Source organism: Myotis daubentonii, chromosome X (assembly GCF_963259705.1).
Source record: "Myotis daubentonii chromosome X, mMyoDau2.1, whole genome shotgun sequence".
Taxonomy (NCBI): Eukaryota; Metazoa; Chordata; class Mammalia; order Chiroptera; family Vespertilionidae; genus Myotis; species Myotis daubentonii.
This window is the reverse complement of record NC_081861.1, coordinates 7165057-7288862: the sequence shown is the minus strand read 5'-3', so window position 1 is coordinate 7288862 and position 123806 is coordinate 7165057. Positions and strand designations below refer to the sequence as shown.

The following is a 123806-nucleotide window of genomic DNA, read 5'->3' as shown; positions in this document are numbered from 1 at the left end:
TGCTGTTTTCTGGCACCACAAGATGTTCCAGGCCCGTCTTGTACTTTTCCTGCTCCAACCCTGGCATCAGGCATTTTTTCCAAGAAGTCCTGGTTCTTTGGATTAAGAATGGCACTTAGGAACCAATATTTGGGCACTAGGTGTTATAGCCGCTTTAAGAGTTTGCTTTTTTATTTGAAAAAAGTTTGAGCATCTATTGACGATTTTCTAACTCCATCATTCCTTTAAGAAAAGAGCTTTCCCTTTTCCCTCATTTGATTTATTTATATGTGTGGAGTTATGGATTTTTATTTTATTCAATGAGTTATAACCTACTACTATTATAATTCATTTAGAATTGTCATTTTAAATATATATTTTTATTGCTATATGTATGTATTAAGCACATTTTATATACATATATATATAGAGAGAATATAATATATATATATATATATATATATATATATATATATATATATATCCACACAGATGCCTTGATAAGCTTGAGGAGGCTCTTTTAATATAGGCTAGAGATAGTAAATGGCTCTCACAGGAGTAGATTAGAAAATGACATGGCGGCAGGGGATGGATTCCAGAACTCTTTTTAGAGTCAGAACTCACAGCTGACACCTACTTCAGAACTGGAAGCGACCTTATTTTACAAATCAAAAAAGTGAGGCACAACATCACACTCATCCAGTTCATTCCGAAAACATGGGTAGGGTGAGTGTGGTCGAGAGCCCCACCAATCCTTCTAATCACAGACCCTCTCTCCTAGGGGGTTCAATCTTTCTGGAATATGATTCCTCATCTACAAAATGGATAAATTGACTTAGATCTTCCCCAAAACTGTTGCAAATATTAAGGGAGATAATTGGTATGAAAGAGCTATGTGGGCTGTTCGATGCATACACATATGAGAGGCTAGTGATTTTGCTGTTGTTAGCATCATTTTCCCTAGCTTTCTATTTCTCATCCAGACAGTTGTCCATTTGGGTCATTCACCTGTATTTCTGGAAGAAAGGGGCTGAGGTTCCTCTTGACACCTAGAAAACTAGGAATATGTCACTTTCTATTTGTATTACTTGGGACAAGTTTCTTCACAAGCCAAGTGAGGATAAAGATTCCAAACATTCAAGGTAATATAAGGATTTAGGTGATAAATATATGAAATCACTAGGCACAATGCTTGGAAAAAAAGAGATTCTTAATGAGATTTGACATATTGGTTGTTGACTTTCAGAAATAAAAATAACAGTCAACACATACCAAGGGCCTTCTATGTGCCAGATACTGTACAATAGTTCTGAAAGGTAGGTATTATAATCCTCATTTGTTTCACAAGTTCGGACTTGCCCGAGGTCACATAATTAGAAAATGGCAGAGAGCTGGTGGGACTAGAAGTTGGCCCTGTCTGACCCCAGAGTGGAGCTCCTACCAGTGTGCCCTACTCCTGCAGATCTACTGTTCTGAGTCCAGTCCTGAAGCAGGCAGAATGATGTGCATAACTGGGACATGGTATGTGATTATGAACAATTAACTTAATGAAGGAATGACACTTCCTACCCCCTTCAAACATATTCAACTGTATAGCAGATGCTTAATACAGTATACACAAAATGTTTGCAAAGAGTTTATACAACTGCTCAAAAATATATATTCATTTTTCTTTCGTTTACTCAACATTAATTTATTGCTTACCATGCCAAGTGTTAAGAATGTATAAGGCAACATTGTCCATGCCTTAAGGAATTGAGTCTGATTGGGGGGAAAAAATAAGCACTTAATTAGCATGTATACAAATACTCTGATATGTGCACAGCAGATGTTCAAACTGTATGCAGCAGGCCCACAACTGTTGAATAAAAAGACGATCCTCAAATGCAGTAGATCAGTAGATGCCTAACGTATGGGCAAAGCACTCATTTGAAGTAGTTACAATAAACCTATTCAGAAACTGCTCAATGAACATGTACACAATAGAAGTAGATGTACACACACTAGGGACTCATATGACAGGGGCTATACACCATAAATACAATCCATGAACACGGATGTTTGGTAAGTACACTGTAGGCTCACAAATGCACAGTGTTTCATATGAGAGGGGCTGATGGGGGATAAATATGCTGTTGCTAAATATCCAGTAGTCAAAATATAAACAGGCTTATTTTGTAGGAGTACATACCACAAATGTGCACACAATAAAAGAGCATACAGAACAGTGGAAAGTGTTCATTAAAATGCTGACAATGACTCTGGGGGTAAGAATGGAAGCCCCATCTTAGAGACGACTCTATGCATAACCTTGGATGAAATATTTCCTTCCTTTCATTGGGTCCCAGGATTCTAAAAATCCATAACCCCTGGGGAGTGAGCAGCCTTCTGCCTTCCTTCCTTCAAAGCTCTAGGTATCAGTACCTAGAACTGGGAGCTCCTTACATCTCGCCCCAAACTGCAGGCTAGCAAAAGAGGTCGCTTGCTATGGCTCACGACGTAAAGACCAAGGAAGATAGAATGTTGGGGCGGGGCTCCCTCCCGGACTGAGGTCATAGAAGGAGGGGGTGTTAGTTTCAGCCTACCGCCCACCAACCCCTGCTCCTCTTCCGGTCTGTCTTCATAACGCGCATGCGCACCACTGGCCTTTAAACGTGCACCGCTGGTCCATCCGGAAAAAGGACCCGGCATGTTAATTACAATTTTGCTCCTCCGCCGCTGAGAAGAACTATTTGACCCCAGGCTGGTAGCTACTTTTGAGTTCCCGCTTCCAAATAGGGAACGCACGCCTGCCGATTCTGCTTGGTCCTCACGGGCTGAAGGCTTCCTAGGGCTCAGCCTCATACCAGCTATACGAGGGTCGGAGGAACACCCCGCGGAGGGATTCGGTTTGTTGTGGTGTGGGAAGGGGGAGGACGCTGACAAACCAAGATGGCGGCGGCAGCGGTGAAGGCCGCGGCGGTTGGGAGGTAACTGTGGTGGTGAAGGCTGCGGAAGTTGGGAGGCAGCAGCAGAGTTTGGAAGGAACGGAGCAGGACTGAGAGGCGGCAGCAGGAGGGCCAGCCTTTGCCTTTCAGAGCGCGGCACTCAACACGCCCCCTTGGCCCCCGGCGGGCGGCGGCTGCCCCGCTTAGGGCCTAGTCTCCGAGCAGTGCCTCGGTTTCATACAGCGGCATCCGCCATGAGTCCTTAAGGGCTGCCCGAGCCCTCCAGTCCTAGGGTCCACCATGGAGCCGGGGTCTGACGACTTCCTCCCGCCGCCGGAGTGCCCGGTGTTCGAACCTAGCTGGGCCGAGTTCCGAGACCCTCTTGGCTACATCGCGAAAATCAGGCCCATCGCCGAGAAGTCCGGCATTTGCAAGATCCGCCCACCCGCGGTAAGGCTCGGAGTCGGTGGTCCCCGGCTGTGTGGTCGGGGATGAGAAACTAGGGTAGCCAGCGGGGGAGTCTTGGGCGCAGGGCAGCCGGAGATGGGGAGAAATGGGATGGCTGGGACCGTTGTGGATGCGGCGCGGGTCGGAGGAAGGATGCTGGGGCCAGGAGTCCTCGTGATGTGAGGCCCCCAAGTGATCTGGGCTCAGAAACCCACACCCACTCCCATCTCGCCTTTCAGAATCACCCGGGTAAGGGTCCAGACAGCGATGCCTAGGCGGCCGGGGAGAGTTCACAGGGAGGCGCACGCACATCTCTGAGTTACCCCGGACCACCCAGGTCAAGGCTGCTCTAAATAAGGCCTTTCTGCCATCTACTGTCATCACTTCTCTTAAGGCAGGCGGTGTGTCGTAGTGGGAAGATCACAGGTCTGAAAGGAGACAGGCCGAAGTTCAAAACCCCACTCCGCAGCTTCCCAGCTGTGTGACCTTGGACAAGTAACACAATCTCCCCAAGTCTGTGAAAGGAGCCTTATGAGTAGTTATTTCAGAAATTCAATTAAACTAGATAGCGTCGATGTGTAGTAGGCACTACATAAGTGGTAATTATTGTGCCTGCAAAGGTGTTTGATGTAGTCATTGGTTTGCTCCTATGTGAGTTGACTCATATTTACTCACACCCTGCCAGGCAAATCCATCTATGATCATATCCCAGCCTGGTAGCCCAGTTGGGAATCAGTCTCATGGGGGATGTTTTATCTGGTTCCCCTGAGGTGGGTTCAGGGAATTGTCTCCTTTTCCTAGTTGACAGCACCATCCGGGCCTTCCCTGCACATCACCCCTCCCCAGACTTGACTTCTATGGAGAGGTTTGGACCAGTCGGCTTGGGGGTGGGGTATGAGTCCTTCTCAGAGGATTTCTACTCTGCTGTGTCCCAGGATGTAGGAGGTCCCAGAGGATAGGGTATTCTTGGACTCCCACACAGAATGGAACTGTGGAAGCCTGCCTCCTTTGGAACACTTGATTCCCAGAGGTCAGCGACAAAGGGCATATCTTTGCTCCCAGGCCTGGCTTCAGGCCAGGAGAAGTCCCCCAAGGGCCGGGCTAGTCTGGCATGGAGGAGAAATGATGATGTGTGTGTTCAGTCACCCCTTGGGATTCTAAGGGCAGGAATTCAGTTTATCTGGACTAGGGTGTTTTTGAGTGGGTGTCTCTGGCCGAAACGGGTTGGGAAGTCGCACTGCCACCTGAGGAGGGCACCACAGGCCTTCTTATTCAACTCGGTGTTTTCTGGTGCTCTGCCACAGATCTAGGCTGGTTTCAAATGGATCCTCTGGGAGGTGTTGGGTAAACGAATTTCTTCCTTGTTGGAGCCTGGCCACAGATCTCTGAGGTATCCTTGGCCATGGTGAGGGAGTGGCCATGAGGAGGGAAAGGTCAGGAAGGCTACCAGAAAGGAGAAGCAGGAGTGTTGGGCAGCCTCAACGAGGCAATGTCTGACGTAGCGGGTAGTTGAGGCCTGAATTTCCATTTTTCTGTCTTGGATTTATCTGGGCAGCCGGGCCTTGTACAGGTGTTGTTACCCTTCCTTGGGGGGAGGGAGGCAGGGGGTGACTAGGAAGGGGGAAAGTGACATGTCCCTAGTGTGTGTGGGGGTGGCATGGGGGGTTGTTCTTTGTTATGCTTCTCTCCTGTACCTCAGTAGTGTGCTTCTCCCCAATTCAGGAGACCTGACTCTGGTTTTGTTCATGTGTTTTTTTGTTTTGGTTTTGGGGGTTTTTCCTTCCTCTAGGGCTGCTCCTAGGCCATCTTTAGGCAGCCAAGCCTTCTGGCTGGAATTTGAAGCACTCGCCCAAGTGGAGCTTGGGCCCAGGGTGGGAACCTGTGTACGGGTGGGCGCTTGGAAGTGGACATTTGCCTGAGGAAGGGTGATTTGGGTTCTGAATTGCTTGACAGGTAACCATTACTTTGGGGGAAGATGGGTTGGAGGAGAGTGTTGGTACCCTGGAGTAGACCCAGGGGAGCTTGAAAGGACATTGCTTACTGCATCCGGGAGCCAACCTTTTCAGCACCATCCCGAGAATCCTGACATACTGGGTGTTTGGCATACGGGAGTGTGGGACTGAAGGCAGAGTGAGGGAGCTCATAGGTCCCAGGAAGAGCCAGTCAGAGAGGTTTGCTGGACCTCCCCCCGCTATCTGTTGCGCCCACAGCTCCTGCTCTAGAATTTCGGTTCTGCCATTTCCTGTCAGTTTGCTTGATGGTGCTTTTTCTTATCTAGAACTCAATTCAGCAGGAAAGAAGGGTGCCTGGAGTGTGGGGTTTGAGCCTGGGTTACCTATGTGGAGGAGAATGCCCTGCTAATGGGAGGCAAGAGGGCATGGGAGTTTATTTGGGCTTGAGCCATAACATTTTAGCCTCTTTTTAATTTTTTAATTTTTTTTTTTATTTTTGCCCCTGCTTTACTGAGCCCCAGGTGTTTGCTACCTGCTTGGAGTTGGGGGAGGGGGGGGCGTATATGCGTGGGTGCAAGTATGAGGCCCCTGGCCCCTTCTCTAAAAGTATGTGTGCAAAAGAGGCCAACAGTCTTTTCTTTTCTTTACTGTCCCTCTCCCGACTTCCATATGTAGGCATGTGTATACGAACAGTGGTAGTCTGGTGGAGTGCAAAGGTCCTTGGACTGGCAGTCAGAAGACGTGGATTCTAGTCTTGCGTCTACCACTAACCCAGCACGTGATTTTGGAGAAATCACAGTTCTTTGCCATTCCTAAAATGAGGGCATTGGTCTAGGCTCCTCTGGGTTCTTTTTATCACCCCAGCAGGAGCCAGGGCTTCGGGGAGGAGAGGACTGTATGGGAGGGCATTGGGGAGAGGGTTCTCCACAGCCACTTTTTGGGCAGGACACAACAAGCTCCAACTTGGCAGGGCAGAGCCTTCCCCACTTTTATTATCTTTCTCTGACTTCCCTTCTCCTCCCACACTCAGCCACCATAGTTGGGTATCCCTGCACTTACACCCTCTCTCACCCCCGGGCTTCCTCCCCTGCCTCTTCCTGCACCAGGCAGGTGTTTGATAGAGGACCCAAGGAACCTTCTAGGTGAGTGATGCACATTCTTGCTCCCTGTTCCTTGCAGTGCCTGTCTTGGGCCCTTTAAACTGAGAAAACAGACATTAAGGCCCAGACCTTTAAATCCTGCCCGAATCAGAGCCGATCTACCCTGCATGTATACTGGGTGGCGACGTCAGCCTTAGATGTCAGATCTTCATGATGGCATCTTTGAAGAACATTTTCATTTGAAAACCACTTTAATTTGCCATTTTGGTCTTGTGAGGAAGCTAGGGCAAGAGTTCATATTCCTGCCTTACAGATGGGAAAACATGTACAGACAAGTAAAATCCTATAGCTGGTAAGTAGTGGAGCTAGAACGTGAACCTAGGTCTTCTGACTCCAAATCCTGTGTGCTTTCCAGTACTTTTGAACTGAGTGGCCTACAACACATGCCTAGGGGGTGAAGGGTTAATGTGGGTATAGGGACAGTTTGGGGTCAACTGGGGCTCCATCTCTCACTTTCTTGAAATCCTAGCACACTATACTGTTGGGAGGGACTGGGAGAAGTTTCCCAGGGCCTGTGCATGGGGCACTGGGTGTGAACTTTAGGGGCTGCTAAGGCCCTGCTGTGACTTCTGTGTGTGGTGTAGTGGGTTGGGTGTTTGCAGGTTAAAAGGTCTGGGAAGGTGCAAATGGGGTGTTGAGCTGCTTTCGGTGCCCTCTGGTCTTGCTGGAATAACCCAACTCCCTTTCCCCTCTGTGCCCGCTCAGGACTGGCAGCCACCCTTTGCTGTAGAAGTGGACAACTTCAGATTTACTCCCCGAATCCAGAGGCTGAATGAACTAGAGGTAAGAAGACTAACAGCCGGTGGGGTGGTGGGGTTGGCAGAAGGGCTACCTGAGCTCTGCCCCACTTCCCTCATACCTTCTCTGGCTAAGATACATTACTGACTAGGTCTTTATTTTCTCTCCTGGGAAGTTGCATGGAGGAAGCTTTAGGGCTTGGAATATAATCAAGAACATGGGCACTGAGCACTTCTGATCTGGTGGCCCAAAGGCTGGGGATATCCCTTTCTCATAAGGGTTTGCTACTTCTGAAGTTCCCCTGCCAATCCCCGACCCTACCTGGCTCAACAAAAGGGAAGTGTGGGGGCTGACTGAGACCCTTTCTTGCTTGGCCAATTCATTCACAGCCCTGTGCTTCCTGCTTTCCTTCCATGGTGCTTGATGAGGCGATGGGTGGGAACAACACAAAAACCTGTCTGTGTGGAGGCTAGAATGGTTACAGATTGGGGCAGTGGGTCAGACAGGTAGTCTTTTCCCTCAGCCTTTTGCTCTGTACAGGAAGTCCAGGCCCTTTGCATGGTAGGTGAGGTTTCCCCTAAGGGCTTCAGACTGTCCAAGGATAAATGAGAATAGTTGTCCTGAAGCCAGTTCCAGGTAAGATCCTGGAGTTTCCCATGGAGGATGGAGGTGAGAAATATGCTACCGCCCCTCCAAAAATAACAGTTGTATATCCACAGGCCTTACTAATGTCCTGGGGGGATATTAGACCCAACTGAATACCCATGACCTAGACCATTGTTTTCTAGACCATGGTTCCTCAACCTTGGCTCTATTGACATTTTGGCCCAGATAACATTTTTTTAAAAATATATTTTTATTGATTTGAGAGAGAGCGATAGATAGAAATATCGATGAGAGAGACACATCGATTGGCTGCCTCCTGCACGCCTCCCTCTGGGGACTGAGCCCGCAACTCGGGCATGTGCCCTGACCAGGAGTCAAACTGTGACCTCCTGGTTCATAGGTTGATGCTCAACCACTGAGCCATGCTGGCCGGGCATCTCTCAGTTCTTTAGGCCATTCTGTCTCTGGCGTGCACTCTCACCCTTAAGCTACCATGGGACAAGTTTCATGGTGCATACAAAAATGTGAGTTGCTCTTTTGGAACCTTCATTCTCTGAACGTGCCTGGAGCTTAGATGAAATTCTGGAGTTTCCAGAGGGCCTCATTGTTCCTCTCGTAAGTCCATCCTTCTGGGGTGAGTGGACTGGGCACTTATTCCCCTTTTGTAATTAGAAAATGGGGATCCAGAGAGTAAAATTGATTTGCTCAAGGCTGTTCAGCAAATCAGTAGCAGGGAAAAAGCTGAAACTTGTTATTTGACATTTAGATCTCTTTTAGTAAATTTGACATTTGTAGCATTGTGTAAGTTTAACATACAGCGTATTGCTTTGATACATTTATATATTGCAATATGATTGCTGATGTAGCGGGGTTTATCACATTACATATTAGAGCAGTGGTTCCCAACCTTTTTTTTGGCCATGCCCCACCTAAGAATCTCTAAAATCCTGATGCCCCCTTCCCCCGTGACATATAATTCTTATTATTCAAAAAGTGAACCCCTGCCGTAACCGGTTTGGCTCAGTGGATAGAGCATCAGCCTGCGGACTGAAGGATCCCAGGTTTGATTCAGGTCAAGGGCATGTACCTTGGTTGCGAGCATATCCCCAGTAGGGGGTGTGCAGGAGGCAGCTGAATCAATGTTTCTCTCTCGTCGATGTTTCTAACTCTCTATCCCTCTCCCTTCCTCTCTGTAAAAAATCAATAAAATATATATTTTTTTAAAAAGTGAACTCCTGCCCTCGCCAGTTTGGCTCAGTGGATAGAGCGTTGGCCTGCAGACCAAAGGGTCCCGGGTTTGATTCCGGTCAAGGGCACATAACTTGCTTGCAGGCCCCTTCCTGGCCCAAGCCCTTGTTGGGGTGCGTGCAGGAAGCAACCAATTGATGTGCTTCTCTCATATTGATGTTTCTCTCTGTCTTTCCCTCTCTCTTCCACTCTCCCTAAAGTATCCTCAAGTGAGGATTAACAACAACAACAACAAACTCCTATTCACGTGGAGGAATCCTAAAAGGCCATTAACTTGGTCTAAACAAGCTTCCAAAGAACATGGCATCCATGAAAGAGGAAAAATAAAAGAACGAAAGCATAGTTGAAGTACTGAGGAAGAAATCACTAAGAAATTGTTAAAAAAAAATAATAATAATATGAAGTGATATGAAAAAATAGCAAAGTTTCGGAACATAATAGGGAACTGAAATGCATAAATATGTCATAATATATATTTATATACTGTATATGAGGCCCCTAGAACCATAAGAAATGCAAAAAAAAAAAATCACCATTAACTCTTTCTCGAATTGCCCCCCTTAAAAATCAAATTGCCCCCCCTCTGGGGCGTGTGCTTTATCATCATACTGACATTTCGATCTCTTGGTACCTGCTGTGTGACTTGAGGACACGGGTTCTCTGTAGAAGAGATGATGCTACTCATCCAGCCCGGTCAAGGACACTGAGAAAGAGTATGTAAAGCTTTGGCTGTTGTGACCCGACCCTCTCCGTTTTGAGACCTGGGGCTTAGCCTACTGACTAGAAGGTGGCAGAGATGAGCGAGTGGTGGGCTCACCACTGCTTAGAGTTTGAGATCCACTGGGCCCTAGGTAGTGGGCTGCTCTGTACCCTCCCTCCCCTAAGGTTAGATCAGAAGACAGGAGTCAAGTGAAGGGTCAGCCTCTTTGAGCCATTTCTTTTCCAGGCCCAGACGAGAGTGAAACTGAACTACTTGGACCAGATTGCCAAATTCTGGGAAATCCAGGGCTCCTCCTTGAAGATTCCCAATGTGGAACGGCGGATCTTGGACCTCTACAGCCTCAGCAAAGTAAGAGCAGGTTTTTCTCAGACCCCCTCCTCACCCCATACCTTAATATCCTTGGTATTCTGGGGGCTCCTTTCGTTTGGATATTGGATCTCTAGGCTGCAATGGAAGGGGCACAGCCTGGTAACACATACGCTATCAGCAGAACTTCTGGGCACCTCTTGCTGCAATTTGAGTCTTCGTGGTGGCGGTAGGAGGAGGGGTAGCCCCCAACGCAGTGAGGGGCGGGAGTTGTCCTCCTCGCCCTTCCTGCAGGCCTGCTCCCTCATGTACATACACACAGCACCTCCACGTCCCTTCCTGCTTGTCCCTGCAGATCGTGGTGGAGGAAGGTGGCTATGAAGCCATCTGCAAGGACCGTCGGTGGGCCCGGGTGGCCCAGCGCCTCAACTACCCACCAGGCAAAAACATTGGCTCCCTGCTACGCTCCCACTATGAACGCATCGTTTACCCCTATGAGATGTACCAGTCTGGAGCCAACCTGGTGGTAAGGATGCCAGGCCGGGGTGGAAGGAGGCTTCCCCCTCAGACACAGATTTTCACACTTGCTCTTAATGAAACTGGTTCAGTGGACTAGAGACCTGGAAGCTAAACTCCACTCTTTTCCAGTGGTGCCGTTTCCCCCACACTGCCCAGGGCCAAGGTCCTGGAGTTATCCGCATGGCCAGCCTGCTATCTGTTATGTGACAAGGTTTTAACAGATAAAAGAATTCAGAGGAGGGAGAGATCTTTTGGGCTGGAGAGGTCTGGGAAAAGATGGAATCTGATTTCATTGGGGAGATGGTTGCGGGGAGGTGGCTAGAAGGAAGAATAGCATAAGCAAAGAATGAGAAGAATTCCCAGAGGGTATGCCGGCGCCAGTGGTAAACACCAGTGGAGCAGGACCTAACATGCGGGTTAGGGAGGTGCAACCACAGCTTCGGTTGCCACTGGGTAAGGGTAGAGGAAGTCCTTGCTGTTGGGGGCTGGGACCCCATGCCCTGACCTCTACTCCTTACTTCTCACCAGCAGTGCAACACACGTCCATTTGATAATGAGGAGAAGGACAAGGAATACAAACCCCACAGCATTCCCCTGCGACAGTCTGTGCAGCCTTCCAAGTTCAACAGCTATGGCCGACGGGCCAAGAGACTGCAGCCTGATGTGAGTACTTCCCTTCTGGTTATGGCTTTGGAGCGGAGAGAGTCCTCTCCTTCCCTCTGGCCACGCCTCTGTTCCACTGTCCCTTTTCTCAGTTCTCCAGTTCTGAGCAGTAGTGTGTCTCTCTTTGAATTCACTCTTGCTCTTCCTCCCCTCTCCACTGAGCTTCTGAGTTGGGTCTTGATCTATTCATAAAGTATCTTTTCTGTTTCTGCCCTTCTTCGTTCTTTTCCTGAGTCACTCCACTCATAGGGGCAGAGCTTCTTTCTCCTTATATCTGTATCCCAGCTTCAGGCTGAAGCTTATATGCCAGGTGTTCTTCTAGGCACTGGAAATACAACAAAGAACAAGAGAGTCACTGTCCCTGGACTCACCAAGGCACATACTTTAGAATCATATTAGTCACTGCCATTTATTGGTAGTGGCAGACACTTTTAGATTTCTTTATTTATGTAATCCCCAAACCTTGTAACTTTAAGGTAGGAGTTAACATTCTCAATTTTAGAGGTGGAAAAATTGGAATCCTGTGTTAATTCATTTCCAAGAGAGGGCTGAAGAGAGAGCTCACTTAATCCCTTTCTCCGAAAAGCAGCTCTGAATTCTTGCCCCAGCCCGTCCATGCTTCAGCCCCTGGCATAAGCTCAGATGATGTATCCTCTAAGCCAGCGGTTGCCAACTTTTCAGACTTTGTGGACCACCAGTGGTCCGCAGACCACTGGTTGGCGACCACTGCTCTAAGCTATTGTTCTGTTAGGATGGGGCAGTCTTGATTCATTTCCTTCCTTCTTCCAGCCGGAACCCACAGAAGAAGACATTGAAAAGAACCCGGAGCTGAAGAAGCTGCAGATCTATGGGGCAGGCCCCAAGATGATGGGCCTAGGCCTCATGGCCAAGGACAAGACTCTGCGGAAGAAAGGTGAGGCCTGAAAGGGGCAGTGTGAAGGATGGCCTCCCCTGGGAGAGAAGGCAGGGCCTGATTGCTCACACCTGTTCTTTAGAGCTGCTCTGCTCTCTCCCAGATAAGGAAGGGCCTGAGTGTCCTCCGACTGTAGTGATAAAGGAGGAGTCAGGCGGGGATATGAAGGTGGAGCCGGCCTCACCCAAGACCTACCTGGAGAGCAAGGAGGAGCTGAGTCACAGCCCAGAGCCCTGCACCAAAATGACTATGAGGCTGCGGAGGAACCACAGCAATGCCCAGTTTGTAAGGACCCAGCCCTGACTTCCTAATGCTTTGCTTCTTGTCCCTTCAACAAGCATTTCCCCAACATGGCACTGGACTGGGTTGCACTGAGCAGAAAAGTGGGTATGGTGGGCCCTGCCTTCAGGTTGCTCACTTAATTGGGGAAACAAGGCCAACTCACATGGAACAAAGAACCAGAAAAGGTGATCAAATACTGTCAACATGAAGTGCAGAAAGGGTCCAGAGAAGGCTGTCCCCTCTCCATTATTCCAAGATAAAGGCTAAGCTCATTACCATGCGTGATCCAGTCCCTGCTGACGTCTAGCCTTGTTCCCCAACACTGCTCCCTCACTCTGTTATAGACACACCAAACTTGTAGGCATGTTCGGTTTTTTCCCTGACACACCATGCTCTCTCCTTTCCCATCCATTGCACATGCCAGTTCTTCCGCCTGGAAAAGTTTCCCCTTGCACTCTGCCCGTTGCAGTTGGCTTTCAAGTTTCAATTTCAGCTGTTACCTCTGCGGTGGAGTGCCTCCTTATCTCTAGCTGATTTGAGTACTTCCTTATCTAGGCTCCCACAGTACCCTCTATGGGCCACTCTTGGCAGTTTCTGCACTGCCCTTGAATTTTTTATTTTTGTTGGGTTTTTGTATTTTTTTATTTTTTTTTTGCCCTTAAGTTTTTATGAACCTGTATCTCTGGGTTACTGTATGCCTCTAGAGGGCAGATGCCATGTCATATTCATCACTGACCTGCAGAATCTGTCTTACTGGAGAACACACAAGTGTTGATTGAATGAAAAAAGCGGGGGAGGGTTAGGATTGAATGAGAAAGACTCTGCTTTGCTTTCACTACTCGACCAGTGTATTTGGGGAGGTGGTGCATGCATACAGTTAAACTCCAGACTGCGTATGACTAGCCTGTATAGGGCCATGAATGATCCAGCTAGCGAGCACTGCAGCTTGCTTTTTTGTTGTTGTTGATCCTCACCTGAGGATATTTTTCTATTGATTTTTAGCAAGAGTGGAGGGGGAGAGGGGGGAAGAAACATCGATGTGAGAGAGACACATCAATTGGTTGCCTTCTGCACGTGCACCCTCCCACCCCCCCCACCCCCACCCCCAATCCCCATTGAGCCTGCAGCTGATTCCCCTTGACCAGAATCAAACCTAGGACCCTTCAGTCCACGGGCCAATGTTCTATCCATTGAGCCAAACCAACTAGGGTGCAGTGCAGCTTTCTGATGGAGACTGCTGGACCTGGGTCCCTCTGGAGGAGTCTGCTGTGTAAAGGCTGGACAGGGCTTAGGTGGATGAACTACTGCCTCCCTCCCCTGGCAGATTGAGTCGTATGTATGTCGGATGTGTTCCCGAGGGGATGAGGACGACAAACTCCTGCTATGTGACGGCTGTGATGACAACTACCACATCTTTTGCCTGCTGCCTCCTCTGCCTGAGATTCCCAAGGGTGTCTGGCGGTGCCCAAAGTGTGTCATGGCGGTAAGGCCTTCCCAGCCACAGTCCATGTCTGCCTCATAGGCTATCTTTGCCTTCCTTCATCTGGCTTTATTGTGAGCAGCATCCTAGCTCAGCCACAGGCTTCTGATTTGGGTCCCTGGAGTGGGGGCTAGGCTGGGCAGAGCTTTGGAAAAAAGAGGAGGTGGAGACAGCCTTCGTCTGTGTCTTCTGGGAGCTCCCAGACCTCGTGGGGAGAGTCCTGATTAGACAGATTGTATGTAATGGCGTGTAATCAAATGCTAAATTGTGTGTTAGAAACTCGGAGGTGTAGAAATTCTAAAGAGAGGAAAATGACTAAGGGTAGATGTCAGGATTGACATTTGGAAGACAGGAATATGAAGCAAAAATTGTTCTTTTGATTTCCAAGTATTTTATTCTTTGTTTTTTTTTAGAAAGCTTAGAATATAGACAAATTACCTCTCATTTCATCACCTAGACACAACCATTGTTAATAGGCTGGTCTATTCTTGTCTTTTTGTTGTTGCATTGGGGAATCTTACTGTATATTTTCATTTGTTACTTTTAATCATTTTTCTGTATTAAATTTATTCATGGGTATGATTTGTTTTTCTTATAGGGGGTCCATCATATGGGTATAATACTTGTTTTCCTTCTGTTGTGATATTAAAATCAGTTTGCAGTGATGTAGACTTTCAGTAGAAAAGGCGGGCAGGAGTTCTAGACTGGGGAGCGGAGGAAATGCCAAAGCAACGGTGTATGGGGAGAAGTTACCTAGTGCAAGAGGGGCAGTAAGGAGAGCGGCTGAAGCAGCTGTGAGGGCTCAGCAGCCTAAAAAGTCCGCCAGGTCTGTTCCACGAGCTTCCTACCTTCATCCAAATTCTCTGCTCATCTCCATTTCTCTCTGGCTTTCTGGAGAGCAGATACTGATAGTCTCTCTAGCCTTATCGCAGGGACTCAGCTGAGGTCGCAGAGACCAGGTGTGCAAGTGCACACACACGCACACACCCAGATGATGGAGGAGACCCTGGCAGTGCAAATGAATGGGCCTTGGTAGTGGTGGAGATCCCTTTGGGGAGGAGTTTGGATACCAACAGTATCCCAGACGGCCAAGATTCTCAGCTCTGCTTGGCTCTGTCAGTGGTTGTGGACCAGATTGACATTTACTTCGCAGACACGAGACGAGTGTGTGTCTGATTCTGGGATACACACACCTCTCATCTAAAATCAGGACTGTAGGTACAAAGTGAGGTCGACCGGCATCCAATCTTTTGAGAAAATTTAAAGAACAGGAACAGTGTAGGTTTTGGCACTGTGAAAGCTAGTGCCTTTGTCTCCCATCCTCCAAGCTACTAGAATATTCACTGCTCATTTCCCAGGCCTTTAGTTCCAATCTGGGCATAAAAAAAGCTTTCCTAAACATGCTGTATAAACCCGTATTTTATTTATTTATTTTAAAAATATTTGTATTGATTTCAGAGAGGAAGGGAGAGGAAGAGACAAACACCAATGATGAGAGAGAACCATTGATCGGCTGCCTCCCACATGCCCCCCACTGGGGATCGAGCCTGCAACCCTGGCATATGCCCTGACTGGGAATTGAACCATGACCTCCTGGTTCTTAGGTCAATGCTCAACCACTGAGCTACGCGGGCCAGGCTACATCCATATTTTAGCTCAAGAGAAAAAAATGGTGGCAGAAGAGCATCGGATAGCATATTGAAGTCAGAGCCCATGGTTTAGATAGTAAAGTCCTCAAGCAAGAGAGGAGCAAAAGCATGGATGGCAATGAGCAGGTGAGGAATGAAGACTCGTTGAGCTAAGGTGCTAGGAGGAAAGGCGGAGCTATTAAATGAAGCTGCCTCGGAGCCCGAAGTGCAGATCTAGGCCTATTTTCCCTCCCTGCCTGTACCCATATTCCAACTCCGATTTGGAGACTTCTCCACCACTTTGCCCCTCCCTTGTGACATGTTCTCCTTTGGGTTTCAGGAGTGTAAGCGTCCCCCCGAAGCCTTTGGCTTTGAGCAGGCTACCCGGGAATACACTCTGCAGAGCTTTGGAGAGATGGCTGACTCCTTTAAAGCCGATTACTTCAACATGCCCGTGCACGTAGGTGATGGAGGACTGGGGTAGTGTCAGGGCTAGGGTCATGGGTTGCTGGTGTGTGACGGTCTTAACTCTCCCGGGTCAGTGGGGCTAGGATGTGACGGGCCCCAGTCATTCGCTACCCCTGTCCCCCAGATGGTACCCACAGAACTTGTGGAGAAGGAGTTCTGGCGGCTGGTGAACAGCATTGAGGAAGATGTGACGGTTGAGTATGGGGCTGACATCCATTCCAAAGAATTTGGCAGCGGTTTCCCTGTCAGCGACAATAAGCGTCACCTAACCCCTGAGGAGGAGGTGAGTGGATGACTCATGGTTATATGTTAGCTCTGTGAGCTTAGGCAAGTCTTTTAGATTCAGTGGCTCTGTGGGATTTACATGAGACGAGATGTGTGGAAAGATCATAGCCTGGTAACTGGGATGGCATCTCCAGTCATGAGATTGACTAATTCCTTGTCTATAGAATGGGAATAGTATCTACATTACAAATCTGTTATAAGAATTAAATGAGAAGATGTATGAAATGGGTGCCTGACTTGTTCATAAAAAGCTTAGGGAGTAAGATTGTACATGCAGAAAATAATGAGGGCCCAGACCCTGCATCAAGGGAAGGGTGCGTTTTGGTTCAGAGCAGGAGCTTCTAACTTGCAGGAGAATACCTATACTATTTCTTAGATGTTTCAAAAAGGTCTATGACCTCAAAATTAACATTCCCTGGGCTAAAGATCTCAGTTCCTTATCATAACCCTCATCCCCTTCCCACAAATACTTGACCTGATAGGAGTATGCTACCAGTGGCTGGAACCTGAATGTGATGCCAGTGTTGGAGCAGTCCGTACTGTGCCACATCAATGCAGACATCTCCGGCATGAAGGTGCCCTGGCTCTATGTAGGCATGGTCTTCTCAGCCTTTTGCTGGCACATTGAGGATCACTGGAGTTACTCCATTAACTACCTCCACTGGTGAGTGGGGACCCAGGGACCTGGGAAAGCAGGCTGGACGCCCTCAGGACCATGGATGTGACCACTCTATATCCCCTTTCCAATTGGACAGGGGTGAACCGAAGACTTGGTATGGGGTACCCTCGCTCGCAGCAGAACATTTAGAGGAGGTGATGAAGAAGCTGACACCTGAGCTCTTTGATAGCCAGCCTGACCTCCTCCACCAACTTGTCACCCTCATGAATCCCAATACCCTCATGTCCCATGGCGTGCCGGTGAGTGTCCAGGAAGCAGGGACAAGGAGTATGAATGATTTAGCAACGTCCTTTGTAATGGTTGTGGTCATTGTCTGGAATCTACCCCTCCCCCTTTCTCATTCCTGTTGTATCTTCATTGGGCTATCGGTTTGACGGCTCTAACAGAGACCCAAAATAACGGTTAGATATACAATGTGATGGTGAGCCTTCTGGGCCACGTGTTTGAGGGCAACACCTTAGGGATGGCTTCTTATCACATCTGCATTCCAGCCAGTGCAAGAGGGAAATGGGAGAAGGACAGAGCAAGATGGTTCTCTTTACTTTTAAGGGCAGACATCATTTCTATTCATTTCCTGTTAGTCACAACTTAGTCACATGGCCACATTGAGCTGCAGGGAAAACTGGGAAATGTGATTTTTGTTCTGGATGGTTCCGTACCAGCTACAAATTGGAGGTCATGTTACTATGAAAGAAGGTGAGAGATTATCAGGGGACAACTAGCAGTTCTCTGCCATACTTTCCATACTATAACCCTTGGAGCAGTGTTAGGTCTTTTTACTTAATTAACAGGTGTGAGGTTCAGTGGTGGCAATTACTTTGCGATATATAAGTCTATCAAATCAATATGTTGTACACCTTAAACTTACACAATGTTTTATATATCTCAATAAAGCTGGGGTGTAAGGTAACCTTTTAAAAAAAGTGCTAATATCTTTCAACATTTAAAAAAAAAACGTTGAACCCAGAGCCCTGGCTTATCCTATCCTCCTGTGGGCCTCTATCAAACGCTTTGCTAGGTATAAGCCTGGCTTACCTATAAGAGACTTTATATTCCTGGGAATTTCCAGCATTAATTAGCATCAGTTAGTCTCCTGGTGTGGATCTTAAAACAGCCTGATGAATAGTCCTGTAGGGACAGGGATTAGTGCATTCACCACCTTTGCTTTGAGTTTTATTCTATACTCCTCCCTTCTCCCTTCTATTCCCCACCCTTACCTGCCTTGCCACTTAGTCTAACGCATGGGGTATGGTAGGCAGGCAGTACGTATTGAATCAATGTCTCCTTGAGATCCCTGGACATTAGTACAGTAGGGCTTTGGACTGGGTCAGTGGTTTTCACCCAAATTTCTTCTTGCCTTCACCTTGTTTTGATATACTGCATACCCTTTGAGTAATATTTTTTATTTTATGTTGTAGTGATCTTTAACCAAGGATTGAGATATCTAGGGATTAGAGGAAGCATCTACAACAGTTCAGGCAACCTTCTTCTACTTAGAGGTGGAGTATCCTTTTCTGTCTCCACCTCACCCCATTTAAGAATTACTGGAGTTGAGATGTCCAGTTGATCAAAGGGCCTTCCAGTTCTCTTCACAACTAGACATTGGGTCTGACCTTTCCTCAAACCTTGCCTACAATGTCAAGGAAAATTATAAAAGTAGAGGTGGATTCTCTTAAGGATTCAGACAGCTAAGATACATATATAGCCCTGGCCGGTGTTGGTCAGTGGATTGTGCATCGTCCCTTGCACCAAAAGGTTGCTGGTTTGATTCCTGGTCAGAGCACATGCCCGCGTGTGGACTCAATCCTGATAGGGTGCACGAGGTAGCCATTTGATGTTGTGTTCTTATACCGATGTTTCTCTCTTTCCCCTCTCTAAAAAAAAAAAATCAATTAAAAAAAAAGATGCATATATATGTAGCTGCTTAGTTCTTACCTCTTTTTAAAAAAACTTTATCACAGACTTTTAAATATGTGCTCTTTGTGGCCATAGCATTTCTCTTGCTCATGGCAGTATCCCTCAATCCAAGGCATCTGTGATTTTCAGATTCTCGTGTTGGCAGGCTGCAGTTTATCCATTTGGAGCTCCCCCAGAGCTATCTTTAGCCTGCCCCCTCCTTCCTCTTTGGTGAGAAAAGGCCATTTCTTTTTATAGATATATAGTATAACTATTATTTTCATTATAAAAGAAACATGCCCTCTTCCCAAAAAATGAAAATAGAGAGGCCATCCTTATTTCGTTCACATTTTTTATTTCCATCTGTTGTTTTTTCTATGTAAATTTTGACATAGCAATAATCAGTGTGTAGATTTTATAATCTTTTCTTGTAAGTTTAATGACCTAGAATGGCACTGTCTAGTTTGGTAGCTACTAGCCACATGCGGTCTCTGAGCACTGGAAGCATGACTAGTCCTAACTGTAATGTGCTGAAAGTTAAAACACGTTGGATTTCAAGACTTAGTACAAAACAATATCTCACTAATACTTTTGTATACCAATTACACATTAAAATGGTAATATGGCAGCTATATTAAGTTAAATAAAATATATTGAAATTAATTGCATATGTTTTATTTTTTTAATGTGGCTACTAGAGAATTTAAAAGCATATGTGGCTGGCATATTGGACAGTGCTGGACTGGAATGATTTTTGCTTCCTTACTAAGAACTGTTTATAACCACCTTTTTAAAAATAGCAAGTCTTGCCCTGGCCAGTGTGACTCAGTTGTTTGGGCCTCATCCAGTGCACCAAAAGGTTGCCAGTTCAATTTCTGATCAGGACATATGCCTGGGTTGCAGGATCATCCCCAGTAGTGGGCGTGTAGGAGGCAGCCAGTAGATGTTACGCTCTCATATACATGTTTCTCTCCCCTTCCCTTCCTCTCTCTAAAAATCAATAAAAAAAATATCGTCTTTTTTAAAAAATAGCTTTCTTGCAGTACAATTTACATACCATAAAATTCACGCATTTTAAGTATACAGTTGAGCAAATTTACAGAGTTGTGTTACACCATCGCCACAATCCAGTTTTAGAACATTTTTATCACCCCAAAAAGGTACTTCATGTCCATGTCCTTTTGCAGTCAATCTCCATTCCAACCCTTAGTCCCAAACAACCACTAATCTGCCTTCTATTTCTATAGATTTGTCTCTTGTAGATAGTTTATATAAATATAATAATATGTAGTCTTTTGTGTCTGGCTTCTTTCACTTAACATAATCTTTTCAAAGTTCATATTATAGCCTGTGTCAGAACTTTGTTTCTTTTTATAATGGAACTAGAGGCCCGGTGCATGAAATTCGTGCACGGGGGCAGGGGGGGGGTGTCCGTCAGCCTGGCCTGTGCCCTCTCACAGTCTGGGACCCCTCAGGGGATGTCCGCCTGCTGGCCTAAGCCGGCAGTCGCACATCCCTCTCGCAGTCTGGGACCCCTCGCCCCTTACCTAAGCCAGCAGTCGGACATCCTCAGTGCTGCTGTGGAGGTGGGAGAGGCTCCTGCCACTGCTGCTGTGCTTGCCAGCCGTCAGCCCAGCGTCTGGCTGAGCAGTGCTTCCCCCTGTGGGAGCGCACTGACCATCAGGGGGCAGCTCCTGCATTGAGCATCTGCCCCCTGGTGGTCAGTGTGTGTCATAGCGACTAGTCGTTCTGGTTGTTCCACTATAACGGTTGCTTAGGCCTTTATACAGATAATTTTCCATTGTAGAGGTATACCATGTTTTGTTTATCATTCACCAGTTGATGGACATTGCCAACATGAGGGGGTAGGTTGAGACAAAGAGTTGGGAGCATTAGGTTCTATTTCTGGCTCTGCTATTTGAGACTTCTCTGGGACTCATTTTTCACATCTTTAAAATTAAGGCTGGAACTAGATCATTCAACAGATACTGCTAGAACTCCCTCTGTGTGCAAGGCCTCTGGTTATCACCCCAAAGGTAGATAATCCTGTCCCTGCCCTACGGGTATGCACAGATGGGTGGAGGACAGGTAACAAGTAGGATAAAATGTTAGAGGTGCTACAAAAGAAAACAGACTGGGTCCTTAGGAAGGCGGTCACAAAAGCACAAAGGAAGGAAGAGGAAGAATTTGCCTGTCTGGCCATGGCTCTATCACGTGGAAATGGGGATTCAAGTGAGGGCTTCTCAGTAGGGTCAGATTCGCATTTTTTGGAACTTCTAGTGGTTGATAATGGGGCCCAGTGCTATAATACAGGCAGGAAATGCTTATGTTGCCTCTAAGTAGGGATAGATTTAAGAAGAAAATGTATGGGAGGTGGGGGTTGATGCGTGACCTGAATAAATATGTAGGTGTTTTCACTAATGGGAAGATTCAGTATTGTTAGGATATTAATTCTCTCCACATTAATCTAGAATCCTAGCAGAGGAATCGTTGGATTGAAGGATATAAACATCTTAGGTTTTTGATATTTGTTAGCAGTTTTGCTTTCTAGAGAGTAGAGGTTATTTGTCCCCTCATTGACACTGTACCTATTTCACTTTGTCTTTATCAGCATTGAATATTCATCTTAGAAAACTTTATGAGACTTCTCGGTAAAGATGGTGAATTAAACATAAAGATGGATACTTCCATTCTATACTGAAACTCCACTAAAATGGCACAGAGGGTTTTTATTTAAGGTAAAAAAAAACAGATGGAAAAACAAGAGAGAAGACAATGATAAACAAAATGCTTGAAACTAGAAAACGAGAAAATTCATTCTTAAGTCAGTACTGGTATATCTGAGAACCAACCTGATTTATACCTCACAATCCCCCAAAAGTTTAATAGTTGGTGGCACCAGGCATTCTGGGAATAAAGAGAATGAGGTGAAAATAAGGATTGGTTCATGTCTCTATAAGAAGCTGTGAGATACCCTCCCATTCTGGGCAGCTGGAAATACGACCCTCCCTCACTCCAGCAACAGACAGGAAATTTAATTTTGAAGAGGTTAAAATAGAAGATCTCTGGATTGAGATATTCTAGGTACAGTTGAGGGTTGAGGTACAGTGAAAATAATAGGAGTTCTTGTTGTGTACAGACTGGATGCTGAGGTTCCCAGCCATATTCCTCTACTTGGCTCTCAGAACACTGGCAGTCACACTTTTTTCCCTCAGGAATCTGGCCCAAAAGGAAAAACCTAGAGTTTCCCAAACTGAATGGCTCAGCCAGATCACCCTACAATGAAGCTCACAGTTGACAAAATTAACAACTATGCTTTCAGAGTTTCTATTCATTTTTTTCATTTCTTACTCTTAAATATAAGTAGCCACAAATTAACATACAATCAAGGAAACTGTAGAAAACAAAATGGAACCAAACGGGGAAAAAGCAACCTGGAGAAACAGCATAGGCAGGGAGAAGTAAACTTTAAAAAGGAAAAGAAAATAAACCTCATTAGTAACTTTAGAGATGAGCATATATTGCAAACATGAAATAAGAACAATTACTATTTTAAAAGAGCATACGGAGAACAAAAAAGAGCTCTTGGAAATTAAAATTATGCTAGCAAAACTGAAAAATTAAAAAAAATCAAAAAATGTTAGAAGATGAATAATTAAGGAAATCTCCCAGAAAAAAACAAATAGGATAAAAAGATAAATATGGACAAATGTAGAGAAAATTACAGAATTTATTTAGGAGGCTCTATAAATAATAGGAGTTCTGAAAAGAAAATACAGAAAAACTGAAAGGATCAAGTCGTTAATGAAATCATTGAAGAAAATGTCCCTGAACTGAACGACTGAGTTTCTGGAATCAAAGGGCCTACCCAGTACGTGAATGAAAATGGACCTACACCAAGGTATATCTGGTGGATTTTCATGTTAAACACTGGGACCAGAAAAATCCTACAAGCTTTCTGAGAGAGAAAACAGGTTTAATTCAAAGCATTAGTAATCAGAATGGCATCAGAGTTTTCAAAATAATACTGGAATCTAGAAGACTAGAGCCATGCCTTCAAATGATTTTCAACTTAGGATTCTATATGCAATTTAAAAAAACAAAAACAAAAACAAAAAAACTCTTCCCATCGTTTCTCAGTAAGCTAGAGAAGAGAATGTGCTCAAGCACAGCAAAGGAATAAATCAAAAACCAAGAAAGAGGAAAACGTGGGATCTGGGAACACAGGTGATCCTTCACAGGAGAGTGATAATCCAGGAGGGACAGCTGGTCCAGATTGGAACAGATCATAAGGCTCCATGAGAGGCTTACAGAAATGTGAAAACATAGAGAGCAGAGTTGGACACTTGTCCAAAAGGTAGGGATTAAATTACTAATACATGCGTAGAAAATTAAGCAAATTGAGATGTAGGCTGTTTTTGATTTAGCCTAGAGGCATGTTGTTCAGTATTAAAGTAAGTGCCAAAATAAGAAGAGGTGAAAGCAGTTGGCTCTGGGGAGTGGAGAATGGCAGGGTCTAGTGGTTTTATAACAAACGCCGTAGAACCATTTGGCTCTTGAAGCTGCATATATGACTGATAAAAATATTCTAATGAAAAAACCTTGACTAGCTTAATGAAAGGTGATATTTTAAATTTTTATAAAAATTACTAGTGAGGCTGAAATATTTTGGTGTGTACAGTTCTTACTTTTAACTCCAATTTTCCTGTCATCTGTCAACACAAAACCTTGAGATCTAGAGACCAATGGTCAGTCCTTTCACAGTTTGAGGGTCTGGGAATCTGTTGTCAGACTGTGTTCCTCAGGCTTTCCTTTGTCTCCATAAGTACCCTGCACTTACTATAGATCAGGTTTCTGCAGACGGTGGAAAACGTCTGTCTCAGTGATTTTGGCCTTGCTTTCTCAGGTTGTCCGCACCAACCAGTGTGCAGGAGAATTTGTCATTACCTTCCCTCGCGCTTACCATAGTGGCTTCAACCAAGGCTACAATTTTGCTGAGGCTGTCAACTTTTGCACTGCTGACTGGGTGAGTCCGGAGTGTGGTAGGCTGGAAGGGAGAAGCAGGAGGAGGGTTATGGGGAAGCTGAGGCACCGAGGGTCTCCACATTTGGCCAAACTCAACTTTGAACCTGTCCACAGTTGCCAGCTGGGCGCCAGTGCATAGAGCACTACCGCCGACTCCGTAGATACTGTGTCTTCTCCCATGAGGAGCTCATATGCAAGATGGCTGCCTGCCCAGAGAAGCTGGACCTGAACCTGGCAGCAGCTGTGCATAAGGAGATGTTCATCATGGTTCAGGAGGAGCGGCGTCTACGAAAAGCTCTGCTGGAAAAAGTGAGTGGTGGGGAGAGTGCCCTGGATCAGACACCCTAGCATGGCAGAGTGGGGGGAAGGAGGGGTGGCCCCAAGAAGTAACTGTAGCTTCTATTCTCAGGGAGTAGTAAAAAGAGCTAGATGCATCTGGATGGGGAACTGCATCCCGTTCCCTGCTCTCCCATTTACCAACAACCACAAGGGAGTTAATTTACTTCACTGAATATCAGAATCCCTGTCTGAAAAACAGGGATTATAATAGTGCTTATCTTTTTGGTTTGTTTTTATTTTTAACTAGAGGCTTGGTGCACAAAATTCATGCACCCGGGGGGGGGGGTGGCCCTCAGCCCTGTCTGCACCCCTTCGCAGTCCGAGAGCTCTTGGTGGATGCCCGACTGATGGCTTAAGTCAGCCGTGGGCAAACTACGGCCTGCGGGCCGGATCCGGCCCGTTTGAAATGAATAAAACTAAAAAAAAAAAAAAAAGACCGTACCCTTTTATGTAATGATGTTTACTTTGAATTTATATTAGTTCACACAAACACTCCATCCATGCTTTTGTTCCGGCCCTCCAGTCCAGTTTAAGAACCCATTGTGGCCCTCGAGTCAAAAAGTTTGCCCACCCCTGGCTTAGGCCTTAGCACTGCCTTGGAGGCAGAAGAGGCTCCCGCCACCGCACTTACCAGCCTTGAGCCTGGCTCAGGGCTTCTGGCTGAGCGGTGCTCCCCCTGTGGGAGCGCACTGACCACCAGGGGGCAGCTCCTGCGTTGAGTGTCTGATGGTCAGTGCACGTCATAGCAACCAGTCATTCCACCATTTGGTTGATTTGCATATTAGCTTTTTATTATATAGGATGTTTTTATTGGTTTCAGAGAGAGGAAGGGAGAGAAAGAGAGAGGGAGAGAAACATCAATGATGAGAGAGAATCATTGATTGGCTGCCTCCTGCATGCCCTCTACTGGGGATCGAGCCCACAACCCGGGCCTGTGCCCTGACCGGGAATCAAACCGGCGACCTCTCAGTTCATGGGTTGGCACTCAACCATGGAGCCACACCGACTCAGTGCTTACCTTTTTGAAAGCGGTGTAGATTAAGATGTATATTAAGTAACTGAGCCATAGCGAGTGCTAGTATAGCTGCTATTCATTATTATTTAAATAACCCAGCAAGGAAGACTGGCATATGCGGATTGGCTGGATGGCCTTTTCAAGTCACTTAACCTCTCATAGTCTCACTTTCCCACACTGTGAAATGGAAATAAATACTTCACTTACAAGGTGGTAAAGCATGAGTAAGGTGACTTATGTCAAAGCATCTGTAGTAATAGCATCTGTAGCATTTGCTATGTAGCAGCTGCTGCTATTGGTAATATTAATACATGAAGAAAATGGTTGAAATGTGGAACACTTCTTAGGAAATGCCATTTTATTACATTCAGATGGTTTAATAGCTCACACTAAGGTAAAATCACCAAGTAGAGGGCAGCCCTCCTTGAATAGATTTCTCATAAGCATGTGTCAGTTGTGTGTGTAGATGAGTGTAGTTCAGCTGCCTTCTTAAAAGCACCACACTTGCCCAGTTGAATTGTTTGTTTTTTGCCATTGAGTTGTATATTTGTATCTTTGTATATTCTGAATATTAACCCTTTATATGGTTTGCAAATATTTTCTGTCATTCCATATTTGGCTTTTCATTTTGTTGATTATATTTATTTTTTGCTGTGCAGAAGCTTTCTAGTTTTGGTTTAGTCCCACTTATTTTTGCTTTTTATTTGAGCTTTTGGTGTCATGCAAAAAAATTGTTGCCAAGACCAGTGTCAGGGAGATGTTTTTCTTATGTTTTCTTCTAGGATTTTTATGGTTTCGGGTCTTCTGTTTATGTCTTTAATCTATTTCAAGTTACTTTTTGTGAGTGGTGTAAGATAGGGTCCAGTTTCATTCTTTTGCATGTGATTATCTACTTTTCCCAGCACCATTTATTAAAGAGACGATTCTTTCCCCATTGAATAGTCTGGGCTCCCTTGTCAAAAATATTAGTTGACAGTATATATGTAGGGGTTTATTTCAGGGCTCTCAAGTCTGTTTCATTGGTCTATGTGCCTGTTTTTATGCCAGTACCATGCTGTTTTGATTACTATAGCCTTGTAGTATAGTTTGAAATCAGGAACTGTGTTACCTCCAGCTTTGTTCTTCTTTCACAAGATTGCTTTGGCTATTTGGCTTTTATATGGTTCCACTTATTCTAAGTGTTAAGATACTTTTCTAAGTCCTTAGTTGCTTTATCTTTGTTAATCCTCATAACAACCCAATGAGACTGGTACCATTATCTCCATTTTACAAGACCTAAAGAGGTTTAAATAATTTATTCAAGATCACACAGCTAATAAGTGGCCAAGTGGGATTTGTAATATGCACTGGGCATCATATTTTGTGTAAAGAATAGGTGTTAAAAAAATATAAGATAAAAACTGTTAAGAATCCAAATGTCCTTTTAAAATCCCTGAAATTGCCCATAATGGTAGCGTTGTATTATCTTTCAATTCCTCCCACTAAGCCAGCTTGTCCTCTATTTTTTGGAATGGATTGCTTTTTCTTCATCTGAGCAACAGATGAAGTCATTGCTTATTAGGTTTTGGGGAAAAATTGTATCTTTAAACAGTGGAGACAGGCACAGGTTTTATTTCTGGAACTTATGTATGTGCACGCAGTGAGGCCTGCCTGCTAAGCTGCCAGCACAGTGCCTGGAACACAGTAGGCGCTGAGTGGCTAGAAGCCAGCCTCGTTCCCCAGTGCATGGCCTTTCTCCTGCCTACTCCCACACCTTGCCACCTCTCTGGCGCCTTGGTTACCACTTTCCTTATGTTCTTCCACCCAAAAGGCCCTTATAGCTGATGCCAATCGTACCTAATTGTTCCGCTCAGCCCACACTGATCTTCCCCTGGGCCGTCTGATTCTCCCAGCTGTGAGAGTCTGGACTTCACAGAGGCAGGGTGCTCCTTGAAGTCTGAGCTCCCCCCCAGCTCTCAGCATAGCTTGGTTTCTAACACGGGGCTCAGTGGTGGCTGAGATGTGGGCCCTGTTCTGGTTCCATATAATAAGCGTGGGTCGAACTGCCCCCAGGGCATCACTGAAGCTGAGCGAGAAGCTTTCGAGCTGCTCCCGGATGATGAGCGCCAGTGCATCAAGTGTAAGACCACGTGCTTCCTATCAGCCCTGGCCTGCTACGACTGTCCAGACGGCCTTGTCTGCCTTTCCCACATCAATGACCTCTGCAAGTGCTCCAGTAGCCGGCAGTACCTGCGGTGAGCAGGGGGGCCTACCTGGAGGAAGTGGGCCGAGGAGGGAGATGCAGAGCGGGGCGAGAGGTGCTCTTCTCTGCCCTCTTCCTCCAGGTATCGCTACACCTTGGATGAGCTCCCTGCCATGCTACATAAGCTGAAGGTTCGGGCTGAGTCCTTTGACACCTGGGCCAACAAAGTGCGAGTGGCCCTGGAGGTGGAGGATGGGCGGAAGCGCAGTGAGTGATGGGGGGGTCGGAGGGACTCCACAGGCAAGTTCTACTCCCTTTTCTTCTGTGCCCCCACCCTCTTGCTCTACCTTTACTCAATGCTGCCTACTCCTTGCTGCTCTCATTCTCTCTCCAGGCCTTGAAGAGCTGAGAGCACTGGAGTCTGAGGCCCGTGAGCGGAGGTTCCCGAACAGTGAGCTGCTGCAACGACTAAAGAACTGCCTGAGTGAGGCAGAGGCTTGTGTGTCCCGGGCACTGGGCCTGGTCAGCGGCCAGGAAGCTGGGTATGGCATCATGAGGTGTTGGGCGCACGTGGCACCTAGGAAAAGTGCTGCGAGGGATGGACTCTGAGTACCACCAGGCAGGCGACAGCAGTAGGAAGCTGACAAGTTCAAGGTGGTCTGGGAGGTGATGGGTGAGGGCAGATAGACCAGGCAATTAGAATGGAGAAGAGTATCTCGGTCCTAAGAAAGCTAGAAATGTTCCTTTATTTCAATACCTGGGGGAGATCTCAGACAGCTGAGGGAACATGTGGGCAGGGAGGACTGGTGGGAGGCTTAGGGGCTTACTGACAGCTCACAGTAGAGGATGGATTGAAAAGTCCAGCTTTTGTGACCATCAATGAATTTCCAAGCCCCCCCTTCCCAAATGTATCCTATATTCCTCTCTTATCGTTGTTAATCCTCATAACAACCTAGTGAGGATAGTACCGTTATCTCCATTTTAGAAGGTAAGGGAACAAGTGTTCTCCTCATATGAATGCACTTGAATCTGGGAACCCTCCCTCCACCCTGGGGAAGCTAAAGCATGAGAGGTCAAGGTGGGAAGTTGTGAGGAAAAGTGTTAGGTCTCAGCAAAGACATGGAAGGAGGGGACTTGAAACCCCACATGTGAAACTTCACAGTCCCCACAGGGTAGCTGATGTACAGATGACCCTGGCCGAGCTCCGGGCCTTTCTGGACCAGATGAGCAACCTGCCGTGCGCCATGCACCAGATTGGAGATGTTAAGGTAAGTAGAGGTGGTCTTGGAGTGCCCCTGAATGCTCAGGCGGGTTGAGGGACCTGGGCAGCCGGCCACGCTTGGCTCCCTTAAAAGGCATCAATATTTAGGCAAGACATGTGAGAAAATAATGGGAAGCAGGAGGCCAAAGCTCTTGTGACTGCCTCTTAGGGCTGGGATGTGAGGGACAGGTGGCAAAGGCATGAGTATAGAATGCAAAATCAAGGGAAGGTTTCCTGGTGGAGGTAAAAGAGGAAAAGGAGGAAGTACGAGGGTGTTTGTGAGCCTGGGGAGCTGAGTCAAGCTGAGGAAGGTAAGAGTGGGATGGAGAAAGCCATGGGCACTGGTGTGAGTGGAGGGGCTTGTGAGGGCCAAGCATAGCAGAGCGAGGAGGGTGTCCTGGCGCTGTACTTCAGAACCCTCTAGGGACTTAAATAAGCAGAGACTCTTCACCAGCCCCTATTACGAATCTTGGGGTGGGGCCCAGGAATCTGCATTTTTAACAAATCCCCCAAGGGTATTCACATAGGCAGTGAGTGTTAGGGACCAGTGTCTCGGGGCACGGCGAGGGAGGGGAGCCCAGCTCATGTTAGGTTGTCTTCCCAATACTGAAGGGTAAGAAGGTAGGTAGGCGGGGGATCTGGTGGTGGGACCTGGAAGCGAGCCCAGCTGAAGGGTGTGTTCTTCATCTGTGTCCCGGTAGGGTGTTCTGGACCAGGTGGAGGCCTACCAGGCTGAGGCCCGTGAGGCCCTGGCCTCACTGCCCTCCAGCCCAGGGCTCCTGCAGTCCTTGTTGGAGAGAGGGCGGCAGCTGGGAGTGGAGGTGCCCGAGGCCCAGCAGCTCCAGCGGCAGGTGGAACAGGCGCGGTGGCTGGATGAGGTGAAACGCACGTTGGCCCCCTCAGCCCGAAGGGGCACCCTGGCTGTCATGCGAGGACTGCTGGTGGCGGGTGCCAGTGTAGCCCCTAGCCCCGCTGTGGATAAGGCCCGGGCCGAGCTGCAGGAGCTGCTGACCATCGCCGAACGCTGGGAGGAGAAGGCCCACCTCTGTCTGGAGGCCAGGTGAGTTTCTGGTGCTGGGACCAGCCTCTTCCCCTCTCTGCCCTTCCCCAACCTTCGGAGTTAGTAGAGAAGCTGAAGATGATTCCTGTGGGTGGCCTTGGGTACCAGGCTCCTGTGTTGGTGTATTGACTCTCCTTCCCTTTTTCGTTCTCTATCTTATCTTTAAAAAACAAAACAAAACTCTGTATACACATAGAGGCAGTCTTTGTGGGGAAGCAGAGGTGGACAGTCCGCGTGTACGGAGGACTCCCTTTGCAGGTGCACACGAGCACAAGCACCGACAGGCAGATGGACACACATTGGTAGAAAAACATCACACACAGGGCAACCTGACAAAGTACAGCCCAAGGTTGTGTGTGTAGGCGCTGCCAGCAGTGACTGGCAGCCACCCGTAGGCACAATACATGCAAGTAGGCCCACGTGGCAGCCCCAGGGGCTCACACCGCTGTATCTGGTAGTCAGGCTGGGTTTCTGATCAGACAGACCACCCCAGACTGAGGTCTCTTTTTTCCCTACCTTCAGGCAGAAGCATCCACCAGCCACACTCGAGGCCATAATCCATGAGGCAGAAAACATTCCTGTTCACCTGCCCAACATCCAGGCTCTCAAGGAGGCTCTTGCTAAGGCCCGGGCCTGGATTGCTGACGTGGATGAGATCCAAGTGAGGACCGTGTCACCTCCCTCTCCCTCCACCCCAGACCTTCAAGCCAACCAGGAGCGATGCCATATATTGGGTTGTGGGTGGGGTTGGCTTGGCCAGAGAGAAGCAAAATGTGCTTAGTGAGCAGCCTGAGGAGGGGTTGTGAGACTGGCCTAAGAGAAGAGAGGAGGCAGATGAGGGTGAGAATGGTGGGGGCAGGGCAGGTAGAAGAGGCAAAGCACAATAAAAGAACTGGTGGGCCTGGGGGCGGACTGGATATGTGGGGGCTGAGCCACCGGCTACAGGAGTTCTAGGGAGAGCCACGTGGGTGTGCTTGTCTTAGGTTGAGCCCGGTTTTATGCTGCCTCTGCATTGTGACGTCTGCTCCATCTTCCCAGCTCAGGGCCGGACACCGGGCAGCGTCAGTAGATGTTGGCATGTTGAATTGAGCTTTGTCTTGCCCCTGTTCCAGAACGGTGACCACTATCCCTGCTTAGATGATTTGGAGGGCCTGGTGGCCGTGGGCCGGGACCTACCCGTGGGGTTGGAGGAGCTGAGGCAGCTAGAGCTGCAGGTGCTGACGGCACACTCCTGGCGGGAGAAAGCCTCAAAGACCTTCCTCAAGAAGAATTCCTGCTACACGCTCCTGGAGGTGAGGCGGGGCCTGACCCCAGCTTCCCCACCTCTGGCCTGGCGGGCATGAGAAGAACATGGGGGCTTGGGGGTTCTGGGGAGGGAAGGGCAGGGCGGGGGGGCGGGGGAAGCCCATCATGCCCCCTCTGCCTGCCTCAGGTGCTCTGCCCATGTGCAGACGCCGGCTCGGACAGCACCAAGCGCAGCCGGTGGATGGAGAAGGAGCTGGGGCTGTACAAGTCTGACACAGAGCTGCTGGGGCTGTCTGCGCAGGACCTCAGGGACCCAGGCTCTGTGGTAAGGAGCTTTGGCCGGATGGGGAGAGCTGGGTGGCCACAGGCAGACCACTTGCACCCGGGGCCTAGTTCTCCCGGTTAGGGGTGGGGTGTTTATGGCATCAGACAAGGGAGGGGCTGGGCTGCTGACCTGTTCTCTCCGTCCTGGGCACGGCATGGCAGATCGTGGCCTTCAAGGAGGGGGAACAGAAGGAGAAGGAGGGCATCCTGCAGCTGCGACGCACCAACTCTGCCAAGCCCAGTCCCCTGGCGTCATCGACCACGGCCGCCGCGGCAAACTCCGTCTGTGTGTGTGGGCAGGTGCCAGCCGGGGCGGGAGCTCTGCGGTGTGACTTGTGTCAGGACTGGTTCCACGGGCGATGTGTGTCGGTACCCCGCCTCCTCAACTCCCTGAGGCCCAGTCCCCCCTCATCCCCACTGCTGGCCTGGTGGGAGTGGGACACCAAATTCTTATGTCCGCTGTGTATGCGCTCCCGGCGGCCGCGCCTGGAGACCATCCTGGCCCTGCTGGTAGCCCTGCAGAGACTGCCCGTGCGGCTGCCTGAGGGCGAGGCCTTGCAGTGCCTCACGGAGAGGGCCATCAGCTGGCAAGGCCGTGCCAGGCAGGCTCTGGCCTCTGAGGACGTTTCTGCCCTGTTGGGACGGCTGACTGAACTGCGCCAGCGGCTACAGGCTGAACCCAGGCCCGAGGAGCCCCCTACCCTCCCTTCAGCCCCTGCCTCTGACCCTCTCAGAGAAGGCAGTGGCAAGGATATGCCTAAGGTGAGCTGCCCAGCCCAGCTATTGTCCCCAAATTCCTTTTTCTAGCCCCCACCCCTGTGTAGGCTCCAACCCTGTCCCTGATCTCTGACCTTCCACCTCCCTTGGCCCACCCACCCTGCCCCATTCTATATTCTGTCCAGATGCCTGGACTGTTCCCCGCTGGCAGCCCGTGTCTGCCTTTCCACTCCAGGAGTGGGGAGCCCCAAGTGTCGGGTTGTGGGGAAGAACGGAGCCTGGTTCTTCAGTTACCCTTACCCACTCTTGCTCTCCCTGCCAGGCCCAGGGGTTGGAGAACGGAGACAGTGTGACCAGTCCTGAGAAGGTAGCCCCGGGGGAAGGCTCAGGTAAGAGAGGTAGGTGTAGATGCGGGCAGGCTGTGTACTGCATGTCAGCAGACTTGACTCACGTGGTCCTGGGCTCTGTCGTGGTGGTGGGGAGGCAATCAGGGGCAGCCTCTAACCCAGCCTGTCTCCACAACGCCCCCAGACCTGGAGCTGCTGTCCTCGCTGTTGCCACAGTTGACTGGCCCCGTGTTGGAGCTGCCTGAGGCAACCCGGGCCCCCCTGGAGGAGCTCATGTTGGAGGGGGACCTGCTTGAGGTGACCCTGGATGAGAACCACAGCATCTGGCAGCTGCTGCAGGCTGGGCAGCCTCCAGACCTGGAGCGGATCCGCACACTTCTGGAGGTGAGGAAGGGACTGTGGGCAGGGCCAGGAGGTCAGGCCAAGCAGCCAGGGAGCCCAGGCCTGACCACTGGCCCACACCTCTTTCTGCCCATCTGTGATCACAGCTGGAGAAGGCAGAGCGCCATGGGAGCCGGGGCCGGGGCCGGGCGTTGGAGAGGCGGCGGCGGCGGAAGGTGGATCGGGGTGGGGAGGGTGATGACCCAGCCCGAGAGGAGCTAGAGCCAAAGAGGGTCCGGAGCTCAGGGCCAGAGGCCGAGGAGGCCCAGGAGGAGGAGGAGCTGGAGGAGGAGACGGGGGCTGAGGGTCCTCCCCAACCCCTGCCCACCACTGGCAGCCCCAGCACCCAAGAGAACCAGAATGGCTTGGAGCCAGCCCCAGGGGCCAGTTCGGGCCCCTCAGCCCCTTTCTCCACTCTGACTCCACGGCTGCCCGTGCCCTGCCCACAGCAGCCGCCTCAGCAACAGTCGTGACAGTGGCTGAGCCTGGCACAGACCCTGACAGAGACCCCCCCCTTGGCCTCAAGGATCCTCTTTCTGACCATCAAGCCTGCTTCTTGGGAGGTGGGCGAGTAGGGGGGATGGCCACCCCCCACCTCAGCCCACCCCTGAGTCCCTTGACTTTTATATTCTGACTCCAAGGTATTGTTTAGACCTCAGCTCCTGGGGGCCGGCCCCTGGAGTCCCCCTCCCTGGTAGCCTCTAACCAGCATTCCCAGACACCTGAGGCAGATGGACAGATGGATGGGCAGGGGGACCGGGGGTGGCTGAGGCTGGGCCAGCACCATTCCAGAGACAAGGCCAGTGCATATGCAAACTGGGGGACTCTCCTCTCCCTCACCCCAGTTCCAGCCCTGGCCAGGCCAGGCTACACTAACCTCCCCTCCCCCTCACTCTCCCCTTGCCCTTCCTCACTTTCCCCTCGCCTTCCTCCCCCTTCTCCTCCCTTCTCCTGACTGATCCACCCAGGAGGAGGAAACCACATAGCTGTGCTCACAGTGTCTTTTAAATGATTTGGTCGGGGAGCTAGCAGGGCTCCCTGCAATCTGAAGAAAGCTTTTGGTGCTTGTCCTCACAGCCACCGGATCTTCCCTCCCCGTCCCGCCCCGCCTCCTTTCCTCCTCCTGGGTTCCTGTTGTAATAAAACAAGATTGTTGGTGTGTAATTAATTTGTTCAAAAGAAAACAAAAAGCAAAACAAGAAACTTGGTTCCAGCTGAAGCCTATTTTAATTTTATTTTATTATTTTCCTCTTGTTAGAAATAAAACCCTTAGCAACGTTTTTTGGAAACATGTTTCTGAAGTGCATTTCTCTTCGAAGGGGAGAACAGTGAGTCCTCCATCGCCCGTCAGTGGAGCAGCTGCCTGGCTGGCTGCTGGGCTCTGGAACCGAGTTCCACCAGGTTCTCCTTACCTGGAGGGAGGACATCCCCAGTCTCCCCACTTCCCCCAGCCAGTCTCCCCACCTCCCCGCAGATGGCCCTGCACCTCTCGCTTAACTCCTGCCGTTGTCTGTCCTCAAGCCCCAGAGTGATTTTTTGGCTTTATTGAGGTCTCATTTACACACCCTAAAATGTACTGGCTTTAAATGTACAATTCAGTAGATCAGAGGGCTGTTTCTAAAGCGCAGATCTGATCATGTCACTCTACTGCTTAAAACTGTCCGTGATGCTTCATTGCCCTGAAGACCAAGATTATATATATAATCTCATTCTTTCTGGAATGCTTCCTGGCCAATCCATACGCCAGTCAGGGACCCTGCCCTGATTTTTCTCCGCCCTCAAGGGTTCTTTCTGCCCCTTGAATGGGACTAAAGCTCAGATGTGTGGTCATTTGCAACCTGAATGCACTTTTGAAAAACAGCTTTATTGTAATGTAATTTACATACTGTGCAGTTCACCCACTTAAACTATACAGTTCAGTGGCTTACATTCCAGTTGTGCAACCATCATCGCAAGAGATTTTAGAATTGTTTCATCGTTCTAAAAAGGAATTCCACACTCCTTGGGCATCCATCCCTCCCCCCCCCCCCCCCCGTTTCCCATTCCTAGGCCACCAGTAATCTCTATGGATTTACCTATTTTGAACATTTTATATAAACGGAATCATACAATATGTGATCCTTTGTGACTGTTCTTTCACTCAGCATATTCGAGCCGACTTCACTTTTAAATGTAGATATTGATGGCGTCTTTATTTGGGGCAGATGTTTTCCCCTTCTGGGCCCCAAAGTGAAGGTGGTGGACTGGACTAGGGATCATCACAGGAGGGTGTTTACATGTTTATGTGGGGATTTGCATGCATGTTCTGGCAAGGAGACTAGCCAGCTTGCATCCCATTTATAAAGGGGTCCTTTTCCCTCCAAAGGCAAGAACGACTCTGGTCCTGAATATTCTGTGTTCACTCTGCCCATGAAGATACAGGAGAGGAAGCCAGAGCAATGGGGCTGCTTCGGGGGGGGGGGGAGCTCACAAGCTTCCTGTCGGGCCTGCTTCCACAAGGGCTGTTCCTCCTGGGGGGCTGGGCACTGCACCAAGGGCTTAAAGGCTAAAGATTGATGCCTACCTAGCCCAGGAGCCCAGCGCACTGCCACTCTGGCCTTTCTCGTGGGAATACTCAGTGGGCTCTCTCTGCTCCACTTGTCTTGATAGGAACCTGGTGGTGAAAGCCCACCTATTCTGGCAGCTTTGATTGATGGGAGGATTGGGCTCAGCGCTGCCTCCCTTCATCTTGTAATTGGGAGGCCCTGGGCTGGACAAGTAAGGGAAGCAGGGACCCCTGGACAATTCTGTCCTGGACCCAGTTTGACCCCAGGCCCCAATTCAGGGGGGGGGGGAGGTGCCCTTTTGTCTGCCCACCTATATGGGATTGACCCTGAAAGAGGGTTGGAGGAGATGACTTCAGAAGAGACAGGCATGAAAGCTGAGACAGGAACAAGAAGTGGCCTGACGGGAGGAAGAGGGTGCCTACAACCTGTAGCAGTTCCCAGGCTGGAGCACTGCTGGGCCCTCAGCAGTTTCCAGACTTTCCCATCTTACCACTGCCCTCGCCTCAGGATATGCACGCCATGAGCTCTGCAGGAGAGGCCCTAGCCCCCATTGTGCAAGACCCAGATCAAATGTGACCCCTTCCAGCCCTGGCCATTTGGCTCAGTCGGTTGGAGCATCATCCTGTACACCAAAAGGTGGGTTCGATCCTCAGGGCGCATATAGGAGGCAACCAATTGATGTTTCTCACGTCGATGTTTCTCTCTAAAATCAATAATAATAAAAATGTGACCCCTTCCAGAGAGCTTGCTCTGGTTGCAGATCTGTTCCTCTTTCCCAGACACTCCCCGAATGACTCCTGGGGTAGGCGTGGCGGGGAGCAGATGAGTGGGAGGTGAGGAGAAAGGATCAGGAAGCAGAGGGTACCTTCAGTCATTTTCTACCATAGACACTACCTTGCTGCTATGTTCTTCCAAGTTTCACACCCCACCCGTCCCCCTCCCCCCGCCCCAGTATAGCTCCTGAGTCCGCAGGTGATAAGGGGATGGGAAGAGACATCACTTCTAACAACTAACCCAACTAACCCAATGCCTTCTCTCAGGCCCAACCAACCCCTCCCTTCCCCCTCCCTAGTGCCTCCACTGTGTCTTGTGGCATCTGAAACACTCTAGGGTTAACAGGTCTGTCTTTCCCATCCCCAAGCTCCCCATAGTGGGAGCTGCTACAGGGAAAGCAAGGCCCAGGCCTGCGTCCTCTGTCCCCACTTCCAGTCAGGCCTGCAGAGTCTGGGCTAAGAAGGGGAAGACCAGAGCAGTTGGAACCCCACACTGTGCATGTGAACTCTGTTCGTTGCATAAAGCTCATTGGTAAGGGTGCTCCCCCATGGGAGTGGGTTATAGGATCTGAGACCTATGGTCATTGGAGTCCTGAAGGGGAGACAATGGCCATGCTTCCCAGAAGTCCTGAAATTGTGATTGAAGAGGGGTTGCAAGGCAGAGACAGGGTCCCTGCTCCTGGGACACTCTGATTTCAGGAAAGGGAAGGGAGCAGCCCCTTGTGAAGCCCTCCTGGGCACCAAATTCCACATGAGATACTTGATGAAGTTCCTGTCAGACATGCAGGAAACAGACTCCTCAAAAAGCAGACCTGGCCCAGGCAGATCAGCCTGGCAGAGCTGGGATTCCCACCAAGTCTCTGTGAACCTACAGCCTGTGCTGCGTGACAGAAGGGGTTCAAGGTAATCATCCTGCTCCCTAGGAAATCCTTCACAGTGGGGCTCCGTGCTGCTCTCTGCTGTGGCAGGTGGCAACTCTGGTGCTATAGCCAGATTGGCCTTGTTAGGCAAAAGTCCATATTGTTGAACTTGGGCATAACCTCCATGCCGGCCTATACTCCTTATGTACTGCTGTGTAACAGATTACTTCAAAACCTTAGTGGCACAAAACAATGAGTATCCCACAGATCCTGTAGGTCACAAATCTGGGCACAACGTAGCTGGGATTCTATTTCAGGGTGTCAGCTGTGCTGTAGTCGTGTATCTCAAGGCTTGACTGGGGAAGGATCTGCATCCAAGGTTACCTGGCTCTCACAGAATTCAGTTCCTTGTGGGTTGTTGGACGGAGAACCTCAGTTTCTGTCTAGCTGTTGGTGGGAGGTCACCCTCAGTTTCGTTATAAAGTGGACCTTTCCGTAAGGCACCTGATAATATGGCTGCTTGCTTCATCAGACCAATCAAGTGAGGAGAGAGAAAGAGGAGAGGGAGAGGGGGAAGTTAATTGTGCATCTGCAAGGTGGAAGTCACAGTTTTTATAACCCAATCACTGAAGTGAGATCCAATCACTTTGTTTTTTACCCTAACTCTAACCCTAATGCTAACCCTAACCTCAAACTCTAACCTTAACCTCTAACCCTAACCCTAACACTAACCATACGCTCTAACCCTAATCCTAAACCTAAGATATAACACTAAACCTAACCTCAAACTCTAACCCTAACCCTAACTCTAAACTCCAACCCTAACCCTAAGCTTTAACCCTAAGTCTAACCCTAAGCTCTACCCCTAATCCTAACCTCTAACCCTAACCCTAACCATAACCCTAAGCGCCAACCCTAACCCTAACGCTAACCCTAAGCTCTAACACTAAACCTAACCTCAAACTCCAACCCTAACCCTAAACTCTACGCTCTGACCCTAAGCCTAACCCTAAACTCTAACCCTAATCCTAACCTCTAACCCTAACCCTAACTCTAAACTCCAACCCTAACCCTAAGCTCAACACTCTAACCCTAAGCTGTAACCCTAATCCTAACCTCAAAACCTAACCCTAAGCTCTAACCCTAACCCTAACGCTAACCCTAAGCTCTAACCCTAACCCTAACGCTAACCCTAAGCTCTAACCCTAACCCTAACGCTAACCCTAAACTCTAACCCTAACCCTAAGCCCTAAGCCCTAACCCAAACCCTAACGTCTAACCCTATCCCTAACCTAACTCCTAACTCTATCCCTAACCCTAACCCTAACCCTAACCCTAGCCCTAACCCTAACCTTAACCTTCCTAAGCCCAGCATGGCTGGCCTGCCCTACCCCCCTGGTCACCTATGAGTTGTTCTCTGGGCCAGGCACTGTTTCCCCACAGCACAAGAAACAGGAAAGCAGGAACATGCTCGTTCCACAAAGAAGTGCTGTGCGAAGAAGCACGGGGTGACATGGGGGGGGGGGCCAAAAACCCACAGGGACCTCACCTGGGCAGTCATTCTGGATGGCCCAATCCCCTCTTCCCACTCCAGCCCCGCCACAGCCCCGTGGACCCCAGTGGTCCAGGACAGCAGACCAATCGCTTTGACATCCCATCACTCGCTTTGACATCCCATCACTTTTGCAATATTCTACTTATTAGAAGCAAGTCACCAGGTTCAGAGCACACTCAAGGGGAGGGGATTACACATGGCTGTGAATACCAGGAGGTGAGGATCATTGGGGGCCAACTTGGAAACTGACTACTATCATTCATTCTCTGACCCCAATGATTCGCATTCCTTCCACATGCAAAATACATTCACTCCTTCCCAAGGTCTGTAAAAGCCTCATTCTATTTCAGCATTGCCTCAAAGTCCAGAATCTCAGGGGTGAACAAGGCTCCTTGGGTGTATTCCTTAAGTATGGCTCCTTAAGTACTATTTTTCTCCATCCATAGATCTATGAAACTTAGACAAATTACCTGTCCCCAACACACCCAACATACAATGATGGACCAGGCACAAGATAGCTGCTATAGGCATTCCAGTTTAAAAGGGGGGAAATGGGAGACACAAAGGAGTCGTTGGTCTGTAGCAATTCTGAAATCCAATTTGGCAAATGATGTTCCTTGATTAGTTTTCAAAGCTGGGGATAATTCTCCATGGCTCTTGGCTCTGTTTTCTGGGCTCTTGGTTTCACCCTTGGTACCTTCCTTTCTTTTTTAAAAAAATATATTTTTAATAGAGGCCCAGTGCATGAAATTCATGCACTCGGAGGGTGGAGGTGTCCCTCAGCCTGGCCTGTGCCCTCTCACAGTCCAGGAGCCTCGCAATTTATTGCCCCAAAGAGGTAGGCCCCGCTCACCCTGCTGGGGCTCTGTGATCAATCACCCAACCTGCTGCAGCCTGCCGGTCAGTGGCCTGGACCTCCCTCTTTGGGGCCATTGCAAAGCCCTCCCCCCTGCCCGATCGATCGCTCCGCAGGCCAGGGGTCTGGGCCTCCCTCTGCGGGGCAATCATGGGGCGATGGCAGGGCCCCCCGGAGCAATCACATCGCACCTGCCTTGGCTGGACTGGCACAAGTGTGTGTCATAGTGTGGTTGTCTGGACGGTCATTCTGCTGTTCAGCCGTTCGGTCGATTTGCATATTATGCTTTTATTATTATAGACTAGAAGCCCAGCATGTCAAGTTGCACAGCCCCGCCCACCTGCAATGGTCTTTGGTTGTGAGGCGTTAGGGCCACAGGCCTTTTATAATATAGATTGATTTTAGAGAGGAAAGGAGAGGGGAGAGAGATAGAAACATTAATGATGAGAGAGAATCATTGATAGGCTGCCTCCTGCATGCCCTTTAATGGGGATCAAACCCAAAACCTGGGCATGTGCCTTTGACTGGAATTGAACCCAGGACCCTTTAGTCCGCAGGCCAACACTCTATCCACTCAGCCAAACCGGCTATGGCCCTTCCTTTCTTTTTCATGAAAGGTAGCACATGTTTGCTGCTGAATAATTTTCCCAGTCTGCTTCCTGACAGTACAAAACTTGAGGGTCCAATGTACTGTTTCTGTAAACAGAAGCTGCCACTGGACAATTATTCCATAGAGGTGTGTTTCTGTCTTATTGGCAGGTTGGACACTCAGTAGTGGCTACAACCAGATTGGCATTGGTGGAAGTCCATATTGTGGAGCCCATGCATACCACGTCTACCACCATGGCCATTTTTGTTCAGGAGTCCATTGAGTAAGGAAAAGGGTATCAGAGATAGACGTTGACTGACATCAACAGAATGGGGCATTTGTCCATCTGATGGAGATCCTCCTTCACAGTGGATTCTCTCTGGTGCTCCATGTATGTGGGATGTGAATATTCTCACACTCTGTGCCCATTCCAAGAGGGATATGTCTCTCCATATGTCTCTCCCCCAGACGTTATCAACAATATTTCAACCCAGTTCTAAGTCATTGACAATCCAGCCAAATCATTGGAAACTGCACGAATCAGTGGAGATCTAGGCCTCTATCTTTGCGACAGACCAATCTTTCTGCTGGGGGAATTTCCCTACAGGATGAACCCTAAGTGAGGCTGTAACACCGCAGCTAGCTACTACCAGCTGGTGGCAGCATATCATGCAGAAGCATCTGTAAACCAAACTTAAATATTGGATCCCTTAGTCATCTGGTCACAGAGAAAGCCCCAGGAGGCCTGAGTGAGAAAGGGATGGCAGTGCAGCTGGTGGGTGTACGATCCACCTGCTCAGGCAATGTACTCGTGTCTTCTAGACCTGCTTGTGTAAACCTATTCTAATTGGCGGTGGAGTGCTGCTGCACAGAGACAACCTCATGGCTTGATGTGATAGTTTAACACACAGCTCACTTTTAGTGTCCTATGCTCAGGCATTCATTCACAAATCAGATCTGTTTTTCAATTTTTATTTTTCTCTTCTGCTGAGACTCCTACTATCACGATGTGGCCACTTCTAATTTTACCTCCATTTCTTTGAAAAATATTTTGTATCTCTTTATACTTTCCTGTTGATCTTTCCACTCACTAATTTGTTGTTCAGCTGTAGCCCTCCTAACCTCTATGCCATCTATACAGTGTGTGCTCCAATAATGTGTCCAGGAACTAGGGAAATCACCACAGGATGGGACTTAGGATTTCCTTGGCCCAAAAGGAGAAGGACTTAAGCAGATACTTAAGTGGACCACAGTGACAGTCTAGGTCACCAGAGATTAACATTAACACAGAACCACTATCCAGTCTCTTTAATTTATTTTATTTTTTTGTTAATCCTTCATTGATTTTTAGAGGAAGTGGAAGAGAGGGGGGAGAGACACAGAGAAAGAAAGCTCGATTTGAGAGAGACACATCGATTGGTTGCCTCCCACACGAGCCCTGACCTGGGCTAGGGATTGAGCCTGCAACCAAGGTACATACTCTTGACTGGAATCGAACCCAGGACCCTTCAGTCTGCAGGCCAACACTCTATTCACTTAGCAAAACCGGTTAGGGCTCCAGTCTCTTTTAAAACATCTAGATATTTCCCTGTCCCCAGGGCACAAATAAGCTGGCTGCAGGTCCCTATGGGAAAAGCAAGAAGGGAGACTTTGCCATATATACTTGTAAAAAGTGTAGCAAGGTCCCTCTTGAAATGGACCCTCCCCTTCATTCAAGGGCTCTACTTCATGAACTGCAAGAGAGGCTAGGACTCTACATTTTGAGGACTAGATTAGGAATCCATTTGCTAGACTAAATTTTTTTTTGTTATATAAATCAAATAGGACCTTATCAGGCTGTTCATCTATTTTAGAACTAGGGAAACCATGTTAATTAGCAACCACTATAGATCCCCATAAGTCAACCACTATAGATCCCCATAAGTCAAACCATTCCGATTACTCCTATGGCTCTGCTGTTCATTATAGGAATGAAACCCAACATTTGTCTTTGGGCATGACCCTCACATCCCCATTGAAATCAGGGACCCATTATCATGATTACTCACTGTGACAATGACTTACAGAAAAAACACTTGCCCAGACTGTGTGGCTCAGTGGTTGAGCATTGACCCATGCACCAAGAGATCACCTGTTCGATTCCCGACACCCACCATCAGGGCACATGCCTGAGTTTCTGGCTCAATTCCCAGTGGGGGCCAGGCAAGAGGCAGACGATCCATGTTTCTCTCTCATCATTGATGTTTCTATCTCTCTCCCTTCCTCTCTTTCTAAAAATCAATAAAAACAAATTAAAGAACACAAAACAACACTGCAATGCTTTTTAAGAATGCTGATGCTCGCCCTGGCTGGTTTGGCTCAGTGGATGGAGCGTCGGCCTGGGGACTGGAGGGTCCCGGGTTCGATTCCGACCAGGGGCATGTACCTTGGTTGCGGGCACATCCCCAGTGGATGTGCAGGAGGCAGCTGATCGATGCTTCTCTCTCATCGATGTTTCTGACTATCCCTCTCCCTTCCTCTCTGTAAAAAATCAATAAAATATATTTTTAAAAAAAGAATGCTGATGCTCACTCATGTTAGTTAAGGTAAAGTTAGCTTCTGAGACAAAAAAACAACAACAACACTGTACTTTAAGGCAATAAAAGTTTACTTCTTGCTCCTGTAATATTCCAAAAGAGATTAATAGTTGGGTTTCCCTCTTCTAAGGTGCCTGGGCACCTTCTGTCCAGAAGGTCTTTCATCTTCAAAATGGGATTACTATAAAACTCTTAGAAGAAAACATAGGGTAAGTCTTCATGACCTTGGATTTGGCAAGAGGTACTTAAGTATGACACCAAAAGCAAAAGCAACAAAAGAAAAAATAGATAAATTGGACTTAATCAAAATTAAAAACTTTGTGTACCAAATAACATTATCAATAAAATAAGAAGATAACCCACAGAATGGAAGAAAATATTGCAAATCATATATCTGATAAGGATTTACAATCCAGAATATATATAAAAAAACTACAACTCAATGACAAAAAGACTAATAAACCAATTTTAAAAATGGGCAAAGAATTTGGAAAGACATTTCCCTAAAGAAAGTATAAAAATGACCAACAAGCAAATGAAATATTGCTCAACATCATTAGTTATTAGGAAAATAAAAATCAAAACCACAATGAGACACCACTTCACACCACTAGATGGCAATAACAACACAAAAAACACTGAAAAGGATGTGGAGAAATTGGAACCTTTGCACATTGATGATGGGAATGTAAAATGGTGCACCAATGTGTAAACATTTCGTCAGTTTCCCCAAAAGTTAAATAGAGAACTACCATATGAACCAGCAATTCCACTCCTAGGTATATACCCAAGAGAATTGAAAACAGTACTCAAACAGATACTTGTATAGCAATGTTCATTGCAGTATTAGCTACAATAGCCAAAAGGTGGAAACAACTCGTGTTCATCAATAGATGAATAAACAAAATATGGTATATACATATATTGAAATATTCAACCATGAAAAGGAATAAAGTTCAGACACATGTTACAACATGGATAAACCTTGAAGACATTATTCTAAATGAAATAATACAGACACAAAAAGACAAATACTATATGATTCCACTTATATGAAATATCTAGAATAGGCAAGTTCATATATATAGAAAGTAGCTTAAAAGTTACCAGGAACTGGGAGAGGAGGTTATATACATGTCTGATCACCAGGTTGCACACCTGTAACTAGTATAATATTGTACATCAACTGTAATTGAAAAATAAAAATTAAAAAATCTGTGATGGCAAAGAATTGGAAGCAATCTGAGTGGCCATCCTTGGTGGGTAGATAAGAAAAATGGGAAGCTTTCACACCATAGAGTGCTATGAGGTAGTTGAGGTTGATGGAAGATATACACATAGCCTCTTGAATATATCTGCCATTATTCATGATAGCCAAAAAGTGGGAACAGCACAAATGTCCAAAACTGATGGATGGGTAAATAAAAGGTGGTAAAGCCATACAATGGACTATTATCTATACTAATAAATGGGTAATATGCTAATTAGACTGAACATCTTCCGGACAAAGTCATGGTGGCAGGGGCCGAAGCAGAGGCAGTTAGGGGCGACCAGGCCAGCAGGGGAGGGTGGTTAGGGACAATCAGGCCAGTAGGCAGAGGCAATTAGGGGTGATCAGGCCAGCAGGCAGAGAGGTTGCAGGGGTGGGCAAACTTTTTGACTCGAGGGCCACAATGGGTTCTTAAACTGGACTGGAGGGCCGGAACAAAAGCATGGATGGAGTGTTTGTGTGAACTAATATAAATTCAAAGTAAACATCATTACATAAAAGGGTACGGTCTTTTTTTTTTTTAGTTTTATTCATTTCAAACAGGCCGGATCTGGCCCGCGGGCCGTAGTTTGCCCATGGCTGGGTTAGAGGCAAGCAGGCAGGCAGGGGAGCAGTAGGGTTATCAGGGAGGCATGCAGAGTGGTTAGGGGCAATCAGGCAGGCAGGCAGAGTGGTTAAGAGTGATCAGGCCCTAGCTGGTTTGGCTCAGTGGATAGAGCGTCAGCCTGCGGACTCAAGGGTCCCAGGTTCGATTCCGGTCAAGGGCATGTACCTTGGTTGCAGGCACATTCCCACTGGGGAGTGTGCAGGAGGCAGCTGATCGAAGTCTCTCTCATCAATGTTTCTAACTCTCTGTCCCTCTCCCTTCCTCTCTGTAAAAAAAAATCAATAAAATATATTTTAAAAAAAGAGCAATCAGGCAGGCAGGCAAGTGAGTGGTTAGGAGCCAGCAGTCCTGGATTGCAAGAGGGATCCCAGATTGGAGAGGGTGCAGGCCAGGCTGAGAGCCCTCCCCCCGCCCCATGCACAAATTTCGTGCACCGGGCCTCTAGTTTAGCAATAAAGGGGGTGAAGTACTGACCCATGCTATAACATTAATGAAACTTGAAAACATTATGCTAAATGAGAGAAGCCAGACACAAAAGACCACATATTGTATGATTCCATTTATATGACTATCCAGAGTAGGCAAATCTACAGAAAGTAGATTAGTGGTTGCCTAGGAAGGCAGGGGCAGTGGGGGGAGATTGGAGGGAAATGGAGAGTGACTGCTAATGGGTACAGGTTTCCTTTTTGGGGTGATGGAAATATTTTATTTTTATTTTAAAATGTTTTTTTATTGATTTTAGAAAGAGAGAAAAGAAGGAGAGATAGAAATATCGATAGACTGCCTCCTGCATGTTCACTATTGGAGATTGAGCCCACAACCCTATTGCATGTACCCTGACCAGGAATCAAACTGATGACCTCTTGGTGCATGGGATGACAATCCACTGAGCTGTACCGCTGGGCAGGGTGATGAAAATATTTTAAACTTAAATTGTGATAATGGTTGAACAATCTGTGAATATGCTAAAAGACACTTTAAATGGGTGACTTGTGGGATACATGAATTGTATTTCAATAAAGCTGTTATATATATTACTAGGGGCCCAGTGCACAAATTCGTGCACCTTGAAAGGAACTGTGGGCTCGAGAGGCTGCAGTAGGCACAGGGGCGGGTCTCGGTCCATCCTCCACGACTCTGCATGGCTCCTCCCACTGCCCCCACTCAGTCCCTGTCTGCTGGCAGCATGCTCTGACGGCACTGGCCCCGCTTGCACCTGCTGACAGCATGGAGCGATTGGGGCCAGCGCTGTCAGTTTGTGCGAGTGGCGGCTGCTACCCCAATCGCCCCTCAGGAGCAGGGGGAGGTGGAGAAGCCCTCAGGGGCAATCAAGGCCAGCAGCCGCCACTCGCACCTGCTGATGGCACCAAGTGATCAGGACCAGCGCTGGGCACCAGCAGTGGGTACGAGTGGTGGCTCTGGCATCGGCTGCGGGTGCGAGTGGTGCCGGTGCTGGCAGCAGGTGCTAGTGCCGGGTGGGACCACGGTGCATTGGAGCAAAGAATTTTCAGTAACCACCAGAGGCTCACCCCGATGACAGTGACAGTGACTGGCTTCCTGCCTTGGTCTGGCACCCCGGCTCACCTGTTCTACCATCCTGCCATGGCCGACACCCACCATGTTCCGCACAAGCTCCCTGGTGGTCAGTGCACGTCATAGCGACTGATTGTTCGGTTGTTCATTTGTTCGGTCATTCTGGTTGTTCCGCCATTCAGTCTATTTGCTTATTAGCCTTTTATTATATAGGATGTATGTATATCTCAATAAAGCTGATATACATATAAACATATTGCTGATAATATAAAACATCACCAGTCATCTAAACATGTTGCTGCCTCTTTGGAGAAACAGTTGATTCCAGGGATGGGACCAGAGAGTTAGAAAAGGTTTAAAAATGAGAGAAACATGTCAAAAGCACACAGGAGCCAACTTAAAGGATCCCCCAATGGCTAAATCTGGGACAACTTGAGCAACAAAATAATGGATGTAATAAATTATAACCCATAAAATGAAATAAGAATTCATGAGCACATACAGCTATAAATGAATGAATGAATGAGAGAGAATTTAAAGCCTTCATTACAGTCAAAGTCTAACTAATAAAGTCTAATAAATGTAGAAGAAATGGTGGAATCAGAAAATCACTATTTGGCAAACACCCACAGTAATAATTGTGTGAAGCATGAATCATCAGTGGGTGCTAAAATTAGTGGGTAAAAGCTTGATGAAAAACAGGATGTTTGCTTATATACTTTGACTATCTCCTCACAATTCAGTTCATCACAAAGGTAAAAATAGAACTTGACAGTGGCAACACCACCTAATCAAGTGATGAGGATTAATATCATCATCAATAAGACATTTAGACATAATATAACACATTATGATGGACTGAGAAGGATACATTGCACTGCTTCTGTAAACATGAGAGAACATCAGAAAAGCCCAATTCAGGGATATCCTACAAAATAACTGGCCAGTCCTCTTCAAAAGTATCAAGGTCATGAAAGACGGAAGGACTGGGGAACTGTAACAGATGAGAAGATACTAAGGAGGCATGACAACTAATTGTAACATGGGATTCTAGAACAGAAAAAGAACATTAGGGGAAAATCTGGTGAAATCTGAATAAATTTGAAGGTGAAATTTGAATAGATTAATTAATAGTATTGTATCAATGTTAATTTCTTAGTTTTGATAATTGTACTATGATTATGTACGACAGTAACATTTGGGGAAGCTGGGTGAAAGGTATATGAGAATTCTTTGTATTAGTTTTGTAACTTTTAAAAAAATTGATTTCAGGGAGGAAGGGAGAGGGATAGAAACATCAAAGATGAGAGAGAATCATTGATCGGCTGCCTCCTGCATGCCCCCTACTGGGGATTGAGCCTGCAACCCGGGCATGTGACCCTAACTGGAATCGAACCCGGGACCCTTCAGTCCACAGGCCGATGCTCTATCCACTGAGCCAAACCAGGTAGGGCATAGTTTTGTAACTTTTTATAAGTCTGATATCATTACAAAACAAAAGGTTTTTTTAAATTTTAAAAATTAAAAGCACATATTGCTGTGTCACTCAAGTAGGAAAGAGAAAATATACAAGATAACACCCTTAGATATATTACAAATACATGCAAACAAAATGCTTTGCCAGAACACATACAAAGGTTATATCTTTTAAAATTAGCTTGATTCCCTGAGAATGGCAAATGGGAAAAAACGGAATCGACCAACTAGTCAAGTCATCATATGAAGAAACCTAAATTGGACCCTAGAAGTTTTTTCTGGAGGAAGTGAGATTGGATTTGAACTTTGCAGGAGGGTGGAGGGACTTGGAGGAATTAAGGGTGGTCTAAACAGGTAATAATGGCAAAATGTGGGAGAGAGCTAGATGGGGCTTGGCGGTAGTGCCAAGAGTCTGCCTTGGTCTAACCAGAAGGAACTGACTAGTCCAGAGGGTTGGGAGTTGAGGCTGGCTGTAGAGGGATTCAAGATGCCCTCAGGGCCGGTCTCCTCTCAGGATATTCTATCCCCTCAACTACTGCCAGGGGGCACTGTTGGGACTGAGCCCTTTCCTGCCCTTTACCTGGTTTGGGGGCCTAATTCTCTTCTAAGGACCTCCCTGACTCCTGGACGATGGCATCTGCTGTGTTGTCCCATAATCAGCTCCAGACATGAGGGTAAGTAGAAGGCCAAACCTTTCCTCTCGACTAGGCTTAGGGTCAGGCTCTCTTTTTCCCCCAACTGTAGTCAGCATCACCATCTGAGCTGTCCTGCTGTGTGACTGCTGTGGTCACCTGGTCAACCTGTAGTTTGGCCTGGCGCAGCCCTGGTAGCCTCCACACAACTTACCACTGCAGATGAAAAGCTGATTCCAAGGGGAGCAGAAAGGGGCCCAGAAGGAGTGGGCACATTGAGGGTACTCAGGGGGGGAGGAGCTACCTACCCAGGGGCTGCAGAACTGCCTGGGTGCAAATCCTGCTTCCATCAATTGCCTGCTCTGTGGTTTTTGGCAAATTACTTAATCTCTTATAGTCTCAGTTCCTGCATCTTTATATTGAAGGATAATAGAATAATAGTACTTACCACAGATGGTTATTATGACAATTAAATGAGATTACATAGTGTCTGGCATAAATTAAACTCTCAATAAACATTAGCTGCCATTATTATTACACTAGAAGCCCGGTGCACGAATTCGTGCACCAGTGGGGTCCCTTGGCCTGGCCGGTGGGATCGGGCTGAAACCGGCTCTCCAACATCCCCTGAGGGGTCCCAGATTGTGAGAGGGCACAGGCCAGGCTGAGGGACCCCACCGGTGCATGATGGGGGGAAGGGGAGAGAGATGTGGGAGGTTGGCCAGCCAGGAAGAGACCACGGGAGGGCTCCAGGGCGTGTCCAGCCCATCTTACTCAGTTCAGATGGGCCAGACCCCAGCAGCAAGCAAACCTACCAGTCAGAGCATCTGCCCCTGGTGGTCAGTGCACATCATAGCAACTGGTCAATGAGTTGGCTATCTGCTCCCTGGTGGTCAGTGCATGTCATAGTGAGCAGCTGAGTGGCCTATGCATATCATTAGCACATTATGCTTTGATTGGTTGAATGGCCGACTGGTTGACTGGACACTTAGAATATGAGGCTTTTATTATATAGAACTATAGGCCCGGTGAGGTCCCTCAGTGCGGGGATTGGGCCAAAACTGGCTCTCTGACATCCCCCGAGGGGTCCCGGATTGCAAGAGGGTGGTTCTCGGGTGACGTATCCCAGAATCAGGCTCCCTCCTCTCTGGTTCCGGGTGCGTCATCTGAGAACTACAGCTGCCAAATCACTGCAGCTCAGCAGCTCCTGCATTGAGCATCTGCCGCCTGGTGGTCATTGCGCATCATAGCTACGGGTCAGATGGTAGGATGGTCACTTAGGCTTTTATATATATAGATGTTCTCAGTCCTGGTTCTTGGGCTCCCAGAGCTGGAGCAAAACTACCTATAGCTCAGAGGAGATAAGTAGAGCCTGGCAGTGGCTCTGGCTCTGATTTGGAGGAGGTATGTGGGTACTGCAAGGGTGACAGAAAGATAGCAAACCTTTAATTTGTATAACTAAATAAACTATTTTCACATTTTAATGACACACGTGAGCATCTTCTGTGAATGTACATTTTAGCTTAAGATTTTATGCTGAAAATGGCTACATACAATTCCTGATCAGGACTTTTCATTAATGATCTCTTCAAAATCTTGATTGTGGCTATTAAAGAGAAATGCTTTTTTTTTTCTCAAGTAGGTGGTGGTAAAAAGTTAAGGATAATTTGTTTTTTTCCCCCATTAGCCAGAATTTCTATTTCATTCTTAAAATCATTTAAATCCAGTTGAAAAATTTAAGTTTTTAGATGGCTATTCTTTTCCTCGGGATATACACAGATGATACTCTAATCCTTTAATCCAAAGTATACCACCAACATTATAGAGAAGACAAGCAACAGTGAAAACTGATCAAATCAAAGCTGGTCTTTGAAAAGACTAATAAGGGAGACAGACCTCTGACAATTTCAAACCCAACACACAGAATGAAAAGGTAGAATAACTATAGACAAAATAAATTTTTTTAAAAGAACAAGTGAATCTTTAAAAAAAATTTTTTTAATGTTGACATTAGAGGTGTTTCCCCGTTTCCCCCCCCCTTTGACCACTTCCACCCTCCCTCCCTTGGCCTTCACCAAACTATTGTCCATGTCCATGAGATATGCATACATGATCTTTTTAAACCATAGAGGCAATTTCCAAGACACAGTCCAACATAGGACTGTACTTCTTTTTGAGGTATGAGGGTTTGGTCTTTTCCTCTTGTAGGGATACCAGTTTAGTCTCCTGCTTTCTCTTTTTAAAAAAATTAAATTTATTGGGGTGACAATGGTTAATAAGACTATATTAGTTTCAAGTGTACAATATTATAATACATCATCTGTATATTGCACTGTGTGCTCATCACCCAAAGTTTAGTCTTTCTGTCACCATATATTTGACCCCCCTTCCTCTCTGTGAACCTCTCTATTGGTTTTCAAGTTTTATTGCGAAATGGGCTGATAAGCCAAGGGCTGCATTTGAAATCCTTCAGGAATGCTGGACAGCAGAACACAGATGAAACTTTGGAGAAATGACCACTCAGAGGGGCCTTCAAAATCCTCCACCTGGGAAAACCTTCTGTAGCAACCATTTACTTGATTATAATACTCTTTGCAGTATTCATGTGATTTGGTTTTATACAGATTGATTTTGGACCAATCAGATTTAGTAAGGTTCAGCTTCTTTATCACATTCAATATTCTGGTGCAGAAGGTAGAGGAAACTGTACTCCATGGTCACATAATTATCTTTGATAAGTAGAATGTATATGTTATTTATTTACTAGAGGCCCAATGCACAAAATCCGTGCATGGGGGGGAGGGTTGTTCCCTCAGCCCAGCCTGTGCCCTCTTGCAATCTGGGGCCCCTCGGGGGGTGTCTGATTGGGCCTAAACTGGCAGTTGGACATCACTCTCACAAACCATGACCCCTTGCTCCTAACTACCCACCTGCTTGCCCCTTACCGCCCACCTGCTCACTTCTTACCACTTGGCTCGCCGCTCCTTACTGCCCACCTGCTCACTCCTTACCACTTGGCTCACCACTCCTTAGCACTGCTGCAGAGGCGGGAGAAGCTCCCACCACTGCCATTGCATTCACCAGCTGTGAGCCCCACTTCGGGCTGAGCAGTGCTCCTGCTGTGGGAATGCACTGACCACCAGGGGCAGCTTCTGTGTTGAGCATCTGCCCCCTGGTAGTCAGTGAGTGTCATAGTGACCCATTGTTCTGGTTGTTCCAATCATTCTGCCATAATGGTCGCTGGGCTTTTATAGATATAAATTTGTGCATCCCATTTTCTCATTCTCCACTCCCATTTCCAACCCTCTCCCTCCATAGGCAGGTATTCTGATGTGTTTATTGTGATTATCTTTGATTCTATGTGTTCAGTCAGTTGTACATATTATTTGGTTTGAAAATTGTGTTTCTGTTAAAATTTTAAATACACTGAACATATGGAACAGTTTCTAAAACTTGTACAGTTTAAGGAAGAATAATAAAATTCCCATCTACCTCCCAACCATGCTAAGAACTAGAACATTAAAGTATTTTAGAACCCTCCTGTTTCCCTTCACATACCTCTTCCCCTGCCCCAGAGGAAACCATTATCCTGACCTTGATGTTCTCTCTCTCTCTCTCTCTCTCTCTCTCTCTCTCTCTTTTTTTTTTTTTTTTTTGCTTTTCTTGAATTTGCTTCCTGTGTAAGTATCCCTAAACAATATATGGTTTTGTTTTGAAAACCTGAGTGGCGAGCACACACCCCACTGGTTACTGAAGTTACTCCTGGGTGAAGCTGCCCAGGAGAGGAGGAGCTGAACAGAACCTCTCAGTCACTGTCTGGCTTCAGCTTCCCGAAGAGGTTACAGAGCCCCTTCTGGGGAAGTCAGTGGGTGAGGTCACACGGGAGTCCAGGGAACTAAACACGTGGCTCCCCTCAGTCAGTGCACCGGTGGGGTTGTTGTGTGGACCAGAATGAGTTGTCTGATAACAATATGGGTTGACGGAGTGGGGCCATCTATCTTCTTCTAATCTCCCCATAATCCCCTTTGCCCCCCAAGAGTAGGTGACAGCAGATCACTTCTGTGGGGTGGAATGCCTGTCCGCTCCGGAGCTGGGCTGCTGCTGTGCTTGGAGGGAAGGCTTGCAGGAGCTTTGGCAGCACGTGGTCAAGGTTAGCTAAGTACAGGTACTGTGAGTCAGGCTCACCTGGGCATTCTGTCCTCGGGTTAACAGACGACAGGTGGTGTTGTTTTCTCCTTAGCGAAGAGCAGATACTAAAGGATGAATGTCATGGAGTGGGTGACCTAAGACAAGGGAATATACACTTTATTTTTTCTTTCACCCTTTCTTGTTTATTCCTTATTATCCACATCCCCATCCCTCCCCAAGCCCTGCCATATAGGTATGTCTTTGAATGGGTTTATTCCACAAATATTTATTGAGCATCTACTAAATATTACTATGCACTGTTTTTGGAACTGGGGATACAACAGTGAACAAAACAAAAGGCCCTGCTTTGTGGAGCTTACAGTCTATTGGGGAGAGACAGACACTAATCACAATAAATAAATATGAAATATTTCAGGTGGTGATCGGTGTTTTATAGAAAAACATAAGACAAAAAAAGTAAGATAAGGGGATAGACAGTGCTGGTGAATGAGACCAATTTAGATATGCTGGTCAGGTGACATTTGAGAATACTGGATGGATGGGCAAGTCATCAGATTATCTGGGTAGAAGAGTGTTCCTGGCAGTGAGAACAAGTACAAAGCCAATGAAGAGGGCGGGTACTTGTCAGTTTGAGTAACAGCAAGTAGGCCAGTGTGGCTGGAGAAGAGTGAGTGATGGAGAGAATGACAGGAAATGAAGTCAGAGAGGGGTTGAGGTCCAGAATGTGTAGAGACTTTTGGGACATGGTGAGGGCTATGGCTTTTATTCTGAGGAGCTGGGAGCCATGGGAGAGTTTTGAGCAGAGGAGGGACATCATCTGGTAGGGATTTTTAAAAAGAATTTCAGATAAGAATTAGTAATAGGTATTACAACACTAGGCAAAGAAAAAAACAGACAACTACTAAGAAAACAAAAAGGTATACAACAAAGGATATATAATCAGAGCATACTCTGTGGTTTGATATGAACAATATTTACAATGTCATACTTATGCAAACAGTGATCATTGGTTGAACAAAAATTGTATAAAATCTTTAAAGAAACAGGAGATGCAACCACAAAGATGAGCAAGCAACGAGAGATTATTAGGGTTGAATTAGAAAGTGAAATATATGGAGCTTATACAAATGAAAAATGCAACTGTTGAAACAAAAAACTCAGTGGACAGATGAAACAACAGATCAGACACAGCTGAAGAGGTAATTGGTAAAAAGCTGGAGAAATTGCCCAGAATGAAGTGCAGGAAGAAAAGGAGACAGAAAACATAAAAAAGATGTTGAGATATGGAAGATATAATGAAGAGGTAAAAAATATGACTAACTGGATTCTGAGAAAGAAAATATATAAATAATGGGAGAGGGCAACATTTGAAGAAATAATGGCTGAGAATTTTCTAGAAATTCTGAAAAAAAAAACCCCAGAGGCATAAAGCAAGTGCATTTCTAAAGTAGAATAAATGAAAAAGAAATACATGCCTAAACATTTTAGAATGACACTGAAGAGCCCCCTGTACATCTCCCTCTGAGAGAGAGAGAGAGAGAGAGAGAGAGAGAGAGAGAGAGAGAGATCTTAAAGGTAGCCAGAATATAAGAAAACAAAAACACCTACAAAAACAGCAATTAGACTGGTAGCAGACTTCTAAATACCTATAGCACTGTCATTTAAGATGAGGATAAAATTACATTTACATGTAACAAAGACTGGGACAATTTAACACCAAGAGACCTGTACTAAAAGAGCATCTAAACACTGTATTCATAATGAAAGAAAATGATCCCAGAATGATGATCTGAGATGCAAGAATGTATGCATGAAAATCCAAACACTATGCACATAAAATTATACTAATGATAATGTAGAATTTATGAGGTTAGAAAAAAGGAACAAACTCAACACAATAGCATGTGGTCAAGAAAGAAATGCCTACAGTTGAAGGTTCCTGTGTTCTTGAAAATGGAGGTTAAAATACTGTTTAACTTTAGACCTTATAAATTAAACATGCTTGGTAAAATGTCAAGGATAACCACAAAAAGAATAGAAAAAATGTAAATTCCAAACAGTAGGGAGGAAAATATTGCATAAGAAAGCAAACACTACAAATCTTAAAGCTGAAAAAGCAAGCGAAAGAAAAAAAGAAAGAAAATGAAGCATAGAAAAAATTTTGATAGGAAATAGAAATAAAAAAGTATAATGGTAGAAACAAGCCCAAATATATCACAATAAATGTAAACAGATTAAACTTGCCCGTTAAAAAACAGAGATCACCAGATTACCTTTTTTTAAAAAAAAGGTCCAGCTATATGCCATTCCCAAGAGGTATAATTGAAGCATAAGAGCATGAAAATGTTGTAAAGTAAAAGGTTGGAAAATTATATGCCACATAAATCCTAACAAGAAGAAAAGTTTGTGTTGTTATATTAATATAAGGTAAAATAGACTTCAAGGAAAAATGCATTATCAAGAATAGAGAGGGTCATTACATATTTATCAGGAATATCTAACAATTCTTATTTTGAATAGTCCTAATAAAATATTCTCAAAATATATAAAATTTTAAAAAAGAACTACAAGAGAAATAGACAAATCCACCATCATAGTTGAATATTAATACACCTCTTACAATTACTGCTATATAGTGACACCAAAAAATCAGTATAGATATAGAAAATTTGAACAATACAACTAACAAGCTTGATAATAGACATATGTAGAACTCTGTAATCAACAATTAGAGAACATACATTCTTATAAAGCACACAGGAAACATTAAAAAATATTGATCACGTACTAAGCCATAATCAAGTCTCAATAAAATTCAGAATTGTTATCACACAGACAACATCCTCTGACCATAATGCAATTAAGATAGATTTCAATAACAAAGAGATAAAATTAAAAATCACCAAACATTGAGAAATTTAAAAACATACTTTTATATAACTCACAGGTCAAAGAAGTAACCATGATGAAAATGTTAAAGTACTCGGAACAGAACAATAATGAAATAGGACATGTCTGAACTTATAAAAGAGCAGTATTTAGAAGGCAATTTATATCCTTAAATGCACAAATCAAAAAACAAGGAAGGCTGAAGATTAATGAGCTCAGTATTCAATATAAGAAATTAGAAAAAGAACAACAGAATAAATCCAAAAAATGTGGAAGGAAGGAGATCAAAAAAGATAAGAGCAGAAATTAAAGAAATAGAAAACAAAGACATAATAGAGAGAAGCAACAAAGCCAAAAGTTGGTTCTTCGAAAAGACTAATAAAATAGACAAACCTCTGGAGAGATTGATCATGAAAAAAAGTGAGAAGGCACAAATAACCAATAACAGCAATGAAAAAGGAGACATAACTACAGATTATGTACAGCAGAGAATCAAAAATAAGGGAAGTTGATGCCAATAAATTTGAGAATGCAGGCAAAATAGACCAATTCCTAGAAAACTTTAACGTACCAAAACTGACTCAAGAAGAAAAAGAAATCCTGAATAGTCCTCTATTAAAGGAATTGAAGCAGCAGTTAAAACTCTTTCTACCAAAAATAAATGAATGAATGAATAAATAAATAAATAAACAAACAAATAGCAGAAGGCAGAATTTTCTAGTTGATATGTAGATTACAGATAAGTAAAGAGATACTGATTCCCTCAGCCCTAATGGTGTCCATGTAGAACCTAAGGCAGTGGAGACCCTAGGCAGGCTGCCTCTCTCTATGGGCAGCCTCCTGTGGAGATCCTTAGAGGGTGACCCTTAGTGAAATGTGGTCTGACAAATCCCTCTCCCGTACCTGCAGGAGGTGAGCACGAATGAGTAACATCCAGCACTCAGTTACTGCTCTGTGGTTAAGTGTGTTAAGCAGAGCCGAGCTCAATCACATGGACAGCCTCTTCAGTAGACAGTTTCTGTAGTCTTCTGCTCACTGAGGACAAGGGATCTGTGGAGCTGCTGGAGGAGTCTGTGTTCCAGTTGCCAAGAAACACCATACACAGCCAAGATGTGACTAGTTGGGGTGGGGTTGGGTGCAGGAAGGCCAAGCAGGGGCTTCTAGAGAGTGTAGCTCCTGGTAGAAGCCCTGAAACTCTGTCTTCATGAATATCAGATACTTTTATTCATTTGAAGCTGATGAGCCCTTTTAATGGTGTCCAAGCTAGCTGCGGGGCTAACAATGATGGATGTTCTGCAAATAAGAGCTTCATCATTATTTTGAAATAATTTATATGAAAGAGTTCAATTGTTTTGAAATCTAATCACATTATCGCAAGAAATTTTAACAATATATTCTTCAATAAAACAGAAAGAAAAGCTGTCAGATACCATTTCAGTTGTTGAACATTTTTGAAGACTTTAAAAATTGGTTTTAAATACTTTATCAGCTACTTGTACATAAATTTTTCTTGATCGTGACTACTGAAAATTTGAAAGAACACATCATTAAAAAGTCTTGGTCAGAATTTGGGTGTATCCATTTCAAGCATAAACCTAATATAAAAATAAACATGTTATTCAAGCAGTTTTCAAATTTTTCATTTAAAAATCTGAAAAGACTCCCAGTCAAGGCACATACCTGGGTTGTGTGTTTAATCCCGTGTGGGGGGCGACCGATCAATGTTTCTCTAGAACATCAATTTTTTTTCCCTCTCTCTCCCTTTCCTTTCTCTAAACATGTCCTTAGGTGAGATTTAAAAATAAATAAATAATGAAAACAAGAACTTAAAAAAAGTTGGCAGAGAACTCAGGGTCCACATACAGGGTGGGGAAAAAGTAGGTTTAGAATTTTAAGTACGTAAAAGTTTATTTGTGTATTATTACATTATTTTACATATGAACAACTGTGACCTGCTCTTGCCACACCCTGTAATACAGGGAATACAGAATTCACAAGTAAAGGGCAACAAGAAAAATAACAACAACAACCACACATGCACAACCCAGAACAACAACAAACTTTGAGGGTGGAAGAGTCTGATACCAGAGTTGTTAGAGTATCTAAAATGACCAGTTTTTTACCAAAAAAAAAAACAACCCAACAACTGTGAGACATGCAAAGAAACAGTAAATTATGTTACATATATGGGGAAAATAGCAGCCAAAAGAACATGTCCCCAAGGGGGCTAATATTTGGGACTTAATAGACAAAGACTTTAAATTAACTATTATAAACATTTTCAAAGAACTAAAGGAACCCATATCTATAGAATTAAAGGAAAGTATGAGAACAATGTCTTATAAAATAGAGAATGTCAATAGAGATAAAAATCATAAAGAAGAATCAAATAGAAAATCTGGAGTGAAAAGTATTACAAATGGAATGAAAAATACATTTTGAGGGGTTCAACAACAGATATGAGCTGGCAGAAGAGAAGGGTGAAGTTGATGATAGGTAAATAGAGATTATCCATTATGAAAAGCAGAAAGAAAAAAGAATGAAGAGAAAGAAACAGCCTCACAGACCTGTAAGACTACATCAGTGTACTAACATAAGTATAACAGAAATCTCAGAAGGACAAGAGGAAGACAAAGGGGCCAAAACATCACAAATTTGATGTAAAATATTAATCTATACATTCAACAACCTCAAGTAGAATAAACTCAAAGAGATCCATACCTAGATACGTAGTGAAACTGGTCAAAATCAAAGACAAAAAGAAAATCTCAAATGCAGCAACAGGAAAATGACTTATTGTGCATAAGGAATTCTCAATAACATTAGTAGCTGATTTCTTATCAGAAACCAGAGGACAGAAGACTGTGTTGCAACATCTTCAAAATGTTGAAAAAAAAAGACTGTCAAAGGAGAATTCCACATCTAACTAAACTGTCCTTCAAAGATGAAAGAGAAGTTAAGATAAACAAAACTGAAAGAATTCATTGCTAGCTTCAGGCTGAAATTAGAGGACACTAGATGGTAACTTGAAGGTACCTACATGGGTATGGAAAAAAATAATTTTTGTAACACTTTATTTTCCTATCTGTTATAAAAGATTGCATAAAGCAATAATAATAAAATTTGGTGATGGGCTTATCCTATATAATAAAAAGGCTAATATGCAAATCGGCTGAATGGAGGAATGACCGGTCGATATGAAGTGCACTGACCACCAGATGGCAGATGCTCAATGCAGGAGCTTCCCCCTGGTGGTCAGTGCACTCCCACAGGGAAAGCACCGCTCAGCCAGAAGCCAGGCTCATAGCTGATGAGCACAGTGGTGGTGGCGGGAGCCTCTCCTGCCTCGACGGGAGCACAAAGGAGCAGTGAGCCCAGCGGTAAGGAACAGTGAGCAGGTGGGTGGTAAGGGGCAAGGGGTCCTGGACTGCAAGAGGGATGTCCAACTGCCAGCTTAGGCCTGCTCTCCAGTCAGACATTCCCCAGGGGCTCTGGACTACAAGAGGACTGGGCTGAGGGACCCTCCCCAAGTGCATGAATTTCGTGCACCAGGCCTCTAGTAATGTATAAAGAAGTAATTTGCATGATAATACTACAAAGGAGGGGAGAGGAAACAGGTATGCTGGAGCAAAAGTTTTTACACACTATTGAAAGTAAGTTAGAATTAATCCAAAGTGGAATGTTTCAAATTAAGATGTTAATTGTAATCCCCAGAGTAACCACTAAGAAATTAACTCAAAAAATATATACTTGATAAGGAAATTAAAAAGTTAAAGTAGAAAATATCTACTTACCACAAAAGAAGAGAGGAATTAAAGAACAACGGAACCGAAGACATAAGATGTACGCAAAGCAAATATCAATCCTTCACAAACTCATCCAAAAAAACAGAAAACACTTACCAATTCATTTTATGCAGGCAGTATTACACTAACACCAAAACCAAAGACATCACAAGAAAACTACAGACCAATATCCCTTATGAATATACAGATGTAAAAATCCTCAGGAAAATACTAACAAACCAAGTCCAGCACCATAGAAAAAGTGTTTTATAACATGATGAATTAGGATCTATTTCAGAAATGCAAGGTTAGCTTATCATCTGAAAAGTAATCAATATAATACACCATATTAATAGAATAAAGCATAAACTCCACATGATCATCTCAATAGATGCAGAAAAGGCATTTAACAAAGCCCATTCATGGCAAAAGCACTCAGAGAACTAGGAGTAGAAGGGAACTTCTTCCACTTGGTAAAAGGTAAAACCCACAGCTAACATCATACTTAATAGAGAAAGAATCAATACTTTACCCCTAAGATCAGGAACAAGATAATGATACTTGCTGTCATTACTTCCAGTCAGCACTGTACTAGAAAGTCTAGCCAGGGCTATTAATCAAGAAAAAAACAAAACAAAAAAGCACCCACATGCTGGCCAGGTAGCTCAGTTAGTTATAGCATCATCCAGATAGGCCAAGGTGGCAGGTTCAATCCCCAGTCAGGGCACATGCAAGAATCAACCAATGAATGCATAAATAAGTAGAACAACAAATCAATCTCTCTCTCTCTCTCTCTCTCTCTCTCTCTCTCTCTCTCTCTCTCTCTCCCTCTGTCCCTCCCTCTTTCCTTCTCTCTCCCCCTTCCTCACTCTCTAAAATCAATAAATAGCCCTAGCCAGTTTGGCTCAGTGGATAGAGCGGTGGCCTGGGGATTGAAGGGTCCCAGGTTCGATTCTGGTCAAGGGCACACACCTTGGTTAGGGGCTTGATCCTCAGGAGGGGGCATGCAGGAGGCAGCCAATCAATGATTCTCATCATTGATGTGTCTATCTCTCTCTCCTTCTCCCTTCCTCTCTGAAATCAATAAAAATATATTACAAAAATAAAATCAATCAATAAAATTTTTTTAAAGCATCCAGATTGGAAAGAAAATGTAAAACTATATTTGTAGATCACATGATCTAATATACAGTAAATCCTCAGGAATCTACTAAAAAACTATTTGAACTAATAAACAAGTTCAGCAATGTGGCAGAATAGAAGATCAATAAATAAAAATCAATTGTATTTCTACACAATAGCAATGAATAATCAGCAAGTGAAATTAAGAAAATAATCCCATTTATAATAGCAGCAAAAATAAAATACTTAGGCATAAATTTAACAAAAGTGAAAAACTTATATACTGAAAACACTTCCAAAAGAAATTAAAGACAATCTAAATGGAAAGACTTCTCATGTTCACAAACAGGAAGACACAATATTGTTAAATGGCAATAATTCCTAATTGATATATATATTCAACACAATCCCTATAAAAATTCTAGCTGATTTTCTGCAGAAACATGGCAAACTGATCCTAAAATCCATATAGAAATGCAAGGGACTTAGAAGAGCCAAAACAATCTTGAAAAAGAACAAAGGTTGAAGATTCCAATGCCTGTTTTCAAAACTTACTATATGCAACTATAGTAATCAACACAGTGTAGTCTGGCATAATGACAGACATAGATCAATAGATTAGAATTCAGAGTCCAGAAATGAACCTTTAAATTTATTATTTATGGTCAATTGATTTTTCACAAGGTTGCCAAGACAATTCAAGGGGACGGACAGAATACTCTTTTCAACAAAAGGTACTGGGACAACTAGATATTCACATGCAGAAGAATAAAATTTGGACCCCTACCTCACCACACACAAAAATTAACTCAAAATGGGTCATCAACCTAAATGCAAGAGCTAAAAATCATATAACTCCTGGAAAAAAGCACAGGAATAAATCTTTGTGACCTTGGGTTATTGACTGGTTCCTTAGATATGACATGAAAAAGTCAACTGACAAAAGAAAAATAGGTATGGCCTGGCCAGAGTGGCTCAGGTGGTTGAGCATAGTCCTGTGCACCAAAAGGTTGCCGGTTCAATTCCTGGTCAGGGCGTTGTGGGTTTGATCCCCAGTTGAGGAGCGCAGGGAAGGCAACTGATTGATGTTTCTAACATCGAGGTTTCACTCTTTCCCTTCCTCTCTCTAATCATTTCCTCGGGTAAGGATTAAAAAAGAAAGAAAAAAAATATATAAATTGACTTCAAAATTTAAAACTTTTATGCATCAAAAAACTCCATCAAGAAGGTGAAAAGTCAACCCAGAGAAAGAGAAAAGATTTGCATTTTATATATCTGATAAGGGACTTGTCTCTAAAATACATAAAGAATTCTTACAACCTGTCCGGCTGGAATGGCTCAGTGGTTGAGCACCGACCTATGAACCAGGAGGTCACGGTTCAATTCCCGGTCAGGGCACATGCCCAGGGTTGTGGGCTATATCCCCAGTGGGGGGTGTGTAGGAGGAAGATGATCAGTGGTCCTCTCTAATCATTGATGTTTCTATCTCTCTTTCCCTTCCTCTCCGAAATCAATAAAAACGTATTTTTTAAAAAAGAATTCTTACAACTCAACAATAAGACCATCCCTTCCACTCTCTCTAAAAATCAATGGAAAAAAATATCATCAGGTGAGTTTTTTTTTTTTAAATATATCCCATTGATTTTCCACAGAGAGGAAGGGAGAGGGACAGAGAGTCAGAAACATCGATGAGAGAGAAACAATGACCAGCTGCCTCCTGCACACCCCCCATTGGGGACCGGAATCGAACTTGGGACCCTTTAGTCTGCAGGCCGACGCTCTATCCACTGAGCCAAACCGGTTTGGCGTCAGGTGAGGACTTTAAAAGTAGTTTAAGGAGGAGGAAAAGAAAGTGTCTGGGAAGGGCAGTTAGAGTGAGGACACCTACCCCCATCTCCTGACCTCCTGGTAAGAGGGCTATGCAGGAGCTGCTGGAGGAGCAAAGAGCTCAGGGGAAAGCTAGATTTCTATTCAAGCAGTGGTTCTCAGTGGCGGGGGTCTGGACAATCAAGGGGTGTTTGGGGGCATTTGTTATTGTCACGATAGTTGGAGATCACTGGTGACATTTAGTGGGCATGGACCAGGGATGCTCAGCTGCACAAAATAGCTCCACACAGCAAAGAATTGAACCACATTCCATACAACTTTAGAATGTCCCACCAGACAACCATGTAGGTAAAAAGCCTGGTTATTCATTCATTCATTTACTTAGTCATTCAACATTTACTAAGGGAGCCTACTATGTGCCAGGTAATAGGGATGCATCAGGGTGCGTGCGCGCGTGCGAGCACGCACGCACGCACGCACGCACGCACACACACACACACACATCTGCCCTATTTTTTTTTAATATATTTTATTGATTTTTTACAGAGAGGAAGGGAGAGAGATAGAGAGTTAGAAATATCAATGAGAGAAACATCGATCAGCTGCCCCCTGCACACCTCCTATTGGGGATGTGCCTGCAGCCAAGGTACATGCCCTTGACAAGAATCGAACCTGCAGACGTTTCAGTCCGCAGGCCGACACTCTATCCACTGAGCCAAACCAGTCAGGCAATGTCTGCCCTTCTAGAGCTTACAATTGAGTGGGAGAGTCGGACATAAAAAAAAAATGTGAATTTTGCCAAAACCGGTTTGGCTCAGTGGATAGAGCGTCGGCCTGTGGACTGAAAGGTCCCAGGTTCGATTCCGGTCAAGGGCATGTACCTGGGTTGCGGGCATTTCCCCAGTAGGGGATGTGCAGGAGGCAGCTGATCGATGTTTCTCTCTCATCGATGTTTCTGGCTCTCTATCTCTCTCCCTTCCTCTCTGTAAAAAATCAATAAAATATATTAAAAAAAAATGTGAATTTTATATTCTGTAAGAGGGTGAGGAACACTATGAGAAAAATAGATCAGGGTATGTGCTAGTGGAGAGCTGCAATTTTAAAAAGGATGGTCAGGCCCGGCTGATGTGACTCAGGGGTTGAGTGTCGACCCCTGAATGAAGACATCTCGGTTCGATTCCCTGTCAGAGCACATGCCCGGGTTGCAGGCTTGATCCCCAGTATGGGGCATACAGGTGTCAGCCGATCGATGTTTTTCTCTCATTGATATTTGTATCTCTCTCTCCCTAAAATCAATAAAAAGCATATTTTTAAAAAAATAAAAGATAAAATAAAAAGGATGGTCAGTGTAGGCCTCATTGAGAAAGTGACATCTGAATAGAGACCTGAAGGAAGTGAGGGCATGAGTTGTGTGCAAGAAAAGCATTCTAGGTACAGGTGATGGCCCAGTACAGACCCCTGAGGTGGAAGTGAGCCTAATATGTTCAAGTAGCATAAAGAAGGCAAGGATGGGTGGCATAGAGAGAGCAAGTGGGGAGAGTGGTAGGATATAAGCCCAGAGAGGTTATGAAGGCCACATCATAGATTCTAATATACTAGTATACTGACTGTTCCAGAAATTCTACAACTACATAAATTGAGGCAAGACTGCACTATGCTTTGTTTAGAACTTTATGAAGAATTGCTCATCATCTAGGAAAACTGCATCATCCTACCTGCGGTTTCTGAGTCATCAATCAACACACATGTATGTAGCTGTCACATTCCCAGGTTTAAGTATCATTATATGCAAGACCATTTCATTATGACTTCTAATAGAATTACATCCCAGGCTTTACTTATTAAAATACATATTGTTTTATTATAAATTGCTCTTCCTTTACTTCTCATTTATATTACAATTAGGACATTATATTGGTTTGGGGGGATTATATGTGTAGACAGATTCTATTATCTATGCACTTCATTTCAGAATAGTGAAGAGGCATTTCAAAATATACACTGTAAAAATGTAGTGTTGGGTCCAACAGGTATGAGAACCTCTAAGGAATGGAAAGAAAACTAAGACTCTTCAGAAGCCAGGGTGAGAATGGAGGGGATTTTGCTGATAATTGAAGGTGAGTTCCAGAAGGCCTGGTCAAAGGATTTCAGGGAGGGGACAGAAGGACTGTATGGGGATGTAACTAGGAGACCCTTGGTCTTCTTGTGTTGACTAACATAAAGGGCCTGATCCACTTTTTTCATTTAAGTTGCTCCTGCCGAAACCGGTTTGGCTCGGTGGATAGAGCGTCGGCCTGCGGACTGAAGGGTCCCAGGTTCGATTCCGGTCAAGGGCATGTGCCTGGGTTGCGGGCACATCCCCAGTGGGAGATGTGCAGGAGGCAGCTGATCGATGTTTCTCTCTCATCGATGTTTCTAACTCTCTATCTCTCTCCCTTCTTCTCTGTAAAAAATCAATAAAATATATTAAAAAAAAATAAGTTGCTCCTCACCCTAGGGGTCTCTACCTGATTAACACAGGAGGCTGGGGAACAAAGAGGATCTCTCTTCAATGAAGCCAGAAGCATCCCAAGTCCAGGCTCTTTTTTTTTCCACACAGAACAGTCTAGAGCCCTTGGCTAAGTTCACAGTTGCTCTTAGGCCAACCTCATTGCTATAAACAATGCACCTTTAAGCTATTTAAGAATGGAAAAGAGACAGGTAGAAAGAGGAAACACAATAACAGAGGAAGAGAACCAATGAGGTTAGGCTCAGAAACAGACAGGGAGTAAACAAAGCCAAAGACCAAGAGAGAGAATATTCTTCTCAATCACGACCGTCATTTATTGAATATTTTCTAGGGGCTGGGTATTGGGCAAAGGGATGCACAAGTATTGTCTCAGGTGGAGATGATTAGACTTCCATTTCACAGATGAGGAAAACTGAGGCCCACATCCATGAAGTAGATGGCTCAAGGTCTCATGGCTAGTTTTAACAGGATTCAGCCTTCTAGGTCTAGGTTGTTTAGTATGTCTCAGAGAGGGAGAGAAACAGAAAGATAGAGACAGACAGAAAGATGGAGATAGAGACAGACTGCGAGAGGGAAAGGCGGGGCAGAAAGAGAGGAGACTTACAGACACGCACGCAGACGATCATGTGAGCTGCAGACCTGCACAGAACGGCTTTCCAAGAGATTTGGGGGGAGGGGGCGGGAAGGTGGGCACGGGCAGTGGGCTACGCAGGGTACTCACCTAGTCGCAGTCTGGGGTCGCAGGGGCCCTCGCCCTCCCTTTGCTACCTGCGGGATCCTCCGCAACCCGCTGACCTAGGGTTGAGAGGCCGCCCAGGTAAAAGCTCACCCAGGCCCCACCCCTCACGCGCTCCCGCCCGGCCTCTTTCCCCCACGCCCCCCACCCACCCCGGTCGTTACAGCCTCTCACCGGACAACCTCCGCCGTACAAGCCACGTGTGAGCAGATTCCAAGATCCCAGGAACCGAGAGCTGGATCTCGAGAATACCCAGGAGGTATCCCTCCCGCAGGCTGAAGCGCGAACAGGATAGCTAGCTCCACCGCTACCTACAGCCTCGGGCTCCCATTGGAGGAGTGCCCTCCTGTCGGCCCTGGGATTGGCTGGAGATGGAAACACTTTTTTTTACCCGCTTCCCCCCCAGGCCCGGATCCAGGAGGAAGAAAACCCCGCCCCTTCGGGGTCTTTGATTGGCTGATTAGCCAAGCCCACCCTTTAAGAGGATGAAGATGAGGACTCATCATCCTCTTTTAGCGGGTCTATTAGACTAGCTGGAAACACTCAGATTCTAAGCCCAAAGTGGGGCCTGGCGCGAGTCACCCAATGATCAGATTTCCTGACTTCTTTTTTAAAAATATGTTTTTATTGATTACAGAGAGGGAGAGAGAGAGAGAAACAGCAATGATGAGAGAATCATTCATTGGCTGCTCCTGCACGCCCCCTACTGGGGACCAAGCCGCAATCCCAGGCATGTGCCCTTGACTGGAATCGAACTTGGGGCCCTTCAGTCCGCAGGCTGACGCTCTATCCACTGAGCCAAGCCAGCTAGGGCTGGCTTTTTTTTTTTTTTTTAAATTTAATACATTTTTATTGATTTCAGAGAGGAAGGGAGAGGGAGATAGAAATATCAATGATGAGAGAGAATCATTGATCAGCTGTCTCCTGCACTCCCCCTACTGGGAATCTAACTGTGACCTCCTGGTTCATAGGTCGATGCTCAATCACTGAGCCACACCAGCCTGGCGATCCTGTCTTCTTGACATCTTACTCTGTAAGTCCTTTTGTATAAACCACTGCCCGGTTAAGAGATACGACACTGGCCGGAATTTCCTATAGCTCTACCCTCACTGCAGGGATTTCCGAGCTAGATTTCTATCGCTCAAGATGAGTGTAGCTCCTAATTTGATCCATGGAGGAGGAAGGGGTTATGAGGGTGTGGCTAGTTACCCACCAGCCCCTGCTACTTACTGAGACATTGGTCAAGTGATAACCTCACTAGGAGCCTCAGTTCATCTGTGAAATGGGAAGACAGTTTAAAAATCTCGCCTGAAAGGTGGGGGCGGGGGGGGGGCGGGGGCGGAGCAGGTAAGAGATCAACCAAAGGACTTGTATGCATGTATATGAGTATCACCAATGGACACAGACAGGAGGAGGGTGAGACCATGTGCTGGGGGTGGGAGTGGCCGGGAGAGGTCAAGGGAGGAAAAGGAGACATATGTAATACTTAAATAATAAAGAATTTAAATTTTAAAAAAATCTCACCCGAACCTTGTATGCATATATGCATGGCCCATGGACACAGAAAATGGGGCGTTGAGGGCCTGGGGCGGGGGGTGGGAGCTTATTGGAGGATGTCAATTGGGGCAAAAAGGGGACATATGTAATACTTTCAACAATAAAGAGTTATTTTAAAAATAAATAAATAAAAATCTCACCTGATACTATCATTGTGAGGATTAAATGAAAGAATATAAAGTAATTGCCCAGAACATTAATAGTTAAGGTCTCCTGTCCCAATTCTTGCTTTTCCCATTGTTTCAGACTGAGGGAACTATGGCCCAGAGAGGCAAACTGATTGGCATGATGGTACACAGCAGTAAGACCCAAAATAAAACCCAAACTTCTGCCCTCCAAACGATAGCTGTTTAAGAAGGAAGGAGAGACAGGAAGGTTCTTAATTTCAGACCTCCAATTGAGTCTGGGGACAGGGTTTGGAGTAGCCCATGAATTTGTATGGGGGGAAAATTACATCTTTATTTTTCACTCTCCTCTTGTTGAAATTTAGCTCTTTTTTTTTTCCAGCAAAGAATGTAACTAGCCACATTAGTCACAATTACTTGTGACTGTCACCAACAGAAATCACAGAGCTTTTCATATCACATTACAGTGGTTGCAGTTCAAAATAATGTCGCAGATCTTTTGAAATATCATGCAACCTCTATTTTAAAATCATGACTGTCATTAGACCCTCCATTGGATCTTATGATTTAGTGAATTAACGAGGAGCACATATATTATTATAGCACATATTTGCTTTTGCCATATTTTAATAATTATATTTCAATATAATCACTTTCTTTTGTAACCAAAGGTATTTTATTTTATGCATTTAAAAGATAGTATTTTATGAAGTTCTATAAGCTTCACCAGACCATCAAACAGATCCGTGTATACAAAGAGTTAAGAATACTTGTCTTACACAGAGAACCTGGTGGTTGGGGGGGGGGAGAAAGGGGGGGAGTAGAGGACTAGGTTTTTGAAAGATGGGAGGGGGCATAAGAAATATAGTCAACAATATTGTAATTAACTATATATGGTGTTAGATGGATACAAGATGTATTGGAGTTGCCCTGGTCGGTGTGGCTCAGTTGGTTGGTTGGGTGTCATCCCATGCACCAAAAGGTTGCTGGTTTTTTTCTGGTCAGGGCACATGCCCAGTTGTGGTTTTGATCCCTGGTGGAGGGCATGAAGGAGACAGCTGATCGATGTTTCCCTCTCACATTGAAGTTTCTCTCTCTCCCTCTCCCTTCCTCTCTCTCTAAAAATCAATTTTAAAATCTTTAAAAAAAGATTTATTGGGGTGATCACTTAGTTATATAATGTCCAATCACTGGGTTATACACCTGAAACTAATATAATATTGTATGCCAAATGTAATTGAAAAAGTAAAAGAAAATTTTAAATCAAAGTAAAAAAAATTACAGTCAAGGACAAAAAAAACAAACAAACCACACAAAAAACCTTGTTTTTAAACTCTGGGCTCCAGGAGAGTCTGTCATGTTTCCTTGTTATATCTCTATCACCCAGTTTAGTATCAGGCATACAGTAGGTGCTTAATAAATGTTTACTGGATGAATAATAGGATTCCTTCCTAACCATCCTACACACCCCCAAACGAGGGAGCCAGTGCTGGCCCTTTTGATGACCTAAAAAGGAGGGATATTCCTGAATCTAGTTTTGGTTAAATTTTGCCAGTCTTTGGCTCACAGCAGTGAGTGGCATTTTAAAGGTCTGGCCCCAGGACATTCTGGGGACTTCATGCACAGGAGCAGGGCCCTCAGCTGCAGAGGAATGGGGTGAGCTGTGAAGGACACAAAGACAATTAGCTTCAGCATGGGAACAGGCCCTGGGGTACATTGGGTCCACAACTCCCCCTTCTCCTCCTGGTTTCTGTTTAGGGCCTGTATTTTCTGGTCTTCAGCAAAGACTATACTTTGGAGTTGGACGTGGCCTTAAAGACCTTCTAGAACAGTCCATTGGTTTTGGAGGCCGAGATTGGGCAGGACCTGAAGCCATACCATACACCAAGGAGTGAGGGCACAAGGAACAACAAGATGTCACTCTAGGCAAAGAACCTCTCTCCCATGCCTCAGGCCAGGGCATGAGCACCCTGGTTAAGTACATTAGAATCCCATACTTGGCCCCTAATAGTGCCCCTGAAGCCAGAGGCCCTCTCTGACAGAGTGGGTGAAGCAGAGCCTCAAATTCCAAGATGAGGGCCTACGGATTTGATTAGGAAGACAGAGAGGAATCAGGGAAGAGTATGATGAAGGCGAGGCTTCACAGGTCTAATTTGGGGCTGGATTCCATCTGGAGAACTTAGGCAGGTTACTTCTTCTGGGCTGATGCCTAAGCTTGCAGATGGGAAAACTGAGGCCCTCTACAGAGGGCGAGGGAGTCATGTTGTGAGGTAGAGCAGATTGAGGCAAGGGTACCCAGGCCATCTGTCAGACTGGCTGGGATCTTCTTGCCAGGCTGACCTTTCCTGGCCCACTCCAGGCCTTTGCCCCTGCTGCTTTCTCCTCCCCTTCACTTCACCACCTGCTCACTGGGACTGGCTGCAGATATCGCACATAGTTGTCTCAATGGACTGTTCTAGAAGGTCTTTAAGGCCACATCCAACTCTAAAATATAGTCTTGGTCTTGACTCAGGATCCTACACTCTCAGCTCTGGCTCTGAGGCAAAATGTTCCCTTTTCTGGGTCAGAGTTTCCCCTCCCCACTTCTGACAGTGTAGTCCCAGGTCAGAACTAGAGGGCATCCAAGCCCCCATGCTCTTCCCAAAATATTTATCAGAATCATGGAGTATGTTCAAGGTCTGGTGTTCCAACCATTTCATAGAAGAGGCCCAGAGAGGAAGGGGCCTTGCCAAAGGTTCCACAGCAACCTGGTAGTCATCCTTGACTTCTCTCAATCCTTCTTTTCCCATATCTAAAGCCTGTCAGTTTCTGCCACTCCTGGTGCTGCTTGTGTGCACATCTGGTGTGGACCTGGTACCTCTTTTGTGAAGCTACAGCTGAGAAGACTCCAGTGCTCACCATGACTGACAAAAGGCCCAAAGAAGGAGTCAAGACTGAGAATAATGGTCATATTAATTTGAAGGTGGTGGGGTAGAATGGTTCTGTGGTTTAAGATTAAGAGACATACACACTTGCCAAAACCGGTTTGGCTCAGTGGATAGAGCGTCGGCCTGCGGACTGAAAGGTCCCAGGTTCGATTCCGGTCAAGGGCATGTACCTGGGTTGCGGGCACATCTCCAGTAGGAGATGTGCAGGAGGTGGCTGATCGATGTTTCTCTCTCATCGATGTTTCTAACTCACTATCTCTCTCCCTTCCTCTCTGTGAAAAATCAATAAAATATATTTTTAAAAAAAGACATACACACTTAGTAAACTAATAAAAGCCTATTGTGAACGACAGGGTTTGTCAATGAGGCAGATCAGATTCCAATTTGATGGGCAGCCAATCAATGATACAGACACACCTGCACAGTTGGAAATGGTGAAGATACAACTGATGTGTTCCAGCAGCAGACAGGAGGTGTCTGCTAAAAAGGGAACCTGCTATTTACTCCAGAACTCTGTTCCTCCAGACCAAGAAGACATTCTCAGTTAGAAAACTGCAATTTGGATCCACTGCATCCTGACTATTACAGTACAGTTTTCTCTGTTCTTTCATTTTCCCCTTCCCTGCTCCTTTATTGTACATAAATTAACTGATGTATGTGCACAAGCATTTGCATGTTTTAAACTAAATGACCAATGGTATGTTTTGATTGACATGAGATGGGGAATGGAAATGAGATGGGGAAAAAGACTGGTTCGGTGAAAATACCCCCTTTTCTTCAGTGGAAGCTCATTCAGCTCTTATCTCCTATTTAAGTAAGTTATTTTACTTCTCACTATTGAACAACAACAACAACATAAAAGTCCTTGCATACCTTGTTCAATTGGAGAATTTTAATGTTTTTCATTTATCATTGTAAACCCAAGGACAGTTTTTATAACTTTTTTATACACAGACAGCTGTTACATGTAGGGCAACTGTCTTTATGTAAAGGTAAATTACTCTAAAAGAAATGAATCCTAGATAGTTTCTCCTTCATGCCCAGCATCTTGTTGTTTAAATAAACTTTTTGTTTAAACTGGAAAAAATAAAGCCTGTCAGTTCCAGCATCTTAAAAGCTCTCATAGAACAGATACGTTTATAGTGTGGGACAATGCCAATTAGTTTATGTAGACACTTCGCCCTCAGGGAGATGGAGCATAACCCTCCACTCCTTAAGCATGAGCTACCCTTAGTGGCTTCCTTCCAAAGCAGTGTGGAAAGGGGGAGGAGTAATTTTACAGCATAGAGATCTGACATACACTACCTCAGCCATGACAGCAATGTTAGCATGGACAGTAATAAGGCATATTGATAGCACACACCCTTGATATGATGCAATGAGAACAGGACTTTATTTCTGTGGTCTTCCTTCCCCAACCTCACAACCCCACTCTAATCATGAAGAAAATATCAGACAAGTCCTAATTGAGAAAATTATACAAAATACCTGACCAGTACTCCTCAAATGTTGATGACCCCAGGCCATTAAAAACAAGGAAAGTCTGAGAAACTGTCACAGCCAATAGGAGCCTACAGGGACATGATGACTAAATGTAAGGTGGCATCCTGGAACAGACAAAGGAAATTAGGTAAAAACTAATAAGATATGAATAAAGTATGGACTTTAGTTAACAATACAGTATTAATACTGGTTTATTAATTGTGACAGATGTACCATACCAATGTGAGATGTTAACACTAGCAGAAACTGGCTGTAGGGTATATGGGAACTCGTATTACCTTAGCAATAATTCTGTAAATCTAAGATTTTGAAAATAAATTTAAAAAGCCTATATCCACCCCATCACACCTCTCAACTTAAGGTATAGCTTTGTTCACTGCTCTCCCTTCCTCCAATCCATTCTGCTGGCAGCCAGCAGAGGGCATTCTCTAAAACACAAATCTGAATCCTTCCAGCAAAATAAGGGCGTTGGATGGAAAGTTCTGGAGGTATCTTGCAGAACACTGACCCTGATGACTACATTGGTTGCCATTATGATCCAGAAAGAATCTGGGTGTTATTGCCGATGTCTCTTGAAATAAAATTACTGTATTCAAAATTTGAAACATCTCCCAGATAGAGCCCGCCTTTCAGACTCCCAACTCACGACTCCTCTCGCCCTCAATCACGCAGCTACATAGTAATTTCCTTTTGCTTTGCAAACTCCTCGACCTGAGCCATCTTTTCTTGCCTTCTCTCCCAGACCCAGTGCCAGGGACTCTGCAACCCCTCCCTAAGACGGGAGAGCATCCCTGCATTATCTAACTGATGTTTTTTCTACCACATGCGAGAAAAATGGATTCCTCTGGCTCATTCCGCCCCCGCTCAGCTCACACTAGGCCCGAAGAAAGGTTTGACGCAAGATAAATTAAAAGATGAATCACTGAATAAATGGATGTTCTAGGGCGCAGAGCTTTTCTGCACGCATGCGCGAGGGGAAGGCGTGGGAAGCTGTTTGATACCTGGCTGAGGCCACTGCAGCAGCCAGGAGAGGGAGGGGCTTCCTCAGCCTCGTCTTGCCATTGGTCAGGATGGTCCGCATTGGCCTGACGCCACAGCTCTGCAGTCCCGCAGAGATCGACCCCCTGCCGGCCAAATCCCCCCCACCCTAACAACTCGCAACTACCATCTCGCAGGCCAGTGGCGTAGATAGGCCTATAGTAAGGGGGGCTGCAGCTGTTGGGAACTGGGCACCGGGCGGAACAAAAGACTCAAAGCAGCACTTTGAACTTGCTGGGAATTTTATTAGGATTACCAGGGTTCACAGGGAATGAACTGGGCTTCTGGGGGGTGGGGGGCAGGAATACCGCAATGGCGAAGCGGCCTTGCATAGACACCGATGCGGGCTAGCGGGCACAGCAGGTGGAAAAGTGAGGGGAAGAGAGAGACTTAGGACAACTGGGAGGCAGCAGCTCTCCCAAGGCCACAGCAGCCCTCCCCGCTTCGGGATCAGGGGTGTTCACTCCAAACAGCACGAGGAGGGGGATAGAGGGGCCGTGGCCAAGGCATCACAATAAATACGTAGCAGCACACAGAAGCCTGCGAGGGAGGAGGGCTGAAAGAAGGGGGGTCCCCCTTTCCCTCCCCCCAAAATAAGAACTCTGCAATTACTAAACCATAAAAATAAACTTCAAACCCGTGTACGAAGTGGTCACCCCCCAGAAGTGCAATGTGGGGCCTCAAGGCCCTAGCTGAGGGGGAGGGCAAATGGGACAGAGGGAGAGGGACACAGAGGCAGTAGCCACAAGGGCAAGGGTGAGACATTTGTTTATCCGGTTTTGCCCCTCTTGCGGGGGTTGGCCCAAGCATTCTGGGCCTGAAGCACCTCCTCCACGTCAGAGTCTTCCCAGTCTTCTTCGATTCCTTCCTCCTCCTCATCTTCCTCCTCTTCCTCACTTCCTTCCCCCTCATCGCTGTCCTCATCTTCTGGCAGCACAGGGGAAAGAGGGGAAAAACAGAAAATGGAGGAGGGTGGTTAGATGGGCAAGAACATGTCACTCCTAATGGAACACAGCCCCTAATTAGGGCGGTTGGGGGCCAGAGACCACTTGCCAAGCACCTCTGCTTGGAGCAAACAGCCAAGTGTGTGTGGGGGGGAAACAAACAGGAAGGTAGGGTGGGCTCCTTGCCTCTGTCCTAACAAAATGGATACATATCTGAAAGCAGCTTCTCCTCCTCCTGTATGTAACAATGTGTGTGTCTTCCTGAGCTGCGATCTCAGCTGAATAAACCTATTCATCCCCAGGCAGCTCCCTCACTCCTTCTCCATAGTCTGATGCAAACAGGCCCAGTCTGTCTTCTTCAGCCCAACCCCCACCCCCACTCCCACCCTAGGGCTGGGCAGATAGCGCTGCCTCTCCTCCTCCAAAAGAACAGGTGTTATTAGATGGGAGGGAATGGGGCCAGCAACTCCCTCAATTTCCCTAGGCAAGCTGAAAATTTCGAGATTGACTGTACTCATTCACTCAATGCCTCCTTCCTTGGTCCCCTGCCCTCAATGGAACTTTTTGACTGTGAGGTCAAAACTCTGAGTGGTTGGTCTTCCCCCAGAGGCCTGCCTTATGTCCTCTGTGTTTCTCCCTGCATCCCATCATTCTCACCACCATGCCCTTTCCCTTCCCAGAAAATGGTTCACTTCTCCAGTCATTCAAGGCCAGAACCAAACCTGGAAGTCACCTGAAATACCATCTTTTCCCTCAAACCCCATACTCATTTCTCAAAAGGCATTCTTTGGTGAGAAAAAATGGCTTCTGAGGTCAAGAAGCTTGAAAAATGCTGGGTTCTATGAAGTTTAAATAGGTTTCTTAAGCAGGACTTCTCAGAGCCTTTAAGGTGTTAATGTACATGTGACTACATGAAGATATTCATGTATGCAGTATTTTCCCCGACATATGCAACCACTGAACCTTTTTGTGAGAAGCAGCTTTCAGAACTGGTGAAGGGTCCTCAGAAGACAATTTGGTAAACTGTGCCCAACATATGCATTTTCACCCTTCCAGGTCCTTGTTCATGTGATCCCTTCTACTGAGAATGCCCCATAACACCCCTTAAGACGAATGCAGCCTCCAATTCAAATGTCAGTTCCTTTATCTAGTTCTCCCCTTCCTCATTCTTGAGGTACAATTAGCTGTTCCCTCCCCTGGGCTCACAGAGCATAATGTTCACTTTGCCCCCAGCTCCCCGAACAGGACTGGGAGTTCCCAGAAGGCTAGGGCTGAGTACAAAGTGTACTGAATTATAATGTGTTTGCTGCTTTATTTCTCTCTCTCTCTTTCTCTTCTCTCTCTCTCTCTCTCTCTCTCTCTCTCTCTCTCTCTCTCTCTCAGCCAGTCCTTAATTTCGCACAGACTCTCTCCTATATCTTCCCTCCTCTTTGTATTTTGCTGTTGCAACCTATCTACCCATCAGCTAGAACTGAAATGTATTTCTTTGGTTTTGTTACATTTGTAAGTTAAATGTTCCTGGCCTTGATTTGTTTTGCAAGTTGCACAGATGCTTTTTTCTTTTCACCACAGGGCAGATTGTGCTCATGTCTCCATTCCCTGATCCTGGCCAGCTTTTCCCTGAGGGAAGAGAAAGGAGGGAGGACAAGAGGGGGTCCAGCTCACCTTCCTCACTGCCCTCCTCATCCTCCTCCTCGATTGACGATTCTTCTTCAAAGATGTCCTCTACCTCATCCGCATAGTAGCCCAGGTTGCTGATGTTAAGCTGATTCTTCTGAGGCTCTGCAATGGCATTCTCATAGTAACCAATGTCTCTGTCATCATCATCACTGCCTTCATTGTCACCTTCATTGCCGTCATCATCACTGCCTTCATTGTCGCCTTCGTTGCCATCATTATCTTCATCATCACTGGTCTCATTGTCTCCGTAGTCACTGTCGCTGCTGTCAAGGTTGTTGCCACAGCCGCCACCTTTGGAGTTCTCACCACCATAAGTGTGCTCATCAGCACTGTCACTGTTTTCGGTGGTGAGGTGGCGGTCTGGGCTTTCACAGTCATAGACGCTCTCACTGTCACAGAAACTCTCACTGAAGTCAGTTATCTCGTTGTCCGTGGTCTCGAAGCAGTCGGTGGTCTCCATGAAGTCAGAGATCTTGATGTCGTGAACAGTCTCATTGTCAGTGATAAAATCACTGTCTGAGGTCTCGCCAATAATGTCTTGCATCAGTTGATAGTCATCAAAGTCATCCATGATCACCAACTCATATCTGTTCTTCTTTTTAATCTGGGAAAACCTGTGGTTGAATATAAGTTTGGGGGGAGGTACAAGATAGACACTGAAAGATGGGAAGTAACTGGGAAGGCAGTAGGCTACAAGGGCTCCCAGGGATGAAGCTAGGGTGGGGGGAGTCCCATTTCTGCCCCTGACTGTGTAACCTAAGGCTAATCACACCCCATCTCTGGGCATCATTCCCACTTGTAAAACATATTGGACTGAATTGTCTCAAATATCCCTTTTGGCTTTATAAACCCTGTGTGATACTAAAACATCATCTCTCAGCCTCTAACCCCCCCATCACCTTTCTTTCTTTTCTTGCTTCTTTCTCTTTGCTCGGTAGCCAGCTTCTCCCATCATGTAGTAGCGCACAGGGTTGACCCACAGGTCATTCTTGATAATCTGTTGAGAGAGGAGAAAGGAGAGAACAGAGCTATGAGTACAAGCCCCAGAACCTACTCCCAGCACCTAGAGGCAAGCCCAGCAAGGCCTTCCCAGGAGGGACCCCACCTCAGCAATCCTGTCAGCCTCTGGGAGGCTGTGATTTGAGAACCAGCTGAAGAAGCTATAGTTGGTGTCCTGGTTCCTTCCCTTGTGAGCCTGGGGTTCCTGGCCCTGGTGCCAGCGGATTGGGGTGGAGTGAGACACCAGCCGGCCTAGGGAAAAAGGAGGCTGTGAAGAAGGCACTGAGCAAGGGTAGGTGTGGGTCCCATGGATTTGCCCTGGGGACTGTCTCTTACCTGATCGGTTGCGCTGGAACTCCTTGACAATCACCATATTTGTGAAATAGGGGTTTGTCTTGAAGTACAGCTTCATTTTGTAGCCCATGGAGATATGTCTGAGGTCCTGTACCTGCTCAGGGTGGGGGTAATGATGGAATCACCACCCCACCATTTCCCCCACCTCACCTTGAAGGACCAGATTCCTTGGCTGGTCTTAGTAAAAACATCTCTTTGGCCTGACCTGCAGATTGGTCAAGTAGCGGAAAATGTCTTCATCGCGTTGACTGATCAAGACTGAAATTTTGGGGTGGTTGAGGAACTGCGGGAGGGAGCGGTTTAGGTTAAGGAGTGACTACTCTTTGAGAGGAGGGAGGGAAGGCCACGCAAGTCAGGTCAGGCAGGGCAAAGCAAAAGAGAAGCTGGAGCAGAATTCCTTCTGTGTGCTTTTGATATGTGTGGAACAAGTGGGTCATGGGACATGACCTGTACTTCACTATATTTCCATGATACTATGTGGTGAGAGCTTGTGTTTATGCTTTGTAAAACCTCTATTAGGTGGCCTTGCCATGGTTCTTACTTGTTGTGTCTGGGTGCTGAGGGTCTATGTCCATGTGATTGTGTCTCTGGATGCTGAGGGCTTGTGTTCACGAAACATTGTGTATCTGGGGGCTGAAGGCCCATATCCAAGTAATGCTGTATCTGGTTGCTGAGGACCTATAGTCACTATATTATATATTTAAGTGTTATGGGTCTTTATCCACATGCTATGTATCTAGGTCTGAGGGGTTCTGTCCAAATTAAATTGGGTACTGAGGGTCTGTGATCATGGATCCTTTGTATGGGAGTGTCAAGGATCTATATCTATGTAATTCTGTGTTAAATCCATGTGTTCCTAACATGTTGCATGTCTATATGTGTGTCCCCCAGAGATGGGGTTATCACTAGTGAATGTGATTTTTTTTACTCCCCTTTCCTTCATTTAACTCCTTGATATCTATTCCTAGGTATTCCTTCTCCTGATCCTTTAGGGGCTCAAGTCCCTTTCTAGCCCCCTTTTCTCCAGCCAGGATTAGGGTCTCCGTAGCATCTAAGCAGACACCCAGGCTTTAAGAGCCATGTGTGAGTTAGGCACCCATTCTGGGCAATTTCCCCATTATGGAGCCCATTACTATCTCAGAGTCGGTTTATTTTCTGTGTACCCCTCCCTCCTCCTTTCACCATTTATGGTCCAATTTTTCTATGTGCCCCTCTACTACCCACCCCTTTTTACCGCCTGTGATCCATTTCTTTCTTTTTTAATTCTTTATAGTATTATATATGTGTGATCCATTTCTTTATGTTATGCTCTTCATCTTCACCCTTCCCCATGTGGTTCAGTTTTTATGTTGTGTGGCTCCTCCCCCCACCCCCCCCATCTCCAATCCAGCTTCTCTGATGTCTCGCCCCCCTCCTTCCCTCCCTCCTCCACCAAACGTAGTCATTCTTTCAATAGAGGCCCGCCCCCACACACTTTCACCCTGTCTCCCTCCCCCCATCTCCTCCCCTTTCTGTCATGGGCTCGTAGCCCATGGAATAGGTATCAAGGATACTGCTTTGACCCAGAAGCCTGGGATGTGCTGGATGATAAGATCTCTGCGCTCCAGGAAGGGTCTCCGCATCTGGATGAACTTGCGCTTGAGGCGGAGGAAGGCCTTGCCTGCCTTGACGTTCACCGCCTCCAGGTCTAGCTGAACGCTTTCTAGTGCCTGCAGGACGTACTGTATCTTCTCGGGATTCACCTCTCTGCTTTGCCTCTTCACCTTCCTCTGCTTCCTCCTCCTCCTCCTTCTCTTCTTCCTCACATTCTCCTTCACCTCCTCCTCATCATCTTCTACTATAATGATGGCCTCTTCCTTCCCCTGTAGACCGGCTAACACCTGGTACTCCCGTCCCCCTATGCTACAGGTATCTATGGCCTCTCCACTAAAGCCGCTCGGCTCCGGCTCGGGCTCCAGCTCCGGCTCCGGCTCCGGCTCGGTAACCTGAATGTCGATCTCCAGGCTTCCCCCCGCCACCTCCTCAGGAGAGAATGTTTCAAGGCTCTCCGCGGGAGGGGGCGCCTCCCCATACCCAGACTCGAATTCGGGATCCCAGTAGGAACACCCGGCACCTAGGGTGAAGTACGCGCGCACTCCCCCCTCCTCCAGAATAACATAGGGGGGCGGCGGGGGCAGAGTGGGGCCCAATCCCACCCCCCTCATGTCAGCCAGCACCTGTGCCGCCTCCGTTTCCTCCCGGAGCCTCGGGCGCTGCTCCGGTGGAGGCAGGGGCAGTCGCATGAGCGGCGGTGGCGGCGGAGGCGGCGGCGGTGGCGGCGCGTCATCCTGAGAGGGCTCGGAGCTGCTGAGGCGGCGGGCCTTGGCAGGAGGCCCCTCATCCGGGCGGTCCATGCTGACTGCGCTTAGGGCACCGAGCTCGCCCCTTCCCGTCTCAGACAGGCCGCTGCGGCCAGTCAGGAACACCTGAAGCGAGACCCTGCGCCTGCACACCACCCGCACCGCTCGCCGCTCCGCTCCGCTCTGCGCTCCCTCCCCCGGAGCCTGTCCTATTCCCTCCGCGCCAACGGCTCAGGTCCCGCCCCTCGCTGACGTCAAGAGCCTATTCTGCCTCGCCATTGGCTGTCAGCTGCAGGGGCGGCACTTACGTTTCCCAGACCGCTGCCCGCTCTCACGCAATCTGCTTGCCAACACCCCACCTCATCACTTTCCCATTGGCTCCCCTCAACTCTGCCAATCATGGAGCTGACGCCCCCGCGCGACCTGAGGGAAAGCTGAGGGGCAATTGGCTGAGAGAAAAGCTTGGGGAAGAAGCCCCCTCTCCCTCACCCTTTCGCGTTTTATCCAATGGGAAAAGTACCAGTGTTGTTTTTTTTTGTGTGTGTGTGTTTTTTTTATTGAATCACAGGGTATGGGGGGAGGGGGGGATAAATGGCGATATTAGACTTGGCTTGCGGTAGTGAATGCCATACATTATACAGATGTATTATAAAACCGTACCCCTGAAACCGATGTAATTTTATTCATCAATCTTACCAGTGGTTCTTAAGAACAAAAAATCAAAACAAAAAACGAAGGCAGGCGCTGAGCACGACGTGCTCGAATCAAATTGGAGAGCCTCGCTGTCGTTCATCCATCCCCCCTCCTCCGCTTCCCTCCCCTCCTTTTCCCTGCCGCAACTACGCACTTCTTAAATCTGCCTCGTCTCCAGCCCCTGCCCCCAGCTTTTGCCATGCAGCAGACAGCAATGAGGCCCCCTGCGGATTCAGGTTGCTCTAACCCCGAGCCGGTACTTCAGTGGAGACCTAAGGACTTTGATTTGAGGCCAGGATTTGACGTGGCGTTTTTCATCTCTGCAAAATGGCTCTAGAAATAATCACGCAAAAAAAAAAAAAAAGTAACATCTATGCGTCACTAAAATGATGTGAATCAGTTCGTATGCTAGATTTTTCTAGGTCTTTCTCATCACGTACTCAATACTTCTTCCCCTCCCTTCCTCTCCCTTTCCTCGGTGTAGACTGTATTTAATTGTATTTGAAAAAAAATTTTTTGGCCAGATGGACAGGTCTCTGATGAAGCGTGGTAGGGTTCTGGCTTTGGTAAGGATTCAAATCAGGGGTCTATTCCCTCACTTTGTAACTCTGAGCCTCAGTTTCCTCTCCTCTAAATGAGGTGTCCTTAAAGAGAAGTGTAGGAAACTACCCATTGCAGCCTTGTAGTAGAGAACTGGAAGCAACCTAGAGACCCATCTCCAGGGGAATGGCTAAGGAAAATGTGATATATGTGGATAAGATGACAACTAGAATGAATTAGATCTACATACAGCAATATGGCTGGATCTCTCAAAAACAGAATGTTGAGTGAAAAAAGAAACAACAAGATTTATAGTACAATACTGTTTATGTAAATTAAAACACATAACAATACCATATATTTTTTCACAGATACACATATATGTAAATAAACACATGAATGGTAGATTGGAAGGACATATGTTAAATACACGAGAGTGGGTGCCTATGTGGGAGGGGGATGGGATCAGGGATGGTTGATGAAGGGGATAAAACAAAACAAAATAAAGACTAAAAGGACTTCGCATGGATCAATGATGATATAGTTGTGCCAAGAACTGAGGAGCATGGTCACCTCAATTCTGTGCACCTGAGAGAATAAGTAAATAAATAATAATTGAGTGCCCAGGCAACAGTCTGGTTGGGTAGACTCCCAAGCTTGGGTTCCCTCCTGTGACATCCCTCCCTCTGAATTTAGGCAAAGCTTACCAAAGTGCCAGCTGCATAAAGTGGATCCTTCAGAAGATCTCCCATCCCAGATTGAGCAGGCCCTCCAGAAGCCATTACTTTGTGGGGGGCATTTCCTAACCCCATCAGCTCTCCCCAAGTTGGATCCCTAATTCCCAGTCCCCATTCTCCATGGTGGTCCAGTTTCAGGAACACCTTGTTTGGGTTTTGGAGAAGAGGCTGACTCAGGAAGTTGAAAGTGATACCTGGGGGCTCCGGGCTTTGGGAAGAGAATGGGGTTCTCAAGTATTCTGTCTGCCATGTTCAGAACCTGGGCCAAGGGAGGAAGATCTGATGAGATGGGAGTCTCCATCTTGCTACATGCATATGTACTTTTCAAGTTCTATCTCACTGGCCACTCTACTTCCTGCTGCAGGCACATACTGTAGTTTGTCTCCTCTCAGTTAGGTGCATACATGTATGTGTGTGTGCATGCCATATATGTCTCTACATACAGGCATTTACTCACGCATGTGTAGCAGGCAGGGGTGCCTCCCCATAAAAAGTCACACAAACACACTGTCTCATTCAATCATACTTCCCCACATGTGGTCATGCAGACAGGACACACAGACACACAGACACACGCAGACAGACACACACACACACACAGTCAGAAAGAGAAAACATCCAATATAGCATTGTTCATTTCAGTTTTCCATTTACAAAATCCAATGGTGAATCCAGGCAGTTAGAAAAAAGAAATGGAGGAAAACCCTCCTGAATGTACCCTATTTACCCCACCCCCGTGGCCCCCCCACCCCACCCCCTGGAAAAGGCACCCCCATCACTATCACTGAGAGAACAGGTACCCTCCCACCCCCAGCCTCTCAGCCACTCTGGCCTGCCTTTCCAGGACAACTCCACAGCCAGGCTCATTAATGTCTCTCCTGCCTAGAGTGCCCTCCCCATTCTTCTGGGGTCAAGGCTTAGGACTAGGGTTTCAATAGGGAAGGAAAAGGGGGTGGATAAATACAGATCTGCCCCGCCCACAGAGAACCTGGGCAAGACCAGGCAAAGGAGTGCCAGCTTGGATCCCCAGTCCACAAGAACTGTCCTTGGTGTGAACCCAGAGTGGACTCTGCCCTGGGAGGGAAGCTTGGGATCACCCACCTGGGGAATCTGGCTACAGTCTGTTCCACTTTGGGAGAAGGTAAGGGTGGAGGGTGGCAAGTCGGGAGCTGAGGACCCGGATGACCAAGGGCTACCACGGAGGGGCTTGAGGGCCCTGAGGCTTGAAGAGGACGAAAAGAGGTTGGATAGGGATGGATTCAAATCCACAGTGCCTTGGAGCTTATCCACTATGAGATACCAAGCCCTCCCCCGCCCCCCAATTTTCATCTTTGGGAGAGTAGTGTGAACCCAGGAGACAATTCTGGGGCTGAATTCCACTCTGATGCCAGGCTCTGGGATCCAGCTACTCTGGGGAGTTCAGCTCTCTCCCTATACTTCCGGGGGGGGGGGTGCTCCTGCCTGTATGGCACCCACATCAGCCCTAGTGGAGCTGGAGTGGATTTCCATCCTTAGAAAGAAGAGCTGGGGGCTGGGGATCCAGGAGGCAGCTCAAGAGAATACAGTCAAGCTCACGTCTCTTCATCTCCAGGCGTGCAGCTCACATCCTGATCTTCACTAGCCTGGGCCCATCCTGAGGGCCCTTCTCCCTCCCCTCCTGGCTTCTCAGATGCTCAAGAAACACTTGGGATGTCTGGACATGGGTAGCAAGAGGAGACTGGGCTTGGGACCAGAGTTAGCCTAAAACAACATTGCACACAACATAGCAATTAAACATCCCTGCTCCCTGGGGACCCTGCACCCCCTTTGGTCCCTCTTGTCAACAGATCAGTTTCCCCCTAAATATCCAGGCCTTGCTAGAGGACTTGGAAGGGGAGGGTGCATGGGAGCAGAGGGGGCCAGAAGAGCTCTGAAAGTCTATTTTACAGGACAAATTTCCCCATTCTAGACAGTGTCAGAAGGAGAGACATTAAAGCAAGAAAGCCTGACTCCTCAGCTGATAGTAGAAAAACCTGCATTTTCACTTTTGTTTTCTTTTTCAGAGAGAGAGAGAGAGAGAGAGAGAGAGAGAGAGAGAGAGAGAATGAGAGAGAGAGGAAAGAGATTGTAGAAGTGGAAAAGGCGGCAGCAGAGACAGGCCCTAGAACTAGAAACACCTCTTTCCCAGTCCCCCACCCCTGGGGAGGTGTTGGCAAAGGTGCCTAGATTCCGGGTGGTTTGAGGGGCTGGGGCTGGAGCTCAGAAAGAAAGGCTCCTGCATGGGGCCCTACCCCTCCCTTTCTGTTAGCCCCATCATGGTGGCCATGACCTTCACCCTGTCTGTCTGCCTATCAGCCTGCTTCACATGACACAGTAGGGTTCTCTGGGAGCTGGGGCACCTCCTGTGCCCCAGCAGGGGGCGTGAGTCCTCAGGCACTTCTTGAGGTCCTTGTTGAGCAGGAAGCAGACGATCGGGTTGACGGCAGCCTGGGCGAAGCTCATCCAAACAGCAGTGGCCAGGTAACGGTGGGGCACAGCGCAGGCTTTAACAAACACTCGCCAGTAGCAGGCCACGATGTAAGGTGACCAGAGGAGCAAGAAGAGCAGTGTGATCGCGTAGAACATGCGGCCCAGCTGCTTCTCACCCTTGACCTCGTCCATGCCCAGCAGCCGCCGGCTGGCTGCATGCCCATTCTGCCGGATACCCAGCAGGGTTGGTGGCATGGGCCCACGGCCAAAGCCAGCGATCCAGTTGGCAGCAGCCTGGCCGGTGGCCCCAGGGCCATGGAATGTCCAGTTCTGGCTAATGGCTGGCACCATCTGCACTGGCTTCATCTTGCGGTGACGATACTCAAAGAGGAGCAGTTTGCCATAGACAGCATGTGTGGCTGCCATGAGCACGGCCAACATAAGCATGAAACCCAGCGTGTCATTGGCCTTGAAGTAACGATGCTCAAAGATGCACTGGTCCTCCTCACGGATAAACTTGTAGGTGCCCACGTCGAAGACGGGTGGGAAGGCCATGGCCACAGACAGGGTCCAGGCCATGCAGATGACGGCTGCACATGTCCAGAGTGTCATGCGTTTGGCATAGAAGCGGTGGTGGGCGATGGCCATGTAGCGGGTGACGCTGATGCAGAACAGCATGAAGGCCGCATGGAAGCAAAAGAGCACAGCCATAAAGGCCACAATCTTGCAGCTGAGCGCACTGAAGGTCCATGAGGAGCCGTGGCGCACAGAAGCCAGCACAAAGGGAAAGCAGACGGCAGAGCGGATGCCGTCGGCCAGGCACAGGTCCAGGAGAAAGTAGTAAGGAGCCTTGTGCAGGGCACGCTCCTTGAGCACCAGCAGGGACAAGATGGCGTTGCCCGCCAGGCTCACGCACATGATCAGTCCCAGCAGCACCAGCTTGACATACGCCGATGCTGATGGTGGGGACAGAGCACCGCTCACCTCCTCGGGCTCTCCAGTGGTGTTGGCCATAATGAAGGGCAGGGGGTGCTCCCAACCCTATGGAGTCAGCCAGCCCGGTACTCGATGGGCTCTGGGGGACTCCATCAGTTGTCCTGCTGGGCTGCACCTGCAAATGGGGGTAGTGGGAGAGACACAGACATAGAGACAGAGAGATGAGGGTAAGAGAGAGAGAGAGAGAGAGAGAGAGAGAGAGAGAGAGAGAGAGAGGAGAAAACACACAGAGGTACAGAGAAGGAGTGAGAAAGGATAGACCAAAGAGATGGAAAACGGCAACAAAGATTTAATGGGTAAAAAATTGAGACAGAAATGGAGGGGATAAAAAGAGAGAGACAGAAAGGGGAAAAGAAGGTGAGAGAGGGACAGAGAGGGAGAGGGACAGGGTGATAGGGGAGAGGAGGAGAGAGGGAGAAGAGGAGAGAGGGAAAAGAGGGCGGGAGAGAAACAAGACAGAGACAGGAAGAAACAGATGCAAAGAAAAAGTGAAGAAGAAAAAGAAAGGGCAGTGTTAGCGTGTCTGTGTAGCCACCTCCCCATGTCCCCACCCCTGCTTACTCCCTGGCTGGTGTCAGGCCCTGTCCCTGGCCCACTGCTGCTTCTATCCTGTCCTTGCTGAGTGAGGGCACTTCATATCTTTAGGTGTCCTTGGTTACCTGTTTGCTATGTTGATGGGTCTGTGGGGCAGGGATGTTGATGTGGCTCTTTTCCCTTTTTAAAAAAACACACAAACATTTTTATTGATTTCAGAGAGGAAGGGAGAGGGAGAGAGAGAAACATCAATGATGAGAGAGAATCATTGATCAGCTGCCTCCTGCATGCCCCACACTGGGCATACAGCCAGCAACCCAGGTATGCACCCTGACCGGGAAGCAAACTGTGACCTGCTGGTTCATAGGTCCATGTTCAACCACTCAGCCATGCCAGCCAGGCTCTTCTCCCTTTTTTATTGCCATCCACATTGCAATGCAGCATGCACACACACACACACACACACACACACACACGGCTGAATCAAAAGTTTCACAGAACAGTACTGAGTCTATGTCTAATATACTCTCATTAGTTTCTACTCTATTTCATTCTTTTGGTTGTTTTTTGTTGTTCTTGTTAATACTGGTAGCCACTCATTAAATAGGTGTATTTATTCATGATCAGGAATGCGCTTAGCCTGCTTAAGGAGCAGTGGGAAAACCCAGTGTGGTTGGAATAGGGCAGTAATAGAAAGTAAGGTGGTAGAGGTGTCCAAGGCCAGGTCATGGAGGGCTGTGGGCGATGACGAGGACTTGGGTTTTTAGTTTAAGTAAGGCAGATACTGTGTGAATATAAAGATGTAGATATGCTTGTGTGTATTCCTTCATTGAAAAACCATTTATTGCCCTGGCTGGGTCGCTAAGTGGTTAGAGCATCATCCCAATAGGTCAAGGTTGTGGGTTTGATTCCCAGTCACAGCACATACAAGAAGCAACCAATGAAGGCATACATAAGTGGAACAACAAATCAATCTCTCTCTCTCTCTCTCTCTCTCTCTCTCTCTCTCTCTATCTCTCTCATAAATAAAATATTTTTTTTAAAAAAAGAGAAACCGCCGAAACCGGTTTGGCTCAGTGGATAGAGCGTCGGCCTGCGGACTGAAGGGTCCCAGGTTCGATTCCGGTCAAGGGCATGTACCTGGGTTGCGGGCACATCCCCAGTAGGAGATGTGCAGGAGGCAGCTGATCGATGTTTCTCTCTCATCAATGTTTCTGACTCTCTATCTCTCTCCCTTCCTCTCTCTGTAAAAAATGAATAAAATATATTGAAAAAGAGAGAGAGAAACCATTTATTATCTATTGTGTGCCAGGCATGGTGGATGCAGCTGTGAACCAGAAAAGGATCCCTGCCCTTGTGGAGCTGACATTCTAGATTAAAAAAAAAAGAAGATACATGGATGAAGTATAGTAGGTCAGATAATGATAAATTCCTACAAATAAAAAAGGAGGAGAGGGGGATAGGACGTGTTGGGGGGGTGAGATGCAATTTTTGATGAGGTGGACAGGAAAGGTTTTATAGAGGTGTCATCTGAACAATGATCTGAAGGAGGGGAGAGAGTTACTCATGTGGGTATCTGGGGGAAGAGAAGTCCAGGCAGAGGGAACAGCCAGAGCAAAGGCCCTGAGGTGGGACCACAGATGGTACGTTTGAAGAAGCACAGAAGGCCACTGTGGGTGGAACAGAGTGAGTAAGGGGCAAGTGATGTGAGGTGCGGTCACAAAGGTGGCAAGGCCAGATCACGTAGGCATGGTGGGAACTTTGACTTCTATTCTGAGTGAGGTGGGAGCCATAGGAGGGGCCGTGAGCAGAGGTCAGATATGATATGACTAGGGATTGAACGGGATCCTGCTTGCTGCTATGAGGAGCACAGACCATGAGGACAAGTGTGGAAGTTGGGAGACTAGTTAGGAGGCTCCTGCAGTAATCTGGGTGAAAAATAAGAGCACCTCCATGCCTTTTGCCCTGCTTTAGTTCTTTTTCCTAGAATTTATCTTTTAAAAATACATATATTTTTATTGATTTCAGAGTGGGAGAGGGAGAGAGAGATAGAAACATCAATGATGAGAAAGAGTCATTGATTGGCTGCCTCCTGCACACCCGCTGCTGGGGATCGAGCCCACAACCCAGGCATGTGCCCTGACCCAGAATCTAACCAGGACTTCTTGATTCCTAGGTCGATGCTCAACCATTGAGCCATGCTGGTCAGGCTAGAATTTATCTCTTTTAACACACTGTATTAATTTACTTAAAAATTTTATGTTTTTATTAATTTCAGAGTGGAAGGGACAGAAATATAGAAGCATCAATGATTAGAGAGAATCATTGATCAGCGGCCTCCTGCACATCCCACACTGGGGCTCGAGCCTGCAACTCAGGCATGTGCCCTGACCGGGAATTGAACTGTGACCTCCTGGTTCATAGGTTGATACTCAACCACTGAGCCATGCTGGCCGGCTTAATTTACCTTTAAATTTTGCTTTATTGTCTGTCTCTCCCTATGAGAACAAAAGCTCCACAGGGCAGGGCTTATAGACTCACACACTCTCCAATTGACTGAGGGACTAAATGGGCTGGTGGCTCAGGGAGGGCTGCTTGGAAGCATCCAGGTAGTATTTGCTGAGAGAGCAGCCAATCAATGATTCTCTCTCATCATTGATGTTTCTATGTTTCTCTCCCTCTCCCACCCTGAAATCAATACAAATATATTTATTTTTAAAAAGAGATAACTTCTAGGAAAAGAACTAAAGCAGGGCAGTGCATGAGTGGGAGGGCACAGGCAACACTGGGCAGGAAACAGGTAGAATCCTGGTGTGTGCAGGCTGGGGCAGAGGGTATGGGATTTGATAAGATAACAGGGAAGGTTCAAGAGGGAAGGTTACAAGGCAGACACTGGAAAAGACCAGAGTTACTTTTGAGGCTGGGATGAACTTGAGGTTGGTAAAGGCGGGACTTGAGTGGGTGTCTTTCTAACCCCTCCTCTCTCAGGAAAAAGTGTCCCATCTGCATTGTTTTCCAGCTCAATCCAACCTGGTCTGCCACAGCTAGCCGGGGCCAGGCTTGTTGATGGCACCCGGAAGTCTCAGAACCAGTGCCAATCGGCCACAAGAAGGTGCTGGGGCAGGGACACAGGGGAAATGCGTTGACAGGTCCCTTTCCGTTGGCCCTCAAGGCCTGATAGTTCCCATAGAACTGTGGACCAGCCAACAGACAGCTGGCTATGTGTAAATGTGTACATACATACACACACACACACACACACACACACACACACACACCTACCTTAGCCTTGAGAGGAGATAGGGTAGGAAGTTAAAGAGACAAAAATGGAGTGTAAGAGAGAGTCAAAGAGCCGCATGGAGTAACAGAGAAGAGAAAGAGATAGGAGCAGAGAGAGAGACAGAGGGAGAGGAAGGTGGGGGGAGAGAGACAGAGACAAAAGAAAGGGGAGACAGCCTTACACACAGAGAGGAAGAGATAAAAAGAGAAACAGAAAGGGGAAGAAGAGAAAAAGGGAGTGAGACAAAAGAAATAGAGGTACACAGAGAGAAAAGGAAAGAGTGGGAGAGAGATAAAAAATAAAGACAGAGATAGAGATACAAAAAATAGAGATAGTGAGGGAGAAAGACAGAGATAGAGAGAAAGAGACAGAAAACAAAACAAAACAGAAACAGCCAGAAAAGGAGGGACAAAGGGAGGGAGGGAGAGAGATAGGTAGATATTGAGGTAGATAGATAGCAGGGGAGGGAGAAAACCAGGAAACAAAGAAAGATATAGAGAAATAGAGATGGGGTGGGGGAGTGAGAGACAGATGAAGAGAGGGGGGTGGAGATAGAGGCAGAGAAAGAGAGAGGCAGCAATAAAGATGAAGATACAGAGAGGGGGACATGGAGACATACTAAGACCAAGAAGGTGGATAATGTGTACATAGTCCAGAATGAAAACAAAAGCAAATGCTAAAATAAAACAAAAGAAAAAAAGAATAGCAGTAAAGGAACAAAACCCTGGTGTTGCTTGGAAAGCTGGGGCACTTATATAAGTCACTGAGGAGAGAGTTCTTCTGAGCACAGACTCAGCCTGGTGCCCAGACGTCTTTAGACACAGATACACAAGACACCTGCACACTCACACTGACACACAGCCTACTGCAATGGAGACCCATGGACAGCAACCAGCTCACACATAGGGACATCGTGCCTGCGCGCGCGCGTGCACACACACACACACACACACACACACACACACACACGGAGGGCGTACCATGTACGCTGCCTTAGTCGCACAGGTACAGTGTACCCGGCCTAAACGCCAGTGCTTCGTCCTCAATTGAGGCATTACTGCCCCCTAGGGGACATTTTCGAAATTTGTAGGTGCATTTTTGGTTGTCACCATGCTGGGGTGTAGGGTGTCATTCTAACATTTAGGGGTACCAGGTGAGGATACTGGCGATCCAACAATGTGTGGGGCAGTCCCACACAGCCAACATATTGTCCCGTATCCCCCAGGACTTTGGATTTGTAAGGAACTGAACCTAGAATCTACCTCTATTTCAGAGATAAACACAATTTCCCTCATTTTTAATATACAGTAGGTCCTCGAATAAGGTTTCATTCAATGTTGTATGGTTATAACGTTGACAAGATGCATTTAGGAACTTAAATCTTGTTTACATCAGTCAGCCTGTGGTAAAACTGGTTTTGTTATATGTCATTTTGCCACAATTTCAAGAACCCATTGATGATGTTAAGCGAGGATTTACTACACTCAGAATGATCCAGGAGTGTGGCTAAGTTCACAGGAGACTGTATTTTGTTTTGTGGAGCACTTTCCTTGAGCTGTTTGATATTTCAGAAAAATCTTAGCCCTAAGCTTTTGCCTGTCATTTTCCTGCAGTTTTTACAAGGGGCAGCTTCTGATTTCCCCCTTCTTAATCCATGTAATCAGTGTAAGATGTTACATACCTCTAACTACTTCTTTGAATCTCCTGGGGAGGGTTTATGGCCAAGCACTTACATATTAAAATACAAATTATTTTCTTATAAACCACTTCCTTTTTATTTCTTATTTATTTGTACTAGAGTTAATACAATATGACTATTGTATAAAATACTATATGGATTTTCTTTTGAAAGTGTATGTGGAGAAAGATTCTATTATTTAAGAACTTCGTGTACAGATAGTAAAGAGGCATTGCAAAATGTTACATAAAAGAGGGTGTTGGGTATAAGAGGGCTGAGAATTACATACACAGTCAGAGACACTCACACATATACTTGTGCAATGGTTCATAAACCCACAATTATAACCCCCCTCAAATACACACACGTGAACTCTCAAATCCTGACAGATACACACCTGTAAACCTACTCACTGTCACACATAGACTCAGATATTCCCTTTGTATCAATGTACCTGCTTATTCAAATCCTCTCACATATCCAGACAAGCTCTTCCAACACAGGTATGCAACCAGTGGCATACCTATATCGTCACATATACAAACACTATTACACACATTAACAGTCAGCTTCAAAGTCACTTACACAGGCCACCATGCTCACATGCACTTGAACCTTGCTATACACATATACAAAACACAAAGAGAAAAACTGCCCATGTGTACAATCATACTCACAGACATGTGTACACACACAAACTTGCTCACAATGCACATACACTTACATGATATACACATCTTGCAACAGGTATACACCAAGAGGTAGTCCTGCTCATGTGCAGACAAGCCAAGCCCTGCACACGCAAGTGGAAACATTAGCAGATCTGCCAGGCTGGTGGGCACCTGCCACAGCAGGGGGCCAGAACAATATGTGATTCTTGTTCATCTTCAGTGAGGTTTTATTGGTTTTCCCCATAAGTATACAATGTTTGTTTTTCTTTTAATTTGATCGCATTTTTATTGTTTCACAACTATTTTTCCTACAGAAATAGAAGGGTTGTGTGATTGTTGCTATTATTACTATTATATGGTATTAGGTGTTCCTAAGAGGAATATAATTAGCTTGCTAATTTCCTTCATCGTTGCTTCTTTATAAAAGAAACTGTTTTCTTCTAGAACATTTGAGACAGAAAAAAGTAGAAAGAATCCTGTAATGAACCTCAGTGCACCTATCACCCAGGTTCACCAATGACCAACTCATAGGGTCTTATTTCACCTATAACCTCACACACTGCCCCCACTTACAGAATATTTTGAAGCATATCTATTATACCATTTTATTCATAAGTATTTTAGTATTTTTAAAAGAATACATTTAAAAACATTAAAATAATACCATATTGCCAAAACCGGTTTGGCTCAGTGGATGGAGCGTCGGTCTGCGGACTGGAAGGTCCCAGGTTCGATTCCGGTCAAGGGCATGTACCTTGGTTGCAGGCATATCCCCAGTGGGGGATGTGCAGGAGGCAGCTGGTCGATGTTTCTCTCTCATCGATGTTTCTAACTCTCTATCTCTCTCCATTCCTCTCTGTAGAAAATCAATAAAATATATTTTTAAAAAATAAAATAAAATAATACCATATTTTTATTATTTCTTAGAGTATTCATTTACTTGCTATTGGCTTTTAATACTAACAATTAGCCAAATCTGATTCTTGGTGGAATGTCATAATTAGTTATTATCCTTTGTTTTTAGATAAAAATATTTGTCAGTAAATGAATGAAGCCTGACTGTAGTTGAATGGAATTGATTCATTAAAGAGAAAGCTAGGCTTTTATGGCTGCTTTCTTAACACTGCAAAGGACCTAAAATTTGTTCACTGAAAAACTCAGTTTTCAGAAGTCACAAAGCTCGGCTGACCCCTTCAATATTTTATTATATATATATATATATATATATATATATATATATATATATATATATTTTAAGAGAGAGTGGAAGGGAGAGGGAGAGACAGACAGAGACATCAAAGTGAGAGAGACACATGGATTGGTTGCCTCTTTCATGTGACTGGACAAGGATTGAGCCTGCAACTGAGGTACATGCCCTTGACTGGGAATCAAACCCAAGATCCTTCCATCTGCGGGGCCAACGTTCTATCCACTGAGCCAAACTGGCTAGGGCTCTTCAATGTTTTATATTCAAGTAAATTCAATTGTTAAGAAATTTTTTCCCCCATCGTGATGGACTTTTTTTTTTTATTATTAAAGCTGGAAAATCAGGAGACTCACAGGACAAACACAGGAATTTCCCATCCCCAAAAAATCCGGGATGTCCATAATTTAAGCAATCTACCGAAGATTGTCTCAAATTTGCATTTAGCTGCCCAATTAGTCCTTTCTTTCTCAGCCTAAATGTCTGATTTGTGTGGAAAAGTTATCAAAAGAAACTTCATTTCTTAGTAGGCTATGTTGGTCAACTGACCACAAAACATTATCACACAGAGAAAGATCTGGACTTCTTAAAGCATCTGGAAGTGCAAATTAAGAAACCAAGGCTCATTTATGAGATGGATTAGAACATTTTTAGATAGAGCTCAACCAGCTAGTGACAGGGTTACAAGATTAGCAAGTAAACCTAAGATGCCCTTCCCAGTAGAATCTCACATGTTAGCAGTCTGCCAGGAAATTGTCCACACTATACTTGAAACCCAGGAGGTAAAAATAGGAAAGGGGCCACTTTCAATGATTGCTATTAGGAGATAGTGTAGACAGGTCAAAGGACATCAAGATGACATTAACCCAGAAGACTACTGAATCAAAGAGTTTTCATTTTACATTGATGCATCTCTGGATGTTAACTAATTGTCATGGTTCAGAGGATTAGTCAGAAACCCTGAAGAGACATGCAAGAAGCACTGAAAAAACTAAGGTTGAAATTCAAGGTGATACATATTTTGAAATATTGTGGAAACTACATATGTCTGTGAACTGGTGCTGTTTTTGTGATGGCAGGAAATTTATATCTGGAATTTGTTCTGAAAACACTGAGATTCATTCACCGAGGAGCCCTTAACTTATAAAGCTTGCCTGTAGCCCGATGGTGTGGGTCAGTGGTTGAGGGTCGACCTTTGGAACCAGGAAGTTAGGGTTTGATTCCGAGTCAGGGCACATGCCTGTGTTGCAGGTTTGATCCTCAGTGGGGTGTGTGCAGGAGGCAGCCAATCAATGATTCTCATCATTGATGTTTCTCTCTTTCCCTCTCCCTTGCTCTCTGAAATCAATAGAAATTATATATATATATGGTTGCCTATAGGTTTAATGTCCACAGTAAATGATCCTAGGTGAATTTAATTAAATTCAAAGCACCACCCACCTGCATGTCAGCTTTCTGTGAAGCAGTGGGATCAGTACACCCCTCTCTATTGCTTTAAACCTAAGTGTGTAAGGATTTGGTAAAAGATTTATGAGTCAAAAGAAGGTTCAGCATTTCTTTGTGAACGATCATCACGTTGCAGATTTGATGCTTACTGGTTTAAACAAATGGCATTTTGAGCACATGAATAAAATTATATAAAAATTTTTAAGACGCTAAAAAATATGTAAAGGTGTACTGACAAGGTTGCTTTTTTTAAAAGTACAATGACAAGGTTTATGGATTCAAAGCCAAACTTCAACTTAGAAGCAGTAAGGTCAAGCATGGCTCCCTGGATGATGGTTAGTTGGCATTAGAAGCTGAATACTAAAAAGAGACTTATTAAGACAAGTGGAGTAATGTCTGTGTCTACTTAGGGGGGAAGCTTCATGATTATTTTGAAGTACTCAAAATGAAAATTTTCTGTTGGATTCAAAACTTATGAGCATTCCTTGCAAGAAATTTCAACATTACATTTGACTGAAAGAAAAGAAAAAGGCATTAGATTTAAAGGCATTTGTGCTTTAAAGCCACCTTTGAAGCACAAAATTCAAAGACTACGAATTATCCAAGTTCTGCTTATTGATGAGAAAGGAGTTTTAACCAATTAAAAACATACTCTTCAAAAAAGATAGAAAAAGAAAAAAAGAAAGAAAGAAAGAAAGAAAGAAAGAAAGAAAGAAAGAAAGAAAGAAAGAAAGAAAGAAAGAAAATACTATTTCACCTATTTGACCATTTGCTGCCACCTACTTAATGCAAGCAGTTTCCTGTTGATGGTGACTACCAAGAGATAGAAGCGATCATGTAGCTATTTTGGGCATAAAACCTGGGTTTCTGCCTGGCCATGGCAAGAACAAGTGAGTTATCAAAGGGAGGTGAAATGAGGAGGCACGAACAAACAATTGTTCCATTTCTTTGGAAAGGTTGGTATCATCAGCCATATTCAACACTAGAAACTGCATCTGATGCTTCAAAAATGGTACTTGATGACTCCAAAGTTCATGCCTTTGAGGTGAGCTTTGCTGATCTGCAGAACTACGCACTTCGTTTCAGACATTCAAGCTAATTATTGAGGGCATTGGGGCAAATTGTGCCTGAGCATCCTCCATGGAATGGATCTTACCTTCAACAACATGCCTTCCAAGATCAAGGAGTGGCAGGCCATGATGGAAGCTTATATCCATGTCAAAACTGGTTATTTTAATTTATTTGGGGTGTGTGTGCGTTTACCAAGAAACAAAATAACTTAATGTAGATCTATGCTCAGCACCAAGTGATTTACCAATCATGATAAAAATGACCATAAATGAATTAAATGACCAAAAAGTAAATCAAGGCCATCAGACCAAAGTCTCAGAATTATGTTGACCACTACTAATTTGCGTGAGGGAATAAAAAAGTTATAGTTCCAGAAGTGAGTCAAGTGTGCTATGAGAAAATTTCATTTCAAAGTTGTAATCAAATTTTATAAATTCCCTAAAACGTTGCATTTTTGTTTTTCTTACCAATTTACAAATTAATAATATCAAGAAAATGTAAGGAATTTATTTTCATCAAACCCCAGTACCCCTAAATTAAATCCTCTTCAGTTTACTCCAGTGTGCCATATACCTATTTCACCTTCTCTGTGTGCTGGGTTACTAATGCCCTAGCACATTACATCGAGTCACATTGCATAGACACACTAGCATACACAGACAGATACATGCACACAGGCACATGCGCACACGGAGATTCAAATTTGCATTCCCTTTCAGACTTATATCAGCCAATAAGTGCAGCGAAGTGCACACACACACACATACACCCTTCCATAGAAATATAGGCGTAGGCAGAGACACATTCACCATTCACATGGACATACGTGCAGACACATACACCTACAAACCAAATCGTATGGACCCACACGCTGTCAGACATAGTCATGAATGCACGGAACTGACATTCATTTAGACACAGGCAAGTCCTGCTCACATCCTCCAGATCCAGGCCTTCCCCCACCTTATGCTCTTACGCTAAGGTATTAAAACCCACTCTCTTGCCGAAACCGGTTTGGCTCAGTGGATAGAGCGTCGGCCTGCGGACTGAAAGGTCCCAGGTTTGATTCCGGTCAAGGGCATGTACCTGGGTTGCGGGCACATCCCCAGTGGGAGATGTGCAGGAGGCAGCTGAGGCAGCTGATCGATGTTTCTCTCTCATCGATGTTTCTAGCTTTCTATCTCTCTCCCTTCCTCTCTGTGAAAAATCAATAAAATATATATTTTTTAAAAAAACCCCACTCTCTTATACAAACTCTGCCCTCCCACACATACACATACACATACACATACACATACACATACACATACACACAGTATAAAAATTGCCCCTGGCACATATACATACAGTACAGACATGCTTGCACATACAGGCACATCGCTCAGGCTCACTGCTACACACACAGAAGCAGGCAGGCATGGGGAGCAGTGCAGACTCATGCATTTATACCCACAGAGCCACTCATGCTTATAAACACAGATAGGAACAAACTCTCTGATGCACACACCCATTCACACCTACACATACACTCACACAACAGAGATACACATATCCTAGCACATGGCCAGATAGGCACAAATCTTTTACACACACACACACACACACACACTTACATCATCACATATAAGCGTGGATACCAACATTCTTACATTTATAGACCCTCACAACAGAGATTCATAAGCACACATTTACATTCTAACCACTACAAACATGTTTACATATTCAGATAAAAAGACACTCTCACACATGCACACACACATATGCAGGCACATCAGCAATGAAGGTAACACCTGCACTCACATGGACACAACACTGCCACAAATACAGGTGTGTGCACTCATACACCAGATGTCCGTGCACTGGGAAATACACACTCAGGACCATACCCCTGCCATCAACCTACTAGACACACACTTCCTTCCTCATACATCCACAGTTGTATACACACACACTGCGACACATAAAAGTACAAACCTAGTTTTATGTACAAACACTCTCACATATACACAGGATCTGCTCATTGTGTCATACATACACATGGATACAGGTGTATAAAATGTGCACACAGAAACAATCCCATTCACACTCCCAGGTGGACACATAATGTTACTTACACATCAGCACATGTAATAATTACAGCACGGGATAACACCCTATTTGGCACAGAGGACTCATTATGTGCCAGGCACTGTCCTAAGCACTTTTCAAATATTAACTCAACCAATCCTCCCCCCCAGAGACAGGCTGTATTATTACCCTTACTTACAAGTAAGAAACTGGAGCTTAGTTGAGGTTAGGTGACTTGCCCAAAGCTGCACAGCTAAAAAATGGCAGAACTAGGATTCAAACTCAGAGTCTGGCTCCAGAGACCTTGCAGATTCAATTTATTCATGTGTAGAAATGCATTCACCTCATGCACATATACATATACACACCATCCTAGCACAAGTATGTGCACACACAAGCCATGTACCAACATGCTCAGGTACAGATGCTCACACATACGCATGTATGTGCTCACAGACACTCCAGCGGAGGTATAGATGCCCTAGGAAAGATTTATATATATATATATATATTCATACACACACTCACAATCACACATACAGACACACCCACACTATCAAACACACAAAACACCCAGATACACCACCTACACAGCATCCAGATAAGTCCACATTTACATACAGATACACCCGCATTTTCAGGTACTTCCCCACCCAAATACACCAAACACTTTTATACAAACTAACCATATTTGCTCACAAGCACACCCCCTGACCTAGTTACATTCACACTCACACACCCTGCACAGATTTAGCTATACACTCTCTCTTTCACGTACCCAGATAACCTGATCTCTTTCTTATACACCATCCAGAAAGAAACCCACATATCCTGCTTAAATATACCCATTCTCATACACCCTGATCCAGCTAGGTGCACATTCTCACACACGCTATTCAGATGCACTCACTTTCACACGCATACTCAATACCGATACAGCTATACTTTCTTGCACACATCCCATCTCAACACACCCACTCTTATACACACACACACACACACACACACCTCAAATACACTTATAGTTACAGACACTCCACCCAGATACAGCCACACTTACACAAACTCCAAACTCAGTATATCCACACTCTTACATACAATATTAAGATACACTCAAACACACCCCCCATCCCAGAGCCCTCATATCCGACCCAAGCACACCTACAATCTCTTACAGACATTATCAAGACACACCCAAAATGAGACACACACCATTCAAAGACACTACACTTACACACACCCGACCCAGACACTCACATTCACAAATTCCCAACTCAAATACATTCACACACAGATACCCACCTACATATAATCCAGAGACACCTACTCACACACAAATCCTATCCATATACATCCAGACTTTCTCATGTTGTTTCTCTGTCTCCTTCTTTGTCTCTCTGTTTCTGTCTGTCTGTCTGTCTTTCTCTCACCCACCTCCCATCAAACACAGCTCTAGTCACATGGCTCTACCCAGATCCATCCACCCTCTCACACACCCTCCAGATTCCTCCCATGTGGACCATTGAGATATAATCACTCCCTACACACATAATCTAGATACACTCCACTACTGTTTATACATCTGCATTTACACACATCCCACTGAGATATAGCCAACTCTCACACATGCCATCCAGGTGCACATCTCCAGACACTCCACTGCCTAGATCCATCCAATGCTCTCAATTCCTCAACACCATCCACACACACCAAACACAAACTTCCCACCCAGATATGCCCCCAAACTCTCTTTCACACCCGCCATCCAGTTATATGCACACTCACATACATACCCAAGTACATACATACCCAGATACAAAACCAAAGCTCTCACACACAGCACACCATCTAGATTACCTTAGCACACGCTCTGCCACCCAAACATACCTGTGCTCTCAACCACCCATCATCCAGATACACTCACATTCAAACACATTCCCTCAAAATACACCCACATACTTTCTCACACACAGCCTAGGTGTACTCATCATCCAGATACACCCACTCACACCCTAATACACCCACACTCACTCCAACCCAATTAAACCCAAACACACCCCATCCAGATACACTCATACACTCCTCCTACCAAACACATCTGTGCTCTCAGACCCCCACCACACTTAGAAACACCTACTCTCTCTTACACATACACACAATCCAGATCCTCCTCCTCCTCTTAATCACCATCATCTAGAATACTCACAGTCCATACACACAATGCAGATACACCCATTCTCTCTCAATACACCCCTACACACCATCCATAGTACCCTCCAATTATATGTACATTCACATACGCCCCCATCCTCACCAAGATGTGCCCAAATTCTCTCTCTGACACACATACACCCCCTAGATATATTCCATCATACACTTTCATTGCCTAGATACACTTGTGCTCTCACCCACCTATACATCATCTAGGTATGCTCTCACTTGAATGCCCCCATCCCATTACACCCATACTCTCTCATACACATACTCTACCCCCAAACACCCACATCCTCTTACACATACAACACAGGTATATCCACATTACCAAACATATATATATATATATAATTCAGATACTCCCACTCTCTCTTGCATCATCCAGATACATCCATCCTCACATACCCCATAAATATACACATCCTCACACATGTTCCCACCCAGCCACACCCAATCGCTTACTCATACGATCTTCCACCCAAATAGGCTGATACTCTCAGAATACCTTACAAACACACCATTTACATACATCCACACTCACATTCATCCTTCCCAAATAAAGGTTTCCCCTTTATCCAAAACTACAGCATTCCTATGAAACCTTTTGTAAGTCGAAATGGTGTAAAGTCAGAAGTATCTCCCTCTTTCTGAAAGTTTGCGTTATGCCACTTTGCTTTTATGAAAAAAAGCCATTACCTTACTAAAGTAGGTCTTTCATGAAAGGGAAATGGCTTAATGAGAACGTTTGGAAAGCGGAGTATACCTGTACACCCAAATATCTCACATATACACCCTAACCAGAAACACCAAGGCTCTCTCTTACATACATACAATGCAAATACTTTCTCTCTCCCTCTGCCTCCCTACTTTCCCCAGATATACTTTCACTTACACATACACATTCACATCTAGATTTCTGCCTGGATGGCATAATTTGGGTGCTTTCTGTGAAAATTATTTATATAGATAAGTATATTCACACACATTCACACATGGGTGTACTCACACATATAAACACTCAGGTGTGTACATACTTGTCAATGAGATGATATATTCATATACAGACATTCTAACACACATAGACTTACACACACAACTGAGCATGTACACCTGTGAGCATATTCACATGCACACAGATTTGTACAGCATTCATTTCTCTCTGTACACAATCAGGCATAAATATATTTAAAAAAAACACACAAATCACAGATGTGCACATCATGCATGTTCCCACATGTTCATGTATCCATATGAGAAGTATGTAAACAAAAGAAGATTCATTTACACTTACATTCCCGGATAGACTTGGACACAAAGGTATGTCCGCACACATGCACACAGGGAAGAAAAATAACATATTCTCACATACTTGTACATCTGCAAAAGAAGAATTGGTAACACTCATCATGACACACACATGCAAAGTCATCCTCATACACACACATACACACTTATAGGCCAATAGTGGCATGGACACACATTCATTTACACTGTTCCACAACATATGTTCCAGAACAAATGATGGTATATAAGCACAACACACATATGCAAATAATTAGAACTGTGAAAACTGGTACATTCACATATCTGTACATTCAGCTAGGTACACACACAGGCATATTCACACACACACACACACTTAGATGTGCATGGGCACAAGAAATATTTAATGCACAAAATATTCACTCAAATGCACACACGGCCAGATGTTAACACATACTAACATAGACACATATATACATTCAGTCACATATCCACCCTCACACTTAGAAATTCAAACAAAACATGAGACATGTGCACTCAAGTATTATGAAATGTAGTTATTCAAGCATACCACAATCAGACATGCACTCACACATAACAGCATACCCACAAACAATGAAACATATACACAAATGCATCTATTCACCTTGCACACAGCCTTTTGTGCAGATATATACAGGTGTACACCTCCCCCAGCCCTACCCATCCATATACATAATCAAATGGGCACACACAAAATATATTTCCATGCACAAAATATGTTTTCACACACTCACCCTTACCCACACAATTAGTTCTCCTTATACTAATGTGGCCATCTACACTAACATTTCCCAATCAGATGTAAACCCAGAGGGCTGTCTACAAACAAAATGTACTTAAGCATGCACACAGACATATACACAATTAAAAATACTGGAGAATCCACATGGACATTCACATACTTACATATGAGGCCTACTCATACATATACATGGCAGACACACCCACATAGAAGCATGTGCACACACATACCCTGTCATACATTCATGGACATATAAACATGCCTTACACTCACAAACATACCATTTAGATGCACCTACACACATATGCACACATGGGCACATACAGATATACATGATCAGATAGAACTAGGCATTCACCTATTTGGACATGTAGTCCCAGACATTCTGAAACCGTCACACTCACACACATACACTCAAAGACAAATTGATGCCACACTCATACAACCAGACATTCAACAGGCTTACCTACTCAGAGCAACACACCTTCATCCAGACTCAGAATCACACATGCCCATTTGCTTACCCAGAGAGACATGCAAAGTCATACCCACTCCCCTATACACACACACACAAGCCTACCCAAACATGCACACACTTGCACACACCTTCACGTGGCCTGCTCACAGACACAGACTAATACACATCCACAGTGCTCATGAACAGACACACAAACACAAACAGACTACACACACAGCCACATTTTCAGTTGCACATACACACCCACACTGAGGGCCAGATGCCTCCGGACCGCAAGCTGGGTCCTTTCCCTTCTGCACCAAATGCTTCTTCAGAAAAGTCTACTCTAGACCTCAAAGCCCCACCCTTCCCTGCCCCCACATAGGGCATTTTCTGGGCCTCAGTCTTTCTCCTCCTCCTCCTCCCCAGCCTTGAGGACCCTTCTCCAGCCACCAACCCTTCACCTAGTGTTCCACCACATGTCCACACCCAGAAACCAGCCAGCAGACCCCACTGTTTCCCCAGCCCAGGCTCTAGGTTAGCAACTCTCTGGGACCCGTCCTCCACAGGTCTGACTGCTGCATGGGCCACACCCCAGCTCTACCCAAAGCCCTGAGATCTCAGAAGCTTCAGCCTTGTCAATAGGCCATGCCAACCACTGACCACAGGCCAAACTCTTGCCAAGTCTCCCCTCAACAGGGAGACGCATACATCACCAGGGCCAGGAATGCTGCAGGCTGCAAGCCAGGCCTCTGCTAGACCATAGGGGGGAGGGGGCAGCTCAAGCCTGTGTGTGTGTGTGTGTGTGTGTGTGTGTGTGTGTGTGTGTTTCTGCACAGACAGGGGACTGGGCAAGTGCAAGAAAAGGAGCCTGGAGTGGGGTGGGGACAGGAGGCTTTGCTCATAGCCACCACTTATCACTCCCTACAAATGAGGAGCTATAACACAGAGCTGATCTGCCTCCACTCTACTACTCCCCATATGTCTACCTGCTGCCCTGTCCAGATCTCTACCAAGACCCTGGAGAAAAGGGGTCAGCCTCTCCCCTGAATAATCAATAACAATATTAATAATGAATAATCAGCAACAGTATTGACTATGAGCTTTGCTGACACTGCTTCAGAGCCACTTCTATACACATCTTTTCTTTCCATGCACCAACTCATTTAGTCACTACACACACCCATGATGGAAGGGTCACCAGTCTCTTTGTCAGATGGGAAAACTGAGGTTTAGTAAGAGGCCCGCTTTCACTAAAGTTGCAGTTAGAGGAAGTGCCCCTGGAGAATCCATGCTCTCCATGTACCAGGCTTTCTTGCCCCTCCAGACATAGAGAACACTGGCCACTATGCACAAGGCTATAAGATCTTGGGGTCCCAGACACAGCATGCATGTCTGAAACAAAGACAGACAGCCTTGAGATGGAGGCTGGGGTCCACACTGTGGGGACAACCATGTTGTGTCTGGCCCCTGCAGGTTGATGTGTGGTGTGGTCCTTGTCCCCACAGAGCCATTAGACAGCCTAGGGCCTGGAAATGCTCCCCGCCCCCTCCCTCACCTTCCTTTTAGCCCTACAGTGTGGCTTCCTCCCCCTATCTTGGAATCGCAGCAATATCTTCGGTGGTGAGTGAGCAAAAGTCTACTACCTGTGGGGAAAAACAGGGGAAGAAGGGAAGGAAGCAATGGAGGGAGGGAGGGAGAGATGAAGGAAAGAAGGAGTGGGGGGTGGTCTGGGCTGGGAGCAGCTTCTCTATCATGTCTACCCACTTGCCTGCTCACACAGACAGGCAGACAATATGCATGCAGGCCAAGGAACCTGGAGGAGAGTGGAAGAGGAGGGAGAGGGAGAGGAGGCAGCTGCAGGAGGCTGAGCCTGCTTAGGGTGCAGGCATTGTGAGGAGAGCACCACCGGCTCCCAGGCATGCCTTCCACAGCTAGCACACAAGGCAATGTTAGCACAGCCTCTTGTCCAAATGCGACCATGATGATAACAGACCCCGTGCTGGGGAAACAGGTGGTGGTACCCTTTCTCATGGGACATTTGGGATTGGGAAAGATGGGGATGGCTAGAGGAATCTCCAAGCTTGGGTGTCCAAGTAGCCCTTGTGATGGAGCAGAAAGAGAGAGAGAGACTAACAGTCAGAGAGAGAGAGAGAGAGAGAGAGAGAGAGAGAGAGAGAGAGAGAGAATGCAGTGATGGAGACTCTGAAATCTGTGTGGGGAGACAGAAGAGAAGTCCCAGCCCCCATCCTTGGTGGAGGGATGCTGACTACTTACCTGGGCTCCTTTCAGCAGGGCTGTCTTGGAATCCAGGGAGGGAGCTCAAGCTGTCTCACCCAGGATAAATCACATCCCAGGCCACATTGTGGGACCCTCCGTGATCTGGCGGCCAGTGACACTCCTGCTTCTGTTGCCGTGGATACAGCTGGGCTGGTCTAAATCGCAGACATCAGGGGAAGCAGGCACCGGAGGGGTGCACTGAGCAGGGCTGGGGGTGTTAGGGAACACCAGGTGGGCAGCACACAGCCTTGGGGTGCCCAGCTAGCTGGCAGGTGGGGGTCCGGGCAGGTGCTTCCCCCACTACACACTCCCACCCCCATCTTCATGCCACCGCCAAGCTGGGAGGGGGCCAGCGCTGGCCCCTGCTACCCGTCTGCCCGTCTGGCTGCCGGTCCCTCCGCCACCCCCCACCCCCCCTGTCTGCCTGCTGGCCGCCGCCTTTTGTCCTCAGAAGACACGGTCCCCGCGGAGCCTCTGCCAAGCCTCTAGCAGATGCTCAGGGTCCGGGGCTCCTCCCTGGGAGCACTTGGGCCATGGCCTGGGAGAGCCCCAGGTTGAGGGGGCTCTCATCCAGGTTCCCCCTGCTCCCTGGGCCTGGAGGGGATGGGGAAGAGGTGCAGGTCCACAGCCAGAGGCAGCAGCAAAGGTGGTGTTGGGGAGGGGATGGACGCCAGAAAGGGGGGTTGGGGTGGAGAGAGAGGCTGGCCTGAGAGCTGTGTCCCGGGTTTTAGATCCGGGTTGAGGAGGGTGGCTCAGAGCATCCGAGGGGGGGTCCTGGTGCAAAACGGGGGCACCACGGGCCTGCCGGAGGGACCCTCCAGGTCTGGGAACCACCGCAGCTCACACAAATCCAGGTTCTAAGATTCCGGGACACTCAGCCTGAATAGAGCATCAATGGGGAGCCCAGGGCCCTCAGCTGGACCCCATCCTGACTGTCCGTCCCCCCTCTCCTCGATTTGCACGGTCCCTACCTCAGGGGCGGGCGGAGGGAGGGAGGAGGGAGGGAGGCAAGGAGAGAGAAGGAGGGAAGGAGGGAGGCTGAGCCGGCAGGGAGACTCCCAGCCGCCAGCCTGGTCCTCCCTGGGGCGGGGCGGGGAGGGGGGGGGGCTGGGGAGGCCGGGAGCAGCCGGCTGGCTGGCTGGCCGACTGGGTGGGGATGCTGGCGTGGCGGCTGTGCTGCCAGGACAATAGCTGGCTGGGGAAGTCAGACTCGGGCTTTTCTGAGATGCTCGAGAGAGGCATGTGTGGAGGTGGGGAGAGGTGGCCAAAAGGCTGCTGAGAGAGAAACTCACAGGGGCTACAAGTGCAGAAGGGACAAGGGTGGGGGCTCTGAGGTTGGGGAGGGGCAGAAAGGTCCTGTGGAAGTTTTGCAAAGGCTTGGGGATGGGAGGGATGCTTAGAGCTCTGAGAGGTGGGGTAGATAACCTTATTTAGAATGGATTCTATGGGCACTTTCCCAGCCAAAACCTAGAGGTGGGCTGGGGGTGGGGGTGGGGGTGGGGGTGGGCAGGGCAGGGAATGCTGCCCAGCTCTGAACAACCCCTCTCAGGAAATCTCCGGTACCACCCTTACCTTCTTGGGGCTGCTAGACTGGCAGGCACCCATACTTAAGTCCATGTTCCAGGACAGCAGAACGGGACAGGTGAAGAGACAGCCTGGTTGGCAGAGATTTGAAGACAAAAACATATTTCTGTGCTGAATGGACTAAATTGGGACCAAATGATGCCATAGTGGATCCCCTAATTTATAGCTCTCAAGAATCCCAATTCTCTCAATATAAGCAATTTCACTTCCTTTCTCCCCCAACCCATTGGTTCACCCACTTTTTAAACATGCTTTATGCTAGGCCCAGGGGTGGCTACTGACAATTTTGGGTGAATCAGACTTGCTCTCTGCCCAACTGTGGTCCTGCAGCCCAACTGTGTCTAAATCCCTTGGAGAGCTTGTGAATGTGGATCCCCAGGCCTACCTCCCAGAAGTACTAATCTAGGAGGTTTGGGATGAAACCCTATTTTGACAAGGTCCTCAGGTAGTAGCTTTTATGTCCACTGAAGTTTGGATACCATACTTTGAAGAGGGAGGAAAACCCATGAGTCAAAGATAAATTCACAATGGAAATTAAAATTTATTTATTTATTTTGAAAAAATATATATTTTATTGACTTTTTTACAGAGAGGAAGGGAGAGGGAGAGTTAGAAACATGGATGAGAGAGAAACATTGATCAGCTGCCTCCTGCACACTCCCTACTGGGGATGTGTCCACAACCAAGGTACATGCCCTTGACCGGAATCGAACCTGGGACCCTTCAGTCCACAGGCCAACGCTCTATCCACTGAGCAAAACCGGCCAGGGCTAAAATTTATTTTGAATTGGCAGTTAATAAAAAGATTACATCTGAAATCCTGTGGATACTCCTCAGGCCATGCTTAGAGAGACATTTATTGCCTTACACTTATATGTTATTATTTTTTAAAAATATATGTTTTTATCGATTTTTAGATAGAGAGGAAGGGAAAAGGAGAGATAGAAACATCAACGAGAGAGAATCAGTGATTGGCTGCCTCATGCATGCCCCCTACTGGGGATTGAGCCTGCAACCCAGTCATGTGCCCTGACCAGGAATCAAACCGAGAACCTCTAGGTCCATAGGACGATGCTCAACCCACTGAACCACACTGGCCAGGCTATATATTATTTTTTATATGAAAATCCATCTCAAGAAGTTAGAAACAACAAATTAAACTTAAAGAAAGTAGAGGAGAAAAAACAACAGAGATAAGAACAGAAATCAATGAAATAAAAAAAACAGAACTATAGCAGAGAGACTCAACAAAGCTTAAAGTTTTTCTTTGAAAAAAAAAATAGAAAAAATGATAAATCCCTGAGACTGATCCAGACACATAACTAGTATGAGGAACACTACAGGGGGTACTACAATACAGGTCATAGATACATTAAAATATATTAAGACAGTATTATGAAGAACTTTATACCTTCAATTTTAAAAATTTTGATAAAATGGGGAAAAATGCAATTCACTAAAACATAAGAAAAAATTTAAATCAGAACAGTCCTATAACTATTAAGTTATTGAATTTATAAGTAAAAAGCTTTCCACGAAGAAGCCTCCAGAGGCTGTCAATGGTGCACTCTACAAAATATTTAAAGAAAAAGATAACACCAATTTTCTAATTTTGCACAGAATTTTTCAGGGTATTGGAGAAAAATTATATGATCATTTCAACAGGTGCAAAAAAACTCACCATGACAAAAAACTTAGCAAACTTAAATTTGCGATAAATATATGGGAAATTCCTGAATTTAACATACATTACCTACAAAAAACCTGTAGCAAATACCATATCTAGTGGGGAAATCTTGAACACTTTTCATTTAAGATTGGAAATGAGGCCAGGATGCCCACTATAATGACTTTTCTTCAAATTATACTGGAAGTCCTGGCTAGTGCACTAAAGCAAGAAAAATAAGTAAAAGACATAATGACTAGAAAGGAAGATATAAACATGCAACTTCATTTGTAGGCAATGAAATATAATATAAAATCACACTCACTAGAGTGACTAAAAAGAAAAAGACAATACTGAATGTTGGTGAGAATGTGGAGTGGCTGGAATTCTCATACAATGCTGATGAGAGTATAAATTGATATAACCCTTTGGAAGCTGTTTAGCTATATCTACTAAAGGTGACCATATACACGCCTCATAACCCAGCAGTCCTACTCCTAGGTATATGCCCAACAGAAAAGCTTACGTTTATCAAAACATATGCAATAATGTTCATAAAAGCATTATTTGTAATAGTCCAAACTGGAAACAACCCAAATGCTATAAACAGAAAAATGCTAAATTGTGGCATAGGTGCACAGTGGAATACTATACATTGACTAGAAGAAATGTGTCGCAATTACATACAAGCATAAGGATGAATTCCATAAACATTGCACTGAGCAAGATAAACCAGACATAGAAGAGGACATACTATATAGTTCCACTGAGATAAAGTTCTAAACCAGATAAAACTAATCTAGGGTGATAGACATCGGAATTGTCTTTGGCGCCTGAGTAGGAGGTCCAGGAGACTTTCCAGAATGCTGGAAATGTTCTGTTTCTTGATTTCTGAGGTGATTACATGGGTGGTTACTGAGCAACAATTCATTGGGAGTTGTGTGCTTAGGCCTGGCGTACTTTTCTTTATGTGTATTATACTGCAAGAAAAAAAATTTTTTTAATGAAAAAGTCAAATAAGCGGTCAGATTGTTTCATCATAATGGGAGACAAAAATGGCAACTGGGAGCTGTGGGAGCTTAGGGATGTCAGGGGTCATGTGGGCAGAGGTAGGGGGAAGTGGAAGTGAATTAGAAGATGTTTAAGAGGCAATACAGCGTAGCCGTTAAGAACATGGACTCTGGCTCTAGGCTGCTTTGGTTTTGAATCCATGCCTCTTCCTCTCCTTTCCTTTCAAGTTCCTTCTCTATTAAATGAGGTCATAATAGAGCTTACAGTATAGAGCTGTGAGGATATATGAGGTAATTTTTGTCAAGTGTTCATAATAATGTCAAGCCATATAATGAGTACCATGCACATCTTGATTAAATAAAAATGATGCCTACGTGAGTGAAACAGCTCATACAAAAGCCTGGGGGTAGGGTGAGGGTTCCAGAAAGCCAGATGTTTCTGGCAATTTGTTGTGGTCTGGGTGAGGCATGCTCCTCCGGTACAGGCCAGACCCGGAATGACAGGCTAAAGATCTCAGACTTTCTCTCAAAGATAGTAATATTTTTCTATCTTTGAGACTCCTGCTATCTTGGTTTTACCCTCAGTTAGCTTCCAACCCACGTCTTTCTAAAACCCTTGGGAGAAAGGATTGTTCTGGTGAGATCCTTGGAATGGCAAGGAATAGCAATGAGGAAAGGAGGGCAGCAGAGGCCAGCTAGACTCAAGCCAGTCACCCTACCCTCCACCCTGAAGCAACTTTCTTCCCTTGGCAGGGGGAAGAGAGGGTTCTCCAAAAAGGCTTGTCTCTGTGAGATAAGCACATAGGAACTAATAGGCACAGCTGTAGCGGGAGAAGAGAGGGGAAACTGAGTCATGCATTTGTAGCCACAGCCCCTTATTTTGAAGCAACTCCAACTTTCTAGGAATGGGAAATCCTTGGTTCTCTTTTGCCTCTGCCCCTCTATTTACCCGCCTGTACAGGTGGGGAGATAAACCCATTTGAGAGGATTTTAAAAGTTTCTTATTTCTTCCTGTTTCTTTCTCTGAAATGACAGTACTGCACCACCTTTGTGGGGCTGCTGTGTTCTATTTAACCAGTCCAGGTTGCATTGAAGTGGGAGAAAGAGTGCCATGTTTTAGCATTCAATTCAGCTTTTAAAAAAATAACATTTTCAAGTGTGAAATGTAATATACAGATAGAAATGTGCATAAGATTTATACATGCAGATTAACAAATAGTTATAAACTATACACCCATGTAACCACTGTTCAGCTTGTAACTGGAACCCAAGTTCAGCTGCCTGCCACCACAAAAACCAAACTCATGAGACAGATGCTAGAGAAAAAGGAAAGAGATTTATCCAAGTGTTTGTTACCTGAGGAGATGGGGAACTCTTGTCGAAAAGCCCCTCTCCACATCTTGGTGCAGGCAGAGGATTTTATAAGAAGGGAGAGGGAAAGCAGAACAAAGAAATCAAGGGGAGGGTGTTGAAGAGTTCTCTACGTGCAGGCCAGCACAATCCATTCTGATAAGGATCTCAAACTGGTCAAGTGATGGTCTGCTGTGCATCATCCTGGTCTTCATCATTCTGGTTCTATGCTTGAAGGTCAGCAACTCCCCTAGAGCTGGGATGACTAAAGGTCAGAGTCTATATTTTCTCAAGTTAGTTCCTAGGATTCTTATACAAAAATGCTGTTTATCTACAAGCTACGTATTACTCACAGTCAGCATTTACAGAAACCATGTCAAAAGATGGCGGGGGGCGGGGTACAATTCCCTGCTGTTACAAGCTCAAAAGATAGATATTAACAATATCCAGAAGCTCGTAGATTAAAGATTCTTTTATTTTAAAAGACAAAAGACTACATTTTGATCATAACGAATGTCCCAGATTGGTGTCTAAACAGCTGGGAATGTTTGGTACACTTCTCACCCATGTTTAACTGTCCTAGTTACTGAATCTAAACAAGGCTTTTACCTCAAGCTTGAATAAAAATGCTTGAATAATTTCCAACTTATTCTGGAATTTTTCTTAGTCAGGGCCCCCTTTCATTCTCTCAGCAAACTAATTTTTTTTATTATGAACATTTCAAACACACAGAGCAGAGAGGAGTAGCATGAACATGCATACCTACCACCACCATGATTGAACAAGAAATAAGATTCTACCATATTTGTTTCATCTATTCCATTTTTCCTTTTGTTGCAGTATTTCAAAGCAAATCGCAGTTACCATATTGCATTCCTATATACTTAAACATGAATTTATTAAAAAGGACATAATTTAATAAAACCACTATGCCATTACACTTAAGCATTATTATATCTAATAATGTCCTTGGTAATGTTTAATAATAAGCAAGTCCACAATTACCCAATTGTCCTCATAATCAAATGTCTTTTTTAGACATTTATATATACACATTAGAACAAGTGGGCTTGTTCTAATCAGAACACACTACATTGTTTGATGTCTGTTAAGAGTCCCTTAATCTAGCCAAAACCGGTTTGGCTCAGTGGATAGAGCATCGGCCTGCGGACTGAAGGGTGCCAGGTTCGATTCCGGTCAAGGGCATGTACCTGGGCTGCGGGCACATCCCCAGTGGGAGATGTGCAGGAGGCAGCTGATCGATGTTTCTCTCATCATCGATGTTTCTAGCTCTCTATCTCTCTCCCTTCCTCTCTGTTAAAAAAATCAATAAAATATATATTTTTTTTTAAAAAAAAAGAGTCCCTTAATCTAGAGCAGGTCCTCTCCTCTCAGGTTTTGTGGCATGCCCTTGACTTGTTGCAGTTACGCTTTAGAAGAACTCATCTCCTGAATTTGTCTGTTTGCTCCCTTGTGGTATCATTTAACATGTTCTTTACTCCCCATCTTTCCTGGATAAGGAAGTTAGTGCTGAGGACTTATTGCATTCAGGTTATTTATTTATTTATTTATGTGTGTGTGTGTGTGTGTGTGTGTGTGTGTGTATGTATGTATTTTGCAAGAACACTTCATAGGTGGTGCTGTGACATTCCTATTTCATCACACCAGGAAGCATATAATATCTTCTGGTTCTGTTTTTAATGATGTTAAGATTCATCAGTGGGTGGTAATCTCTTGATCCCTTCATGGAAAATTTCCCCATACACCTTTCATCTATTGATGATTATTGCCTGAATCAGTTATTTTATTAGGACTTGCAAAGTGGTAATTTTTTTGAAATTGTATCACTTTCCCACATTTATTAACCAACATTCTTATATAAGTAAAAACTTTCCTTCATCAGTTCAGGCTACTCAAAATACAGTTCATGCAGGAAAGACAAGATAAAGATGTAATGCTGTCATTACAAATGCCAATATTAGAGGATGAAATTGATGCCCTATGGGTCCAAAGTTTCAAATGAGGTTATTCTTGTTCTTAGTGTCATTATGAACTCATGCTTTTTTGTTTGTTTGTTTTGTTTTTAGTTTTTTTAAATCCTCACCTGAACATATGTTTCCATTGCTTTTTAGAGAGAGAAATATCAATGTGTCTCTCACATCAATTGGCTGCCTCCTGCACGAGCCCCAACGAGGGCCCGGGCCGGGGAAGAGCCTACAACAGAGGTATGTGTCTTTGACCGGAATTGAACCTGGCGCTCTATCCATTGAGCAAAACCGGCTAGGGCTATATATACTTTTACATAATATTTATACTTTGCATTTCCCCTTTCTTACTCAGAGTTAGTGGGCTGGATATACTGTTTTACACTTTCTGCAAGCCTCTATCGAGTGCTTATTATGTTCCCAGCACTGAGCTAAGGTACTCAGGCAAGAGCAATTCCACTTATCACCATGTTCTAGTGTGTTTTTCGGTATTACAGTTAATTAGGGCTGCTGCTCTTATCTCTGTCTCTCAGGAGACAGTGCTCCTGGGTGTCGCTTCAGTGCAAGTTATTTATCTCCCACTATCTTGCAGTGAGCACTGACAGTGACAAACACTTGTCCCTCAGCATGTCAAAAGAATAAACATATTTTTAATTACACAAGTAATGCATGAAAGCATGCATATTGCGAGATGCCTGAATGACACAGAAGTGTGTGGAATAACAAGCCATGGCTCGCCCTCTCTCTCACCCAATCCCACTGCACTTGACTGAAGCAATTATTCTTTTGGTGGTTGCCAGATGGTGATTTTCTAATCCCATTATTCCTTCTACATTACTTCATCTACAATAAAGAAGAGCGTTCTCTTCTCCTTCATTTATTCATTCATATATTTAGTTTTGTCATGTGGGTTTGTGGATTCTTACTTTATTTAATGGGTTATAAACTGCTATACTCATTACTTATTTTGATGCCAAAATTGTCCCAGAATTTGAGAAGGGGAATCTTTCAAGCTCGCTTTTGTGTCCTTTTCATAGGCCCACTGTTCTTTGAGTACTTCCTTACTTTCTGGAACAGTGAGGTATTCCAGGTTCATCTTGTACTTTTCCTGTCCCAGCTCTGGAATCAGCCATTTCTCTAAGAATCCAGCCTTGGTTCCTTTTGATAGAGATAGCAAGATATAGGCACTAGGTGTGCTCAACTTCTGCAACCAGGAGGTCATTGCTTCTAGGCCATCTCAGTGAACAAAGCTTAATGCATTTCTACATATACATATACACACATTATCTATCTATCTATCTATCTATCTATCTATCTATCTATCTATCTATCATCTATCTATCTACCTATCATCTACCTAAACTCTGTATCATCTTTAAAATGAGTTCATACTGGTACTCCAATTCTAATCCCAAACCACAAGGTTCATTCTAGCCTTCCCCTTTTCCCTTCTCTGACAGTGAGAAACCAGATTATCATTATCCACAATATATTTACTTATTTGTTCAATACTAGGATATGCATTCAGTAGTTTCAGAACTGCCAGCACATACCATTGTGAAAAATAAAGGTACTAACTAGGGTTTTAATATTTGTTTACAGTTCTTTTTGCTTTCCCCCTTCAGTGTAATGTTATTCATTTAAAATAGGTTCATTTATTTTGTTTGTATTCCATTTAGTTCTTTCTCCATCCTTGTTGATTGATTATGTAAAACATCAACATGGTTTTAAAAGTCAAAACTATATAAAAATTATACCCAAAGAAGTGTCACTTGACCACCCCCTGTACCCCATTCTCATTCTCTAAACCTTCCCCCACATCCCCTGTAGGTAGTAAATCCCACTCATTTCTAGTTTACCCATACTGTGTTTCTTATTGCACAAACGAACATAAATATTTTTAATTTCTACTTCTTTCTTACACAAAAGATAACAAACTGCAGATACTCTATTGCACTTTGCTTTTGTACTATTATCTTTACAAATATGTCTTGAAATCTATGTACTTATAAAAACATTTTAATGGTAAAATAGAATATCTAGCCGAAACTGGTTTGGCTCAGTGGATAGAGTGTCGGTCTGTGGATTGAAGGGTCCCAGGTTCGATTCCGGTCAGGGGCGTGTGCCTGGGTTGCGGGCACATCCCTAGTAGGAGATGTGCAGGAGGCAGCTGATCGATGTTTCTCTCTCATCGATGTTTCTAACTCTCTATCTCTCTCCCTTCCTCTCTGTAAAAAATCAATAAAATATATTTTAAAAAATAGAATATCTATATATATAAAAGCCTAAGCAACCTTTACAACTGAACAACCAGAAAGACGAGTCGGCCAGTCGCTATGAGAGGGAAGGAGGACGGGGGGGCGGGGGGGGGGGAGCGGGGAACCGCATGGTGGCGGGGCGCCAATGTGTCTGGCATCCATTCCTTCTGAGCCCAGGCCAGTGACCGTCCCCTCTTCTCCCGACCCCACCAGGGCCTTTGGGCCCCGGGCTGGGACAGGAAACCAGGGGTGGGTGGTGGTGGACATGGCTCCTTTCTCGGAGGGGGGGGGGGGAGCTGAGGGCTGGCTCCCTCCTTGGGCCAGTGGCCAACCTCCCACATTCTGTCCCCCCCCCCCCCGTCAGCAGGGCCCACTGTGGTGGTGGCTACCATTGCCTCCTCTCCCAACCCTGCTGGGGCCTTTGGGCCCGGGCTAGGACAGGGAACTGGGGGTGGGTGGTGGTGGACATGGCCCCTTTCCCAGGGAGGCTAAGGGCCAGCTCCCTCCTCAGGGCTGCCGGAGAACCTCCCGCACCCCATACCTCTCCCTGGCTGGCAGGCCCCGATCGGCCCTGATCACCAGCCAGGCCTAGGGACCCTACCCATGTACGAATTTGTGCACTGGGCCTCTAGTATATACATAAAAGTACATATATTCACTTTTTAAGAATAATCATAATTTTTTAACCTTTTTATTGAATGTATTGGGGTGACATTGGTTAATAAAATTATGTAGGTTTCAGGTGTACAATTCTATACCTCATTGTATTGTGTGTTCACCACACCAAGTCAAGAGGAATAATTATAAACATCGGTATAACTACCACATAGATTAAGAAATAGAACATTATTAGCACCCTAGAAGACCTTAGGTGACTTTTACTAATCATAGCTCCCTATCATCCTGAATTTTATGATATTTACAGGCACACCTTATTTTACTGAGCTTTGCTTTATTGTGCTTCGCAGATTTTTTACAAATTGAATTTAAAACCCTCTGCCATGATAAAAAAGATCATGACTAGCTGAAAGCTCAGATGATGGTTAGCATTTTTTAGCAATAAAATATTGTAAAACTAAGATTGCCTCTTTAAACATAATACTATTGCAAAAAATAAACATAATGCTATTGCACACTTAATAGATGACAGAATAGTGTAGCCATAACTTATATGCAGTAGAAAATTAAAAATTCGTGTGACTCACTTTATTTCCATATTCACTTTATTGTGGTGATCTGGAACAGAACCCACAACATATCTGAGGTATGCCTGTACTTCCTTGCTTTTTTTCAATGGTTAACTATTTTAGTTTAGTTTTTCTTTTTTTAAAAATATATTTTCTTGATTTTTTACAGCGAGGAAGGGAGAGAGATAGAGAGTTAGAAACATCAATGAGAGAGGAACATCGATCAGCTGCCTCCTGCACACCCCCAACTGCGGATATGCCCGCAACCAAAGTACATGCCCTTGACTGGAATCAAACCCAGGACCCTTCGGTCTGCAGGCCGACGCTCTATCCACTGAGCCAAACTGGTCAGGGCAGTTTAGTTTTTCTTTATTCAAGTATAGAACACACAAAAGTGCACAAAAATTATGGGCAACTTGCCCAGCTGGTGTTGCTCAGTGGTTGTCAAATTTATCTCTAAATATTTTGTATGTTGTAATACTATTACAAGTGGTAATTGTTCAAATTCTAATTGCTAGTATATAGAAATGAAGTTGATTTTGAATATAGACTTTCATTTTGTAACCTTGCTACACTTATTTGGTAGGATTTTTATAGATTTCTTAGAAAATAAAGTTATATGTGAAAAAGACAGCTTTTACTTATTCCTTTACAATCTGGATACCTGTTATTTTTTTTTACCATAGTGCAAGGGTTAGAACCTCCAGTACCTTGTTGAAGAGCGGTAGTGGGGTGAGACATTCTTACTTTATGGCTAATCATAAAGAGAACGCATTCAGTCTTTCTTCCATAGAGTATGATGCTAACTGTAGGTTTTTCAAAGATGTTCAACATCACTAATCATCAGGGAAATGCAAATCAAAACCATAATGAGAAATAACCTCACTCCTATTAGGATGACTACTGTTATATATATGGTAACAAATGCTAGAGAGGATGTAGAGAAGGCGGCATCCTTGTATATTGTCGATGGAAATATAAACTGGTACAGCCACTATGGAAAACAGCATGGAGATTCCTCAAGAAATCAATAACAGAACTACTATATGATTCAGCAATCCCATTTCTGCATATATATCCAAAGGAAATGAAATCACTATCTTGTAGAGATATCTGTACTCCTATGTTCATTGCAGCATTATTCACAATAGTCAAGGTATTGAAACAATTTAAGTGTCTGTCAATAGATGAATGAATAAAGGAAATGTGATGTATATGTACACACACACACACACACACACACACACACTGAAATATTCAGCCTTTAAAAGGAAGTTCTGCCATTTGTGACAACATGGATGAACTTGGAGGGCATTATGCGTGGCATCACTTTACGTGGAACCTAAAATCAGAGAGTAGAATGGTGGTTGCCAAGAGGTGGGGCTGGAGTGGGGGAAATGAGAGAGGCTAGTGAAAGGGTATAAACTTTCAGTTATGAGGTGAATAAGGTCTAAGAATCTATCATTGAATTTGTTAAGACAGTGGAATTTGAATATTCTCACAAAAAAACAAGGTTAAGATGTAAGGTGATGGATGAGATGGTGGGATCACTTTTGCCATGTATATTTATGTCAAATCATAACATTGTGTACTTTAAATACACTACAATTTCACTTATCAGTTACACCACAATAAAACTAAAGAATGTTTTTTATTCCTTTTATTTGATTTATATATATAGCATATGTCTACAATTTATCACAATATATTTTAAGTAATGTTATACCACTTTGAATAGAGCATATGGATTTTATTTTATCCTCACCTTAGGAGTGAGGATATTTTTTATTTTAGAGAGAGTGGAAGGGAGGGGAAGGAGGGAGAGAGGGAGGAGGAGGGGGAGGAGAGAAAGAGAGAGAGAGAATGAGAGAGTGAGATATAGAGAAAAATTGATGTGACAGAGACACATCAACTGGCTGCCTCCCACACACGCCCCGCCTGGGGTCCAGGATCAGACCTGCAACCCAGGTATGTGCCCTTGACTGGGAATCCAACCCTCCACCCTCTGAGGTGCAGGCTGAATCATCACTGAGCCATGCTGGCCAGGGCTAGAGTATAAGAATTTTAAACTGTATAATACCATTTTACTTTTTCTATCCAGGACCAGAGGAGAGCAGGGTTGGTCAAACCATGGCCAAGCCCAGGAATCAGCCACTCTCAGAACCACAGCCTCAGAGCCCACATCCCTGGACTGAACCTGCCCTCCTTACAAGGACATGGTGGTGACAGCAGACAGTGGGGACTGCAGTACCCCAGGCCTTTCACCCACACAGTGGAATGAACAAAGACTCCCTGTCACTGCCCATACGGAAGCTCTGAGCTGTGATTTGAGGCTCTGTGTTCCTGGGTGCAGCCTGTAGACCCTGAGGGGAGCCATGTGACACCTATGAGTGAAGGGGCCCTGTGACCTCGAGGACCAGACAGGGAAGATGCGTTCAGCTGAAAGGGGCTGGGGATGGGGTTCTTCCTTGGAGCAAACGGGGAGCTCCTCCCCATACATCAGTGACCTGAGCCTCTGGCCTCTGAAAGGGGTGTGGGTCTTCTCTGCTAGAAATCCTCCATGGCTCACTCAGAGTCCGTCCAAGTCCTCCCCGTGGCCCAGAAGGCCCTACGTGTCCGGTCCCCATCACCCCTCTGCCCTCACCTTCTACCTCTCCCTTCATCATGCGGTCCCAGCCACACCAGCCCCCACACTGTTCCTTCCTCATACACCTTAGCCTGAGTTCCACTCCCACTCTCCCACTGGCTCTTACTCCCCCTGGGATGCTCTCCTCTAGGTTTTGGCTCAAATGTCACGAGCTTAGAAAAACTTTGCTGGACCACGCACTCTAGAAATACTCCCCTCCCATTTACTTCTCATCGCAGCCATTACAACACCTGGCAAATTGCTGGCATTTTTGTGCTCTCTGTCCCCATAGAATGTCAGCTCCGGGGGTGGCGGGCCAGGTTCTTTCTCTTTCCACACGGCTCTCTTCCTAACTCCCATTATAGTGCCTGACAGAAGCTGGCGAGAATGAATGTGAAGATGGAAAATAAATGACATGGAATGAGCATTGCTAAGAAAGTCACTTAAAATAGAGTCGGAGCCTAATAGGGAGGCGGGGCCCAGGCACACCCTGTGCCTCAGTTCTCAGAGCTGCTATGAAGGGGCTACCCCGATGCTGAACAACTGCTGTAAGAACACACATGGGCTCGGCCTCCTTCCTGTAGTCTGCCCTCTTCCTGTGCATACTGTGACTGAGCAACCCCTGCTAACCTAGCCAGCTAGGGTTCATTTGCATGAAAGAATTACACTTTGTGGGGTTTGCTTTGTAAACCCCGACTTTCTCTGTTCTTTTCAGGGTGCAGTTTGGGTCGCTACCTAGATCTGCATCTCCGGGGTGGCCGCTCTTTCTGCTCAAACACATGCTTTCTGCCCTTGACTGAGCCTGGGCCTCTCCTTTGGTGAACAAATGACTGAGAGAATGAATAAATAAATGCAAAGGTGTGGCAAGAGGCATAGCTAGACAGGCCCAGGATTCTCCTAGGGAACGTGCTCAGGGGTGACAAGATGGTGACAAAGCCTGTGTCCTACCTCACTAATACGGGGTGGGAGATGGCCCCTGGGAGATGGCCACTTCCCTAACCAAACCAAACATCCTGCTGTCCTGCTGTCCGTCTCACCTACTACTGACAGTTAAGGACGAGGCCTGCCCCACACCAGGCCTCTGGCCCCAGGCAGGCGCTCAAGCCCTCCTGCCCCTTGGGGGACTTTGGCTGCGCCCCGCCCCCCCCCCCCCCATAGATTCTGCATGATCCAGGGAGGCACAGGCCCTCTCAGTGCCCAGCTCACGGGAAACACTGGTCCGGCCCCTGTTATCCTGCTGGCCCCTGCGGGAGGCAAACTTCAGGTCAGGAAGGCTTCTTCAAGGGCCCCACCCGCAGCGGGGTTCTCCTCCAGACGGCCCAGCTTACAGTGGTCCATGCAGTGGTCGGCAACCTCATTAGTCAACAGAGCCAAATACCAACAGTACAACGACTGAAATTTCTTTTGAGAGCCACATTTTTTAAACTTAAACTATATAGGTAGGTACATGGTTATTCACTTAATTAGGGTACTCCTAAGGCTTAGGAAGAGCCACACTCAAGGGGCCAAAGAGCCGCATGTGGCTCGCGAGCCGGGGTTTGCCAACCAGGACATCTCATCTGCATCCACGCGCTTTCCCGGTTCCCACCACCGAGGGGCGCGCGAGAGGGGAGTCCCTTCCGGGGAGCTATCCCCGCGAGGATCGGAGGTAGGACAGGCAGCTCCGGAGCCACCTGGGGGGAGGCTGCGCCCGTCCTTTTCTCGCCTCCAGCTCCACCCCCGGGTCCCCGCACGTCACGTCCAGCCGGGCTGGCGATTGGCTGAGAGACTGCTTCCCAGCTGTGGGGGCGGGGCCGGGGCCGTGCTGGGCGGTGATTGGCCTCCGGAGGCGGAGGCTGGAAGCCCTTCCAGGGCTCGGACCGGCTGCCGCTGGACCCGGGTCCGGGCCCCTGTGCCCCCGCCGGTCCCCTGGCCCTCGGTCTGGGCCGCGAGGTGGCGGCAGCGCCGGAGCTGAGGGTGAGGCGCGTGGCGTGGCGTGGCCTCTCAGATGTCGGATTTGCTCCGAGTTGGACCGCTCGCCCACCGACTGTCCGATCTCGGCCTACGTGGCGCCGGGTCAGCGGCGAGGATCGGTGCCGCTGGCCTGTGGCCCGGGTCCGAGACCGGGCGAACGGGTGACGGGCTGTCTCCACGTGAGCCCCGCAGCCTGGGCTCCCGTCCCTCCGTCGCCCGCCTGGAGCGGCGCGCGGGGCACCGCAGCTTCGGTCCGCAGAGGCCAGCACCTGAGGACCCGGAGGGCCTCCGCGCAGGTTGGGTGCGTCTGCCTGGGAAGCAGGGCGTCAGGCCTTCGGGGCGGGCCTCGCTGCTGTGACTGCCCGGGCGCTGCCGGGTGCCGGTGCTCTCCGAGCCTCGGGCCGGTGACGAGTGGGATGTTGGGGTGGACTGTGTGCCCTGGTCTGAGCGCCTCCTGGGCCCTGTGTGCCTGTGCACCTGGTGTGCACCTCCTGCGCCCGGGGCATTTGTGTCCGAGGGAGCCCTCGGAGCGGGTGTCTCCACCCCAGGGTGTGAGGTCTCCAGCAGCTTGTGACTCCGGGCCCAGGATGTGATGTCGCTGAACTGGCTGGGGGGGGGGGGGGGGGCTTCACCCTCAGGCATCCAGGCTCTGAGCTGTTTGGGGGTCTGTGTCCGGGTGCGGGTTCTCTGGTCTGTCTGGGGACCCTGGCGTAAGGGCCTGGCGTAAGGTGTCAGTTATTTGAACTTCCGTCCTTCTGTTTGCGCGGTCCTTGAATTAAGTTGGGGGGTGTCTGCTGCTTGGGAGTCTGTTCTAGGAAGCGCAGGGTCGCAGTTTAGTTTCCTGGGCTGAGGACTTTGGTCTTTCGGGGCGGATTGTCTCAGTGCGCATGGTCTCTGCTCTGCTGGGGAGTCTGTGCCTCCCGTGGTGAGCTCTTGGACAGGTTTTTGGCGTCTGCTCTGGTTGTGTTCAGTGAGCTGTATTTGGTGTCCCTGGGTCTGGGAGTGTGTGGCTCTGCTAAGTCTGTTCTCTTTGGTTGTGAGGTCTCCGTCCAGGAACTGGGGGCGTTGGCACCTGGCAGGGATGATCCCGAAGCCTGGAGCCCCAAGTCCTGGTTGCGTGTCCTTGGGCGCGTCACTTGTGTCCTCCAGCCTCCATATGGATCATAATCAGTACAATGAGGCCGGTGCCCATACCAGAGGGTCCTGTCCATCCTAGCAGTGTGTGTCAAGAGCCCGGGGCGCAGTCCGTCTTCTGAGCACGGGCTATGTGTTCCAGGAGTTGGGGGTACAACGGCGCAATAATTGGCAAAGTCTCTGATTTCATGGAGTTGTCGGTAAACCTGTCACATCGGTGAGAGTGAGCAGTGTTAAGGAGCAAGATAAGGCCAGGTGAGGGGGAAGAGTGTTTTATTCCGGGTGGTCGGGGAAGGTCTCCTGGAAAGGTGGTGCTGGAGCAGAGACCGGGAGGGAGGGAGGCAGAGCCGTAGATGGCCTTCGGGAAAAGCATGCCAGGCACAAGGAGCAGCAAGTGCAACAGTGCTGAGGGGGACATGCACGCGGCCTGCTCCTGGAGGTCCAGGAGTCCCGTGGCCCTGGTAAAGTGCCCCGCGCTGGGATTGACACACAGCGCGCATGGGAGGTGCCTGGAGTTGCGATCTCTGTTTCTCCTCCGGCCCGTGAGGGGGTTGGGGTCGCGCTCATCTTCCAGACGAAGGACCTGAGGCTCCAGGAAGTAGCCTGTGAGCTTGCCCTCCTGCTCACACCTGAAATGGCTAAAAGAGGAGTGAAACTTTCAACTCCATCATGAGAGGCAGAGGGCTTCAGCGTCGGAGCTTCAGGGAGAACACCGTCCACTCTGAAGGTCAGCCAAGCGGCCGATGCGATGATAGTGCAGGAATCACGCCCAGGATGACATTTTCCGCTGGATGGAGGGAGGATGTTGTGAATGAGAGAGGACCTGAGCAGAGGAGAGGGGCAGGAAAGGGAAGCTGGAGACCAGTGAGAAAAAAGTCAGGCTTCGTAGTGTTGCCATGCTTGGGCCCGATTCACCTGAATTACCTGATGGCCCTAAATGTGCTCACCTTTTGCGCTTCCCTCCCCTTTGTCTCGCGTCCCTTCCCTTTTGTGCCAGAGCAGTTCTGTCCTGCAGCTACCATATCAGGTGCAGCAGAGCAAGGAAGCAAGTTGGGGGTCAGACCCCAGCACGGGGAGGAGGCGTCCACACTGGGGGACAGGCTGCAGGGGTGAGAGAGCCCCAGGCGGCCGGGAGGCTGTCCCCCAGGGTTGGGTGCTGGAAGGCTAGCTGGCTCAGGGATGCAGTGCTGAGGGGTTGCGGCGGTCGAGAGCAGGGGAAGGTTCAGCACCGCGTGTGAGGAGGGCTCTCTGTGGGGAAGGGCTGGCTTACGTACATTGGGACCCATCAGCTGGGGAAATGTACAGGGCGATGGGAGCCAGGACTCTCGCTTGAGAAAGGGGAGTTCCCAATGGGGCAAGAGGCAAACCAAACAAACTCGGAGGTGGTATGCTGAAGTCAGAGGCCTCCATGTGAACTCATGGCTTTAGTATGTGTCCACGAGAATGCGTGGGAAGGGTGACAGAGATGCGTATGTTTGTGTGTGTGCGATTGTGTACATGCGTATGTCCCAGTACTGCTGGATCCAGCAGCATTGCAATGGCACTAGTACACCTAGCCCCCAGGTCCTGGCTTCTAAATACCATTCGCCACTCAAGGATTGGCGCCGGCGCTTCGGGAGGGCGAGGAGGACAGAATCCGGCTCAACTTCTGGTGTCAATACTAAGAGTAAGTTCAGGGAATGATTGGAGTATCAGAGGGCACAGAACATGGCTGGAGGGATGCCCACTTGACGGGGGGGTGGGAGGGACGACAATGTTTTTCAGCTTTGACATATCAACGTGTAACACATGTACGTTTAGAGTGTACAGCGCGATGATTTGATACACATTTATATCATGAAGTGATGGCCACAGTAAGGTGTGTTAGCATCTCCATCCCCTCACATAATTACCATTTTGTGTGTGTGACGATAACATGTAAGATCCACTTGCTCAGCTACTTTCAATAAAGAACACAGTGTTGCTAATTAGAGTCATCGCGGGGTACATCAGATCCCCATGACTTATCTCATAGCTAGAATTTGGAAAATTTGCTCAACATTTCCCCCATGCCCTGACAACCACCATTCTAATCTGTATTTCTATGAGTTTGGTTTTTGAGTTTCCACATATGCAAGAACATCCAGTATTTGTCTTTCTCTAAGTTACTTCACTCAGCATAATCCCGACAAGTCCACCTGTAGTTGCAAAAAGCGGGATTTCCCTCTATTTTATGGTCGGATAAGGCCGTGTGTGTGTGTGTGTGTGTGTGTGTGTGTGTGTGTGTGTGCCACTGCCATGGATGCCCAGGGTGGCTCTGTACGAGTCGTGGCTCTTGGCTCCTGGAACGGGGCCTTCTCTGTGAGAACAAGCCCTCTCCAGGCTAGGCCACCAGAGGAAGGGACCAGGCTGGGTCCCTTAGCTGCTGGAGAAGCTGTCTGGTTTGGGACTGCAGCTGAGATCAGGGAAAGGACAGCTGAGAGCAGGAGAGGGAGAGAGATCTCCTCAGGTCAGGGTCCGTGTCTCATAGTTGAAGGAAAGACATTTGCCCAAGTGCCGGTGGCTCTAGGCTTGTGGGAATGGAGTTGGGTGCAGGAAAGGACCAGAGGCTGAGAGGGTAGGGATAATGCGTCCTATAATCTCACTTCATGGGTCTTGCATGGTCCCGGAGAAAAGCCTGTGCCATTGTGGCGTCTAAAATGTCATCTCCTGTGCCTGCCTCCACCCACCGGCCATGAAAGAATGGATTGGAGGTACAGTGCACCCTTCGGGGAGGAAGGCCAGTGGGGTTGTGAGTTCGTCTCAAAGGTCCCCTGCCCTGCCCTTGGCTCTCGTGTTCACTATGTTCTCTGCCTCTGAGGTTTCCGGTTGGTCTCCTCAGCCGTGTGTCTCACCGGAAAGAGTCAGCGCATTAGAGACCGGCTGGCTACCAAAGGATTTAATAATGTTCCTGAGAGTTTCCTGGCAGAGATTAAAATCACTGTTCCTAGGGCACTGTGGTGGCCACACAAAGTGGGATTCCCTGGGTGTGGATCACAGGGGGCGCATTTTTCACTTCCTGGGTTCCCACGTATGTGGACAACTCGTCTGGGAACTAGTGGGACAGGGCAACGGTCTTGTTCCTGCTGCCAGGCTGCCCTGTCCATTGTGAGGATGTAGAAGTGACCACCGTCTGGCCTTCTGCGATGCACAGACCCAAGGCAGCACATTCAGGCCAGAGGCTGCCGTGCTGTCGGCTGGGCTGAGGAGGCTCTCAGAGCGTCATTTCCACCAAGTGTCCTGGTCCCAGTGCTGTCAAGCTCCCACCTAAAGGATTTCCGTTGCAGTCAGCTGCCTATTTACTGTGCCGTCCCATGCTCCAAAATCAGTCTGTGTTCCATGTGAGCTGTAAAGCGAAATCCTCTGCAGTGGCCACTGGATCTTAGCCTTGATGCCACAAACCCGCAACACAGTGAGTTTCCCACAATGCCTCCAGGCCCGCGGCTCCTCACGTACTGCTGGGCGACACTGAGCAGGGCGTTACCATGGCCGGTCATTTTGCATCCCATGTCATATCTGGATGCATGAATGCACTGCTTTTCTAAAACCCTGCGTGTAAGCCATCAGTGTTTGAGGTCTCGGGGTGTATTACCCTATTTAACACGCAGAAGGATCCAGGAGGTAGGGCTCCTTACACTCCCCATTGTGCAGCTTGGAAACACAGGGACAGGAAAGGGAGGATGAATGGTGCTGGGCTTTCCTTCTTCTTTCACCACCATGTGTTGCAGTCGAGGTTCATCGGGCTCTTTGGGAACCTTCTTCACCTTCCTGTCCAGACCCAAGGGCTGCCTGGAGCTTTGAGCAGGGACTAGGCCTTCATGGATCGACTCCAGGACGCAGCTCAGCGTTGATTTCTGCATCTTCCCCGATGGCCTCAGAAGAGTCTTCCCGGGAAGTCACGGCAGCCTGTCCTCCTTCCCTCCCAGAACTGCCCATGGGGCCTCGGTGACGGGAACCCCAGTCCTGGCTCCACCTGCCCTGCCCCTCTACCAGAGGCTGCTCCAGCAGCGGCACCAAGGTGAGGACACCCTACAAGAGAGGCCCTGGGAAAGGTCAGCGACCCCTCAGAGCAAAAGCATTTCTGGGACGCCTGAGACGGAGACATGTTGGTCCCGTGGCCCCT

At 46.2% G+C, this 123806-nt stretch overlaps 5 protein-coding genes, 1 long non-coding RNA gene and 1 pseudogene across 22 annotated transcripts in view; 3 read left to right on the top strand and 4 right to left on the bottom strand.

Annotated features, from left to right (window-relative positions):
* Positions 1–2684: 2684 nt before the first annotated feature.
* Positions 2685–34906, top strand: KDM5C (lysine demethylase 5C). 12 transcript variants are annotated; one of them, XM_059679151.1, is made up of 27 exons: positions 2685–3356; positions 7171–7248; positions 10004–10126; positions 10440–10610; positions 11132–11266; positions 12056–12179; positions 12262–12464; positions 13786–13944; positions 15910–16029; positions 16162–16320; positions 16805–16986; positions 17078–17240; positions 23804–23923; positions 24037–24231; positions 27329–27510; positions 27601–27725; positions 27853–28000; positions 28621–28726; positions 29421–29779; positions 30302–30440; positions 30892–31071; positions 31212–31349; positions 31511–32110; positions 32388–32463; positions 32597–32796; positions 32901–32969; positions 34113–34906. In XM_059679151.1, exons 1-27 carry the CDS (start codon positions 3207–3209, stop codon positions 34323–34325), a joined length of 4617 nt encoding a protein of 1538 aa, XP_059535134.1. In that variant the 5' UTR covers positions 2685–3206; the 3' UTR covers positions 34326–34906. The 12 variants fall into 12 exon arrangements, with proteins under 12 accessions (XP_059535134.1, XP_059535135.1, XP_059535138.1 ...); XM_059679153.1 differs by lacking the exon at positions 34113–34906 and adding an exon at positions 34052–34082 and having other exon boundaries at positions 2686–3356; XM_059679152.1 differs by lacking the exon at positions 32901–32969.
* Positions 34907–50107: 15201 nt separating this feature from the next.
* LOC132224290 (uncharacterized) lies at positions 50108–65383 on the bottom strand. 3 transcript variants are annotated; one of them, XR_009450635.1, is made up of 5 exons: positions 65258–65383; positions 65069–65142; positions 56008–56397; positions 51093–52349; positions 50108–51054 (listed from the first exon to the last, which is right to left on the bottom strand). It is a non-coding gene; the product is annotated as an uncharacterized LOC132224290 (long non-coding RNA). The 3 variants fall into 3 exon arrangements; XR_009450636.1 differs by lacking the exon at positions 56008–56397 and having other exon boundaries at positions 50108–51018; positions 51063–52349; XR_009450634.1 differs by lacking the exon at positions 56008–56397.
* KANTR (KANTR integral membrane protein) lies at positions 54344–55972 on the bottom strand. The gene has a single exon (XM_059679406.1). The coding sequence runs from the start codon at positions 55568–55570 to the stop codon at positions 55340–55342; it is 231 nt and encodes a 76-aa protein (XP_059535389.1). The 5' UTR covers positions 55571–55972; the 3' UTR covers positions 54344–55339.
* Positions 65384–69620: 4237 nt separating the features above from the next.
* On the top strand, positions 69621–70254 carry LOC132224270 (small ubiquitin-related modifier 2-like; annotated as a pseudogene).
* A 2203-nt stretch (positions 70255–72457) lies between these two features.
* TSPYL2 (TSPY like 2) lies at positions 72458–78758 on the bottom strand. Of its 2 annotated transcripts, none has more exons than XM_059680066.1 (7): positions 77764–78758; positions 76416–76493; positions 76193–76304; positions 75963–76108; positions 75757–75854; positions 74843–75471; positions 72458–73160 (listed from the first exon to the last, which is right to left on the bottom strand). In XM_059680066.1, exons 1-7 carry the CDS (start codon positions 78601–78603, stop codon positions 73003–73005), a joined length of 2061 nt encoding a protein of 686 aa, XP_059536049.1. In that variant the 5' UTR covers positions 78604–78758; the 3' UTR covers positions 72458–73002. The 2 variants fall into 2 exon arrangements, with proteins under 2 accessions (XP_059536049.1, XP_059536050.1); XM_059680067.1 differs by having other exon boundaries at positions 72458–73157.
* A 3785-nt stretch (positions 78759–82543) lies between these two features.
* On the bottom strand, positions 82544–103869 carry GPR173 (G protein-coupled receptor 173). 3 transcript variants are annotated; one of them, XM_059678475.1, is made up of 4 exons: positions 102910–103869; positions 102191–102278; positions 84623–84677; positions 82544–84078 (listed from the first exon to the last, which is right to left on the bottom strand). In XM_059678475.1, exon 4 carries the CDS (start codon positions 83979–83981, stop codon positions 82860–82862), a length of 1122 nt encoding a protein of 373 aa, XP_059534458.1. In that variant the 5' UTR covers positions 83982–84078; positions 84623–84677; positions 102191–102278; positions 102910–103869; the 3' UTR covers positions 82544–82859. The 3 variants fall into 3 exon arrangements, with proteins under 3 accessions (XP_059534458.1, XP_059534456.1, XP_059534457.1); XM_059678473.1 differs by lacking the exon at positions 102191–102278; XM_059678474.1 differs by lacking the exons at positions 84623–84677; positions 102191–102278.
* Positions 103870–118387: 14518 nt separating this feature from the next.
* Positions 118388–123806, top strand: part of LOC132224287 (uncharacterized) — a 14850-nt gene continuing 9431 nt past the window's right edge. The window contains exon 1 of the mRNA XM_059679405.1: positions 118388–118832. Within this exon, the coding sequence (XP_059535388.1) occupies positions 118566–118832 (267 nt within the window). The 5' untranslated portion in view covers positions 118388–118565. The remainder of the gene's footprint in view (positions 118833–123806) is intronic.

Excerpts from the sequence above, each read along its gene's own strand:
- KDM5C (XM_059679144.1), top strand. The coding sequence starts at position 3,207 with ATGGAGCCGGGGTCTGACGACTTCCTCCCGCCGCCGGAGTGCCCGGTG. Across the intron at positions 3,357-7,170 it reads GCAAGATCCGCCCACCCGCG|GACTGGCAGCCACCCTTTGC; the intron begins GTAAGGCTCGGA and ends GTGCCCGCTCAG. Across the intron at positions 13,945-15,909 it reads GCCCAAAGTGTGTCATGGCG|GAGTGTAAGCGTCCCCCCGA; the intron begins GTAAGGCCTTCC and ends TTTGGGTTTCAG.
- KANTR (XM_059679406.1), bottom strand. The coding sequence starts at position 55,570 with ATGTCTCCTTTTTCATTGCTGTTATTGGTTATTTGTGCCTTCTCACTT.
- TSPYL2 (XM_059680066.1), bottom strand. The coding sequence starts at position 78,603 with ATGGACCGCCCGGATGAGGGGCCTCCTGCCAAGGCCCGCCGCCTCAGC. Across the intron at positions 76,494-77,763 it reads CAGGCTTCTGGGTCAAAGCA|TTCCTCAACCACCCCAAAAT; the intron begins GTATCCTTGATA and ends TCCCTCCCGCAG. Across the intron at positions 75,855-75,962 it reads AGGCTGACAGGATTGCTGAG|ATTATCAAGAATGACCTGTG; the intron begins GTGGGGTCCCTC and ends CTCTCTCAACAG.
- GPR173 (XM_059678475.1), bottom strand. The coding sequence starts at position 83,981 with ATGGCCAACACCACTGGAGAGCCCGAGGAGGTGAGCGGTGCTCTGTCC.